The sequence below is a fragment of the Fundulus heteroclitus genome, chromosome 17 (assembly GCF_011125445.2).
Source record: "Fundulus heteroclitus isolate FHET01 chromosome 17, MU-UCD_Fhet_4.1, whole genome shotgun sequence".
Taxonomy (NCBI): domain Eukaryota; kingdom Metazoa; phylum Chordata; class Actinopteri; order Cyprinodontiformes; family Fundulidae; genus Fundulus; species Fundulus heteroclitus.
The window spans coordinates 21,579,213-21,723,391 of NC_046377.1; the positions used below are offsets into that span (position 1 = coordinate 21,579,213).

A 144,179-nucleotide genomic window follows, 5' to 3' on the forward strand; every position below is an offset into this window, starting at 1 on the left:
AGAGTCATGAGGTGAAAGAGCAGACATTTCATTTCTCTGTGTCGACAACGATCCTGGAGCTAAACGGTGTCTTAAAAAAACACAAATCCTGCTGCTATAAAATAAGAGATAAGATAAGATAGACTTTATTGATCACACAGTGGAGAAATTCACTTGTCACATTGGCTCAAAAATCAAAAGAAGGTGTCAAAAGGAGGAAAAGGTGCATAAGGTATATACAGTGTATCCACATATAAACAGTGGATCATAAAAAAAAAAAAAGGAAATAAAGCACAGATTTAAGATGACTTTCAAGGTGACATACAGACATACATACATACATACATACATACATACATACATACATACATTTGACGTTGTACATTAAAGTGGTCCTACGATCACCTGTTATTCTCTACAGAACTGAAAATAAAACACAATCTCGCTGTTCAAGTGACATCATAGATTTGTTTAAGTAAAACTTTATGAGTCCAATACGTTTAACGTTTTAGATGATACATTTATTGCGTACAGCATTGAAAATATAAAACGGTCTAAACTTTCTGCCAAATGCGTCTAAATGAGCAAAATCACTAAAGGTGCTGGTATAAAAACTAAGATTAATATTTTATGCTGCTGATCATTGCTAAACACTGTTTTCGTTTGGGTGGCTCTGCATCATTTACATGCCGACATGTAGCTCGGTGCGCCGGCCGTGGCGGGGTTTGAGCTTCATTTCAGTTTACTGGTTGGCTACTGTTTTCATAAGTGTGACGTCAGCTGTGACGCTGAGATCTAAACACCTCACGCTGACTCCACACCAATAAACGCATTACTTTCCATAAAAATCTATTTAGCTTCCAGCCAGGTCAGGTGCCGGCAGACTGGTAAGGGGGTGAACCAAGAGCATTTTTTTAGTCCAGTAGATGGCGCTGAAAGCATCTAACAACACACGGAAACAGGGTTATCATCAACAAATTGTAACTGTACGTGTATTAAACTGTGTATTAAATAGTTTAAAAAATATTGAATATTTAAATATTCGCATTAAAGAGACAGTAAAACAATAATGTAGAGAGTAGGAACGACGCATCTGAGCTCCTTTCCAAATCAAAAGCCAGAACATTTCAGGATCTTTTTAAATAAGACAAACAATGTTTAAACCCAATAAAACCTAAAACTTTATCATCAAACACAGAACCTTTTAGAGAGAGATTTGGTTAATTTCACAGTGTTGCAGATGAATGCAAGTAAGGGAGGGGGAGGGGGGAAATCAAATGTTTTAGATTACAAAATATAACATTTTAATAAATACCAAGTGGAAAAACAGCTGTTTAAACCTGGAGGGAAATTGTGCAATACAAAGATATTATTTAGATTGTTTTGCAATAAGACAAGAAAATCATGTAATGAGGTATGAATATATACGTTTAATAACGTTTAATTATTCCTTTTAAATGCCAGACATAAAAAAATAGTTTTTTGTACCTAAAATTGCCCCTCACAACATGGCGGCAAGCGGAGTCTGTTGCTCTGCGCACCATTCTGACGCTAGATGGCGACACCAGTAAAACACTTCCTGGTTGGAACGTAGAAGAAGAGCAGTTGAACCAGGCGGACCAACAAACCAGGCGCCGGCGACGATGTTGGAGCAGAACCAACGAACTTCAGCTGGTTCGGATGAGCGGTTCGGCTGAGAGATGAGCTCGTTCGCGGGTCGGATGCGGGAGTACCCCACCGTGTCTCTGGACCGGTTCGACAGGGAGAACCTGCACGCCCAGGCGTATTTCCTCTCCCACTGTCATAAAGGTGACTAAATATCTAACATTTATTTAGGGCTGTGTTGTGAAGGCTGTCTGACGTCAGCTGCTCTGTTCGCCAGACCACATGAAGGGACTGAAGGGACCCCTGCTGAAGAGAAAGCTGCAGTTCAGGTGAGCACAGCTGACCCTGGATTGGTTAAATGGAAGCAAATCAAATTCTCTCATTGACATATTTTAACAAGAGCGCTTGTAATAAAGAGCATGCCTTAAAAAATATGTTTTACTTGCTTGGCTCGATAAATGGAGGCACAATTTGATTAAATAAAAAAAAAAAAAAAACTAAAGATGTGATTAACAACACAAATTTTATATCTGTTGATTTTGTTTAGATATTTTTTTCATATCCAGTTTACATCCATTCTTTTCTGTGTTTTTATGCTAAATAAAGCTATGTATACTAGTATATTCATACACACACAGTTATACAGCATTTATCTGCAGACTGACAGACATAAATGACTGGCTTTCAAATTAACTCTCAAAGTCATTCAATTAACAAAACCAGCCAAATATTGTATTTATGTTCAATTTATTGAACACTGATATATTAGCAGGAATATAAAGTGCATTTGGTTCAATGCATTTCACTTATCACAGAAACCAAAAATGTGTCCAAACGTCTGATTATTAGGGAGTAAAGCGCTTCTAAAATCCTGTCGGCCGTTCCACAAATTCGCCTCACTTCCACTTCCTCGCTGTGAACAGTAATGGTGCGCTGTAATAACGCCCCCTAGGGGTTGGGAGGTATATCAGTATTGAAAGCCAAAATATCGATATTAAATCGTTTTTAAAAACATCGATATTAATCCTTGTATTGATTTTTATGCACAGCCCTAGTGGCTTTATACCTTCAGTCCACGTCCCGCCTCTTAACGCAGTTTCCCGTTTTGCAGAGTGGTGAGAGAAGATTGTCAATGATGCAAAGTTCCTAGACTCTCTGAACCCTTTACTTAGCTTTAAACAATGATGACATTTCCATGATGAGTTACAACCTGTCTGGGTTGATGATGCACGAATTCTCCTTTTAAAAATGTAAATTTAAATAACGATCAAGAATTTGTCCTGAAAGTTGTAAGCATTTTCAGGAATTTGTATTTATTTCTGGAAAGAAAAAGAAAATAAATCTGCTGAAAAGGTTTTATTTTTGGAGCGATGATGTAACAAAGGGCTTCTCTGCTGAAAGGGCAGAAGGAGCAAAACATTACGAGTAGTGATGCACGATATTAAAAATGTCAACCGATATCGATAACCGATATTTTTCTGCTTTTCATGGCCGATTCCGATACCAATAAGTTCATATTCAATATAGTTTTTGCATAATCTGCAGCTTGTGCTATGAAAAACAAATTATTTAGCAGCTGTGGCTTATTTATAACAGCAAAAAAAAAAGGTTTTGGCTCTTCAAATGTTTATTTTTTTATACCATCAAACAAAAAAGTTGTAATTTGCTTTTAATAACAAAAGACACAAATCAATTTAGAATTCAAAGAGCATCCCTCAAAAATTACTGAACAAATCTATGGCTTAACTGCATTTGGGAAGTCAAAAAATAATATCCACAGCAAAGGTCAAAGAAAAAAGTGAAACTTCTTAAAAAAATGTTCAGAAGGCTATCAGCAAAGGTATTTCTGGAGTCAAGTCAAATAATTTTCCAACATGAAATTATCTGTACTAACATATGCATATAAAAATTCAATAAAGTCAATAAAAATGCATTCTCAAAAATGAGGTGCCATGATGACGATTTTTCAGGTGAGCTATTAGGTTTGTTGTGTTAAAACCCAAATCCTTCTTTCCTCCTCTCAAAATTCTTGAGGAACAGGTTTTGCAAACTGCAATGCTGTCATCTTCTAATACCCAGTTTGTTCATTTATAGTCAGGCAATGATAGAGCCAGGCCTGGGTCCTGATAGTAAGGAACACAAAATCCACAGGTCCTGTCCCGCTTTGGGGCTACTCAACTCAACTCAAACTTTATTTATAAAGCACATTTAAAACAACCGGGGTTGACCAAAGTACTGTACAGATAAAAGATAAAAACTGAATGCTAAAATACATAAACGCAATGCAAAAAGAAAAATTGAAAGCAGATAAAATATAATAGGATAAATGTTGTTAAAATAAAATATAATTATAATTTGACAAATGTCCACCTAGGCTTGATTAAAAGCCAGGGAAAAGAAATGTGTTTTTAGAGAGGATTGCCTGAATAAAATTCCACCACATTTAATTAATTTATCGGCTATTTTTATCGGAAGAATTTACTTATCGGTCCGATATAAAATTCCTCCATATCGGCCGATATTTTATCGGTCCGATAAAATATCGTGCATCCCTAATTACGGGCAAACATTAAACGTAACGCCAGAGCGACTTTTAATCAAAGAGTGATTAAAGCTCAGCGTGTTTCCTGTTTGCAGCCGAACCGTCAGACTTTACTGCTCCTTCGTGACCAAAGAGCTGCTGCTGAACAACCCAAAGTACGCTTTCTGGGAGGAATACGTGGTAAGTCTGCCCTCCTCTGACGCTGCGGTGATTCCCAGCCTCTGATCAGAACCCATCCATGAGAAGACGCCGGGTTTGTTTTTCTGTAACCCGGCTCAGGTTGCGCTGGAGCTGGAAAGCCCGACTCAGATCTCTCTGGTGGACGAAGCGTCTGGAGAGGTGGGTTCCTCCAGGAGTCGGTCACGGCTTTGGCTGGAGCTTTTCGGGTCGTTTTTAACTTTGTGGTTTTGTGTTTGTGGTACAGAAAGAAGAGGTTGTGGTGACGCTGCTCCCTGCAGGTCACTGTCCCGGATCAGTCATGTGAGTCACTGCAAATTCGGTTTTTCTTTATTGTTGTTGGATGTTTACTCGTGTTCGATGCTGTGATGCTGCTTCTGTTACTGATTCAATTATTGCTGTTTTTCAGGGTGTCGTAGACTAAAGAAATGGGACCAAAATGAACACCACTATGGTTCCTTCTTTGAGTTTAGGAGGTTTCTCTAAGCTGGAATGATTCAGAGTTTAGGTTTATGGAGCTTAACACACATGGACAGATATTTCCTCTGATTGTGTTCAGGTACCGGACAGAAACTGAGTGAAACGGCCCCGAAACATACAGACAAAAAGTGTTGATCCAGATAATTTTTAAGTGGATTCTAGTGTTGGCAGAAGGAAATGTCCTTGACTTTGGAGTTATATTTAAAAACAACACAGAGACAAAAGTATGGTTTACGTATGAAATGTTCTTTTTACACAGAAGAAAACACAGACTCTGTTTGGGTTGGCTAAAACGTTACAATAGACACTAATGGAAATAAGTTCCTTTTTGCACCACAAATAAAGATCCCTGTTGGGATCTGAGGAGGGATAATTGTTTTTTTAAAGGCTATTTTCTCCTTTTTTTTTTTTCTTGATGAATACGTTCAGGAATGTATTCAACATGAGAATCTGTTCGTTCAGTGTCTAGAATAAAGGAACATGTCGATCATTAAGAGTCTATTCCGGGTCACCAGGAACTCTGTAGAGTCAGGAACTTGTTCATTGTTGGGAATGTGTTCGAAATAAGGAATCCGTTCCGCCCTGGGATTCGTTTACATAACTGCAAATCTTAGAATCTGTTCAACAGCAGGAGTGCGAGGTTTGTTCAAAATAAACAAATCTGTTTAGTCGTGGGAATCTTTTCAAATCTGTTCAGATTCGTTTAAGAATCTCCTCAAAGTAAGTAATCTGTTCAGAACTGAGGATCCGTTCGCAAACTGGAATCTATTAAGTGTTGAATTTTAGTCTAATCAATGTTCAGAGTTTGGAGGTTGTTCAAAAAAAGGAATCTTTCATGAATTTGTTGGAGATCTGTTTAGAGTCCAATGGAAATCTGTCAGGATATGAGAATCTGGATAGAATCGATCTATTTAGCATTTGTAACCTTTTTGGAATCTCTTGTGAAAATCTGAACAACGAGTCTGTTAATTGATCTGTTCAATGTCGGGAATGTGTTCATATTAAAGAATCTGTTCAGAATTGAGGAATCCATGGAACGTTGGAAATGTTCGGTCAGTGTCGGGAATCTGTTTGACAGAGAAGCCAAAGTCTGGAGAAAAGAGTCGTTCAGAAAACCCGGAGAAGAGCTGATCAGTTTAAAAGTTTACAGGAATCTGGGCGACTGGGATGTTTGTGCCGTCTTATCACAGATAAACGACACGTTCTCATCTACCTGGTGTTGGTGCATTAACGTAAAAGTGTTTACATGTCGAGGTTCACCCGATGACGTGTGTTCTCAGGTTCCTGTTTGAGGGTCGCCAAGGCAACGTGTTGTACACCGGGGACTTCCGCTTGGCGGCCGGAGACGCGTCCAGAATGGAGCTTCTGCACTCTGGCAGCAGGTGAAGCCTCTAGTCGTCCTGCTGGAGGCATTTCTCTGCGGTTCTGGGTGTTTTTTTTGGGGTTCCTCACTGCCGTCCGCTCCGTGTTTTCCCCTTTAGGGTCAAAGACATCCAGAGTGTTTATCTGGACTCCACTTTCTACGACCCGCGCTTCTACCAGATCCCCAGCCGGGTGAGTGTCTGCACGTCTCTGCCGCGTGCCAACGATGCGCAGCGTGTGACCGGGTGTGTCTCCGTGTTTGCAGGAGGTCTGCTTGAGAGGCATTTCAGAGCTCATCGGGAACTGGATCAGCCAGAGTTCATATCACGTCGTGTGGCTCAACTGCAAGGCTGCGTACGGATACGAATACCTGTTCACCAACCTGGGAGACGAGTTCGGCACACAGGTGATGCGTTCAACAGCCTGGCCATGTTCAGATGCGTTACAAAACCTGTTCTCTGCCTTGGAAACAGCGTTCCGAGGGTCTTCAAGGCTAGATTTTGGTTTGACTTGGACTTATTTTTATTGCGTCATTAAACACTTTTTCCGGATGCGATTTTGTACCAATGGCTCGGGAACGGTGCAGAAATAAAAAACAGCTTCATTTTAGATGTAAAACTGGTAGAATTGCAACCAAAGATGGGGAAAATGTGCTGTATTTTTCAGACTATACGTCGTAACAAACAGGGAACTAAAATAGTCTGGGATTTTTAGTTCCCTGTTCAAGGCTTGACATCAAAAACTGACAGATCTGTGGATTTTGTGTCAGGAAAAGTTGGAAATATGGCCTGGAAGCTGCCTTGTCGGTTAATTTTCACAGGAATCTGTACATTTTCGCAGGAATCTGTACATTTTTGCAAGAATTTGTACATTTTTAGCAGTAATCTGTACATTTTTGTAAGAATTGGTTAATTTTCGTAGGAATCTGTTGATTTTATTGGCTCATTTTTGCATGAATTGGTTAATTTGTGCAAGAATTGGTTCATTTGTGCAAGAATTGGTTCATTTGTGCAGGAATTGGTTCATTTGTGCAGGAATTGGTTAATTTTTACAGGAATTGGTTCATTTTTACAGGAATTGGTTCATTTGTGCAGGAATTGGTTCATTTTTGCAGGAATTGGTTCATTTTTACAGGAGTTGGTTCATTTGTGCAGGAATTGGTTCATTTTTACAAGAATTGGTTCATTTGTGCAGGAATCGGTTCATTTTTGCAGGAACTGGTTCATTTTCGCAGGAATCTGTTGATTTTTATTGGCTCATTTTTGCATGAATTGGTTCATTTGTGCAGGAATTGGTTCATTTTTACAGGAATTGGTTAATTTTTACAGGAATTGGTTAATTTTTACAGGAATTGGTTCATTTGTACAGGAATTGGTTCATTTTTACAGGAATTGGTTTATTTGTGCAGGAATTGGTTCATTTTTACAGGAGTTGGTTCATTTGTGCAGGAATTGGTTCATTTTTACAGGAATTGGTTCATTTGCGCGGGAATTGGTTCATTTTTACAAGAATTGGTTCATTTTCACAGGAATCGGTTCATTTTTGCAGGAATCTGTTGATTTTTATTGGCTCATTTTTGCATGAATTGGTTCATTTGTGCAGGAATTGGTTCATTTGTGGAGGAATCGTTTCATTCTCTAGACTTCTAGAAGTGCTCGGTTTAAGGAAAATAACAAAGTGGGAAAGCCGGCTCGTCTGTTTAGGGTTTAGGTTTCTAATTGTCAGTTTTCCCCTCAGATCCACGTCAACAGCCTGGCCATGTTCAAGAAGATGCCTGAGATCCTGAGCTACGTGACCACCGACCGCAGGACTCAGATCCACGCCTGCCGACACCCAAAGGTGAATTTTTACACCACCTCAGATCCTGTTTGCCTCATTCTGCTGGCAACCAACCAAACTACGTTTTGTTTAAAGGTTCATTTAACTATAGAGATTAGTTGCTGGGTTACTCTGGTATACAGAGTTTATGGTGCCGTGGTCCAGAAAAACTCAGATCACCACCTGGCAGCTGAGAAGAGGTGTTTGTTGCTGCTAATAAACTAGTAAGTTAAGACCCTCAAAGATGAGGATTTTATTGTAGGCTGTGCCACAAAACATTAAAAGTAGGCCTGGCTTCCTTTTAACATGAGCGTATGTAGGAGTTAAAAGGCTTAACTTGTAAAAATGCATCAAATGAGTGCAGGAATGAGGACTTAACAGTGTTTTTTTTTTGTGTAGGATGAGGAGTTTTTCCAGGGCAACAGGCTGCCGTGTGGCTGCACGGCTGCAGACGGGACGCCGCTGCGCATCATCAGCATCAAACCGTCCACCATGTGGTTCGGAGAGAGAACCAAGAAGACCAACGTCATCATAAAGTAAGAAAATAACTCGTCAGTTTGGAGAAACGGTGTCCAGGTGTGGGTGACTGGAAGTTAATGCCTTTGTTTCTCCCCAGAACAGGAAGCAGTTCCTACAGAGCCTGTTTCAGCTTCCACTCCTCCTACTCAGAGGTGCGGCTTCCACCTTTATCCCAAACTTTGCTTCATCAACATATGAACAGAAAAAACAACATTCAAATTAGATCTCACTGGATTATGCTTCAGAGAACTCTGAAAAAGCTGTTTTCAGTGTGAAAATGTTTTATTTTCTTTTTAATTGGGCCGCTGTTTATTTTCAGATCAAGGACTTCCTGTCCTACCTGCGGCCCGTCAACATCGTCCCGAGCGTCGTCCCGATTGGACGCACGCTGGCCGAGGTCACGCACATGTGAGTTTCATTTGTTCAAATGTTTTAAAGGAACAAAGTTTCTCTGAATTTAAATTCTCCCTGTGAGGAAAATGTCTGGAAAGACGGGAATCAGGGGTTTGGTTTAGCTTTTCAGGTCAGGATGAGCTTATGAAAATGTATTTATGTTTCCAGACTTTATTCTTGTTTTTATTGTCTAAGTGCTGGGTCTGTCTTGTCCAACCAAATTTAAACACTATTGTATAGTTCTGGAAATCTTTTTTTTTTTTTTTTTAAATCAAAACAGTGAACTTTGATTATGTTTTTATAGACATTCGTTCCTGAATGTCAGACACACGACAGAAAGGAGCGAATAGATACGGAAGAGGATTAGGGCCACTCAAAAAAAAAAAAGTCTACTCAATTCTGACTTTAATCTCAGAATTCTGAGAAAAGTCAGAATTCTGACTTTAATCTCAGAATTCTGAGAAAAGTCAGAATTCTGACTTTAATCTCAGAATTCTGAGAAAAGTCAGAATTCTGACTTTAATCTCAGAATTCTTAGAAAAAAGTCAGAATTCTGAGATTAAAGTCAGAATTCTGAGAAAAGTCAGAATTCTGACTTTAATCTCAGAATTCTTAGAAAAAAGTCAGAATTCTGACTTTAATCTCAGAATTCTTAGAAAAAAGTCAGAATTCTGAGATTAAAGTCAGAATTCTGAGAAAAAAAAGTCAGAATTCTGACTTTAATCTCAGAATTCTGAGAAAAAAAAGTCAGAATTCTGAGAAAAAAAAAGTCAGAATTCTGACTTTTTTTTCCTCAGAATTCTGAGGAAAAAAAAAGTCAGAATTGAGTAGACTTTTTTTTTTTTTTTGAGTGGCCCTAATCCTCTTCCGTAAATAGAGGTTGAATAGAAGTAAAAAAAAAAATCTTTATGTGGTCAAAAAGAATAAAAAGAGTTCATCCTGGAGAGATTTCACAGCAGCACATCTGGTCCAGAAGCACATCTGGTCCAGAACCAAGACGATGGACCCGCCTCGCTGCAGTTCTGGCCCAGTCTCTAGAGTCCGACGCTGCAGAATCGTTCCGGCTCTTCGTTGACTGTAAAGCGGCTCATGATGAATCTGAATCGGCTGCTTCTGTCTGTCCAGGTTGAGGCTGATGTGCCGGAACCGGTCTGACGACGCGGCGATCACATACAAGCCGCTGGGAGTCCTGAAACGAAGCCGAGTCCAGCGGCCGGCCTACGGTGACACAGACACTGCAGTGACCCAATGATCTCATAGTTTACAGAATCACTTTCCTCCTCCTTCCTGCTGAAACCCGTCGACGGTCTGAATTCAAAGTGCAGCTAAATTCAAGCTCAGAAACATGCTGGTAAAACAAGATGGCCGCCCTGCCGTTGTAAACAATGAGAATATAACAAAATGTGACACAATGAGCTGAGAACAGGCTTCACTGCTATGGAGGACCAAACTGACATAATTAAGAATAAATGCAGAAATAAATTAATGCTCAATAAGTATCATTAATTAGATGTTTTATTTAATAATTTCCTCAATTACTCATTCATTTTTATTCATTTATTCATTCTTTTATTTCATTCATTTTTTAAATTTATTCTTTTATTTCTTTATTCTTTCATTTATTCATTCATTCTTTTATTTATTCATTTATTCTTTTATTCATTCATTAATTTTATTTATTCATTCTTTTCATTCATTCTTTTATGCATTCATTCATTCTTTACTTTATTTTCTTAGATCATCTTCGTATCGCTATCTTGACCCTTACCAACCACCATTAATACCTAAAAAAAGACTTTCACTCCAAAAAGCATTGTGTAGCAATAGTAAATCAATGAACGACTACACAAATGAATGAATAAATAAGGAAACATTAAATAAAGTATCAAATTAATCAAGATTATTTAGCATTGATTTATTTCTGCATTCATTCTTAATTATGTCAGTTTGGTCCTCCATACACTTTACTTGTGTCACTTCAGACTAACTTAAAAAAATAAGTAAATTAAAGTGCCTCGTTTTGTAGTTAAAAAAAAAAAAAAAAAAAAAAGTTTACAAAATTTGACAATATATTTTCCTAAACATATTCAGGTTTGCTGCTGTTCTCCTCATGGAAGCCCAACGAGTTCACTGGCAAAATAAAATCCAGATTTTCCAAAAATCAAATATTTTTTAAAACTGTAAATTTGATTAATCAATTAATCGTCCTGATTATAAGCGGAGGCTTAAATATAAACGCCTCCAGTGAGGTCTGGTTGAACGTCTCGTTTGTTTAAATTGGCCTTTTTTCCTGCGATAAGGCTGCAGCAGTTGTTGCCCTGCAGCAAGAAGGTCCGTGGTTCAAATCCCTGCCTGGGGTCTTTTCACGGTCTATAAATTGCCCTTAGGCGAGAGCGTGGACGGTTCTTTGCCCTGCGATGGACTGGGACCCATCCGGGGAGGACCCGCCTCCCACCCGGAGATAAACGGCTCTAGATGGTGGATGGATGGATGGATTTCACGGCTTTTCAGCAGAGCCGCCCCATTTTTAGCAGGACTGCCGGTTCTTTGGGGCAACATTTCTGTTCCAAGCCCAGTTTGGATGTGTTTTAGGATCAAATATCAACCGTCTACCACCACAGCATGGTGCTGCCACTAGGGCTGAAAGATTTTGCAAAATAATCTAATTGCGATTTTTTTTTTTTTTTTTTTTCTTAATATTGCGATTTAATGCAATTTTTTTCCCAGTTTAATTTATCATGTGTTTTAAAATATATACAAACAACAAATCAATTTGTTTCCTCGCCATGTGGATTAGTTGCTAAAAGACCCACAGCATCTAAACTCAGAGCAGAAATTATTGCGTTCTGCCTACAATATATTTCAATCAAAATTGCAATTTTGACTTTTCTCTGCATTAACCACAAGCAACAAAAATGGCCTCTAAATAAAGACGTTTGTAAACAAGGACTATTTTAAACAAGAATTTTTAATGTTTCTATTAATCAGAATATTATTCAAGAGAACAGCTTTTAATTTAATTGGACATTAATACTTGTTGAACATAAAGTGCAACCAACAAGCAAGTCTATGTATTAAACTGATTGACCTGTACTTAATGCTATGTATGATTATATAAACTCTAAAACAAGTATTAAAATTAGATTATCTCACTGCTGCAACTGCCTTCCCTTCCATGTGGAGCAAACCCACTTTAAACATTTTACCAACACCTAATGGACGTGTCTAATTCCGCGATTATATTGAAAAATGAGATTAATTGTTGAGGCCTAGCTGCCACCACCATGGATCTAGTCACCTCTGAACTTCCCCCAGAAGACATTTGGACTGTCGGGGGTGACGGCTGCGGATCTCGCTCCAGTCTTAACGAGCCAGTTTCTCTCTTCGCTTATTTGCCTCTTGTTCCGTTTGTTGGTGCGTTTTATATTTGAAGCGTTTCTCTTTCTGTCTTCAGACTCGGGCAGCGACGATGACGAGCTGTTTGAAGGTTTGGATCTGGCTCCGGTCAGGAAGAAGATGAGCCTCAACCAAGAACCAGAAAACGGTACCTTTTTTTTATTTTTATCCTGACTCTTATTTTGGTTTGGAGGATTTTCTGAACATTTTTATCTTTGTATTAAATAATTAGTTTATATCTGGCATAGCGGCTCAAATTAAACAAGAAAGTAAAATAAACGATAAACTGTCATTTTCTGGCATCTTTTTTATCCAAACATCAAAGGTACATTTAATCGTACCCTTCTATAAATATGCGGCTCTTTAGTACTTTTTAGGATGTCCCAAAAGTATTCACATCCCTTGAGCTTCAAACTAAAATGTATTTTATTGAGATTTCTTGGCCAACAAACGATTATTGTCTGTCATCGTTTTTTGTAAATATAATCTGAAAAGTGTGGCCTGCATTTATGTTCAGCCACGCTGGATCTGTACTTTTTTTAGAACCACGTTTTTCTGCCAGACGTCTGCTGGGTTATGTCTCCATCAGCTTTATTTTCCCTTCTGCTGCGTAGAACAGCTCAAGCCCAGTCAGATGGAGGGAGACTTTGACTAGGCCGCTCTAACCCATGAATCTGTTATGATCTAAACATGCAGTTCCCAAACTTTTTTAGTCATGCACCTCCTTCTTTTCCCCCCTCCACACACCAGATGCAACAATCTTTCTGATTCTCCTCGTTTTATTCTCCCGGATCCGTTGCAATTCTCTCCTCTGTTGCCTCTGATCTCTCTCTCTCTCTCTCTCTGTTCCTCTCCTCCTTCATCACTAACTTTCACCTGTGATGTCTCACCTGCCTGACAGTTTCCCTGATTTCAGCCAATTTAAACATATTTGCAAGAATGATTGCGCTGTAAATGCGCACCTAGCTTGTGACCTTTGCTTCAAAGCGTGGAAGAAGATAACTTCCTCTATATTTCATCTTAAAATGAAGCGTAGAAGAAGACTTCTTCTACATAAATACATTTTCATGTGAATACATTTTTATTTATTTATTAAATTTACAGCTTTTGATTTGAATTTTTACAAAGGAAATGTTTATTTACAGGCAGTGTGTGAAATACCTGTCAATATTTGGGGGGGGGGGTCCCCCATCTCCCCCATCTCCCGATTGTTGTGCAATACCGATGTAAATTTTCTCAATATGCAGGCCTATAACATCACAATGTCAAAGTCAAAGTTGGCTTTAATGTCAATTCTTCACATTCACCAGACACACAAGGACTCGAGAGGACGTTTCTCATTCACCAACAGTGAAACAGATAAAGTGCACAGGCACAACAGATAAGATCAGTTCATAATACTAAAATTGAAACATTTTTAGTAATAATTGTTAACGTTACGTCTTTCTTCTGTTTGGCACGCACACATGGCTAATTTGCATCCGCGAATAGGATTGGCTGGCTCCACTTGGCAAAAAACAGAACATATTTCCCCCTGGGATCATTAAAGTATGTCTGATTCTAATTCTGATATTTGTGAATAAATGTTTTGAATTTTAAATACTGGACATTTTGACCTTAAAAAATTTTTAGTGACCATTAGTGACAAGAAAATATTAAATTTTTAATTTTTTTGACACAATTTAAGACCCCCTTTAAATTTTGCTTTTGAGGCTTTCAGGGGGTCTCATGGGTTAACCCCCCCCCCCCCCGTATTTCGCACTCTGTTTACACATATTTATGGTGTGGGGGGAAAGAAACACTGTAATTGTGTAATTGTCAGACCGGCATTACACTTTGGGGAATCCCTGACCTAAACCATCCCATAATACCTCAGGCTGCGTGTTAAGGGTGGTTCTCCTGCTGGAAGGTCCCCACAGCATGATGCTGCCACCGCCGTGTTTCTCTGTCTTTTCAGGGTGCAGCTGGATTTGAGCTGAGATTAAATTAAATTCCGCGCATTCACTAATTAAATTATGTCTGTAGGTAATCTGGGATTATCGGTGTGACGTAGACGCTGCCCCGTTGTTTGGGTAGAAATGTGGGTGATGATGGGATGTCTCACTATAATTCTCTGTCTGTTAACTTTAGAGACGCCAGCTGAGCGAACAGCGCCCCCGGTGGCCACGTCGTTACCTCCGCTGACCTCTGACCCGACGCCGGCTGCACAGAATTACTTCGACTGCACCGAGTCCAACGGCGAGGACGACGAAGAGGAGGAGGAAGAGGAGGGAAAAGGAGACACGAGAACGGCAGAGGGGGGTGAAGATGCGCCGAAATGGGAGGATTTCTTCACCACAGAGCCGCTGAGCGACAGCCAGAACAGCCAATCGCATTCCTGCTGCTCCCCCTCCAGAGAGACCGGATCGCAGACGCCGGATCTGTTCGGCGACGTCGAGGACCAAACGCCCGAGAACCTGGAGACCTTCAGCCTGACGCTGTCCAATCATTCCTCTCAGAACCTGGACGACACGCTGATCCTCCCCCAACAGAACCCAAAGGCGGAACCGGAGGAGCTGCCGGCCTCGTCCGACTTCGACATCCCGTCCACGCCGGAGTCAAAGGCGCCGCAGCCCGACGACCTGCTGCCGCTGTACAGGAAGCTGGCGTCAGGAGAGGAAGTGCTCATCAGAGGAGGAGGAGGAGGTCCGGTTGAAGGACGGTAACTCCCACATTGGGAGCTTAAAATGTCGACATTATTGAGACCAAACAGGTTTTTCTGTATTTCTCTTAGCTGTAAATCGGACCTCAGACGGACAAATGCAACATCCATTCCAGAACTTCATTTATTGCACAACCCACGATCAAACAGCTTGTAGAACCACCTTCAGCAGCGGTATCTCTCCGCTTTGGCCCGTTCTGCTTAGCAGCATTTGTTCTGCCTAAAGGTCCCGGCGCAGCAGACCTATCAGGACGACGTCCGGACTTTGACTAGGCCGTTGCAGCACCTTGGTTAATCTATTTTTCTGTTCTAGATGTACTGCTGTTTGGTGGTGTTGTTCTGTCGGTGACCCGGTTCGAACCAAGCTCTAGCAGGGGTGTACTTGCTTTTTCCTGTTGAAAATGTGCCTTTTAGGCCCTGGTTCTGTTTTAGCGCATGGCGCTCCAGTCTGAGCGTTGTGGTTCTGGTTCTCTGCTCTAAAGGGAACCTCCAAACCGCTCAGACTCCTCCAGCTGGCGCTACGTTCGTTCCTGTCCTACATGGACCCCCGCAGCTGTGCACAGACCACCTCTACATTCCCGCTCAGCTGTGGTTTTCCTCCGCTGCGTTCTGCTGCTGAAAATGTTCCCCTCAGCAGCCCCTCTGACTAGCTGCTGTTTTTTTTTTTTTTTTATCTTTGCACAAAGACTCTGACGGTCTGTTTTGGTCTTTTTTTTTCTTTTGAATTCAAAAGGAAATTGTTGTTTTCTGGCTTCTCGTGTTGAATAAACCAAGAGGAGGATGAAAGTATCTCACTGTCTTCTGTGGTGTTAAACAGCAGCATGCAGAGCAGATCTTCCACCAGGTGGGGGCGACAGAGAGCCAGAGGAGGCAAACCTACCTGAAGGTATCTGATGGAAAAATCATCCCGATTCTGTGCTAAAGTCTAAAATCATGTTTATTTCTTTACATCTTCCTTGCAGGCAAACAAACCATCAGTAGTTGTCCAGGATCCGGAAATACTTTTTAGAATGGAAATATCCTTTCATGTCCCTCAGCGATGAAATGCAGCGAAGTGGAAGGCAGATTTACATTAAGGTAAAAAAAAATAACTTTGGTTTTTGAAAAATTGAATGCTCAGATTACATAAACACCAGAGAAAATCTCCACATTTTACACATTTAAGTGTTGAAACCGGGTGAAAAATGTGAAAAAGCAGCCAGTCCCTTTGTTTTTATCAGGATGCCACATGTTAAAGGTACACTAAGTAACATTTTTTTAACTGTAATATATCCACTTCTATGTCCCTGTGATGGTAACCCAAACGTTTATGAGACGATAGAGGGGTCCGCCGTCTCCCACCTTGTGTCTGTGGCTGAAAAACCACACTTGACACTTTCCACGTCTGCCTCGACTAAATCTCTTATCTCTGGGCCTTTTTTGACAGTAAGGATGGTCGTTCTCTCCGAGCCTGGTCCTGCTGGAGTTTTGTTTTTTTCTTCCGGTTAAAAGGGAGTTTTCCTCTCCACTGTCGCTACATGCATGGCCGGTATGAGGGATTGCTGCGAAGTCAATCACTCAAAGTTTATTTATATAGCAACTGTCCACTGTGGCGCCACGCTCATCCAGGAGGAGTGAATGCTGCAAGTCCATGACTTCATGGAAAACTTTTAACCAATCTCTACCAAATGCTACTCTGTCTATTCTGAAGTATGTTTGGAGTCACTAAGATGCTAAAAGTTATAGTCAATTAGGAGAAAAACCTGGTCTTACAACCGACTCGTTAGTTCACATACTGAAAACAGCCTGGACCACTTTCCACCTCAGCTTTTCCATCATTTGTAGGAGAAACATTCAGTTTTCTTCAACATATTTTCTTCACTTTGCACGTGGCAGTGCGCTACTCGTGGTACCGGTTCTGTTTCATAGACTTAGACAACTTTGTCATTTTCTATGCACAGAGTGCATACAGAATGAAATTTCGTTGCATACAGCTTGTAAATTGCAGTAAATTTAAATTACAGTATAAGGTGCAGCAGTGATTTAAAAGTAAACAATTGAAATGTAAACAATGCAGGAGAAAGTCACAGTGTACATGTGAGTATTTTTAAAACCATTTGTATATACAGAATTGATTGTGCAAAGGGCGTTTGTGCAAGAATGCATTTAGAAACTAAGAGTTCGGCAGCATTTGTAATGCTAGATGGAGATGCAATGATGCAAAATGTGCAAATATGCAATCTCCATCTAGCATTACCATCTGTAGAACGTGTCATAGCTATTGCTGCAACACAGAGCTAGTCTTGTTTCACCTTTTATTTATTTAGACAGAAAACCGTTAAGACGTTTCTGAAAATGAATAAAAACTTTTTTTCCAGTTAGCCTCACTGATTACTGGTTTTCTTAAAAGATAAATAGCCACGTTATACGTCTATACCAAGAACACCAAAATCCAGTTGATCAGGATAAAATAAGGTTATATACTCCAATCGTCCATCCAGGCAGTGTTTTGATATCCCGGCGGATTTCCTTTGATGTCACACAAGGAAGCAGATTTTAAGGTGTTGCATTAAAGTACATCAGCAGGTAATTCCTTATCGACTTTAAATAAAAGCTTGTAAAGCAGCAACACAATCTAGGCTTTGCCAAATTGGTTAAATAAATAGCGATCTTAGTGTATGTACATTGATTTTGAAGAAAATTCAAAATATTCATTCTCTTTTTCTATTTATCAAACACAGTTTTAGGGACCCTGAATAAACTTTTCTTCATCTGATTTAACGGCAAATAAGAAAAAATTATCTTATGAAATTGTTTTATTATGCATCAGTATAACAGAAAAATAAATGTTTGTATCCCTGCATCAGCCTAAGAAATCCCACATATTCTTCATCTGTGATTAATCAATGATGTTATGATGAAGCAGCAGGAAACAGGACATGTTGTTCCTCATCTTTTTCCTCCCGTCGGCTCATCAGCCTCATTTTTCTCCGCTGTAAAACTCAAAGTGACTCACGTCTTCCACGTTGGATACCAACAACCTTCATCTGCGGCTCACTCACTTTAGTCGCTGCCAAAAACAGAGAGACCTTCAGGGAGATAATTGATTATTGTGGCTGCTTCCAGCAGGAAGAGGAAATGACTTCTGGATCCATGCTGAGGGCATCAGACACGTTTCCCTCTGAAGAACAGATTTTACACCGTGTTAGTTTCTGTTCACCACTGACAAAAATACTTTAAATATCCGCGTAAAGGCGAGCTTCTTTAAACATAGGAGCTTTGAGAAAAATGGGTTGAAATCAGCAGAGAGGTACATTTAGAAAAAAAAAAGATTGGAGCCCAAAACATCCAACATTGTGAGGAAAACCATAACATAAAAGTTGTATTGAAGCAAAAATGTATGCTCATCAAGATTTAAGTGTAGGAGTATTGCAAAAATGCATCCTTCAAAATATAAAATAATCACGTTTTCTGTTAATTAATACAGTTTAAGTCTTATAATGGAGGATGGATTACAAAATGAGTTTTTTTTTTCGTTACAATTTGACAGCATGTAGTTGCAGTTTAGGCCCACAGGGGGGCAGATTTGTCCTATTTACATTAACATTTTCTGTATTATTCAACCAATCAACGAAACTATCAACACTAATTTAGATTGTTTCACTACAGAAAAAACCCGGCTTGTTGACTCTTTAGCCTTCTTATCTCACATTTCATTTCCTTTCACCCCTGTATGCGCAGGAACCCAGAGAAACAAAAAATGTAGCTTTAAAAAGGAAAAGAGCTATCCGAACTAACCAGACCCAATGGGAATAAATAAAGGCGACCCATTGAATTAGCCGATTAACTTCATTTTTTTCAGTTTCACCAACCAAACGCCGACGTGAACTCTGCCACGGCTGCAGAATCAAGAAATCAATTAACTAGAACCTGTCTGACAACACAAAGTAGGCTAAAAAATTAAAAAAGCAACAGATATGCCTCAACCAAAAAAAACATTCCAGAAAATTAATCAACCTTATGTTTAATACATTGTTGATTTTATGTTTTTAGCCATTGTTAATTAGATACCCACTGAAGTAATGTTGGAAATTTATTGTATTTTTTCATTTTGAAAGACATTTTACTCCTTGTTCACCTGATGTACCTCAATCTTTAAAAACTGCTAACTTTACAGTAGGTTCTGAATGAGTATTTCCTGCATTAAATTCAGATATTATGCCTTGTATCTGAAACCATCACTTTACCATCAACCAGAAACCAGAGCAGAAAATAATGATGTCTACTCACAGATCATTTCACTTTATTCATATTATGAGATTTCCTTCCACAACCAGGTTCCAAACATTTAGTCTCCACCAGTTTTCTGCAGTAACAAAACAAAACAACAAAAAACAATAGAAGAAAGGCCACTGTATTGAGGTCTGATGTTTGAGGCGCGACTGAAGCCTGCAGTCACACCTGCTCCCACGTGGCACAGAGGGTTTTATGAGGCGATATTTCATATCAAACAGCAACAAACGTAGAAAAACCTGAAATTTGGCAAGAAAATGTCTGATTTAAGGAAAACCAGTCACTATTTTTGCCCTGAAGATGTGAGAACAAGTCCGAGCACCACTGAAGGAGGTGGACAAAGACGGCTGACCTCACAGCTTAATGCACATCTGCTTTTGCAGTGTAATTATACAGCTTTTGAAGACAGATGAAAGAGACACATGCATGGTTGGGTCAAAATAAGTTAATAACTGCAACATGTTTTGAGACTTCCATGACTATTATTTGCATTCCAATACTGTTAAAGAGTTTGCAGCTTCGGTTCCCACAATTTAGGAACTTAAGAGATACAAGCGGGAGCTCCAATCTATTCTTCATTCTTCCAAATTCCTTTTAAATCCCTGAAATGGACTTTAGGTTTACTGGGATTTGTGTTGAAGCAACAAATAGACATCCTGCTGTTATAAGGCTCTATTTGTTTACACACTAAGTGGACCCAGAGAAAGTTAATCCAACCCAATGTTATGATGTTCACACAAGATTTAAAGTCATAAGGAGCGTTTCCTTTGGAAGGTTTTACTTGAGTTTTTCCTCAAACCAGGTCGGTTGAAGGTAATAAAAATATAGTATATAGTCTTTGTAGCAGAGTTGAACATGTGATCGCTAAATTCAATTTAACACTAAACAGTTATTGTTTTTAATATTAGGATTTTTATAAGTAGATCGTTTACAAATATTGTTAGAGGTGTGATACCAAAGTCTCCCACTAGGTGGTGCCTTTGGGTATTTTTTTTTTCAAGCAATTTTGGTAATGTTCATGTATAAATACCAGAATGTTAAATGATTGGTTTAAATTCTATCATTTTCATGTGTTTTATTAGTTATTAGTCTACTTTTTAAAATAAAGAATTTTTTTGTCAATTTTTTATTTTATTCCTTAACATGCAAACCTCCCTTAGAATTTTTCTCTTCAACAAAAAAAAACAAAAAAAACAAAAAAAACACGTCAATGGTTCAAATCATTAAACTAATCTTAATGTTAGATAAAGATAGCCAAATACAAAAGGCCCTTTTAAGGATTAATTTTTTTTTTTACTAAGGAAAAAAAAAACTTTTAGAGCCATTTCAAGTAGTAATTGCTCACTTTGTTGAGTCATCAGTTTCCTTTGATTAACCACTTTACTGCCAGACCCGTAAAATCAAGAAATCACTTAAATAGAACGTGTCCGACAACACGAAGTAGGCTCAAAGTGCTATATGTTTTCACCAGGAGGGTTGTGATGACATTTTTCTCTTAATAAATGCAATTGTTATTTAAAAATAGATTTTATATCCATTCAAGTAAGTTAGTAAGATATTAAAATGTGCTTGGCGTTATGTAACAGAGTCAGACAAATAAAATAAAAAAACGGAAATCTGTAAAGGGGCAAATACTGTTTTCTCACCAATGTTCCTGCTTAAATGTTGTGGTCTCTCCCTGTGTAGATCACCACCTTCATGTGCAAAAGAAACACTCTCTGCTCAGAATATGTGCCAAAAACAGCGAGCAAGATCTCCAAAAACAGGGCTTAAAAAACAAAACCTCACATTGTTCAGCCCTGGGAGGCAGAAGATGTTCTCTGTTCTTGTGGAGCGTTTATCGGATGCTTTCTACCCATCTAGATGGATTTTGTCATAAATCCACACAGAATATAAACTTATAACAGAAAATCGGACATGAGATTAAAAATTATTAACCATTTCTCTTATGTTCAGTTTCATTCGTCAAAGTTTTGCACTTTGAACTGCAGGTTGAGATCTCAATGAATCCATCAAAATAAAAGCCTTGCAAGTGTTAAAATGCCTTTTAAGCAGAAAGGAAGACGACCTGCATGAACACGTCGACTGAAAGCAGACGTTTTCTAGAAGAGCAGCACTGATGCACTGCTTGTGGTGATTAATCTCGCAGCTTTCACACCGTAAGCCCCTTTCCTCTGGTTTTATTTCCAACCTTTCTAAAAGCAGCTGTCTCTCCTTTCAAGGGCTAATTTTAAAGTGCTTCTCCACGCAGATAGAATTACGCTCCCTACAAACTGTAATGAATCTCCGTCTGAGGCTGGAACATCTCAGCAGGAACGACTTCACTAAGTCTACAGGCAGCAGATCTTTTTCCTCCCTCGTGTCTTTTGAACGGCGTGAAAGGAGATTTTTTTTTATTTCTGTGATAAAGGAGCTGAAATGTCAGGGAGCTGCAGCAAAGTAATACGCTTTGAGTTTGTGCTTGCACGTTAGTCTAAAATCAGCACTTTTCTGAGGTTTTACAATTTTTCGATTATTTATCCTGAATTTTGTTGTAATGTTTCTGATCTACATCACAGAGGCTTGTTTACAAAAAACTTAACTTACTGTTGGCAATTTCCAGTGTCCCGGGTTCCATTTTAAATTCAAATTTATGGCCTTATTTAAGTTACTGGAAAGATCCACTCACTTTAAATCACTTGAGGGCATAATATATCTAAAAAAAAAAAGATAGAAAAATTGTATCTAGTATTGACCAATCTAAAATGTGGGTCTTCAGGGTTATTAGCCTTAATTTAGACATTTTCTGAAATACTGCTAAAGCTAAAACAAACTAGGCCGTTAGACTTGTTTGGTTGACTAATTACTACTTTACTTCCGCTGTAGGTTCGTTATAATCTGTATGAAGCAAGACCTACAGAGAAATGTTGGTTTATAAAACTGGATAACCTTCTGTGAACAATTCAAGGCAAAAAAAACGTATCATAGCTAAATCTGCTTTAACTTTATAGCTAGAAAAGGTTAAACATTTTTGTCACAAATATTTTAACACTTTGTTTCTTGTAATTTTCAGGATTATGGCTTTAATATGAATGTGGCTATTTAATTTTCCTTTTGGATTAATAAAGTATTTTGGAATTTAATTGAATAAGAAAACCAAGGCTATACAACGTTTTTAGATCAATAATCAAATATCTATTGTTCCAGACAGTAAATACATAAAAATAAGATATGTGATTTTGCTAAAAGCTAAGTATTAGTAAAAACTATTGCTAACTGTTTTACCAGAGATGCTAACTGGTTAGCTTCAGCAAGCAATTGGTGATTGGATTAAGTTATTAATAGAATGTGAAAACATACAATGTTAGTTCACAAACAAGGATAGTTTGTGAAAAAGAAAACATATATGACACATATATGACCAACATTTGTTCAAGCTTTAGCTAGGTACCTAATAGCTAACGATTACTCTTGATAACAACACTTCTGCTATGGCTAAAGAGTCCTCACTCTATAAGGTTATTCGGATTGAGCCACTGCCTTTACTATTAGCCGCTCAAATAGATAAGTAAAGTAAATATATAGGATCTTTTCTTTGAAATCATAAGTTGCATTTATTGTTATTACTTTTGTTTAAAAATAAAGTTTATAAGTGGTGAAATCGGGGACATTTCCGGGAAGAGCTTTAGCCCGGGACAAGTTGTCAAAATCGGGAATAGTTCCCGGAAATCGGGGACATCCGGTCTTCCCATATTACGCATACATAATGTGAGATATTAAATGTTGTTAGCACATGAATGTGGATAATTTCCTGTGAAAGATTATTCAAATTATTGTGACCAAACTTTTTTTTTTAGCTGTAGCGTTAGCTAGCTTGCTGCTTTAACAAATATGGCCAATCTGTTGTAGCTGTTATCTTATTTTTTGATTAAAAACAGTTTTACTGAGAAAAGGGGATTATTAAATTTTTGGTTAGCACAGTAGCTTGTAGCAAGTTGTAATACCTTCTCTGAAATTAATGTCACATAAATACTGTACAATTATCTTGACATCTTTGCTGTTAGTTGTCTAACAGCTTTTAAGACATAATTTAGGTAAAAGGCAGTTAGATATATAAAAAAAAAAAAATCTAATTTTCATCATGTCAGCGTTCTATTAGTAGTTGTGAATACTTAAAATTTGGTTAAATGTGTTGCACATTTATATTAAAAAAACATTAAGAGCCTGAAACTAAAACAGATAGATGGAATCCAGCCATCATTTCTCTTACATTTTGAAATCTTTGCTGCTTTTTCTGGTTATTAATGTTGATAAAACAATGTTTTTTTAAGAACCAATACTGGGCAGCACCCTCTCCTTCCGCGTTAAGCAGCTTCAGACTTCAGTCTTGACGTTTTTGGAGCCACAAAACTGGCAGCAACTTCAGTCTCTACATGCCTTTCGGTTACCTCTGAACTTTTTCATGCTTTGTTTTGGTCTTGTTGAGTTTGGTTCAGTGAGTCACAGACCGTTTAGTATTGCTGCTGTAATGAATCCTGTGACCACCTCCTGCGAGGCCATATTTTCTGTCAGGATAACGTCAGTCTATCAGCGATTGCAACACTGTTACTAAGCCGAACCCTACTGTCAGTCCAGTCCATGCGGAGCCGCTTGTGGCGCCTCCTCCTTTGGGGGGTAATGTGTAATTACAGGTAGGGTTCAGCTCAGCTGGAGCTCTGACAGTCGTTGAAGCGGTGCGTCGTAACATGAAGTCATGTTTCATTGCAGAGTACTGATCTGGGCCATATGGGACGCTGAGGGTTTCTGTCAGCACGTCATGACCTGCATATGTCACCTGTGCATCAAACAGATAATATAAGCATGCATTAGAAAACCAAGAGGTTTGCTTGAACTATTACAAATTTAGTTTGGTGGTAAGTTGCTCAATATATGTCTACCTGTACCTTCCTGGAACCTACAGGCTACTTTAAAGAACCTACAGGGTGCTCACTGGGAGTTGTTGATCACTTTCTTTTTACTTAAAGGTATCAGAAATGTACAGGTAACTCCCCCTAAACTTACAATGAGCTTTTGGGACAGGACAGTATCAAGAGGTGATGCATGAACAGGTACTTTAGAACTGTACTTTCATGGTACGTTCATGAATATAAATGGTTTATAAAGTTACTTTCAGAAACATAAAGAGAATTTTTATGGCACTTACAGTGTTCCATAATGTTTAAATGTTAATTAATTATACTGCCAATTACTTCTCTATAATCTACAGGATACTTTACAACATGGGGGTATTATAGGGTAACATATTAAAAATAATTTCCAGGAATTTAGGGGTTTTGTTTTTAATAACAGACGATATCTGGAGTTTACAGGGTATATACTTACACCTTGATTTTTGAGACTTTAAGATAAATTATTTAGAACCTCTTGGGTACTTCCAGAGTATTATAGGGGACTGAAATGTAATATCAATTAATAATTGATATGGTACTTTTTGGGTACTTTCCTAAATCTTACAGGTAACTTTCTAGGAACTAAACAGCAAGTCACTTGATACTTTTTTTTTTTTTTTTAATCTCTGTAGTAATTTCTAATTATTCAAGCCTCAGAACTCCATAGATTTGTTTTTTAAAAGCACAACAATTTCTTATTGCAACTGAAGTTTTCCTGTTTGAAACGATTAGTTTCCTCTTTTACTGCCATGCACTCAGTCTAATTCAACATTTTAATGCAAAGTCCTCTTGTCTAACAAACGTGTCGGGAAAACGTCTGGTAACGTGTGTGATTGTTGCCACATTTACTTTGAAAGTGTAGTTTCCAGGCAGCAGTAGCCGATAATATTCTCCGTGTTTGTTGGTTCTGAACGGACACATATTGCTGCGACCCTCCACCTCCACCACTGCGTTCTGCGCCGGCGTTCCCGAACCATCGAACACTCGGCCTTTCACTCCTAAAAACAGGCAGAGTCATCAGTACAAGCCAGAGGTGGGTAGGAAGTAGTTACATTTACTCAGCTACATTTACTAGAATAACTTTTTAAGCAAAATGTACTTTTAGGAGTAATTTTACTGCAGTGTACTTTTTATTTTGACTTGAGTCATATTATGACTCAAGTTTCGCTATTCTTGAGTAAACTTTATGGCTACTCTACCTGCTGCGAGTAACGTCATGAATAAAGAACAAACTTGTTTTAACCAAAAATGCACCAGAGAGACAAAAACCTGGAGTTTATGCTAAAGTGAGACTTCTTATTTGTACACAAGCTTTGTTATTTTAATGTTATTTTATATCTGCAGAGCTCAATGAGCCATTTGGAGGTCAGATGAACGTGCAGTAAACAGTAGATATTATCATTGGAAGTACTTTGCATTGTTCTAACATACTGTAGATACATTAAGTGTTGTTTTTGAGTTTAATGTTGGAAAAAAATATTTAGAAAAGTGTTTCTTTTGTCTTTAAAATACCAGAATTTGCACATAACCTTGTATTTTTATCTATCTGATTACATCATTTTTAAATATTAAATCATCACCTGTAATGATTAGTTACTCAGTACTTGAGTCACCTTCTTACTGACTACTTTTTACTTTTACTTGAGTCATATTATGACTCAAGTTTCGGTACTCTTGAGTAAACTTTATCGCTATTCTACCTGCTGCGAGTAACGTCATGAATAAAGAACAAACTTGTTTTAACCAAAAATGCACCAGAGACAAAAACCTGGAGTTTATGTTAAAGTCATACTTCTTATTTGTACGCAAGCTTTATTATTTTAATGTTATTTTCTATCTGCTGAGCTCATTGAGCCACTTGGAGGCCAGATGAACGTGCAGTAAACAGTAGATATTATCATTGGAAGTACTTTGCAGTGTTCTAACATACTGTAGATACATTAAGTATTGTTTTTGGAAAAAAATATTTAGAAAAGTGTTTCTTGTCTTTAAAATACCAGAATTTGCACATAACCTTGTATTTTTGTCTATGTGATTACATCATTTTTAAATATTAAATCATCAGCTGTTATGATTAGTTACTCAGAACTTGAGTCGCCTTCTTACTGACTACTTTCTACTGTTACTTGAGTAAAATATGTTGAAGTAGTGCTACTCTTACTTGAGTACAGTTTCTGGCTTCTCCACCCAGCACCGGTTCAGGGTAGAACCTGATGTGAGCTTTAGGCAGGAGGACAAACCACCGACAGGCTAAAAGGTGGAGATGTGGAGAGGTTCTCACCCAGGTGGATCTGCTGGATATAAGCCAGCAGAGCCTTTTTGTTGTCCATCCATAGAGCAGGAAGTTCATTCGGTTGAGGAAACTTGCAGCAGGAAAGCTCCAGAGTCAGCTCCAGACACTGCGCCCATACGTAGTTGTAGTCCTGCATTCCACCTGAAATAACACACATCCTCTTATTCCCAGCAACTTTACCGGCACTATCCGCCCTGCAGTGATGGGAAACAGCAGAAGGGTTAACTAACCTTTGATGTATAACGGCAAAACTATTTCATTCCTGTTTTGCAGAAAAGCTGCATCATCAAACATAAATTAAAACACTTCTGTTTTAATTCTCCATCTCCATCTCCATCTGTTGCTTTACGCTTATCTGAGATTGGTTGACGGTGGGAACAGGAGCAAGAGGGGAACCCCAGACATCCTCCAGCTCATTCTGGGAGTTTTAGGTCTTCCCTGGGATCTCCTAACCTAACTCCGCCAGATGGATTTGCTCCGCATATCCATCTGGAAACCTTCCGTTGAAGTAATTTTGGGAAGGGCCGAAAATACTGGTAAGCTGATTGGCCTTTGTTGGTGATAGACGGGCCAAATAAACCAATCAGATCAACAAAGCATATGACGTACTAACAGCGACGACGAAAACACAACCACAAGCTCTTGCCGAAACCAGTCGGGAGAAGAGCAAAAACATATTTTCCTGTGAGAAAAGCCTCCAGAGCAGTGTTTTGCTCTTCTTTCAGTGAAGAATTACTCTGTAATTCCGATAAAACTTGCTCGTTAGCCACGCTAACGCTAGTTTCATCGGCTGAAGCCGCCATGTTCTTTAGACTGAACTGTCGCGCTTCTCGTTGCGTCACACCTCAACCCGCCTCAAAGCCAACGCCGATTGGACGTTCGTTTGGTGAACTGCTCCAAATTTTCTTTAACGGAAAGTAGCCAGACTGATCTGCGAGTGAAACCTTGAAAGCTTGCGAGATCAGGATGGTCTCACGAGGCTAGGGATCTCCTCCCAGTGGGAGAAGCTGATCAGATATCCGAACCAATTCAACCGACTCCTTTTGACGCAGAGAAGCACCGGCTCTACTTTGAGCTCCTCCTGGATGGCCCTCTGTTTCGGCCGGTGGTATGGGACCTCCTTCCATCGCTCACAATCCATACCTAATAACCATCGGTTAGGGTCAGAACATAGACAGATGGTAAATGGAGATCTTCACTTTTTAGCTCAGCCCTTCCTTCATGACGGACTGAAGCGGCGGCTCCATTTCTGCAGACGGTCTGTTCATCTCCGGTTCCATCGTCCCGTCATCACTCTTCTGCTTGAGGCAGAGACTGAAACCCAACCCAACGGGGCAGGTCCACCTTTTTCCTCAGATTTAGAGGAGCTGACTCTCATCCTTGCCGCTTTACGCTCGGCACCAAACCGCTCGCTGCGTGCTGGAGGTTGTCGCCCGACGCGGCCAACAGAACCGCACCGTTCACAAAAAGCAAAGATGACCAAACCCCGTCCTATCCACAGCTAAGCCTTCAGACCGGGTGCCAGGAACACCACAAACAGGAGCGGACACAAGGGGCAGTCCTGGCGCATTCTAACGCACCCTAACACAAACAGGCGTATCTTTGTGTAGAGGATGCGGGTACAGCTCTAAAACCCACCCACATATACCCCACGCTCCACAAAACAACTCTGGGGTCGTAGTCTGTCTCCAGATCCACAGAACGCTTGTAGGACCAGAGATGGATACTCCTATGACCCTGTTAGCGATTCCACAGAAGGTAAAGATCTGGGCCCGTATTCACCAGGACTCTCAGAGCTACTAGCTTAGCTGAAAAGTTCCTGCCAGGTAGTTTTAGCTTAAGAGGGATTCAGTTGAGTTAGATGAATGTAGAAACTTTTATTTTAACAAAAACAAAACAAAAAACCTTCATAAATGTGCCCCTATCAATGGAGAGAAAATAATTAAACTGGATTAAGAAATGTGTGACATGATGATGGAACCGACTGAGCCGGCGATTTTTTTAAATTTACTTTTAGGGCCGGGTGATATGGCTTAAAAATTAAAATCTCTTATTTGATTATAGCAATCGACCGATTAATAAATTTTATTCCCTCCTTTTCATTTCACAAAAACAAATGAAAGAAATTATTTTAAAAACTTGCTGTGGAGCCTCTGGAGACGATGAGGCAAAGGACTTTGTATAAAATGAAGAAAATTATGGACAATCCTGAACATCCTCTTCATGATGTTATCATTGGAAAACAGAGTCTCTTCGGTCAAAGGCTTCTTCAGATTGGTTGTAAAACGGACGGCTACAGGAGATCTCATGTCAGTTCTTAACCTTTAACACTCCCTCTGTTGTTTAGTTTGTACTTCTGGATCTGCCTCGCAACAGAGAAAGCTTCAGAAACGCAGAGTGACTGAAAGCTCACCTTCCAGAGGGTACCAGTGGTATCCATTGGTGATGCCGTCCCGGAAAGGTCCGCTGTCGTCGCAGAGATCCCCCCGGTGCATGGATGCGTGGTTGTAAGAGTACACCTTAGCCAGGTGGACAAACACGTCGTCATCAGGAGTGACGCTGGCTGCCCCCGTCAGATCAAAACCTGTAAAACCAAACGTGTAACCGGTCGTCTGTTTACTTTAGAAACAGCAACACGGCAGCTGTAGATGTGCAGCATGTTTGTTAATGCACGTTAAAGAACATAATACAGAGCTAGCTAACATTAAAAACTTTACCAGACTTGAGCCATGATAGCGACAACCATTTCAGTCTGAAAGGAGATTTTACCTCTGTCGCTGTTGTCGTAAGGGTAACTGGCCACCACTGCTCCTCCGTGAAGGTTGGCAGACAGAACAAAAGTCTCGGACTTCAACCAGCCAATCACAGCTCTCACCTGGATCACATGGTAGAGAAATCCATTGTTTAAGACGCCATAAAACCAGGACAACTTTCAGCTGAGGATGAATCCACACAGGAGCTCCATTACGTTACGTACGTGTTTGTACGTAACAGAGGAAATATGTTGCTCAGTGTAGCTGGTTTGGGTTTGTGTCCTGTCCCGATACTCACATTAAACCTACGCACTTCTATGAGGTGTCCACCTGGTGGAAATGCACTTAAGGGTTCGAGTGAGCAGGTTACCAGCGTCCTAACCGGGGGGGATTGGGACGCTGCGGGTTATTTCATTGACTTGTGCCTCTGGGTCATAACCGCAACACCAAAAATGACGCGACCATCACCGTTTTTACAATCTTTACTGCTAAAAATTGTTAAAATTGCAACAAGCAATCATTTTGAATGAATAGTAGGAACCGAAATTTGAGGGGATTGGGCATAGCAGGTATTGACACAAAATGGGAAATAAATGGAAAATACAATTTTTATATACCCAAAATAAATAAATAACTAAAAAAAATATATGTTGTGTGCCTTTAATTAATGATAGCACTAGATGTGACATTGTTTTCTTTTTGTTACAGAAAATAAGCATAAAATAACAACTCAAAGCTGCTGAGAGGTAAAAATAAATAACAGCAGATAGGAAGCATAACTCATTGCCTTCTTGTTCAGAAACACACTTTCAGATAAAACAAAGTCATTAAATAGACGTGCAAAACATTTCTCTGTGCTTTCAGTCATTTTAGAGTGCAAATACAACAAATTCAACAAAGCAGATAGAGTAAAATAAAACCAGCTACTACTGTTTAAGGCAATTTCAGTTTTATAAGTAAAAATAACTACCATATTGTTTTGAAGTAGGGCTGGACAATAATTCAATAACGATATATATCGAATGATAGACGTATATCGATGATAGGGAAAAAAGGGTCAATAAAAACTTTGATAGAATAACAGTTTTCCTTCCTTTTGCATTCTAGCCGTAAAGGTTAATATTACATTATTATATCCTCCCAACCAATCACAACGCAAACCCAGGAACGCTCAGTCACCAAGCTCCGCCCCCTTCAGAGAGTTCAGAGAGCACATGTTCTTTTTTCATTTTTAAAAACTTGCAGTTTTGGTAAAAAGTTGGTTTAATATATTGTTGAGTTTGAATTCAGTGTTTGTGTCTGTATCTAAAAAAAAGTCTCTAAGCAACAGCAAAAAATGGCCAGAGCTGCACTTATTCAAATGTTTTGAATTTGTTGATAATTATCGATGTCGATCAATGCGATTTCTATTTTATCGATATGCTTTTTTTCTATATCATCCAGTCCTAGTTTAAAGAAACATTTTTTTTTTCATTTATTTAAGGTGGCAGTATGATTTTAGTTTTTTTTTTAGATCAAATATTTTCACCTTATGGCTCGAAAACGTCACATGCAGCGATGAATTGTGGGTAAAACACTGTATCAAGGGTGCAAAGGGGGCGGGGCAAGACACCACTCTGGACAATCAGGACGCACTGCGCCCTCACAGCCTCGGCACATCTGAGGGTGGAAGTGCGAGTGTTGGGACGAGTGCCATTTCTCTGGCAGGATGTGGTTCTGCTAACACCAGGCGATCCACACTGCCCAATCCACTCCCTTCTCCTGGTTTATGGCAGGTTCAGACAGAAGCTCCAACTCACTTACGACGCCCGCCAGCATTTATCACAGATAAGGCTTTTACTATTTTTGATTGATGTTAGTTTAAAATGGGTGGAACATCCCAGAATATTTCCAGTTTCCTCAGAAAGTAGTGAATGAAATCAGTAGCTGGCTGTTGTTTCACTCGTTAAACTGACTAATTCTCATACCTTTACTTGGAGACACAGTAAGATGGGGGACATTTTCTGACTGTTCTCATAGCTGCTTATAGGACATGTTTTCTCTCCCAGGTCAGGCTTTCTTAGAAAAATATTAAGAGCGTCTGAATGGAGCTGATGGCTGTTTTTGTAAGCCTGTGTCGACTGGTCAGGGTCCCCTGTGGGTATCCTGTAAATACTTCACAAGACACAACTTGAAGCATGTCATGAGCACCCCCTTAACATTTAGAGAACATCCAGTCCTAACTCATCCAATCTTTTGTTATTAACACCTTCGCTTGAGCTACAACTCGTCCACATTCCTCTGACTCACACAGCTGGATAACCTTGGCAAATACACCCTGTAACTATCTTGTAGGTACTTCAGCTTAGCTTAGCCCCTGGATCAGTCTGCACATCTCTGCTGAAGTGGGCCTGACCCAAGCCTGTCCTCTGGACTCGGATCAAGCCTTTGCCATCCTGCCTGAGGCCTCTGCAGCTCCCATCAGGTCTCCAGCTTGCTGCAGCTGACTGGCACCCGGGTTTTTAACCTTTCAATTAACCTTTTAAAGGCAAGGAGAGTTTATTTATATAGCTTTTTTCAGCAGCAAGGTGATTCAAAGTGCTGTGCATGAACAGAAAAAACACCACAGAGGGAAATATTACATAGGACATTAACAAAGGAATGAGCTGCCGGTGAGTAAATCCTTCACTAGACTTCTTTAGTTTCTCCTGAACAAGCTTCATCACTAACATTCAAAGCTTAATTGCTATACACTAGTACACACGTGTCAAATTCGAGGCCTGCGGGCCGAATCCGGCCCGTCAAGGCAATTTATCCGGCCCTTAAGAGCCAAAGAAAGGCATATCATGTCATAAAGTAGATGCATATGTCATTTTAAATTGTATAAAGTGGCTAAAACTGTGCCTCCTGTGGTGAATGTTGAGTTTTTTAACTGTGTAGTAACAGTATCCTGCCACTAGATGTCAGTTTTTCCATAACACATTCAAACAACCCAGAAATGTCCAAAAAGAGAAAAAGTGATACAGATTGATGACTTTAAAGAGTAACTAACCACAATATCAACTTTAGTTTTGCAGGCAAACTGTATAAACTGGGCTTAGGGGTGCTACTTTTATGTTACTGTGCATTTTTTATATGTGTATGTGAACTGAAATGAAATTATGAAACCAAAAGCATCATCTATACACATGTAACCGGCCCTTTTAATGACTTCATGATGCCAAAGTGGCCCAATGTAGAAATGAGTTTGACAGTCCTGCACTAGTAGGTTAGTTAGAGGTTTTATAGCTCCAGTCAAACTTGTACTCCACTTCTGTGCACACTTAGACACAGAATGTCAAACTGTGCAGCACTAGCAGTCTGATGGTAAATGGCAACCGACCGGTTACAGGATAAACTCCTAACTCCTGTGCCACTGTGGGGCGACAATGGCCCAGGACTCACGGACACAGAGGCAGGCTGCAGTCATTAAATGAGTTTGGCATCTGATAAACTTCCATTAAGACCAACCTCAGCCTCCCTCTGCTCCTCGTTCAGCTGCTGCTGCTTTCTGAGACCGGCGAAAGCGTCAGGAAATCCCCTGTTCAGATCGACGCCGTTGTAGTTGAACCTAAAACAGACAGAGGGAGCGATCTGTTATACGGTTTAAAAAGTAGCTTTAACAGAACGACACAAATTCAATTTAACACATTATGACATCATCAGGGGAGGCAGATCATCCTCTATTACCATCTAACATAGAAAGTACTCCTGGATCAATGTGAGCTTCTTTACTTTCTGTTCTCTAAGCCCCAGTGGGTCAAGTTAGTTAGTATGAAGCTGAAGCTGCAGAATCGCTGACATGAGTTTTAAACACGCTGATTAGGACACTAACAACAACCTTCAATGTGGAACCGGAGGAGATTATAGCACCTAGACCGATTATATCTCATTATATTTGGTTTTAAAGGATTTATATCAAAACTTGTTTCATGTTTAGCTTATTTTGTGTCATTTGTTGGAGTTATTATTGGATATAATTGATCAGATTTGGTCTCGTAAGGTTGGAAAGATTTCTGTTATAACTTTAATTTGTTTCATAATTACGATACTTTGCAGAAGTTTTCACATCCATGGAACTTTTGGGCTTTTTGTCACATCACAGCAACAAACCTCAATGTTACTTTAAGTGACAGACCAACACAATGTTGCACATCAATGGTGGGGTTGAGGGAAAATTTTACAGGTGTGAATCTTTTAATAAAAATAAATAGAAAAAAATATGGATAGCAGTTTTAGCTGTGGAGGAACTGCAAAAAAGGAACTAAAAAGAAGTATAGATTCTTGAAATTAGTATATTTTCCTTGATTTGAGCAGGTAAATAAGACTATTTGCCAATGTTATAAATTTTCTGCACTTCAAATATGAACAATTCATCACCATCATCTTATTTAAAGCGCAGGATATCCAATTATCTTTATTTATGGGTAAAAATACTAATTCCATTGGCAAATGGTCTTATTTAGCAGCTCAAATCAAGGAAAATATACTAATTTCAAGAAAGTTTTACAGACTCAGGGCAACTACTGGTCATGAATTCCACAAATCTGGCCACATGGAAGAAGGTAGTCATAGCCAGTCTGGTCTGCAGTTTGCAAAAAGCTACATAAGAGACACGGCAAACTAACAGAAGAATAAAGTGATCCGGCTCCATGAGAGCAAAATGTAACTTTTTTTTCTAAGCGTAAAATACCACCAGTAGCATAAAACAAAGACTGCATGTCGCCCTGAACACACAAGGTGAATGTTGGTGGTGGGAGCATCATGCTGTGGGGCTGGTCAGAGTTTATGGAAATATGGGCGGAGCTAAATACAGGACAGGAAATTACAGGAATTAAATCACAACAACTCCAGACATGCAGCCAGAGCTGCAGTGGCATGGTTTAGATTGGCCTAGTCAAAGTCCAGACCTAAATCTAATGAGGATCTGTGGCACCATTTGAAAAGTGATGATTGCCGACACACTCCATCCATCCATCTGCAACGCATCTCACACATTAACTAAATTTTTTCTTCCACTTCGCCAACTATTACCTGAAATCCCGACCAAATACATTGTGAATTGTGGCTGTAATGAGAAAACTCTGTTTGAGCAGACAATTTCTTCTTTGCTCAGATACAGCAGCCGCAGTCAGACGGAGTAAAAACCTGAACCCAATCCACCAAAAAACAAACTTGTGTTTTCTTATACAGAGCATTTAAGAACAATTATACTCACTACCCTCTCCTGTTCACTTCTAGCTGATGGAAGGGGAACATTTCCTTTTAAGGTGTGGAAACATCGGACCTCAGACAGACCACACAGTGGGTTCGCCGCCCCAAAACAAACCTAAACCCCGCTGTGCAAAGCTCCCTGAGGTGAGTCCCCTTAATGAGGCAGTCGCCCTCCCTTTGTGACAGACACAAAGACACACAAACAGCCGTCTCCGATAAACAGGACAGAAGAAGAAGTCAAAACACACATAATTGGATAGTTAAAAGCTTTAACTGCGTCTGTGTGTGGCTTCCTGCTAATCAGAGTTTAAGTTCTGCACAACAAACATGTGATGTCATGTTATATTAGGCCTTTAGTCTGTTACCAGCAGGCTGTCAAGAAAAGATAAATTGTTCCCATTTTCTGTGAGAGGTCCCTAAGATAACCCAGTCTGACGGACAGAAAACAGGATATAAGCTCCAAGAAGATGACGTCCTGTGAGCGTTTCTGGAAAGGAGACCAAAAAAAGGAGGAGGACATTAAACGTGTTTTTTCCAGCGTAAGGAATTTGGAGAAAATCCTGGAAAAAACACATCCTGGATTTAATAAAACTCCCAGTTTTGTCTGCGATTCAAATCAACACAAATTTATTTGCAAAACCCTTTTTTTTAAAGGTGCAAATTAGAGAATTTAATAAAAGTTCAGGAACATTTTAAGTTTTAGTCAATAAAAACGTCTTCCAGTGAGTTTTAAACACCTTCTACTACTTCAGTTCACGTTAGGGATGTTTTAAACTTCTACACTTTCTCCTTCAATCTTTAGATTTATTTCTACCGCTGTTAGAATAGTTTTCCAAGTCCGATAGATAAATGCTTCATACTTTTGACGTCTTCTCTATGTATCTATGATATGAAAATAAAACAAAATAAAATGACCAACTGATTCAGACCTGGCAACAAGTAACAAGTATTTGCAAGAATACTGCCATAGCCGCTTTTCATTTATAAAAAAACATTAATGAAAAGAAAAAGGCTAAAGTTCAGACTTTCAGTTGAGCTGAAAAAGTGTGAGAGGACAAAGTAAAAAGGTCGTTCTACTTGTGTAACAAAGTATATCACAGATAATACAACTGAATGACTCGGCGTCCCTGTGCATGTTGATGTTACGTTTTAATTAAATATTCACTTCTGGTGTTTAAATATCTGCCATGAAGGCAAGAAAAAGTATATTTTCTCCTTCCTTTTAGGCTAAGATCATCCTGTGATCTACACAACAATATAAAGCAATCATCCTGCAGTTAAATAAAAAAAAAATCAAATATTCACACCAAGCGTCCAACTTCTTATATTTTTTAAGTTTCCAAACATAAACTTTAATGTATTTTGACCAACACAGTGGTGCATAATTGTGAAGTGGAAGGGAAATAATACGTTTATTTATTTTTTATTTCAGCTTCTGTCGGTCTCAGGGCTTCTGCAGGTGTTCTTCCAGGATTTTCCAGCCAGAAGGAAAGCATCCCCACAGCACGATGCTCCCATCAACATGTTTTCCCACAAGGCATCTGGATGCACTGCATGTTATTTATTAATAATGCACGGCACATTTTTTTCAGATTTTACTCGCAAATGATGCGAAAATGACAGAATTTTTCTTCCGCTTTCGTATCAGCCGCTACTTTGTGTCGGCATTTCATATAAACCATCAATAAAAAAGACAATTGTAGTTTGATTTTGTAACGCGATAAAAACGTAGAGAGGGTGTGAATACTTTTGCAGGCCGCTGTTTGTCTCCGTTTACCTTCCCCGGCTGAACAGGCAGTGCGTGTCCGCTTCATCGAACCCGTCGGGGTTCATCGTCGGCAGGATGTGGATCCGCGTGCTGTTGAGCAGCTGCAGCGACCACGCTTCCTCGTCACGGTAGCCTCGCACCAGCTCGCCGATCAACTGGAGCAGGAGCACGCGGCCCAGGACCTGAAACACAAGTCAGCTTAATTAAATAAATATATATTTATGAGAAAATAAAAGTCGCTGTTTCTACGGTTCCAGTGCAGATTCTCAGTTATTCGGGTCATCGCTAAAGAAAACGGGCTTAAAGCAGAGGCAACTGGACTTTCCTGAAAACGATTTAACGCCAATCCAGCAGTCTGTCAACCAGAATTGACAAAAACTCCTGGATAGGTGCCGAAACGTCTTCAGAAAAACTGAACGGGAGTCCAGTTGCCTCCGATTTATGCCCGTTTCCATGGTGATTCCCGCCTTTTCTAAAGAGCTCATGTGTATGGAGGCCCTCGGGTCCTCGTCATCCTTAGGCAGACAGGAAGCCTCAAACTGGGTGGAAACCACAAGCCTTATCAGAAAAAAGTTTTAAGCTGTGAGTGTCAGAACCTTCTGGTGTCCACACATGCTGTGGTGTCTCTGCGTTTGGGGCCAGATGTCGCTGTGGAGCTCCATGTTCACAATAATCAATGAGACACAATCGTTCTTTATAGAGCAGTACTGTAAAAAAGATAGATTCCCTTACCAATAAAGTTCTGAAAACCGACAAGCTCAGTAGCTAAATCCTCTTGGGGCCGGCCCACCAGCGTTTGTTTAAATGACAAACATCTTAAGTCGCAGTGTGCCCAACACGCTCTCAGTAGACATCAGTGGGGCACAAATCCTACGGCCCCAAACTCAGCTCGTCCAATCAAAATGCTGGAAATGCACAAGTCACGTTTACGTTCTGCTGGAAAGTGTGCGACCATCTAGTGTTGCTCAATGAAGGATCGATGTGAATTTTTTCTGTTCAATAAATGAACATTATGAGTGAGCCTCTATTTGTAATTATGTATAAAAATTAAGTTACAGTTAGCTTATATAAAATGGCATTTCTAGCGTGTTGATTTATGCCAACTTATCTGTTTAATTTTAAATAGATCAAAGTCAGGTTGTATGCGTCACAAAAAAAAATATTTTTCTGCTAATAGGTGTTGAGTTTTTGTGCTCCAGACGCCATTGGTCACATGTACATTTTAAAGTCCCCACAGAGTTTGTTTTTTTGTGATACGGCAGGTTTAAGAGAGCTTTGTTTCCAGCTTTGAAAGAAACCTGTAGAGCTGAAATGTAATGGGAGTGAATTAGATATTAGGACTGTGGCCTCTGACATAAAATCACAAGTCCTGGACGGACAAAGGCAAAAATACTATAAACTTTGCATTTGGAGATTAAACTGAGGGCATGAAAGTTTCTATTTCACAGAGGGTCAAAACCTAGAATCCATGACATCATCACACATCAAGGTGAACATTCAGTGGAAAAAATCTCCAAAAATTATACAATTTAAAGCACAATTGTATAAAAACTGAAAATATGCACATTTAGTTAGCTAATGTCCAACTTTCTACGTCGACTGGTGGAAAGTGTTGAACCAGGGTTGTGTTTCCCCTTTTATCTAAAAGTCATGGTAACAATTTATTTCACACTTTTCTGGCTAATTTTGTGATGATTGCACAATGTATCATCAGCAAATAAGCTCATTCATCCTGAATGAAACATTTTTCTATTTTTGGGGGGGGGATTTGGTTTTCTAACAATTCTGGACAAAAATCATGATGGAAACTCATTGGCCGGTGGGGAGCGGGAGGAAAGGGAAACTTTGTGAATGAATGTGAGTTTAAGGAATAAAAAAGGTGAGAAGGTGTGTAAGAGCAGAGCCTACATAAACAAGTCAGTACGGGTTCTGCCTCCGGGTATCGCTCTTCTCTCTTTTATCGCCCATCTAGCCTCTTTCCTTTCTGCTGCTGACGCACTCAAACACGCCCGCCCGGGTTAATACTCACAGAAATACTGTAGCCCGCACAGAAACGGTTTTGTGTGTTTGTTGTCATGTCTCCAGAACGGCTGAGATCCTGATCTCTGATGTCACAAAGCTCCATTGTTTTCTGAGCACACATCAGTGATGCACTTTTTCCTCCTTTATCTAACGTTTATTTAGACTCAGTATGAGACTAAAACACACAAACCGGATAAACCGACCGGTGACAGGGTTGTTTTTTCTCATCCAAGGAGAAAAAAAAAAATAGTTTTCCCCCATTTTCATGTCGGAATGTTAAAATCCGAAGTCAAGTTCCTTGTTTGTACCCAGAAACTTAGCGAATAAAGATTTATCCAGAACCTGAAGTTCAGCTTTATGACAAGCAGAACGATGCTGTGACCGCTGCACTAATGCCAAAAACATTTGCATTACCAAGGGAGGCGTTATACCTTTAAATCCTCCCTTGATGCCAAACAAACCCTTAATGATTTACTGTATTGTTGTTGAGGGATTATGTACAAACTGACAGTAAAAGGGAAACAGAAGAGAGTGAGAGAAAGGACAAAGGGAGTTTAAACTGGTGGAGAGAGCTACAGGCCAACACAGCTGCTGTATTATGAGGACATAAATGTGTGTGCAAAGGTGGAAAAATACGTGACTTAGGCCTAACAGTGATGGGTGCAGATGCCCAAGCCACGCCTGTAGCAGAGCTGCCCTGGCTGTCTGGGGGCAGGTCAGCACGCGCTGCACAGCCGAGCCCATACCGGCTACAGGTGGGCGCGGTAGTGAGAAGAGGCCAAACGTCACTGAGTCCATCCCACCTAAAGGTGTCTGGGTAGATGGTACGAAGGGTCCTAAAAAGTGCCCAGAGCAAAACCTTCCTCTCCACCCTGACACCATCACCACCAGCCTGAGCCTTTGATGCAGGACACAGACCAAATTCTGACCCTCGCATCTGAAGGCTGCAGGACCACCAAACCTTCTGAAGAAGACAGTGGCTGTATCTCAGTTGTTTCCCTTATGATGTAAATCATTCAGACAGGAGGCTGACCTTAACAGTACATGATGGATGGATGGATGGATGGATGGATGGATGGATGGATGGATAAATGGATGGATGGATGAATGAAATGAGGGATGAAATGATGGATGGATGGATGGATAAAATGATGGATGGATGGATGGATGGATGAAATGAGGGATGAAATGATGGATGGATGGATGGTTGGATGGATGGATGGATAAAATGATGGATAGATGGATGGATGGATGGATAAAATGATGGATGGATGAAATGATGGATGGATGGATGGATAAAATGATGGATGGATGGATAAAATGATGGATGGATGGATGAAATGATGGATGGATGGATGGATGAAATGATGGATGGATGGATGGATGGATGAAATGATGGATGGATGGATGGATGGATGGATAAAATGATGGATGGATGGATGGATGGATGGATGGATGAAATGATGGATGGATGGATGGATGGATGGATAAATGATGGATGGATGGACAGATGGATGGATAAATGGATGGATGAATTCATTGATGGATGGATGGAAGGATGAAATGAGGGATGAAATGATGGATGATGGATAAAATTATGGATGCATGGATGGATGGATAAAATGATGGATGGATGGATAAAATGATGGATGGATAAAATGATGGATGGATGATGATGGCAGGTATGAAAATGGGATGGATGAAGCATGGATCAGACTGATGGACTGGAGGGAGCAGCATGATGGATGGATGCCAGCAGCCAGCATGATCATCCAGTCGAGCCCATGATCGGATGGAGTGACAGCATGAGCCATTAGACAAGCAGATGCCTGATAATGCAAATGAATGAGGCTGGCATGATTGATGCATTGATGGTATCAATCAATCCATCCATCCATCATTTATCCATCCATCCAGTGCTGTACCTCAGACTGTTGGAAAGTCTACTTCCTCTCAGCCAGAGCCCTGTCTCCCAATGCCACTCAGCTTTTGGCGGCGGCGGTGTGATGGAGTGGCATGCCGCTACACCAGGGGTCTTCAACTCCTGCTCCTGGTGCTCTACTATCAGGCATGTTTCAGTTGTTTCCCTGCCTCTACATACCTGACCTAAATAAATGGGTGATTAACAAACCTCTGCAGACCTTGACGGTTTGATTCAGGCGCGGTGAAGCAGACACCCAGGGTTGGAGACCCTTGCCCTACGCAGTCATCAATAGAGACGGTCTCAATGCGGAGACATGATACGGGACCAGTGCAGTTCTCATATCTGCATTCTTAGGGGCCAAACTCTGTCCTCTAAGATGTCAGTGCTGAACCCAACAGAGCGGAGTTTATCAGAGACTCCTCCCAGGACTTTGGGAGTGGAGACGATTGGAAGGGTCTGCCTGTCGTCCCACGGCTGCTCTGCCACAGATAATCGTTAAGGAATCAGACGGCAAGGGTGAGTGACCAGGTGAGCTACATGAGAAGGTGCAGCCAAGCTGATGTGGTTCTTTACGATTCTTCTGAGGCCCCTTTATGATAGGAGAACAAACTGTTAAATGGTCTGAATGTCTGTTTTCTTCTTCTTGGCAGAGATACCAATGTTAAGGCAAGTTTTTCATAGTTGCAGTCCACAAATGCATTCTTCTTACAAAGAGGAACCATTTATGAAAATCAAAGCATTATTGACAGGAAGTATCATTTCAACAAAGAGATACTGGACCAAACAGAAACACCCTCATCAAGGCCATCAATGAACTTCATAATGCCAGGCAAGTCATTGCTTCTTCCACACAGCTGACGGTAGAAAAGTTTAATAACCAGTATGCCAGCACGCGCCCGCTTGGTTTCCAACAACGGTAATAAGCCGCTGAAGGAATCCCAATGAGGTTGTCCACCACAGGAGCTAAAACCAAGTAAAGACGGGGATTCCAGAGAAGCCTAAAAGGAGTCACAGATGAGATCTTCTGAGCTAAAGGTATTCTACACTGCAAAAATGGATCTAAAAATAAGTAAAATGTTCTTAAAGTTAGTGTATTTGTCCTTGATTTGAGCAGGTAAATAAGATTATCTGCCAGTGGAATGAATATTTTTACCCCCTAAAATAAGATAATAGACATCCTGGACTTGAAATAAGATGATAGAGATGAGTTTTTCCTATTTTAAGTGCAAAAATCTTATTCCATTGGCAAATCATCTCATTTACCTGCTCAATTAAGGACAAATGCATTAATTTTAAGAACATTTTACTTATTTTTAGTTCCGTTTTTGCAGTGTACTCTACATCTTTAACGCCAGCATGGCAGTTCGGGCCACCTCTACCCCTCATAGAGAACGCCAGCAGACCGTTCTGGCCAGTTTAGATAAGAAGAATTGGCCCGCAGAGTCTTGTTTACCTTGCTGTGCATTAGCAGATGGGGGCCCAGATTCTGCTTCTCATGGAGGTGAAAGTGGGACTTTGTTAAAATTGTCTTCAGAGAGACGGCTGGTGGAGACAGAGAGATCCAGGGGGGAGTTTGTAGTTAAACTAGCTTTATAAAACTAATAAACATGATGAGCAGATATGTTGTTGATGCAGGAAGGTGGAGAAGTTGTTGCTTCTGTGAAATAATTCTGTTTTGGCTTTTGGTGAGAGCATCGATGGATCCTCCGTGGTTCACCGCAAAAAGGGACTAAAAGTAAGTAACATTTTCTTAAAATTAGTGTATTTTCCTTGATTTGAGCAGCTAAATAAGACTATTTGCCAATGGAATGAGTATTTTTACCCCTAAAACAAGAAGATAATTAGATATCCTGCACTAGAAATAATATGATGGAGAGGAATAGTTCCTATTTCAAGTGTAATATTTTTTAATTAAAGTGACAAATAGCCTCATTTACCTGCTTAAATCAAGGAAAATACACTCATTTTAAGAAAACCGTACTTACTTTTGGTTTCCTGATGAAGCATTGTTGAGTGTGGAGCTAAATCAGGTTTGCTGTCGAGCTCTTCCCTTATTGGCAGCTCTCCTGATTTACTCTTTGAATTATTAAAACCTTTTTTAACTCGTCACCCGCCCGCCTCTGTCTGCTTTAGTCACAGCGTTTTAACCTCCTCCAACCGTTTTTACAGTGACCAAAAGCTTGCTTGTGTCTCTGGTATCCGTAAAGAACTATACCAGCATTCATAAACAAATATAATAAAGTCAGGAGAATGAAGCCAAAGGGATACGGAGATAAACTCTTAATATTACAAAAATAAAAATATTACGAATATAAAGGATATTGTGAGATTAAAGTCCCTCTGAGTAACTGAATCTAACAGATTTGCCACATTCAACATGGCGGACGCTCTGACTAATCCGCAGCAGAATAGACGCCGCCCAACGAGGCGTCTGCGTATATAATGTCTATGAACATAAGCATTCATGTGTTATTTACGCTGGTGACACCAAGCTATACATAAGAACCTTTCAAAGTTTTAAGACCGATAAGATTCCCTTTTATGAACAATGTGTGCTTTTACCTCTGATTTACACATTTAATAAAGGCCTTTCTGTGAATAATTTTCATCGTTTCTTTGCTCTTTTCTCCATGGCTGGCATCGTTAACTGAATCATTTAAATACACAAACATTCAGGAGTTGCTTAATGACCATTTGTGGTTGAATCTGGGCGCGTCGAGGGCAGAACATGAAGAGGAACCTGGTACCAAACGTTCAGGTGTCGCTGGGATCTGTAAAGCACACTGCAAAAACAGATCTAAAAATAAGTAAAATGTTAGTGTATTTGTCCTTGATTTGAGCAGGTAAATAAGATTATCTGCCAATGGAATGAGTATTTTTACCCCTAAAATAAGATAATTAGACATCCTGCACTGGAAATAAGATGGAGATGAGTTGTTCCTATTTTAAGTGCAAAAATCTTGTTCCATTGGGAAATTATCTTATTTACCTGCTCAAATCAAGGACAAATACACAAATTTTAAGTATATTTTATTTATTTTAAGTTCCGTTTTTGCAGTGGAAAATTGCTGCTGGTGCTGCGTGCCGTATATAGTTCACGAACACTTTTAGCACCGATTCTACGCAATGTTCACACTGACGATGCATCTGATCAGCAGAACCTGGATTTCTCTCTCAAATCCAACAGAAGCTGCAGGTGCGTACTTTCTGTTACCACAGCTTGCAGAAAAGTAGAGATCAGCAGGTTGAAATGTGTTAACGCTGAAGCAGAGACGTCTCAGAGTCAGCGGGGTTATAAAGTCTGCGGCTCGGCCTCAGAGGAGTCAAACTTCAGCCTCACGTGAAGTCACCCACAGACGTGCTGGTCAGACAGCGAAGGCAACGTGAGACGGTTGTCCTGTAACATGTCTGTGTGTGTGTGTGTGTGTGTGTGTGGACTGAGTGGGAAGAAAGGAGGTCTTTTTCCGGACGTTTCCTCTGCGCCGACACACTCCGCTGGTTCTGTTTACTGACTCCGTGTGTGACAGACTGCTGTGTGTCCAGACGTGACTCGTCTCTCTAACAAACCACCTTCCCATCGACTCGCACACATTAGCAGCGCTGTCACCCCCGGCCTCTGTAACCACAGCTACCAGATGCTAATCAGCAGCCTCCGAAGGATTCCGTTACGCGGGTTTTTAAACGGTCGTTTCTCGACTGTTTAACAGGAAGTGATGTGAAAACACAGCACATGTGCACCAGTCTGTTTCAGTTAAGCTGAATTTATCCTCGCTGGTGTCAGCGGACCTCAGACGAGTTATCATCTGTCACGCATCTACCCTGTTGACCCTAAACGCATCATTATAGTTGTTAAAGTGTAATATATAGGTGCTGGGTCCCAGGTATTAAATGTTCACTTATATACAAAAAGGCTATAATTTATTTATTTACTTTCTTTTTTAGGTATCACATTACACCTGTCAGCTTAAATAATAATACATATGATTTAGCAATGGTATCAAGGTGTTACACGATTGTATCTGTTGCTTTATGTCTATTGGTTGTGCTGTTCTTTTTGTGTCTCTTTCCAGGTGACGGAGCAGACAGAGGACGTTTTATCATTCTCTTCCTTTTATCTCTTCTTTCTTTCACCTCTTCTTTCTCTTTTTTTTCTCTTCTTGTTCTTCCTTTACTCTCCTACTTTCCCATTGTAGTGTCCATATAATTTGAAATTCTCCCTGCAGGAATCACAATAAAGCTATTTACATGCATAAATCAAGCGGAGCATTATGGCGAAAGCTGTTTGCTCCACTTGTGAAAGTAAAATCTGTCAAGCTCTATTTGGCATTAAGATATCAATTTTTATTGCCACATTGCTAGACAGGACACTGGGAAGAAAAAGAAAAAATAAGTGTAATATATAGAGGATTAACATCTGTAGACCAAAACATGTCCTCATTCTTTTTTGCTATATAACTCAAGCTCATTCAGATTGTATGGAGAACATCTGTTTGTCACAGATCCTTTGCTGGACTTTGACTAGGCCATCCTGACCCATAAATGTACTTTGATCTAAATCCTGGTGGGACTAACGGCTGCTTCTATGATTAATGCTTTCCCCGCCCGGCCTGTCAGCTTAGTCAGGCGGCCATGTTTTGGTAGTCATGTCATCTTAGGAGGACGGATCAAGACGGCAGCAGATGGGTGTAAACTGCATGCACAGGGAGGGAAGAAGCTCCTCCTGTCTGAGAAAACAATGTAGGATGGGTGGAGATTCTGCAGGACGAACAGATAAAACCCATTTCTGATTTTCTGGGGTATTTGCTTGGATGAGTCCTGCTTCATTTCAGCAGTCATGCATCCTGATCCAACCCAGTTTTTCCCAAGAACAAAACGGGATAAAAAACATCCGCCAAGGTCAATGTCTTCCATAAAAGCAGAAGCAGCTTGGTGATGATCTGGGAGTTTTCCACTATGATTCAGCACTATGAAAAAATGCCAAGCTGGTAAAACGAAGAAGCTCAAAAACCAGAACTGTGAAATGATGAAGCCGCGGTGAGGAAACGCCTCGGATCCGAACCCCACTGAGAACCTGCGGTCAGTTCTCTAAAAGCAGGAGGAGTAAAAGGGAAGTTTTGATCTGAATGAAATGTGTCTGAGGAACAGTGTAAATATGTTTCTTTTCTCTCGCCGTTTCCTGTCTGTTGGTTCCGTTGAATAAATCCCCGTCCGCGGTTTACTGATGTTGACTCAGCCTGCTGTCCGTTTTCATCCGATGATAATACAGGCCACCCTGCAGTCTGTTGTTCGGACACAAAGGAGTTCATGGACTGTGTCGGACTCTGAAAGGCTTTTGTGGATCTCTTTAGTGAGCGCACAGAGCCGCTTCCTGCCCAACAGGGAGGGTTCTGTTGGACCCGTGTATGTGCGCGTGTTCTCTTACCTCGTTTCCATGCATGTTCGCCACATATTTGAACTCTGGGACGCCGACGGTGTGGTGGCGAGGGCTGAGGCCCAGAGCCAACACCCATAGCTGCTGTCCTGTGGACACAGAGAGGAAAAAGATGATTTATCAGCGGACGGGTCCGACTTTATGCCGTTCTGATCATCTGCTGCTTTTTAGCCCGTTTATGATGTAAATCATTCAGACAGGAGGCTGGCCTTAACAGTACATGATGGATGGATGGATGGATGGATGGATAGAAGGATGGATAAATGGATGGATGAATTCATTGATGGATGGATGGATAAATGGATTGATGGATAAATGGATGGATGAATTGATGGAAGGACAGATGGATGGATGGATGAATTGATGGATTGATGAACGGTTTGATGGATAGCTGGATGGATGGATGAATTGACAGATGAATAAATGGATGGATGATTAAATGGATGGATGAATGGCTGGATGTATGTATGAGTTATTGGATGGATGGATAGATGAATGGATGGATGGACGGATGTGTGGATGGATGGATAAATGATGGATAGATGGATGGATGGATGAATTCATTGATGGATGGATGGATGGATGGATGGATGGATGGATGAATGGATTGATGGATAAATAGATGGATGAATGGATTGATGGATAAATAGATAGATGAATTGATTGATGGATAGAAGGATGGATAGATGAATGGGTGGGTATCTTTGCATCCATGAATTGATGGATGAATGAATGGATGGATAAATGGATGGATGAATTCATTGATGGATAAATGGATGGATGAATTGATGGATGGACAGATGGATGGATGGATGAATTGACATAAATAAATGGATGGATGAATGGCTGGATGGATGGACGGATGGATGAATTGATGGAAGAATGAATGAATGAATGGATGGATGAATGAATGGATGAAGTGATGGATGAGTTGATGGATGGATGAATGGCTGGATGGATGTATGAGTTAATGGATGGGTGGATAGATGAATTGATGGATGAATAAATGGATGGATGAAATGGATGGATGAAATGATGGATAAACGGATGAATGGATACTACTTATCCAGACCTGGGAAAAAGTGAATTTCAGGTTATACCAGATTGTTCTAAGGAAAACATCCTAAACAGGAATCTCTGCTTCACTGCGTGGAGGAGAAGTTCTTTAAAAACCAAAATCCTTCACATTCATAGATTTTAGAACTCAGATTAATGACGGAGCCTTTCTTGTTTTGAGCCTTTCTCAGCAGGATCTGGAAAAACTAATCCATGCGTTTATTTTTAGTCGAATTGATTACTGCAACGGTGTTTTCACAGGTCTGCCTAAAAAGTGGATCAGACAGCTGCAGCTGATCCAGAACGCTGCTGCACGCGTCCTCACTAAGACTAAGAACGTAGAGCACATAACCCCAGTTCTAAAGTCCTTCCATGGCTCCCTGTATCTCAGAGAATAGACTTTAAAATACTTCTGTTAGTCTATAAATCCCTAAATGGCTTAGCACCTAAATACATCACAGACTTGTTATCAGTGTATCAATCATCCAGACCACTCAGGTCTTCTGGCTCCAGCCTGCTCTGCATACCTAGAACCAGAACTAAACAAGGAGAAGCAGCATTTAGTTCCTATGCTCCGCTGATCTGGAACAAACTTCCAGAAAACTGTAAAAGTGCGGAAAGCCTGAGTTCTTTTAAATCAAGATTAAAAACACATCTGTTTAAAATTGCCTTTGACTGTTCTAGTTAAACAGTTTTACTGTTTTTAATGTTCTTTTTTGTTACTACATTCTATCCCTACTTGCTTTTATTCTATTTTCTATCTACATTTTATTATTTTGCTATATCTTAATCATGTAAAGCACTTTGTATTGTCTTGTACTGAATTGTGCTATATAAATAAATTTGCCTTGCCTTGCCTTGTTTTGATTTTACAGCATGCACCTTTAACTCATCGACTCTTCCAGGTCTAATTCAGTTAAAAACCCGAATAAAAAAAACTTGCTGTGGCAGTTTTTCTTTCCATATAAACACAACAACTACAACTAGTTTGAAAGCGCTGCTTGGAACTAATTTACTGAATGGAGCCGTGCGAGCCTGGACACGTCTTGTACTCACGCTCTCAGAGAGGTGAATCACAGAGAAGTGTGGACTCGTCACCGCAGCAGCCCACGGGAAAAGGTTGCTCTGCCCAGAGCCACGGGGCGTGACCAGAAAAACAAAACCACGGTTTTAGCAGTTTGGAAAGAGGCCAGTTGGTGTCCTGGATTAGCTCTGATTAGCCGTGTGTGTCAGTCTGTGTGTCTGCGCGTGATTAGCCTGATTAAAGCGTCCCAGATTAAAGCAGCAGCCGTCTTCTGCCCCGTCATTTGATCGCAGCAGCAGACACCCGGCCGGTGTCCAGGTTGCTACAGTGACAGACACCTGATACTTCAGCGCTAAATGGTCAGCCTGCATCGGTGTGTGCAGAGCAACCTGCCTACAGGTGGACACAAATAACTTCAGATGCAGACTTTAAAAGCACTGCAAAAACAGAACTAAAAAATAGTAAAATTTTCCTAAAATGAGTGTATTTATCCTTGATTTGAGCAGGTAAATAAGATGATTTGCCAATGGAATGAGATTTTTCTACTTAAAATAGGAACAATTCCTCTCCATCATCTTATTTCAAGTGCAAGATGTCTAATTATCTTATTTTAGGTGCAAAGATACTCATTCCATTGACAGATAATCTTATCTACTGGCTCAAATCAAGGACGAATAGACTAACTTTAAGAATATTTTACTTGTTTTTAGATCCGTTTTTGCAGTGAGATTTTGTGCCTTTTTGTAAAACATTTAGAGGATTTTCCAGGGATGGAAATTGCAATATTAATGTCTCGTTGTGCTGAAATGGACCCAAAAGACCTGCAGTGGGAATTATTGCTAATTGTGGTTCTACTCTCAGGGGCCCTGAATACAGATGCATGGCTTTCTATTTAAACCATGCTTCACATTACATACACTGCAAAATCTAAACTAAAAACAAGTACAATTTTCTTAAACTGAGTGTTGTCCTTGATTTGAGCACGCAAATAAGATGATTTGCCAATGGAATAAGATTTCTGCACTTAAAATAAGAACAACTCATCTCCATCATCATATTTGAAGTGCAGTATATCTAACTATCTTATTTTAGGGGTTAAAATACTCATTCCATTGGCAGATGGTCTTATTTACCTGCTCAAATCAAGTACAAAGACACTAAGCTCAAGTAAATTTGACTTATTTTTAGTTCTGTTTTTGCAGTGTAGAACTTTGTGTCACATAAAATCACAGTATATACATTAAAGTGACAAACTATGGACAAGTTCAAGTGCTATGAAGGCTTTTGCAAAGAACTGTAAAACCAACTTTGATCTAAATTTATCCACAGGCACCAAACTAAGTCCGTATTCAGAGCCAAATCAGATGCTGCAATCTTTAAAAAACGTTGTTTGTTTTCTGCTCATGCACTACAGCCGCACACTGCAAAAAGGAAACTAGAGGTAAGTAACAGTTTCTTGAAATTAGTGCATTTATCCTTGATTTGAGCAGGTAAATAAGATGGTTTGCCAATGGAATGAGTATTTTTACCCCTAAAATAAGATAATTCAATGAAATAAATTGATGGAAATGATTTGTTTCTATTTAAGTTAAAAAATCTTATTACATTGGAATATCATTTAAACTTGTCAGCTAAACTCAAGGACAAATACACTAACTTCAAGAAAATTGTACTTACTTTTTAGTTCCCTTTTTGCTGTGGTCAGAGGGAGAAAAGATCTGAAACCAGTCCAGAACCCTGCACTGCAAAAACGGAACTAAAAATAAGTAAAATGTCCTTATAATTAGTGCATTTGTCCTTATTTGAGCATGTTAATAAGATGATTTGCCAATGGAATAAGATTTTTGTACTTAAAATAGGAACAACTCATCTCCATCATCTTCTTTCAAGTCCAGGATGTCTAATTATCTTATTTAAGGGGTCAAAATTCTCATTTCATTGGCAAATAATCTTCTTTACCTGCTCAAATCAAGGACAAATATACTAACTTTAAGAACATTTTACTTATTTTTAGATCCATTTTTGCAGTGTACTCCTGCAGTGCACACTAAGAACATCAATCATCATTATATATATATATATATATATATATATATATATATATATATATATATATATATATATATATATATATATATATATATATATATATATATATATATATATAAATAAAAGCAGGGGAGTGGAACCCCACATGAAAACCTGACTGAGCTTGAGCTGTTTTGTTAAGAAGAGACAAAAACCATCAATCTGTAGGTGTTTGAAGCTGCTGGAGAGATGCCCTGCAGCTTGGACATCTGTTCCTGTTGATCATGTGTGGACAAAACTTCCAGAAAGATACTTTATCATTGTTATTAATAAACTGAGTGTTTTGCTTGAATGCTTTTAGAGCTGCAGCTCTGCAGATGCTAACCCTCAGCATGTCCGTCACAAACCCAACTGCTGCCGTTACCTTTGACCGACTTGCCGATGCTGTACAGGTGTGTGATGTCGGGGTTGGCGGCGCTGACCTGGAAGAGGTACTGCTCGATCTCGCTGTTGCTGTGGTAACGGAACTCCAGCATCAAGGTGGGGACGAAGAGGAGGAGGAGGAAGAGGAGGGATGACGACATCCCTGCAGAGTCACCTGGAGGACAGAAACAGAGCAGGTGTGATGTTGGATGTAGTTTAGATTTTTTCTTTACTATATTTCTCTCATTTTATTAATTTTTGGTTTTAATAAACTGTCGGCGGTTTTAACGGTTGCTGCATTTCAGGAGCACAGATGTTCTGCTGTGATTAAACTGCAGGAGCAGAACCACGAAACAAACAAGCCATGTTCATATCAGCAGGTTTTCTCACTGGTTTTAAGTTAACAGCCAGCTTTAGGGTAAAAGGTCTCCTGCAGCAAGAGCTTTCACCCCCACCCACCGGCCGTTTAAATTAGGCCTTATAATATAACAATATTCAACTAGTAACTTCTAAAACTGGGTGTTAATAAATTGGAATTAACTATACTGCATGTTGTAAAATTTATTGTAATCACAAGGTCCATTAATTTATGATAATGGAAACCTCATTGGGTATTATCCCGCTTATACCACAGAATAAATAAATATTAAATCAATTATTAATACAGAAAAAAAAGGTTAGTGTTAAAAATCGTACGTTTTCACAACAAGCGGCTGGGGAAATTATTGAATATGTCAGCGCAATAGTTCAGAACAATAAGTCTATCTGACCAGAACTTTTTTCATAGGTGTCCTGCAACACTTTTTAATGGACACCCTGCATCCAATCAGAATCCAGTATTCACCCAGACCGTGGTATGAATTAATTTGTTTTCCAAAAGATGAACATTATATAAGTAGACAGTTTAAAATTAAATTGCATTGCTGGAGTGCTTTCTATGTAGGATTTTGTGAATATGATTCTTCTGAAATAAATGAAAACACATTAAATTAGAATTAAAGAACCCCTCTGGGAAGCACACGCTGACACTTCAGTCTTAATCTAATTTTATTAATGCATGCATGGATTAAATTTTGGATAGTATTTGGATAGTGTTCTGATCTAACTTTATTTGTATTACATTAAAAATTGGTTAAATTGGACTTACATTAACATAATTTGACATTAAATCTGTGTTTATTTTCATTAATTTCATTTGTGTTGTGAACTGGCACAATAAAAATCTAATGAAGTCAATTTAATTAATTTAAATAAATGAAAATAAATCACCTTATGGTGCCCCCAGTGGTCAAAACGCCAGGATGGTCATTTATTTGGAGTCATTTCTAAAGTTGTGAGCGGATTGTTAGTTTTCGTCATCTTCTGCTCTGCGTTTGGTCTCATTCATCTTCACTGGAGATAATTCAGCTGCTTGGTTGAAAAGTCCATTGCTCTGCACACCTAAACACCGTCTGGGTCGCTAAATTCTCCTTTTTAAGGCAAGCGAAAGGGGACAAAAACTCTGTGGTCCACTTTTAGGGGGAGGCTAGTTGGACCAGAGAGAAACATTTGTGAAGTTTGTCTGTAACTGGCAATAATCTGCAGGACTGGTTGCTGGTAACTGAGCCTTAACATCAGTTCAAAGTTTAACCTGTTGGTTTAGTTTAACTGAACTGTCTGTCCTCAGGCCCTGGGTCCTGATTGGCTGAATAGCTTCCTGTTTTGTCGCCTCTGCTGCTGAAGAGTAAAACTGTAATCACACCCTTCAGGAATGCTGCCAGGGTTTAAAAAGAGGTTACAGGCATCGCCTAAAAACCTAAGAAACACTCATCTGTGACCTGACTTCAATGTCTCCTAATTTATCCTGCATGTCCTGCAGAGGAAACAAGGGAAAATCACAGCAGCAGACTTTAAAGAACTATCTGAACAAAACGGAAACAAGATGCTAAGGTTTAACCAGCGCAGTCTGTGAAAAATAGTCAAAGAAGTTGTAATTATTGGACATCAAACTCCATTGGAAAATGGCATTTATAGTACATGTATTGGAAAGAAAAATGTTTTGCAACTATTCCCTCTTTTAAAGAATTGACATACTGCAGCAATATAAAAGAAAAAGCATAAAAACATCTATATTTTTATTTTTCCCTCATCCGTCAAGCCATAAATATGATTATAAAAGCCCTAAAGGTTCTCAGTATGATGTTCTTTGCATCGCCCCCAGTGAATAAATGAGTAAACTTTTTAATGCCATTAAACTGACTTAATATCACTTAACAGAAGTTTTAACTTGGGTGGTCGAACTTGCATTCAATTACTAGAAAATTTCAACTGAAATGCAAATGATATCCTTCTAAAAAAAAAAAAAAAAAAGGAAAAATAATTCTTTATTATAAACAAATTAACATACATGGATTATATTTACAGCTGGCCTGAAAAAGTCGTGAATTTCTGTGGTCAGGTGGTTGAATTAGCAGCAAAAAATGTCCCCCACACCCAATAAAATGCAACTATTGAATAATATATAAAGATTTTAAAATGAGAATTAGTACAAAGGTTTGATGGTGAAATCAGTAGGTTCCTCCTCAAAGGTGGAATGAATGAACGCCGAAACAATGATTGAATAAATAAACGCGTTTTTAAAGGGCCCTGCGTCTTTAATTAGTTTAATTATTAAATGCTAATGAGAGAAGTAGATTTCAGCTGAAGCTCAGCCATTCCTCGGATTTTCAGAAAACAGTTAAACTCCATGCAGCAGTAGACATCACGTCAATAATGACTTTAATTACTTAATAAACCACAGAAATGCCAAAAGGTGCCACATAAACCGGGGCGCTGGGAGACAAACGACCGCGTTGCTGCTCAAGGGTTCTGGAACCGAACCGGTTCGGTTTCAGAACCCGGCAGAGTTCTGGCAACAGACGGACAGCACCGGCGTCTTACCTGTCCGCCACCGGCCGTGTCCCAGCTGGGCTCAGCGAGTCGCCGGTACCGGCACACCGACGCATCTGTCCGCTGCTCCTTCAGGGAGCGCTGCTCATTCACCGCCGGCGCCTCCCTGAGTCCCTCCAGGAGGGGCGGAGCTTAGCCGCCCTACAGGTTCATGAATGAAACAGAGCGCCGATTCAGTCCGTTTTAATTAATTCACCTCATTTACATTCTAGTTTCACTGGCCGTGCATGGAGCACAGGCTATAAATAAATCACTCAACGGAAGTTATTCACCAGGCATTCATCATTTAATCTGATCATAAATGTATACTTCTTACTCAGACATGCGTCTGATCCACAAGAACTGAATTTTGTTGAAGGCAAGGCAAGTTTATTTACATAGCAAAATTCAGTACAAAGACAATGCAAAGTGCTTTACATGATTAAAATATAGCAAAATAAAAACAAGTAGGAATAAAATGTAGACAGAAAATAGAATAAAAGCAAGTAGGGATAGAATGTAGAAACAAAGAAGAACATTAAAAACAGTAAAACAGTTTAACAAGAACAGTCAAAGGCAATCCTAAACAAATGTGTTTTTAATCTTGATTTAAAGGAACTCAGGCTTTCAGCACTTTTCCAGTTTTCTGGAGATTTGTTCCAGATCAGTGGAGCATAGGAACTAAATGCTGCTTCTCCATGCCTGGTTCTGGTTCAGGTTCTGGTTCTGCAGAGCAGGCTGGAGCCAGAAGACCTGAGTGGTCTGGAGGGTTGATGCCCTGATAACAAGTCTGTGATGTATTTAGGTGCTAAGCCATTTAGGAATTTATAGCGGTGTATAGGAATTTATATACCGGTGTTCGTGACGATGGAGGTTCTTTGTCCTCTTTTTGTCCTGCTGAGATCTGGGATGAATCCTCCTGTAGTTCTGACGTTGCCTCTTTCTATGTCAGCTTACTGGCCATCTTTATCTTGGCTTGTTCAGGCTGTACTGGGCTTATCATTTGTTTTGGCACTGGATGAACGTTGTTTTGGAACAAAGCTGATGGCGCATGGTTCACAGAATAGAAGATGTTTGAAATCAGCCGTTTTGCACCTGACCTATTTAGAGAGAAACCATTGCTGCTGAACAGATGTCTCCTGTCCCAAAATATGTTAAAGTTGTCTATGAAGGTTACAGTTGTTTGTTTGCATGTTTTTTCCAGCCATTTGTTTAGCATCAGAATTCTGGAAAAAATCTCATCTCCACAATTAACGGGTGCACGAGGCCCGCTGAGAAACACCTTGACATTAAGGCCATCAACTAAGTTCAACAAACTAATGTAGTCCTCTTTCAATACTTCTGATTTTCTTATCCTGTTGACGTCCCTTAGGGCTTCAGCTTGCGTTATGAGATTTTCCAGGATCGGGCGTTCTTTCAGGATCCTTGGAAGGATGTCTAATACACCAGACACCAGGCCACAGCTCAAAAGGTTGTAAATCAGCACCTCTGTGTTTTTCTTGTTACAGAAATGTTTATTCCCGCTTACAGATCCATTGCCTAATATCAGGGTCCTTGGCCCTGTGGCATGTCTATTCTGTTTTGTCTTAGGATGAAAATCATTGACATACCTCTGATTTTTGTCCTCCTGGGTCACATTTAGGAGCGGAGCGAATCTGTTTAGTAACGGAATTCCAGCATTTCCAGCAGGTTTCCTACTATCATTTGTTGTGAGAACAGTCCCTGTTGTTTCACTTGTCTTGGGACATCTCTTTGTTGTCTCGGCCAGTTTTCTTTGTCTAGGTGTGGGGTTCGTTGATCCTTTGGTCTTGCACCCAGAGTGGTCCAGGGATTCTCATTTTCCTCGGGGAACTGTTTGTTCACTGAGTCGCTGGACTGGTGGTCACCGTTCGGAATCACAGGCAGGATTGTTTCATTTCCATGCGCGGCATTTACATCATAATTCACTTCCAGTCAACATATTTTCAGTTCCATAACAGCTATCTTCTGTAAAAGCTTGTCAAAGTCCATTGTGGTGAAGGTAGGCATCTTTCCAAAATCAAAATCAAAAAATAAGTGAAAGAAAATAAACAAAATAACTAGATCCTACTTTCTGTGGTTTTGGTTAAGAGATAAAAAGGAGATAAAGAGTGAAAGGCAGGAAAATGCAAGCAAGCAGGGAACAGAGAAAAAAGCGTCTGAGCAGGCAGAGAGGCGCAGAGAGGAACAGTTCCTGCTCATCACAACGCAATTTTTTTTTTTTTCTTTTTTTTTTTTTTTTACTTTAAACCAGCTAATAATGCTAATCTTTTACTTTTATAGAGCGATTGAAGAAGAAATTAACTGATTTTAGAAAAGGTTTTGGTCATTTTCTGACCTATAGGGAGAACATATGAAGGAACGTTCCCTGAGGGTTCCCTGCTGGGAACCCAGATTTAGATGGTGACCTTCAGGGAACGTTCTCCATACATCTCCAAAAGGGCACCGTTCACAGTGTGGCCTCCTGGGGACGTTCCTGCATGATTCCCTGAAGGTTAATTGCAACTTTTACAGCGTGGTCCCTAAGAAGGTCTTCACAGAGAACCTATTATAAAGACCCCCTAAAGAATAGTTCAGGAAAACCTCCAAAAAATGCTGTGCAACGGTTTCTTGCAAGTTATAGTGACCCCGAGAGAAGAATCAGGACATAAAGGTTCCATGAAGGTTAGCTGCAGAAGAGGAAAGAAGAATTGACATCAGGAGTGGAGCGATCGTTTTACAAGCCGTTACGGAATCTTCCATCAGAACAGTGAGTTAAAACTACTACCTAGCGTTAGGCAAACCAGAGACAATTATACAGTTTCCACCAGAAGCCAGAACGACATCATATTTAGATCTGCAACAAAAAAACAAACAAAAAAACAAGAACACTCTTTTTAGCAAAGTTAGGAATCATTAAGACAATAAATTGTATAGCAAGCAAATGAGTTTAAAGTAATAATCTTCAGAAACCCTGCAAGCTGCATGTAAAAAAACAATGCATCAATTTAAAATCTAGACATTAAATTGATCAAATCAGTAGCTTTATTTATAGCATAACGAGTAACCAAATATGTTTTCTGAGCAGGTCCAACAAACCACTACATTTATACTAACAAATAAGTAGCTGAGAAGAAAGTTTATTATGTTGATTGTTGATCTGACAATGCAACCAAATCTAAAATAAACTCTTTCAGGTCCTGAAATCTTACTGCCTGAAAGGTTGTCTGTAAGGCTGAACCAGTCAAAATCTGTCATTGCAGAGAAATGTTGCTGCTCTAATAAGCAGTTGCATATTTACATTTGTATAAAACCCAAAGAAAAGAAAGATCGCAATAAAAAAAGGTTAAAATGCACTGATAGAAAGTGTTGCTTTGAACTTTTTACTCCGTCGTTTCTTCAGAAAATTTGATTATTGGTGTAAATGACGAAGTAGGAAAAAAGGAACCAAAACACTTCTGCTTTAGTTTGACCTGAATAAGATAAATTGCTTTTTTAAATGCAAAACTGAGCTGAAATGTCAGAAATATGTCAAGAAAAGGGGGCTTCAGTAGCTGCATGTTGCTTTTAAAGGAGTGTAGCGACATCTGCTGGCTGTAGCTTCACACTGCAGCACAAAGCACCAGCTACACAGGATCTGAGAGGCATACTACTTATCTAGCTTTAAATTTGACTTGCTTGAAGCTAAAAACTTATAGCTAGAGTTAAAATATATCAACTCTATTCTGGTAATAACTAACCTATATGTACTGTCGGTAACTAAGTTTCTTCAAAAGAGATTGGGACACTTTCAGTTATTCACAGAATGTCAAAAATCCTTATTTAGGAGATTTAAGTTAAAGGTTTTGAGACACGGATGATAATTTTTTTTAAATATTTTTTAATACTAAAAGAAGCCTGTATTTGGCTGCTGACTGACCTTCAGGTGTATTATACAAGGGCGCCCCCTTCAGGTTGGGAATGAGTCGCTGCCCTACCTGGAGGAGCTGAAGTGTTTCAGGGCCTTGTTCCAGAGTCAGGAGAACTCTGTGAAACGATGCGAATGCTGTTTTAGTTTGATGCGACACTTCTCGATCTACAGGAGCCAGTTTATCCTTTTTTTTTGGGGGGGGGGGGGGGGGGGGGATCTGGTAATGAAACATTCTCTGCCCACCCCAACAGCTGTTTTAGACACGTCACTGGAAGATTTCTGCAACTGCTGGAACAAAACGTGGCACGTAAACTGGGTTTTAAGCAATCTTCAGAATTGTCTGTTTTTGACCAGGATATATAATTTAAATCCCATACTAAACAGGTGTCCATAGTTTCCTTTTTTCACCTGCGGAATATTACCAAAATTAGAAACATTCTGTGCAGGGGTGATGCTGAAAAACTAGTCCATGCATTTGTTACTTCAAGGCTGGACTATTGTAATTCTTTACTATCAGGAAGTCCACAAAATGCAGTTCAAAGTCTTCAGCTGATCCAAAATGCTGCAGCAAGAGTTCTGATGAAAATCAACAAGAGGGATCATATTTCTCCAATTTTAGCTTCCCTTCATTGGCTTCCTGTTAAATCAGGAATAGAATTTAAAATTCTCCTTCTAACGTATAAAGAAAAAATAATCTAGCTCCATCATATATCAGAGCTCTGATTACCCCCTATATGTTCCTAACAGAGCACTTCGCTCTCAGACTGCAGGTCTGCTGGTGGTTCCTAGAGTCTCTAAAAGTAGAATGGGAGGCAGATCCTTTAGCTATCAGGCTCCTTTCCTGTAGAACCAACTCCCAGTTTTGGTCCGTGAGGCAGACACCCCGTCTACTTTTAAGATTAATCTTTAAACTTTCCTTTTTGACAAAGCTTATAGTCAGAGTGGCTCATGTTATCCTGAGCTACCTCTATAGTTATGCTGCTATAGGCTTAGGCTGCTGGAGGACATCAGGGTCTATTTCTCTCACTCTACTGAGTTCTCCTACTGCTCTCCAGTTTGCATTGTTTGTTGTTATTTTATCTTTTAACTTTTGGTTCTCTGTAATTTTCTCTTCATAGAAGGTACACCTGGTCTGGCGCTCTGTTAGCTGTGACATAATCAGGGGAGGCAGATCATCCTCTATTACCACATAACATAGAAAGTGCTCCTGGGTCAATGTGAGCTTCTGTGCTTTCTGTGTCTCTGCTCTGTCTTCTCTAAGCCCCAGTGGGTCGAGGCAGATGAGCGTTCACACTGAGCCTGGTTCTGGTTCTGCTGGAGGTTCTCCTCCCTGTTAAAGGGGAGTTTTCCTCTCCACTGTTGCTTCATGCATGCTCAGTATGAGGGATTGCTGCAAAGCCATCAACAATGCAGACGACTGTCCACTGTGGCTCTACGCTCTTTCAGGAGGAGTGAATGCTGCTTGGAGAGACTTGATGCAACCTGCTGGGTTTCCTTAGAGAGGAAACTTTCTGACCAATCTGGAGGATCTGATGGAGTCTGACTTTGTAAAGAGCCTTGAGATGATATGTATCATGAATTGGTGCTATATAAATAAAATTGAATTAAAGTGAATTGAAAAAAAAAGCAGGAAGTTCAGACTGTTGGGGAGAGCTAAGAAGGTGCCAAAGGTATTTAGCTTTACCAAAAACAAACCTGTAAGTATTTGTTCTTCCGGTAAGACTACACTTGCAGTCATTCAGTCGTATTGTTTAGTCATGCAATGCCAGTGAATCATGAATGTTTCTGATCATCCAGCCATGCAGTGATGCAGCTTTCATACTTTCCAAGAAATATACCTCCCTCTTTCCTTGAAGTGGACATCACAACACCCTGTTAAATCCCTTAATGGTTATAACTGTAAATTCTTACAAAACCTAGAACCTGTAGTAACTAAATTATTGTTGAATGCATGCACCAACCTGTCTTTGCTGTAGTTTTACAACGCTGGGTGAGGAGGATAATAAACAAAACAGCGTATGAACCTTGCACAATACACAAAAAGTATCCAATAAGAAGGCTACTCAAGTACTGAGTAACTAATCATAACAAATTTAGGCTATTTAACAAATTTAACAAATTTAACAAACTTTAGGCTTTTGTCTCTGGTGCATTTTTGGTTAAAAAAAGTTTGTTCTTCATTCATGAAGTTACTTACAGCAGGTAGAGGAGCCAGACATTTTACTCAAGTAAGAGTAGTGATACTTGACTCAAGTACAAGTACAGTGCAGTAAAACTACTCCTAAAAGTAAATTTTGCTCACAAAGTTACTCTTGTAAATGTAACTAAGTAAATGTAACTAGTTACTACCCACCTCTAAGTTTACATATTGTGAAATACAGAGTAGTAGAAATATAGCGCGTTTGATTGATTGCAATTTCTAAATCTAATCTCTTTTGAACAGATTTCCAAATGAAATCATGATATATTGTTGCGGTACGTGAAGCCCTTCCAGTAGCAGTAATAAAACTTTGGCTGTATTTTATCCGTAAAAGTATAAAGTATATATTCAGCTGAGCTGGTGTTTCTGGGCTTTGTTTGCTCAAATATGTAAAGACAGACGCTGGTCATGTAGGACGGGTGATTCTAGACTGAGGATCTGATTCCTTGTACCCCGTCAAGATCTGTGCAGTGAGATGGTATGTCAACGGTGCGTTCTGTCCTGTGCCGTCCTTTGCTGACCCAGAACCTGAACAAAGAGGCCTGTATCACCGGGGACCTCCATGACAGTAATACCTCAGAGACCCGTGACTGCTCTGAAAAGCTTATCTGTGCCCGTGGAACATGAAAACACATTTCCCTGTAAAAACAAAGAGAGAACGCTGCAGACTCTGTGATAAAGCCTAAACATATGTCCTCTGCAGGAAGTGTGCCGTGTGCTCCAGTTTCAGATAAAGGGAACGGCTTTCAGGACGACACGCTACATGAACAAGTGGTTATTGCTGCCGTTTACCACTTATCCAGGGTCCATTGTCATTTTTGCCCAATAAATTTAGATTCATAAAGGCATGACTGCTGTTTAATCAGTGAGAATGTTTTCCTGTTTTTCTTTATTATTATTATTCCGTACGTTTTTGTGCGTCTAACTACTCCCGCATACTTCAACCGATTTCAACGATTTTTGTACCAAAATGTTCGGCTCGTTCTCAACATTACTGCTATATCTCATGGTTATGGTACCTTTTATACTTTTTAAAGTATTTGTACTTTTTTTTGCTCCCATTGAAATTAATGCAAATTCATTTAAATTCTTCAAATTTTTCATATTCCTTCAATTTCCTTCAAATTCTTCTTATTGTTCAAAGTGTTCAAATTTTCAAATACTTCAAATACTTCAAATCTTTCAAATTCTTTGAATTCCTTCAAATTCTTCTGATACAACTGATATTACTACTACTACAACAGATACTACTCCTACTACTACTGATCCTACTACTACTACTACTACTACTACTACTACTACTGATACTACTACTACTACTACCAATTACTTCAAATTGTTCAAATACTTCATATTTTTCTAATTCTTCAATGTTTTTCAGCTACTTTTTCTCTTCTGCATGGATCTTCTGCATCTTCTCAAATCCTTCTGCAGATTAGCATTCTCACTCGTTGTTACGCAGGAACAGCTTTTTCTAGTTATTAATTATGATGTTTACTAAGCAATCCACAGTGCAAATCAACCTGAAGCTGTTCAGTAGATGACAGCGCAACCATAAATACACAAAATCTGCTCCCATCCAGGCCCTGACAGTGGGAGAGTGTTGGTCTGGGCCTTCTTTGCTGCTTCAGGGTCTGGACGACCTGCAGTAATTCATGGAACCATGAATTCTGCTCATTACCAGAACATCCTGCAGGAGAATGCCCCACCATCAGTTTAAGAAGATTAGACACCCTTTGGGTCATCTAGCAAGACGATGATCCGAAGGACACCACAAAGTCCACCTATGAATAGCTCAACAGGGTGGTCCAGCAAGACTCTGGACCTCAACCTGATGGAGACGCCGTTGTCTGACCTTAAACAGGCGGTTCAAGATGGAAACCAATCCAAATTCAGGATAGCTCAAGCTAAATGGAGCTTAAAACAACTGAGAGTGGGTCAAAAGCCCGCCATGGCTGCCATCAAACACTCATTGGCAGTTATCAGATGGCAGCTGTTGAAAGGTTGGTCAAAAGCTGTAACTTGTCCCAGGAGGACTTTATTGGACCTTTGCTGGGCGTCCACTGGGGACTTTCCATGCAAATGAAGGTGTGTAATCTGCCGTTTCCTCTGACAGGAATGAATCAATCATTTCTTGCCCGTGTGCATTTCATAAAGATTGGTAAATAAGGTTACACGTGTAAGCTAAGCTGATCAAAGTTACAACCTTTTACTTTTCTTTCAGCCGAACCTCTGCAGAAATTAACATTCCGGAGTTTCATTCATCCGGGTTTTTGCTCCCATTAAAGAACAGCGACAGCTCTGCAGCTGTCTCTGCGCCCGTGTGCGGTGCACTGAGGTAATAATGTTGGAGTAATTGCAGCTCTTGGGGCAGAGCGGGCTGACTGACAGCTTATTTAATCAGACACGGTCAAGAAGATGAGGAGCACGGTTTAGAAACAGGAAGTTAATGAATCTGGAGGGATGAGCGACGGGTACAACAACACCGATACGCCCGTCTGTCTCTGTGTTATTGAAATCCTTATTTAGTGGAACATTGCAAAGCTGATTCACTGCCTTTTTCTTCAAAGAAACCATTACAAGAAGTTTCCATGGACCTCGTAACAGAGAGCTCTAATAGCTGGAAGCTTGGTTTAGACATGCTGGAAAACAGACCAGAGTCTTAAAGGAACATGAACACCTTGTAATACGTCCCCTGGACACCGGATTCTTGCAGTGATCCTCTGCTATCAGCCTTGCAGTTGCGCTATGTCTTGAATTGATCTCTAAAATACAAAAAATACCTTCAGTGCTCCTAGATCTGATCAACGGCTGGAAGTACGGTCATGAACGGATGGCTGCAGAATATTACAGATCAGGAAAACCCTTCTTAATTCCCCGGAGACGCTTTGATCATTTTAAATGCCTATCCTTGTGCCTGTAAAAATACAGTGTTAAATTAAACGTTTAGCCAATCAGAGGCAGTTTTGGTAACTCGCTCTTTGAAGTGGTAAATTATTAGGTACAACCTGCTGGTTCCCGGTCAGGTCACACCCTCTTTTGCTTATATAGCTACCTTAATTGAACAGGGGGTCAGAAAGATTCCCTGGAGACCTGGGTCCACGGTGAAATAACTGTTTCTGCACATCCCAAAGCTCTGCTGTTGGACGGAGACCCGGCGACGGATTAGGCCGACAGTACACTGGTTATTTTTAAAGAAAATGTGCGACGGTCTGGGGCTGCCTTGCTTCTTCAGGACCTCCGTGATCTATTGTCATTGATGAAACCATGAACTCTGCTCTGTAGCACGTCCTGCAGTCAGTGATCCTAAACTAAAGCACAGCTGATTTATGCAACAGGACGAAGATGGAATAAAAAAAAAACAACACACCTGCAAGCCCACCTCTGAATAATTAAAATAAATGAAGGTGTGACGCTGGTCTAGTCAAAGTCTGGAGGTAAACCAGTTCTATCCGCTGCGTCGTCACTGTAATCAGACCCTCTATGCTAGAAAACCCTGCAATGTGGCTGAAGTAGAACGATTCTGCAAAGCAGCACGGACCAAATTTCATCCTCAGGGATGTAGGAGGCCCATTATGGGCCAACATTTGATGGCAGGAGCCGCCAAGAGTGGACCAACCAGTTGAAAAGTTAATTTCTTTATCACACAGGGTTGGTGTGGTTAGCTTGTTTGCCCTTCGTATTTACTCAGTTTAACTTTCCATGATCTTAACATTTGCCACAGCCCTGTACATATATTTAAGTTTTGGATATTCTAATCCTAAAATGCGACAGTGTTGCTTTCGATCTTAAGCAATGTTGCAGTTATTTTACCCAGCTGATGTGGGTAATGTCTCTGCTAACTCAACGCTTTTTCCATTTAAGTTCCATTTATTTCAAAGATGTATAAGTCTTTGAGGGTTTGGCATTGGATTTGTCAAACAGGATCAAATATCTTTACAGTAAACCATAAGCTGTTTGTTTTCTGTGAATTTAAGGAGCAGTTGAACCGATTATAACACGAGGAACCTAGCTCATGTTTTTCATGTTTGAGTATTTAACTTGGCAACCTAAAGCGGGAATTCTTTCCATCACCGTTTCATTTTCACTGTTCATCACCCTTATAATCTCCTATCTTCTCCTTTAATCTTTAACGAAATAAAATGTCTGGTGGGAATGAACTCCAGACCAGCAGAACAGGACTGTGGCACAAACAGAGCACAACTTCCTTTAATGCAAACTAAATGTACAGTTTGATCACTTATTGCAGGAATCAAAGAATCTGAAGACATGCTGGAGCGTAGAGAGGTGACTGCTTTTGTCAAGAGTTTGTGCTGCTGAGCGAGAAACTGATGAGCACAGAGAAAACAGAAAGAAAGTTAATCCTGAGGTAAGACTTTGACTCATTCAGCTGTGGAGAGAAATCCAAGATCCAGACCATCATATTTCCATAATCTGCCTAATGCTCTGATATTCCAACCAGCCGCTTCTGACGCTCGTCTGAATTTCACATTACCATAATCCATCCGGTCTGCGGTGACGCTAAGCTGCACGTCTGCAAACTGTAAGGTGCAACTGATATGCAAACTGTTAGTGTCTACGACTATTCTGGAACTGAAGGATTAACATCACAGGAGCAAACTGTAAACGTTGTTTCCCCGGAGCGCCGACACGTGACTCTTTACCTGCAAAACGTGGGTTAAGACGTCCTCCGGCTCTTCCTGTTTCATTCACTACGGCCCGTCTCAGCCGGTCAGGAGATTTGGCAGCAAAGGAAGAAAACAATTATCAGAGACAAAAAACTTATAATATGCATATATTTATCACAACTGCAACTCCAGAGGGAGACAAACACGTACAACGGTACCATAAAGCTTCATTTAGTATATTACCGAAGTCCTCCTCCACGGCCGTTGTAGGCATTTGTCTGCTCGATACAGACCAGCAGCCTAATTTTAATAGACCGAGCGCCGATTTATTTTTATTTATAAAAAAATATACATTTTTTATAAATAAAATTGAATTGAAATTACAACCACAGTTTAAGTCCCAGTTCGGAGATCCTGACAAACTATAATTATTATATATTTATATATAAAAAAATTATATATTTCCATAACACATGACAGAAAACAACCAAAACACAAAGCAGACACTTTATCAGCTGCGACTTTCTGGTACCAGGTCCATTCTGCCTCCAGAACTGCTTTGATTCTTCTTCCCAAAGACTCACTAAGGTACCGATAATGATTTTAATGATAATATTAACTGAGACGGCCAGGATATGAAACAGCAAAGTGGTAAAATGACAAGCACCACCTCATATCATTAGAGTTTTCTCTCTGACATTAGGCGATACCAGCTGTCAGAAAAGTGTTTAAACTCTACCTCTGGGCTTTTTTTTAAAAATTTATTTTAAATCGGTTTCTTCTGTTTGCTCTTTCGGGTTAGTCCTTGTCGTCATGGGTGGAACCCAACAACACAAATTAAGGTACACTGCAAAAAGAGAACTAAAAATAAGTCAAATTTTCTTGAAATGAATGTATTTCTCCTTGATTTGAGCAGGTAAATAAGATTATTTGCCAATGGAATGAGTATTTTGACCCCTAAAGTAAGATAATTAGATATACTGCACTTGAAATAAGATGATGGAGATGATTTTTTCCTGTTTTAAGTACAAATATCTCATTCCATTGGCAAATAATCTTATTTACCTGCTCAAATCAAGTAAAAATACACTGATTTCAAGAAAAAAAATCTTTTTTTTAGTTGTATTTTTGCAGTGTAGAGACAGTTCATGCAAACCAGTGAAACTTAGCCTCTGATACACAAATTGACAGGAAAATGTACAACAATTTGACAAAAATTTGTAAAATTCAGCTCAAGGACTTTTTTTGTTGTTGCTACATAAATATGTGAGAAAATAATTTTGGAAAAAATAAGAATTAGCTGTGATTAAAAATAACGTTCTATCATTTATTTTAATGCTTTTTGTTTTTGATATTTTTTAGATGCAATTTCAATTATTTTATTTAATATATTTTCTAGATCATTTGTGTTGCTGCTGCTACACAACTGACATAAATGGGTGATTAACAGGTGTGACGTAAGATCTCATAAAAAGGCTTCTGAAGAAAGTCTTGGTATGCAGGACGTGTCGATTTAATTAGACTCAGGTGTGCCAGAACACAGACACATAAAAACATAGAGGAGAACCAGAGTGCGATAATTATAATATATATATATATATATATATATATATATATATATATATATATATATATATATATATATATATATATATATATATATAACTATCTGATTTGTTTAAGAAAAAACAGCTTGTTAGTTGAATTCATGACTGACTGAAAACTGAAGAAACAGATATTGATGTAGTCTTCAGCTTCCAAATAATCCTTTCTGAGAAACCAACTGACACTTTAGTACAAAAGAAATTACCCAAATTATCATTGGCACAAAAAACTTGTGGTGTGAATCATCTTAATCTCCTGCTCGTCTCATGCAACACGTTGGGTGTGCCCAAAGTCTCAATTACAGCAACTGTCAAGTGAATTCGTTTCTTACTGAGGGATTTAGTTTATTCTGACGAAAGGCCGATCATACAAGTCCTGTTTCAACATGGTTTCAGCTTTTACAAAAAAGTGTAATTAAAATACTGAAAGCTATATTTCTGTTAATCAACTTATGATCTCCACAGAATCAGGTCTCCATGTTGTATTTATGGTAATCCCACATTTAGCAACAAAGCGCCACTGTGGTTCTGATCAGGGAGCAAATTTCTCCATCATCCATCATCAGGACTTCCTCATTACCTTTATTTCCTGGGGAACCTTTATTAAGGTTCCCCAGGAGAACCACAGAATGTTCATACGGCACCACATTCCAGAACATCAAGGTGAAATAACCTCAGATAATTTACTTTCTGATACGTAGGCACAGACAATAGTTAGAAATCTATTGTGACAAATCAAAGTGGAAACCTCCATTTTTTTCTTAGAAAAAAGCTGATTGAGAATTTTAATTCAAATAAAGATATTTTTTTTCCAAGACAGCTCAATGAAAGCTAATGAACTAAAAGCTGAGACAGAAAAATAAATGTCTTAAAGTTGTATTTTGTTTCGAAATACAGTCATGTGAAGAAATTAGTGCACTTAATTAAATATTCAGTCTGTCCAAAAGAAATGTTCACATAAGGTCAAACTAGCTGCTATCTTTGGTTGATGTAGAGTTTCTCAGGAGCTTCTTGTAGCCACCCAACAATCATTCAGACATTTGAGAGCTTTTATTCATCTACAGACTATTAAAAGTCACCCCACAGTACCGCAATGAGAATTTAAGACCTGGACTTTGACTAGGCCCATGGCGTTCCATTTTTTACTTTTCAGTAGGTTCTTGGTGGACTTACAGAAATGTTTTGGGAGTTTGTCATTTTGCAGGGGCCGGTTCTGTTTGTTTTTTCGGCTGGTCTTTGTTTAAAAAATAACTATATGAGTTCAATGTGTCCCTGCTGTGTTTTTATTACCTTAAAAACACAGCAGGGAAAGTGAAAGTAAGAAAAGTAGAAAAAATAAGTAGCAGAAAGTAAAAGTAAAGATTGATGGACAGATATTAAAATTGACATTAGAAAGCTAAGTGTTCAAATATTTTTGGAATATTCTGGAAAGACACAGGCTGGGGTTAGGAATTAAACGTTGATCACTATTGCGTGAAGTTTGCCATTAAAAGGAAGCACCTTATTAAAATGGCACCCAGCATAATGCAGTCAGCATGCTCCCAGGTGTAAAGTGAACTGGTTATTCCTGTTCTTTACTGCTGCACTGTGACACTTCCTGGTTGGCCTTTAGTTTGGCAGTGACATGGTTTACTAATAATTGGATTATGACTACAATAGGCTGCTGCCTTGTAAACTTGGAGATAAACAGAACAGTCGGTGTTATAAAGAAATGCTCTTATTTCAATGTTACTCTCAGTTGCCATTCAGATCAGTTTAAACTCATTTTGATGCAAATAAAAGCTTTTTTTTTTTGTAAACACGGATACCTTTGTTAATTTCGTTATTTGCTGGAAAACAACATGGACGGCGCTGTTTCTAGCCAGAACATTTATTTCTCAAAGTGCAGGACTTCTGGGATCCTCCTACTGAAGGATTAGTGCAAAAATAATTGTCAAAAAGTTTGGCCCAGATAGTAAAATTTTGTTTATGCAGACACGAGGACAAATTTCTCTTTTCTTGTGGAGTTTCTAGACTTTCAACCGTGGGGCCGTGCCGAGGTTAGTGCCGCGTTTGGACCAAAATCAAAATCTGAGTCTTAAAATGTCCCACAGAACAGGTTTGGTAACATTGGAATAATCGCAGACATTTTCCAGCTGTGCAGCAATAACCATTTTCACGTTTGTACTTCTTGTGTGGATCTCGGCCATGTTGTGTTTACACGGTGTGGACCGTCAGCGCTGAAACAGCTGGTGGCCTGTCACGCTGTGGGTTGATCCTCCCATTATACCACCAAAAATGCAGCTTTATCAGAATTAAGTGGTTTGCCTCTCGTTTGTCTTCTCTGTGCCATATTGACAGTCGCTCATCTCAAAAATGTCATCAAGACGTATTGATTAAACTTGCTGCAAACAGCTATTTTCCAGCCATGTTTTCTGCACCGTTGTTACAAAACGCTAAAACTGACTGAATGTAGGAGAAATAAAATAGCAGCATATCAGGTTATGCAGATAAGTTCTTGGGTACCACTTTTCCATAAGGTTCCTCGTTAGATGTCTGATAAATACTTTATAGTTATTAATTAATCTGTACACACTTTATAACTAATTTATGTTTGTTATGCATTAAGGGTGAGCAAGATACTGACCCATTTATACTTACAAGGTGGTAACTTGAAATGTTCATATATATATATATATATATATATATATATATATATATATATATATATATATATATATATATATATATATATATATATATAGTCAAATAAATAAGCATACAATTAATTGCCACCAAAAATACAATAAACAAATAAATGTAGGTAGAAATTTAATTATACAGTGAAACAAAAATGTATACATCTCTTTTAATTAGCTTCTTTATTTATTCGCCTTTGTAATAATTACCTTATTTAGTTTCATCTTAGCTGGTCACAAGATAAGGTATTTATTGACTTTTGCTTCTCAAGAGAGCTTGGTTCAAAAGTTTTTTGACGGTCCCTAAATGCACCACAGCGTGTGGGAGGAGGGAGCAGGTGAGAGACGCTGGCCGAAATCGGAGTCCCTCAACCGGATCAACCGTGATCTAGATCCCGCTGACTCCGCGGAGCTTGGATGTCCAATATCCAACTTCAAACCAACTTCACTGCGGTGCTGGATCATGCGTAAAGACGCAGCGTGAACCCCAAGTGTTGCAGCTGAGGGGAAATGTTGGACCGGCTTTATGAAACTCCGCCTTATTCACAAATTAGACCAACATGGATAGAATAATAATAATCTGTAGTGTTTTTTATTGCCTGGATGTGAATCTGATAATTCATACTGTGCCTTTTATAGTCAACTACAATATTTTCTTATCAAGCGAGCTCTGCATAGGGTCCAATGTAATTCACCCAGCGCGATGGGAGACTCGTTTTGAGGAAACTATGGTTGTAGCTCAGTGTCTCCCTTGCTGTGGTTGCGGAGAGGTGTCTGTTTTGTAGAATAAATCATCCGCCAATGAGTTATTGATCTGGAAAAGCCGAATCTGAAACCACAGAAAAACATTTCAGATCCCAAATGTACAGCGTTCTAACTCTTCCAGTCTATTAGCAGCTTTCCTTGAGAGGTCGGACACTGAACGTCTGCCTGCTGAGTTTGACATTACTTAAGCTTTAGTGCGGGGAAAAGCCATGTAGATTTGACCGATGCAGTAAAATGCTAACCAACCAATGGGAAGAAGTTGACCCTTTAAGACGCAGCCCCTCCTCATTTGCATAATGAGGCAGAAATGCAGACAGAAATGTAAAAACGACAGGCAGAAATAAATAGCATCACAGAAATATATAGGGTAAAACAACACAAAGGAAGAAAAAAAAAACAGACAAAAATATTATTACATGCACATAAATAAATACTTAAAAAATAAGTAATTAATAAATAAAGTTGAAGATTATAACGGACAATAAATAAATAAGGTAACTTTTAATTAGCTTCTTTATTTTTTCGCCTTTGTAATAGAGATATATACATTTTTGTTTCACTGTATAATTTATTTCTACCTACATTTATTTGTTTATTGTATTTTTGGTGGCAATTAATTGTATGCTTATTTATTTATTGGAACATTTATTTATTTCTGTATTTATAAATATAGGCTCACTATTTGGAAAGAAATTGGTAAATGTGTGTATCTTGATCATCCTTATTGCATTATAAATACTTATGAAAGTTATGTTTACTGATTAATTTGCAATTTTAATATTTTTCCATAAACATACAGATATCCACGTTACATATAAAGATTTTTTTTTAATTACTCAACTGCCTTCTTCCAGTTTGCATTTTTCTCAAAATGTTCCTTTTCCCATCTCAATATGGCCTTTCTCCAGGAAAACTGTGTTTTTCGAATTTTCTTTATGGTCATATAAATTAAAAATACCCATTTAGAATTGTATTTACAGGTAGCTTTTTTTAAAAAAAAAAAATAACTTTCAGACTAATTAATATTAAACAGCAGTTTTTTTTTTTAGATAATCCTTAACAGATTGTGTGACAGAAAAAATATGAAAATAAGTAAACACACATTTCACTGTTGTGCTATTATCTATTCAGTTCCATTTTAGAGTTACAGTTTTATGTACGTTAAAAAGAAACACAAAGAGAATCTTTTTTTTTTTTTCGTACTTTAGTTTCTTCTTTGTTTAAAAGAATAATGAATTTAGATTTAAATAATTTTAGACCTGGGTAAAAGGACAAAACATTTGCAGGCTAGAAACCTTGTATATTCTTAAGGTGTATTTACTATCTATAAACATAATTTTATAAAAAAAGCAAACAGCGATCCTGGTCTAGTTTGATAAATTACTAATAATTATGATTGATGATGTCCGTATTTGTACAAGAAATATACGGCCTTTTACAATCTTTGTAATTAAAAGCTACTTTTCGGAAACTTTAGATATAATTGGTTGTATGTTTTGTAAATTACCAACATGTTTGTTTCGGATTTTATTGAATTACAGAAATGTTTAAATATTCTATTTATTTAAATATGGCACATTTGGACCTCCACATATGGTAAAACAGTTATTTTCTTTAAAAAAACCGGCTTATTTGACATTATTATTATACGCATCTGAGAACATTAAGAACTCAAACCTTTCCATTTAATCAAAAATACAATTACATGCTGTAACTTTATGTATTCTGAGTCAGAGGAGAGATAATGAGAGGAGCAGAGTTCCTGCCGCCGTCGTACGGACCAGGACTGAAGAACGGATAGAGCTTCTCGGAGAAGGAGCACCCGGTGAAGGAATAAAGCAGAACAGCAGCGTCAACATCATAAAACGATACCTGGCCCTCTTCATAATCCACAAACACGCGCACCGTATCCGGATTATATCCCAAAGAAAGAGGAACCGGGCTGCTGGCGAGTGCAACAAACTCGTTTCTGTTCTGCAGACGAATGGCCCAGTAGCCGTTTTCTGGGTTCAGGTTCAGCTCCACCTTCTTGTTGACCGATTCTTTGGCAACTCCAAGAGTCCAAGCGGTCTTCCCTTTGACCTGGACGTCGTAGTGGAACCTCCCACAGGAGAAGCCCTGCTTCCCCAGGACATTGATGGCAGGATCAAATCTTTTGGACTGGTAGGGGAGGATCTTCCAGATGTGTGCGTGGTGGACCCGCTTGCCGTCGTCGGACAGGACGAGTGCAGCATGCGCCGTATCGGGGTCCAGGGTCACGTCCACAGCAAACCGGTGGATGTTCTTGGTCTCGGCGTCCTGCAGCTTCTTCATGGCTTCTCTGATGACCTCGGTCAGCTGATTCATGGCGCTCACCATGGCCGTCCTCGTCAGTCCTTCGTAGCTCGTCGGGCAGATCCTCAGCTGGGTCCAGTCTCTAGTGGCTGGGACGGCGTTCAGAGCGGGGAAGCTCAGGAGAAAAAGGAGGGGGTCTTTGGAGCGGGAGAGCTGCTCCAGCTGGACCTGCCTCCTCCTCAGCTTTGAGTTCTCCTGCTCCAGCTCAGAGATGAAACTCCGGGCCTGCCTGTCGTTGTCCCTCTGCTTCTCCTCAATCGTCCCAATCAGCTCTGCCTGAGCTTTCTCCAGAGTCTGAATCAGAGATGTGAAAATCTGAACGCCGTCTGCCATCTCTCTGTGCGCGGCTTCCTCTGTGAGCTTCATGGAGTGTTTGAGCTCCTGGATCTTCAGCCGTCTCTGCCAGATCACCTGCTGGATCCGGGCCTCCGTTTTCTGCAGCTCGGCCCTCTTTTCTTTATATTCGTCCATCACAGGAACCACCTGGTGGAAGCTGTGACCGGAGGCCCTGCAGCTCTGGCAAATGCTCATTTCGTCGTTCTTGCAGTAGAGCTCCAGGGGCTCGTGGTGCTTGGAGCAGATGCTCTCCGTCCTTTCCGCCAAAGAAAAGAGCGACGCGTTCTCATTGCCGCTGAGCGTTCTGTGGAAATGTAAGTTAGCTGTGAAGAAAAGGAGCAGAGCCAGCAGCGTGACGCCTAACAGCAGGCAGGACCTTGAGGACGGGCGTTTAGGTCCAACAGGAGCGGCACAGGAAGCTACTCCTGGCGTGACGACGAGCTGCTGTGAGCCGCTTCCTGGTTTCCTTCCTGCAGACTGCCTGTACTGAACGGCCAGCTCAGATATGAACGTGTTCACGCCAAGCTTGTGCCTCTTGTCCACCCGCTCCTTGCACATGGGGCACTGCCGCTGAGCGGTCGAGTTCAGATGCTCCAGGATGCAGCTCTTGCAGAAGTTGTGCCCGCATGGCAGCGTGACGGGACTGGTGAACACGTCCAGGCAGATGCAGCACCACAGGTGCTCCTCGGTCAGCTGGTAGTTGGCCACAGACATGCCGATCCTCTGCGTCCAAACCAGCACGGCTACACGTCACAGAAATGCAGCCTAGTTATTCTTCCCGCATGACGACTCCTGCACGGAGAAAAACAAACGCTTAGTTTCAAGGACCGCGGCATTTCTTTCACAGAACAATTTAATTTAGTGGCCCTAAGATGGAACGGAGTAATAAAAAGTTGGAGCAGCACTCACCAAGCCAGGGCAGGCATTAGGGCGTGATGGAAGCATGCACGGCATCTGAGATAAGTTTTAGGTCTTAAACCGAGGAAGCTCCTCCCTGACAGATAAACACACCCAACGGTATGACAGTTAAAGGTATGATTATCTTTAATTTCTATCAGCTGTGTATGTAGAAGTCTGAGTATGTGATGAGTATAGTATTAGTAATGTAATGAGAATTGTACTCAGAATAACACATGATCCACCCGTATTATAAGTGAGCATGTTTTCCACTGTTATTAACTTCATAATTTATAAATCCATAATACAGTTTGTGTACTTTCCTATACGTTGGTCTGTGTCTAGCAGCTGCTCAGGTCCAGAATCCATGTTCATTTTACTAGTGAATGTTTATGGCACAGTCATAAACCTTAATGGCTGTGCTGTTTTGCAACTTTCTGCATATTGACGTTAACACCAGGTTTGTCCTCATTACAACCTGCATGGATGTAAGAAACATACTTCTGCAGATCCTTAACTGGTAAAGGAAGTTTTGAACCACCGAATGTGGAGCGCAGACTAAAACAAGTCAAACAAGCCGACGCGTAAAACAGAAATTATTTGGAGCACCCTGTGGTATGGAAATCCAAAAGTGCCACAATTAAATAAATTAAAAAGACCTGAAATTTATATGTTTAGAAATTATTTTCGTATATATACTTTACAACATGGTCGTTTGCTGCAGAACATCATGAATTTGTTTTATTTTCCCACTTTATAAATTACTGCAGTAAAAGGCGGCTGGTGATGTGTGACTTAATCAATCAGATATTAGGGGTTTCTTTAGTGACACTAGTGCAGTCAAAAGATTAAAAATGTTAACTGCGATTAATCGCAGAATTTCAATAGTTAACTAGCGATTAATTGCAAATTAATCGTATATTTTATTGTTTTATTTCTGAAAGTGTAAAAGCCTATTTTAGCCCATTTTAATATGCAATTTTGCAATAAATGACACTAGTAAAAAACATGCTTGTACAAAAAATATATTAATTTAAATTTTTATTTTCAAGCACTTTTCAGAATTGGAATGAAAACATCCTGGTGCCATAAAATGTTACACTCTTGCCAGTAATGGCTAAATCACTAATCATAACACTCTGATGTTTACACAATGTGTGAATAAATAAAAATTCCATTCGGAAATATTTTCTTTGCCTCTTAAACAAATATAGACATGGTATTAAGCATTTACATGTAAAGTAATACTAATTTTACATTTTGGAGACAAAAAAAGACAAATTAATAAGCATTAAAGTATGGTTTATGGGTTGTGGTCTAACAAAGTTAACGCGTTAACACATTAAAACTGATAGCCCTAAGTGACACATAACAGCAGTTTAAATGATGTCATGTACTGTAAAAAAAATATTTAAAAATATACATTTCCAATAGGATTTTACAAACTGAATCTAATTTTGATCAGATCCCCCAATTTAATTATTGATAAAATATCTTTAAAACACATTGAGACAAATACTGAAATATTTCTTTGTATGTGCAATGTTATTACAATGATCTTGTATATACCAATGGATTTCATAACTTTTTGGATTTTTTACCTCTTTTAAGAAGAAAAATCAGAAGTATGGAGCAGATAGGAGGGACACGAATGCAAGGGAAGAGTAAGGAAAAATTATTAATCATGTCTATGAATGCTAAATATTAATTCAATTTCTACAAGCTACAGATAGCCGTGGGTGTGGCCCCTAAAAAGATTATCTTAAGGGAAGGCTGCGTGCTTCTGTGCTTTCTGTGTCTCTGCTCTGTCTTCTCTAAGCCCCAGTGGGTGGAGGCCAGTGTTGTAGTACTCGAGTCCGAGACTCGAACTCGAGTCCGAGTCATTAGCTAAATTTAGAGACTCGTGACTTGACTTGGACTTGAGCACTGATGACTCGAACTTGGACTCGGACTCCTACATTCAGATCATTCTGACTCGGAAATTGAGAAAAAGACTCGACTTTTTTTTATATCATTAGGCTATAATTTTTATATGTCATTAGAATATTATTTGGTGTATGATTTTAATATCTAAATGTCGTACCGCGCACGTGACGTCACCATCTCATGAGCAACGCCCCTTGCCGCTAAGGTTGGGCAAACAGTGTCAGAGCGCACGTAGCAACCAGCCATTACACGTGCAACAGACACAACGATATGACCGACTTTTCAGCTGTTAAACTTTCACAAAAGAATGTCCAGGCGCCCATTTTACTGGTAGAACTGTGGAACAACATACCAACGTTCAGCTCAAACGATGGATTGACTGTCGAGGGCTTATAAAGACTGGAAACGGGCCGAGTTGATAGAAAGGTAAGTCGTTGTTTTCTCTCCTGCTTGGTGTTCATGCCGTCATCGGCCGTTTTTTTTTTTTTTTGTTTGTAGTCACCGTCCAGGAATCGGTATAAATTTTCCGGCCCGCCGAACAATTTAGTCCGGTCCGGTGGCCAAATGCATTATCATTATCCAACGGCTATATCTCCTCACTGCATCGACCGATCCACACCAGATTTGTTGTGAGTCATGGGGGAACGCTGCCGAACGCGTTTGTGGGAATCGCCCGGTGGACGGGCGAGCAAAATGTGTAACAGCATCTGCGGTGGCGGGCGGCCGGCGGTGCGCGAACCCCGCCCGCCGGCCGGCACCGCAGCGGTGGCCAATAGGCCGGAGTGCGCTTGGCTGCGAGGGCCGATCGACGCCGCTTGCGGCTTTAACATCCTTCATATGCGGCCTATCAGCGTACCTCGAGTCGCTGTTGCACGTTCCATAACAACAATGTTTAAAAACCACGGTTAGGAGACGTCTTAGACTTGGAAAAAGCGGTAGTTTTACCGAGTAAAACCAAGGGTAACTACAGCGAAAGAGTTATTAGTGCAATGGAATGTTACTGCTTCATGTCATACATCACACGTCAATAGTGACTCGACTCGGATGAGTAGTGGACTCGACTCAGACTCGACTCGGATTTTTTTTTTAATGACTTGGACTTGACTCGGACTTGAACACTGGTGACTCGAACCTGGACTCGGACTCGAGGCATAGTGACTTGACTACAACACTGGTGGAGGCAGATGAGCGTTCACACTGAGCCTGGTTCTGGTTCTGCTGGAGGTTCTCCTCCCTGTTAAAGGGGAGTTTTCCTCTCCACTGTCGCTTCATGCATGCTCAGTATGAGGGATTGCTGCAAAGCCATCAACAATGCAGACGACTGTCCACTGTGGCTCTACGCTCTTTCAGGAGGAGTGAATGCTGCTTGGAGAGACTTGATGCAACCTGCTGGGTTTCCTTAGAGAGGAATGGAATGATCTGCCTTTGAGCATAAGACAGGCCTCTTCACTTGCTATTTTTAAGTCTCTTCTTAAGACTCATCTTTTTTCTTTGGCTTTTGGCACAGTCTGAGAGATTTTACTTTGTTTTATTGTGTCTGTTTCTAATATGTATTTTATATTCGATTCTTTCTATTTTATAATTGCATTGTATTTTATGATTGTGTACAGCACTTTGGTCCTGTCGGTGTATAAAGTGCTTCATAAATAAATTTGGTATGGTAAACTTTCTGACCAACCTGGAGGATCTGATGGAGTCTGACTTTGTGAAAAGCCTTGAGATGACATGTTAATCGGTGCTATATAAATAAAATTTAATTGAATATTCCATAAAACATATTCCACAGCAAGGCTCTCAAACTGTAAATGCAAATTAGCTGGATCTGGGATTAGTTCACACCAGTAAAGCTTTTGATTTACTGGTTGGTCTGCGTTCCAACTCGTCATGAGATATGAATCTTAACAATAGCGCTCTTGTTGATGCCAGCAGCTGAAGTGAATTTTGTTTGTTGGTTTGCCAGGCTGAGGTGTAGGAATAACAAAAAAAAAATTAACCTTTAAAGTCCCACAGAGGAGAAATTTGTCTTTGCATTCTACCCTTAGGGAGCAGTGTGCTGCCAACACCAAGCGGCACACGGTGTCTACAGGGACTCAATAAAACACAAACCCTCAGCCCAGTTCCTGAAGCAAAGTACAAGTTTCACTGAAAAGATCTCTAATACGGCTTTTAACCTGAGTCAGACATAAGTACAGTACGTTTATGGTTGTCTGTAACCCATCTCCGTATTCATCTTAATCAAAAACTGCTGAAAGTGACTGATCTAAATTAACCCAGGACACAGTCATCAGAACAGACTTTCAGTATCGACGCCATCAGTGCATCACCAGTCAAACCAGCTGGATCGGCAAAAACATTAACCGTAGCACCAACTGCTTGCTCAGGCAGAATAAAAACATTCAATCAGGGCTCGATAAAAATCTTTCTGCACGGAAATCTTCTTTTGCTGAGAATAAAAGGAGGATCAAGCATTCTCAAAAAGGGGTGTGTAACAAAATTGCCCTATTAAATGACGGTTGTTTGGTAGCACTACATAAAACCAGTAAAGAACCGCATTAGTTTATTTTATTGAGGTCACATGTATGGAGGTGTGAATTGGGATGAAACGTGGCAGGAATCAAACCTATCGCTGTGTTTGAAGTTTTTTTTTTCTCCCTTTACGTAAACGGTCGCATCAGAGCGTCGGTACAATAAGAACAGATATCGTGAGCAGTGAACTTTTAAACCCTGTGGTTCTGTCGTACAGTTTGAGCTGTATATGAGTACCACGATTGCTGGTGAAGGTTCTCAGTCATCCAGGTCACAGTCATTCCAAAAAAAGTAAAAAAACAAAGCATCTGGACTTGTTTTCCGTAGTTGAAGAAGTTTCGCTTCCTCTTTAGGAAGCTTTCTCAATTCAAAAGGTCTGGAGTAATGTGCAGTACCAAGCTTTATACTACAACTTTGTAGTATAAAGCGAAACGTCTTCAACTACGGAAAACAAGTCCAGTTGCTTTGTTTTTTTTTACTTTTTTTGGAATAAACCAGGAGTTATCTGCCCTCTGTTGTGTACCAGTAAAAGGCAGAAAGCTGCATTCTGCAGCAGCTGGAGACAAACAGGGATGCCTGTGAAAACTCCATAATACAGGGAGTTGTGGTTATAAAAGCATAAAACTCCATGAAAAAAAAGACAGAAATATGTTATTCTACTACAACTATGATGACTGATGAATGAAGGGCTGAATTTAAAGCATTTTATCACACAGCACCACTTTCAAAGTTTGAGATAAACAGTGATTAAATCTATTCTTAAATATGGATTATTTCAAAGCTCTCCAGAATTAGCCTTAGTAAAATGTCTTAGCTGACTTAGCTGTTACAAAGCCTTTTCCTCCTAAGATTTTTTTTTTTAACATTTTCCTGATTACAGTGTTCAACCAAGTATGGCAAACTTTCCAGGTCCCGAAGCAACAAAAGAGTCCCAGACCATCACAGGTTGATCACTTTTAAACAGTAAAAGTTACAGAAATTCAAATCATTGCTTTAGCAAATAAATTAAATCTTGAGAAGAAATATTGAATAATTAAGATATACTTCAGATTTTATATATTCATATGGTTAAAATCTATCTTAATGTTTAATTTTTTTGTTGTGGGCTCGACTGCTCTTGCTTTCGTCACCGTTATATGTCCCGCCTTAAACCTCAATACTGCAACGTGATTGGCCCGCACCGTTTTCGGTTCGGTCACAAACGGTTGAAGCCGGAGCGGGCCAACATGGATTCTCGTGTGTTTGTGGACACAAATATCGCGAGAATTCAGCTTGCAGACAAGGGTACTCCACTGCCCTCTTGTCTGAAAATGATGTAACTACCAAATAAACAAATCAATAACACTGTGGGGAAAAAAAAAAAAAACACAGTTTTCCCCCAGTGTAACACAACCGGAACCTTTCTGGGAACAAGAGTCGTTTTTTTTAGGGAGTTTTTAGGGCCGGACCCGGCCCGCCGAACAATTTAGTCCGGCCCGGTGGCTAAATGCATTATCATTATTAAAAATAAAAAATTTAGTGTCCTGTCTGGCAATGTGGCAATAAGAATTGTTGTCTTAATGCCAAAAAGAGCTCATCAGATTTGACTTTCACAAGTGGAGCAGTACTGCTTTTGCCATAGTGCTCCGCTTGATTTATGAATGTGAATAGTTTTATTATGATTCATGCGGGGAATATCTCAAATGATATGGACACTACAATGGGAAAGTAGGAGAGGAAAGGAAGAACAAGAAGAAAAAAGAAAAGGTGAAAGAAAGAGGAGATAAAAGGAAGAGAATGATAAAACAATTATTGAAAAAAAAACCATGTACTTGGTTTAATTGAAAATATGCAGTTCCTATATTGTCCACGAGGGGCGCTGTGTTTTAATCAGCAGATTAAGCTTCAGGTGTGGAAAATTTTAAATCATTTCTTAATTTTTATCTGTTTGATGTATTTTGTCATGTAGGACAGTTTTTTAAGTTCTAAAAAATGTGAATAAATGTTTTTCAACATTGTACAATCACTGTGGTCGGTTCTTATGAGAATAGACTTTAAATACTTCTGTTAGTCTATAAATCCCTGAATTAGCACCTAAATACATCACAGACTTGTTATCAGGGCATCAACCCTCCAGACTACTCAGGTCTTCTGGCTCCAGCCTGCTCTGCAGAACCAGAACCAGAACCAGACATGGAGAAGCAGCATTTAGTTCCTATGCTCCACTGATCTGGAAAAAAATTCCAGAAAATTGTAAAGGAGCGGAAAGCCTGAGTTCCTTTCAATCAAGATTAAAAACACATTTGTTTAAGATTGCCTTCAACTGTTCTAGTTAACTGAATCACCACTTTTTTGTTCTTTTTTTTCTATCTACATTTTATTCCTACTTGCTTTTATTCTGTTTTATTTTGCTATATTTTAATCATGTAAAGCACTTTGCATTGTCTTTGTACTGATTTGTGCTATATAAATAAATTTGCCTTGCCTTATGCATAATGCACAAGTAAATGTTTAACTGAGTAAAAGTATTGTTGAAATTGCACATACTTTTCTTAAAAACGCTGAGGTTATTCATAATATATTGTGTAAAAGTGAAATTAATTTAATATTAAAATCAACAACAAGTCCACTTTTATTAGTTCTATTCAATCTTGCCATGGGTTTACTCGTGTGGCCCTCTTGAGATCAGATTAAGCTGAATGCGGCCCCTAAACCAAAATGAGTTTATTATTGTTAAACTCTGAACTCTGACCATAGCTGAGTTACGTGAGGTCTGCAGATCTTTAGATAATTTATTCTGGGTTCTTCTGTGACTTCCTAGAGCCATCAATGCTCTCTTGGAGTAATTCTGGTAGGTCAGTCCCTCCTTTTAAGGTTTAACACATTTAATTATTTCTCTCATTGTGATTCTCTGACGCACCAAAGCCTTAGAACAACATTTTCCATACTGATTAAAATCAATGACTTTGGTTCACGGCTTTAAATTCTTCAGATTGGGACGTGAGGCGTTACTTCTTGAGATCTTTTAGCCTCGTTCATGCTGTCATAGAGGTTTGCTTCAACAGGTTTCTTGATTCTGCAGGTCTGAGTTTATTACCAAAGCTTCAGATGTAGAAAATTCATTTTAAATCATTTAATTTTTATCTGTTTGATGTATTTTGTCATGCAGGACAGTGTTTTTAAGGTTCAAAAAATGTGAATAAATGTTTTTCAACATTGTATAAATCACTGTGATCAGTTCTTATGCATAATGCACAAGTAAATGTTTAACTCAGTAAAAGTATTGTTGAAATTGCACATACTTTTCTTAAAAACGCTGAGGTTATTCATAATATATTGTGTAAAAGTGAAATTCATTTAACATAAAAATCAACAACAAGTCCACATTTATTAGTTCTATTTAATCTTGCAATGAGTTTACTCGTGTGGCCCTCTTGAGATCAGATTAAGCTGAATGCGGCCCCCAAACCAAAATGAGTTTGACACCCCTGCCCTAAACATACAGCCAGAGATGCATGTGTTAGAACAGCCTAGTCAAAGCTTAGACCAAAGTCTAACTGAGAATCTGTAAAGAGTTGAAGATTGATGTTAACCGATCCGCTCCATCCAATCTGACTGATGTTGAGCTGCTTTGCAAAGATAAAGGAGCGAATATATTTCAGCCTGTAGACGTTTAAATCGGCTTGAAGACGTGCAGAGAAAGGCAGTTCTACAAACTCAGGGGAGCCGAGTACACTTATCATATTCTTATTTGTAAACCTGTGGATAGCTAGGTGTTCCCTCCACTTCATCACGCACCACTTCAAACTGATCTGTCACGGAAAATTAGACTTAAACACGCTGAAGATTTGGTTGTAATGCGTTACGACAAGAACACACAAAAGGGCGTGTGAACAGGAAGACACCAACAGGTATGAAGGAGACCCCAAAATGATCTGACAGAATGACGATGAACAGGTTTTAACATGAAAGATGTAGATTTAGACGAGGATAAAAGGGTCAAGGTAGGAAAAGATCAGATACAAACCCCAAAGAAATCCAATCGCAGGACATTTTGTGTTTACAGCCGGCGGGAGAAACCGAGCACCCTGTGAAGGTTTGGGTCAGAGCTGCAGTGGTTTAATCAAGAAGAGGCGAGAACCTGCAGCTTATCAGAACCCTTCAGCTGACCCTGGGTGAACCTGGAGCCGCTGCAGCAGTGATGCTTTAGGCTGAACAGGATGGAAACTCACATCAACATTCAGTCAACACAAACACACACTCACTGGATCACCACAGCTGTAGCCTTTCCTCCTCTGCAGGTGTGTAGGCCGCCACGATATATGGAACACAGGCAGATTTCAACACAGGGGATAATATTTTAAGCAAAGAGTGCAGAGATGTGAAAGCAACAGATGTCAAATAAAAACCCGACGGGTTATATTTAGAAAATCTATGGATATTTAAACAAAATTAAAAATGTTTTATTTTTCTGGATAGATGAGGGTAACTTTAGGCTGTGCTCATTTTTAGAAATAGTCGGTTTACTTTTCATAAGTTTTCATCTTTCTAGCCTTTTTTTGCACCCATAAAAATTGTATTTTGATCTAATTAAATGCATAGAAAGCTGTACCTGCAGGCTGTTTCCACAGATACATGTTAATAAGTTATTATTTTTGCCATATGAGGTTTATAGCTAGTTAAAGGTAACGTATCATGTTTCCAGAGAGAGAATGCGCTGCTGTGTCTGCAGGCAGTCAGCATTTTTGTTTCTTCCTTTGTTTTGACTGCAGGTACGAGTCGGGCTAAAAGACGTTTATTTTGTTGTTAATATTATATAGTTAAAAAGTGTGGCAATGTTGAAACATTGTTATACATTATAATTAAATAAATAGACACGTTAAAATATATTTCAATCATTAATTGATTGAAATATATTGCTAATTCAGGTAAACAACATTATTACTGGTGTTATCTAGATGAAATTTGTTTTTCTGTAATTAAATTCTTATACTTAGAGAGAAGTTGGAAATTTTTCCATATGTGTGTCGTTAGAAGAATGCTAGTGCTCAAATCACCATTTCATCTATTGTCCTAAACTGGCAGATGAGAGTAATTTGATTCAAAATTAACTTAAAAGCTAGTAATTGCGCAAAATATGCACCTTTTCCTCCGTCCTCTCTCCTTTTCTCATTTTTATCAGGTGTGAGCATCTACAGCAATGAGACCCCTTCCATCAAGTCCAATGTTACATTAGCATTAGCATGGTTTGGCCTGATGACAATGGGAGTCATTTATGAGATTAATATCGTGCACGTAGAATTTGCAATGTGCATATATTGACATTACGCCGTGCCAAACTGTTTTCCTTCCACACAACAGCTGCACATCTGTTCTGTCTGCAGTCTTCTCCAGGATTATGTAGACCAGGAGTCTTCATCTCCAGTCCTCCAGGTCTGATGTCCGGCAACTTTTAGATGTGTCCCTGGTCCAACACAACGTGGATCTAATGGCTGAATGACCTCCTCAGTAAGATTTTAAGTTCTCCAGAGTCCTGCTAATGATCTGAACGTTTGGCCCAGGCGTGTTGAAGCAGAGACATAAACGTTGCAGGACATCGCAGCCTGAGGACTAGAGTTGAAGACCCCTGATTTAGACCATAACATGGACAAAGTTTAAGATTTCTGTGTTAAAAAACTTTATTTATTGGTAAGATGTGACGGTCTTATCTAAAAGCTATTTTTTTCTGGTTTTAAATAGTTGTAAGGCTTCATCAAAATATATAGAAATATAAAGAAAAAAAAAAAGAAACATAAGATTGAAATGTGTCACAATTTCCTGACTGCATGAGCATCATTTATTTTAATCTATTGAGATAAAAGTGACATTTTTATGATGATATTCTGAGCTACTGGGATGCGCCTGTATGATCTTTTTTCTTTTTATCATGTATGAGTTATAAAGCATAAACTCTGCGTTGTTAAGGTTTCTCCCATCTTCACCATGAACCCCCTGGGAGTTTGGCAGCTGTTAAAGTAAATAATCATCTTTGCTGTAAATAAATAGCGTTTGAATGTGTCACTGCATTGGGTGTGTTGGTGTGTGTGTGTGTGTGTGTGTGATTGAATATAATTGGTTCCTGAGGGAATACGAATTGTTCTCGTTTTCCAACTGTGAGTCCAAAGTTTGCAGGAATCCAGGAGCAGAAACAAACACGGACCAATCAAGCGGCTGCTGGAAGTTTCCACCAATCAGCACATTTCCCCCTAACAAGCCTCGTTAGAGAGACAGGAAGACAGCAGCACAGACGTTTCTGCTAATTAATCCCCAATAAATGACATGTGAGTGAGGGAACAGCACTTTCTGCTCCGCTGGACCACAGCAGCCTCAGATTCAGGATTAAAGATCAATTAGCCCTGCCTTTCTTGTTATGTGGGTCATGTGATCATCTTACCAAGAAGTCGTTAGTCGTATTAACATCAAACATGGAGGGAAAAACAGGATCACAGCTTCATCCATCCATCATGTTTTTAATTCCAAGATGGTTTTTCTCAGCTGATCAGATCCTCCTGATGACCCTGTCGCCTCCAACCAGGGAGAAGATCCATCTTCAAAATGAACACCGCTGAAGGGGGGCGGGGGTATTGCTGCGAGTTGATTGGTTGCCGCACATTCATGTCTACGCTGCACCTTCAGTTCATATGTTCCACTTAGAAACATCAGCACCCTCACATACAGTGAGAAACACGGCATTACCTGCAAACAGAAGAGTAATCAGTAGTCCTCGAAGTGTAATGTTTTCCACCTCCATCTGTTTACCAAGTTACGCTCTAAAGGTAATCATATTTGTTTAAAAGGGCCACTCCTGTTTTCTGTGTGACTGAATTTGCAAAGACGCCCACAAAGAGAATAAAAAAAACAGGCAAAAAACAAAACACAAAAAAACAACAACCAAGAATGTTTTTTTGGACATTATGACACACCTGCTAAACGCCTAAAATAGGGTTTGTCTCTAAGCCCAGTAACGCTCAACGTACCTTTAGTCTGAGCTCATTACAGACCTGATTGTCTGGCTTTGGATGGGATGTTTTAACTCACTACACCGAGGTGACTCTGCATCTGAATCCCCCCACAAATAAAATGAACTGACCCGGTTGAATCATGGCAGACCAGGGTGGTCCCGGTTTCTAAGAATAATGACCGGACTGGTCATTCCAACTATCCAGGGATCCCACTTCTCAACCTTCCTGGCTCACTCAAACAAGTTTGAGAGGAAGGTCCGCCAAATTGTCTCCAAGTCACGTTTCCTCGCAGAAATCTTGGACAAACTTGTTTGTGAGCAACTCGTGGAGTTTTAGCTCTGAGTAATGCTTTGTCACATCATCAGTCCAGTTTTAGGAAGCGGCACAGTACTTAGATGTAAGATGTTGAGCCATCCGCTCATCAAGCTGTCAAAAGCGTTTGACACAGTAGACCAGAAATATTATTTTAAAAAGGCTTTTACTAAAGAAGCTCATCTAGGCATGCTGTGGCTTTGTCTGAAAGAACACAGCGTACTCAAACGGCAGGATCACGCTGTTCTTTCTATAATTACAGATGTTCCCCAGGGCTCAATTCTTTGGCAACTTTTTTTCATGAGTTATCCCTAAGATGTCTGTCAGGACCAATCACAAGCCATGTATCATTTTTTTGCAGATGATACCATTCCAACTACCCAGGGATCCCACTTCTCACCTTCCTGGCTCACTCAAAAGAGTTTGAGAGGAAAATCCGTCAAATTGTCCACCGACCTGTCAAACCTTAGATCCAGTTGAAGCATTGTGGATTCTGTAGACCAGATCTTTACCTTGCGGTACTGCAGAGGGAGTCATGGGGGTTTGGTCGTCTGATCCTGTGCTGAACTATGAGGTATCTGGGTTTCTTTTAAGGACTTTATGCACTTTGTCCACATTTTGGCTCCTAGTGCAGGTTGGACCCTACCAAGGCTACATCATTTCTCTAATCCTGTTGGCGGTGTTCATGGATAAGATCTTGATAAGTAGTCTTGAAAAGGCGCATCTATGTTTAGGCATACCATGAAAGGGTCGATATTTATGATATTTAAGTTTAGGGTTGGTCTATATCTGAAGCAGAGGAGTTAACATATTTTGTTGTCTTGTTCATGACTGTTGGTGCCTGGATAGAGTAGGAAATGGATAGACAGACTGACACCTTCTCTTCAGAAATGCAGGGGGTCCATTGGTCCTTCAGGGTAACGACAGCAAAACCAAAACTATAATATCTCTAATTTACCTCTGTCTCAATTTTCTGATACTTACTGATGGTCAAAAGATATAGTGCAAGAACAAAACAATAAAAATCGTATATGCATACATGCACGGCTGGAATGAGCCCCATGTGAAGGGTGGCGGTTCTCAGCGTTAGAAATAGGGCGACACGGTTCAGACATCTTATCCATCTTATCCTTCATACCTTTGGGAGGTTCTCCAGACACATTTCACTTTACAGGAGACTTCAAGGCAGACCCAGAACTTTCTGGAGAGACTATGAACACCTTTTGACTGAAATACGATTTGGGATCAACCAATAAAAGCCGGAAAGTATCACTGAGGAGGTAGAAACCAAAACACATCAGCACTTCTGTGGTGAGAAGGAACGATCCACGTTGAAAGTAAAGTAATATGGTCAACATGCAGATGAGCAATGGATTATAAATTATGTGATATTTCAGACAGGTGTGAATAAAGAGAGTCTGCTGTTGTATCAGATTAGCCTGGAAAATGTTGCCAACTGTATTGGAACTGAAAGATGAGAGGTTCAGCCTCAAAGAGGAAGGCTTTCAGATGGGAAGGGTCCAGCAAACTTTTGGACCATCTCCACCTCCATCATGCTGCAACTCAGTAGATGAGCTAGTAGATAACTTTCATTCTAAAGTCTCAGACATCATTGACTGCATTGCTCCAGTTAAAGTGAAGGTTTTTTACGGGAAGAAAAAATCTCCTTGGAGAAATGCTCCATCAGTTAGAAGTGAAAAAAGGGAATGTCGCAAAGCTGAACGCAGGTGGAGAAAGAATAGACTCCTGGTTCACTATGACATCTATAAAGAGAGACTTAACAGATATAACTTACAACTGAAAAATGCAAGAGAATCTTTCTTCTCTGAGATCATTAAGAAAAACATTAATAACGCTCGTGTCTTATTTGCCACAGTCGACAGGTTAACAAATCCTCCTGTGTCCGTGGCTTCAGAACTCCACTCCACCAGAGCCTGCAACGAATTTGCTAACTTCTTTACTGAGAAAATCCTAAAAATTAGAGGATCAGTTTGTACATCCATACTAAGTTCAGTACCAACGTTGTCTCCTACCAGAATTGATTTTGACCAAATGTCCCAATTCAGCCAAATAAACTCCAAAAGCTTAGAGCAGATCATTCAGCAGCTAAGTTCCTCTTCATGCTGTCTTGATGTTCTCCCCACAGCTTTCTTTAAAAAAGTTTTACCTGTCATAGCGGCTGAGTTGACTCAGATAATAAACACGTCCCTCCTGTCAGGTGTTTTCCCCCAGTCCCTAAAAACAGCAATTATCAAACCACTGCTGAAAAAGAATAATTTAGACAAACTTCTACTCCAGAACTACAGGCCCATCTCAAACCTCCCCTTTATCAGTAAGATTATTGAAAAAGCTGTGTTTCAACAATTAAACACCTTCTTAACAACGACCAGCCGATTTGACGTTTTCCAGTCAGGTTTCCGTGCTCACCACAGTACAGAGACCGCCCTTATCAAGGTGTTTAATGACATCCATATAAATACAGACTGTGGAAGAACCACCGTGCTGGTACTATTGGACCTTAGTGCAGCATTTGATACTGTCGATCACTCCATTCTGTTAGAACGCCTGGAGAACTGGGTCGGCCTTTCTGGTACAGCACTCAACTGGTTTAAATCCTACTTAAAGGACAGGGACTTTTTTGTATCAGTAGGTAACTTTACATCAGAGATGACAAAAATCCCATTTGGGGTTCCCCAAGGGTCCATTCTGGGTCCCCTCCTCTTCAATATCTACATGCTCCCTCTAGCTCAGATAATAAAAAATAACAACATCAGCTACCATAACTATGCAGACGACACACAGCTCTACATCACCATGTCACCAGGTGACTATGGACCAGTTCAGGCACTGAGTAAATGCCTAGAAGAAATCAATACGTGGATGTGCCAAAATTTTCTCCAATTGAATAAAAACAAAACTGAAGTAATAATATTTGGACCAATAGAGGAAAGATCAAAAGTTAGCACACAACTTCAGTTGCTTCAGCTAAAAACCACTGATCAGGCCCGAAATCTGGGAGTAGTGATGGACTCAGACCTGAACCTTCAAAAGCATCTAAAGACAGTTACAAGGTCGGCTTTCTATCACCTGAGGAACATTTCTAGGTTTAAAGGACTGATGTCTCAGCAGGATCTAGAAAAACTAATCCATGCGTTTATTTTTAGTCGAATTGATTACTGCAACGGTGTTTTTACAGGTCTGCCTAAAAAGTGGATCAGACAGCTGCAGCTGATCCAGAACGCTGCTGCCCGCGTCCTCACTAAGACTAAGAAAGTAGAGCACATAACCCCAGTTCTAAAGTCCTTACACTGGCTCCCTATATCTCAGAGAATAGACTTTAAAATACTTCTGTTAGTCTATAAATCCTTAAATGGCTTAGCTCCTAAATACATCACAGACTTGTTATCAGCGTATAAACCATCCAGACCATTAAGGTCTTCTGGCTCCAGCCTACTCTGCATACCTAGAACCAGAACTAAACACGGAGAAGCAGCATTTAGTTCCTATGCTCCAATTATCTGGAACAAACTTCCAGAAAACTGTAAAAGTGCGGAAAGCCTGAGTTCTTTTAAATCAAGATTAAAAACACATTTGTTTAAAATTGCCTTCAACTGTCCTAGTTAACTGAATCACCACTTTTTTGTTCTATTTTATTTCTATATTTTATTCCTACTTGCTCTTATTCTGTTTTATTTTGCTATATTTTAATCATGTAAAGCACTTTGCATTGTCTTTGTACTGAATTGTGCTATATAAATAAATTTGCCTTGCCTTGCCTTGCCTTGCCTACCAGTGCCGAGCTTTCTCGCTGTTGGTAGCAGGTGGCAGAAGAAAAGGTGACGACTAACACGAGTTATATGTTATTATAGAAGCGGCCTGACGACTGATCCATGTTTTGGATTACTGCTCATCCAAAGGAGGTACTTCCTCCCACAACTGGTCAAGAACCTCAATATTAATAAAGAAAGGGATCAAGTCATAATCCTCCATTAACTATTTCCAACAATGCAGGAATATTTTATAAACTACCTGATAAATTCCCTGCAGGAGAGAATACCACGACAAAGATCGAAACAAAAATCATAGGACATATGGTCAGGAAACTCCACCAATCTGAACCCAGCTGAGAACCTGTGGTCAGTCCTCAAAAATCAGATGGAGAAAGCCAACTTACTGGGTTCAACTCCAAGCACTGAACAGAGGAACGGGTCGCCATCAGTCGGGATGTGGCTCAGAAGTAGATACCACGTCAGAGAAACTTCCAGAAGTTGGAAAGAGGAAAAAACAGAAAGAGTGACTGCACAGACAGTTGATGGACTTTCAGATAAAAGCCCTTAAAGCCTTTGAAAGAAGTCTTTAAGAGCTAAACTGGACACCTTGGAGGTTTTGTGCAGACTGGCAAGAGACCGCTGGGCAGACCCTGAACTCATTGGAGGGACTAAATCTCTCTTCTAGCCTGGTACCCTTATGGGTTCCCACAGAATGAGAGACAGAAAGCCACTGATAGCGACCCGTTCCGTGTAATGTTTTCCCCTCCATCTATTTACTAAGTTACGCTCTAAAGGTCATCATATTTGTTTAAAAAGGGCCACTCCTGTTTTCTGTGTGACTGAATTTGCAAAGACGCCCACAAAGGGAATAAAAAAATAGACAAAAAACAACAACCAAGAATGTTTTTTTTGGACATAACGACACACTTGGTAAACGTCTAAAATAGGGTTTGACTCTAAGCCCAGTAATGCTCAACGTACCTTTAGTCTGAGCTCATTACAGACCTGATTGTCTGGCTTCAGATGAGATGCTTTAATTTACTACACCGAGGTGACTCTGCATCTGAATCCCCCCACAAATAAAACGAACTGACCTGGTTAAATCATGGCAGACCAGGGTGGTCCCGGTTTTTAAGAAAAATGACCGGACTGGTCATTCCAACTATCCAGCGGTCAGGAAACTCCACTAAACTGAACCCAGCTGAGAACTTGTGGTCAGTCCTCATAACTCAGATGGAGAAAGCCAACTGACTGAATCGTTAAAGTGCTTGGAGTTGAACCCAGAGTGTGGACCCAATATTCAGCCAGATAAACAGTGTGCGGATAAAAGATTATTTTCTGACAGACAGCAGGACAGGAATCAGTACAACTGAGGCAGGCAGATAACCAAAAAGGGGAAAACAAGAATCCATAATCCAAAAAACAGTCCAGGGTAAAAAAAAAAACATGAAAACCAGATAAACTAGAATGTCCAGAGCAAAATCCAAAACATGGCGTCAAAGAACAGATCCAAGGTCAGCAACAAATAGACTTACAGATGAACTAGGAACAGGCGAGCTCAACTAGTCCGGGAAAAGAATCAGGACGGGTATACAGGTAACAGGATGGCTCAGAACGCTGGAAACCAATCAGATAAGGATCTACAGGAAAACTGCAAAGCTGGATCAGACTTACCGATAAACTAGAAGAGACGATCTGGCACTGATGGCTGGACTGAAGAGGGATTATATGGAGGTGGGACCAGGTGAAACCAGTAAGAGATAATTGCAGGCGGGGTGGAGTAGAGCAGGTGTGTAAAGAGAGTAATAAAACCAGCCATCAGCGCCGAGATCCAGACAGACACAGAAGCAAGCCAGAAACCTGAACAATAACAGAAAAACCCGGAAGGAAACTCAAAACACAAAGACTAAAGTAGAAGAAACTCAATCTATTACGGAACTCAAAACAGGGAAAACTAAATCATGGCAGATAGCAAATAAAACTGATAACACACACAGAATCCAAATACAAACTCAACCCTCAAGATCAAACCACAACAAAAACTCAATCTATCCCATAAACCAAAATAAATACAGAACCAAAACCTAAGACAGAATTGGTAAACTAGAAAGAAGTACAAAATTAAACCAACAACCAAAAACCCAAATCGTGACAAGCACTGAACAGATAGGAACGGGTCCCATCAGTCAGGATGTGGCTCAGAAGTGGATACCACGTCAGACAGAAAGAGTGACAGCACAGACAGTTGATGGACTTTCTGATAAAATCCCTTAAAGCCTTTGAAAGAAGTCTTTAAGGGCTAAACTGGACACCTTGGAGGTTTTGTGCAGACTGGCAAGAGACCGCTGGGCAGACCCTGAACTCATTGGAGGGACTAAATCTCTCTTCTAGCCTGGAAGCCTTATGGGTTCCCACAGAATGAGAGACAGAAACGGCGACTCGTTTCAGAAAGCTGGGTTAGTGGATATCCAGAGTCATTTCTGTGGTAAATTCCTGCATACCCTGGCTTTTCCATTTCAGAAAGCTCAGAAGCCTTGACCCCGAGTCAAATGATGACAACAAATTACTCCGTAAAACAACCCTGCTACCGAGCAGAGTTGTTTGGGCAAACCCTGAGTTTTTCCTTCTTTTTAGCTGAGATCTGCATAAGGTCATGTTGGGGAAACCAGGTTAGATTGGCCTTTCTTTCTGAAAGGGGGCCATGGATAGGTGTTGGAATATTTCAATTAAGAACTGGGCCAAAGTCCGGCTGCCTCAGACTTAAGGCTGTCTGCTGTTGCGATGACTTGAATAATTGAGAATTTGCACAGGCAAGATGTACCCAAAACTATCATTGCTGGTAATCATGTGGTCATAACATAATTTAATTTAGGAGGATAGGATTTCCAGTCAGCACCTTCCCCCTCTGCCTCTGTCACTCATGGTTTCAGCTTCACTCCTCTTACTGTGTCTGTTGTCTGTAGAGCTTTAGAAAATGTTGACAACTAAATCTGGAGGTCTAAATAAGCTCGATTCAAGTTTTCCTCAAGGTTGCTGCTGATCAATTAACTTTACTCTTTAATTAATTAGTCTCACCAAAAGTAGGATTCCTGCTTTTGTTCTTCCTCTACTAAAAAGTGGCGACTGCTGTGTTGTTGATCAATACAGACCAGTCTCCAAGTCACGTTTCCTCGCAGAAATCTTGGACAAACTTGTTTGTGAGCAACTTGTGGAGTTTTAGCTCTGAGTAATGCTTTGTCACATCATCAGTCCGGTTTTAGGAAGCGGCACAGTACTTAGATGTAAGATGTTGAGCCGTCCGCTCATCAAGCTGTCAAAAGCGTTTGACACAGTAGACTACAAATATTATTTTTACAAGACTTTAACTAAAGAAGCTCATCTAGGCATGCTGTGGCTTTGTCTGAAAGAACACAGCGTACTCAAACGGCAGGATCACGCTGTTCTTTCTATAATTACAGATGTCCCCCAGGGCTCAAGTCTTTGATAACTTTTTTTCATGAGTTATCTCAAAGATGTCTGTCAGGACCAATCACAAGCAAGGTTTCATTTTTATGCAGATGATACCGTTGACTGCAAACTTAAATCTCTATAATCTCTTCTGCTTTAATCAGGTTCAGTCGCATTTGGTCAAACTAGTAAGTGAAAACTAAGGTCATGATCTCAGGAGATAAATCATTGCAAACTTATTCTTACCATTAAAACTGCAAATGGGACTGAATTTGAGATGGTCTTAGTCCCTTCATGTGTGTAGAATATCAATTTTCCTTCAAGAAACACATTAACTCTCTTGAGTCTAAACTAAAAGCCAAGTTGGGTTACAATTTTAGAAACAAGGCCAGTTTTTCTCAAGTCAGATTATGTTTTATCTCATTAACATCTCTTCCTCTTCTAGAATATGATGACTTTATGAATTTTTCTAAGTAAAATCTCAAAAAACGGGGTTCAGTGCATCTCTGCGTTTTATCTCTGGTCGGGGATATCATGCTCACCGTTGTCGTATGTATGCAGCTGCAGGTCTTTCTTCCCTTCCTGTCTGCAGGTAAACATGCTCCTTTTGGTGTGTAGATTTATACTCAGACTGGTTTTATAGGCTCCACACCTGGTACGCACTGTACCAGGTAAACATATATTTGTTCACAGCGTCAGAAGCGAGCCGTGTTAGAAACCCTGCCCTGAGCCTTCATCAGCCCAGAGGGGTTTTATGCAGCAGCCCAAACTGGCTGAGCTAATGAGACTTGGTGAATTAAAAGCACTACAGAACGAATATGAAGAGCACTTTACTAACTGCAGCTACCTTTTTCTTATTAGTGGATTTTATAATTTCATGGTTTTGAAACTGAACATATGTCACAGTAGGAATCCAGTTGCCAGGGCAATCTTGAAAAGAGATTTAAAATCTCAATGAGGGTTTATAATATAAAAATAAAAACCTTCAGACTAATATTAGACTTGTACCCTAAAGCAGGGGTTCTCAAACTTTTAGTGGCCAGGGACCCCTTTAGCAGCTCTTTAGATTCCTCATGCTGAAAGTATTTTTATACAGCCTTTTGTACTGTTAAATATATTAGGAATTATGTACGTTTTTAAAAATATGCATAAATACAGCTGATAGAGATTTGGTGGAGATTAGATCCTCATTCTCGATAAAGCCAAACTCGATGTAACTTTTGTCGCATTTCCAAATTTTAGCTGATTTGGCTTTTACCTTACTTGATGAAGTAGACAGAGTTAAATATTTGTCTATTGTGTTACTTAGTTCAACCCCAACACATCCTCAGTAGTGCCTCCTCAGGCCTGACAACATGCGTTTCACTAAAGAATTCAGACTTGACTTGGAGTGAATATCTGAGACTCGAGTTGAGTGTGAAACCGGACATTTTATCAAAAGTTTGGTTACATCCGATTTAAGCCTGTTTGCTGTTGCGAAGACTCAGATAACTGAGAATTTGCACAGGAATCCCGAGTCTTAGTTCCAGTTTTTATCTCGTGATGAAAAGTGACAGGAAGCCATTATGTGAGCTACAGACTGCAGCTTTCCAAATTAACTCTTTATTAAATGATTTTGGTTTATTTCAGAACAAAACAAACAAAACTTGGCTTCTCTGAAACTCTACATGCTAAGCTAGCTGCTACATCACAACGACCCCTCTGGGTGTAAATATGAATGAAGGGGTTGACTTCCATTGTTATGCTGATGGCTGCCAAATCTGTGTGCCTTGAAGGCGGGGTGGTGTGTGGTCCATGAAGCAGAAAAAAGCCAAGATGTCCATCCTGGGAGCTGGTTGCAGAAAAAAAGACAATGGTTCTTGTTTTTGGACCTAGTCATGTCAAAGCTCTCCCGTTGATCTCGACTTTCTGGAAATTTAAGGTCACGGTAATAAACCTTGGGTTGACAGTCAAATAAGGGCCACGTTGAAGTCTAGTTTATAATCATTTTAGAAAAATAGCAAAAATAAAAGCTATTCTTCCAATGCAACAGTTGGAAAGAGTAATCCATGCGTTCCTTCATCCCGGTTGGATTACTGTAATTCCCGCCATCTGGGAGTCGGCCAGTCCTCACCTGCTCGTTTGCAGCTGGTGTAAAATGCTGCTGCACGTCTCTTAACAGGAACACATCACTCTGGTCCTGGCTTCTCCTCATTGGCTGCCAGTGGATTTTAGAGTTCATTTTAAAATCCTTTTGTTCATTTTTAAGGTTTTGAACAACCTCGCACCGCTGTACTTGACAGAACTACAAGCCCCAGTCGGTCATTCAGGTCCGCTGACCAGTTGCTTCTGGTCGTTCCCAGTTCAAAGCAGAAGTTTGGAGATTAGGGCCTCCCTGATGGGGGCCCTAAATTATGAAACGCTCTACCTTCGTATATTTGACGGGCCGCTTTGCTGTCTATTTTTAAAACTCATCTAAAAACGTACTTTTAGTCACAGCCCATCTGAGGTTTGATTTTACTGAATTTGTTTTATTGTGCTTTGTTGTGAGTTTCTTAGTTTATTATCAGGTGCTTAGTTTTTATCATTTTATTGTTTATTGTGATTTTATTGCCCTTGATGTTTAGCACTTTGTTTCAGCTGTGGCTGGCGTTAAAGAACTTTATAAATAAAGTTGATGCTGACAGTGTGAATGCAGGAATAAACGGGTGTTAAGTTTCACCATTATCAGAAATGCCCATTTATATGTATAAAAGGGTTAATTTAATTGATAGCCTAAACTTTTTTGGATGCTAAATCAAATGCTAAAAAACCCAACACATTTTCATTTTCAAAATAAAAAAATTGAAAGACATTTATTAAATCTTTATGTAATAATTGAGGCCTAAGACCAAAGAGTACAGGTTTGATGTCTAACCCACAGCGAGTTTAAGGAGACCTAGATAAGAAAATGTCTATTTCAGTTCCTAGAGACCTCTCCTCTCACTTAGGGGGTGAAAAAATAAATTTTCTGAACCGAGGAGATGGATCTCTGCAGTCCTGGACCCTTTACCTCCACAACCTCGTCTTAGATAACTGGCAGCTAATGGTCGGTTAGTTGATGTTTTTAGGAATCTTTTGCTGCTTTTATCTAAAATAAAAAAGCATAAAATGTTCTCTGTAAATGTAGCAGTAGATTCCTTTAAATACACCCATTTTAAACTTTAAACACACACTGCATGTGGGAGGTGGAAGCTGCGTGGAGGAAATATAATGTGTTCAATATTTCATTACGTTCTCAATGGAGGTGAGAGACTCATTTATTCTCATCAGGAGAAAGGCAGTGAAATAGGATATCACAAATTATCTCCATCAGCGTAATGGTGTGGAGCTTTTATGAAAAGTTTGCACATTTGGGAGGACGCAGTGCTCTTTGACACCACTGGGGGGTGCTGCACGTCTGTCCATCATGACCAGGCAGGTATCGTTGACTCACCTCTTCCCTTTTATTCTCATCTCTTCTGTTGCTCCATTTGCTTTTATTGCTTCATCTCATTTCCTTCCCCAGCATCTTTGTTTCCCGTCTTTTGTTCTGAAGAAAAGAGAAAAAAAAGGAATGATGTTGATGGTTTAATCACACTTTTCTGTCATTGTCCAAATTTTCTGTCCTCATTTTCCTCCAAAACTCATTTTCTGTTTTTATACTGATCTGACTGTCCACCTTTCATACCTTATTTCCATATTTTCTGTAATTAACTAATGCATTTAGCTTTCTATCCATTTGGTCCCACTTTTTCATTTCCATATTAGTCCCATCTCACCCTTCGACACAGTTGGCTCCTAACCTATGTGGAGTCCGAGGACTCTGGGGGTGGAGAAATCATCTTTGTGGCAGAAGTTGCCCTGGAGGATTAGAAACTCCCTGGCAGGGAGTGGATCTTTGTCCCAAAGCTAAAGGATCAGGTGACTCCATGTGACTCCTGGTTCACCACAGCTGCATCAAATGAATGGCTTATAACCAGGCCTTTGCAGACATCCTGCATTTTTTTTAATATGTTCCAAGTCCAACACCCCTTATTGTCTGAATTACCTCCTCAGACACTCTGGTCCTGCTAATGACCCAATTATATGATAAGTTGACGTGGAGCCGCATCTAAAAAGACACAGGCCCTTGAAGACTGGCGAAAGACACCTGTTCTCTAGATATTGCAGGTCTATCATGGTTAAAGTGCCTTTTTGATAACAGCATGAAGGATTGGGACACCCGCCAGCGGAGTTTCAGAGGAGGAGAGTCTCTGGTTTTAGGAAGTTAAGCTGTTTGCCGATGATGTGGTGCTGTTAGCAGCCTTAAACTAGGACCTTCGACACGTGCTGGAGAGTTTCACGGCAGGTTTCAGGGTGAAATATCTTGGTGTTGTTAAGAAGGAGCGTCTCCTCTCTGTTGCTAGGTAGGTAGACAGAATCTTTGCATCACCATGAAACAGGATGTCAGCTTGTAATGAATACTACAGAATGGTAATGTAAACTTTGTCTCCATATTTACTCTCTATAAATTAAATATGCATATTGCAATGTTACCTCTACCTCTGATCAACGTATTTTTTATTTACTGCCAAATCTGGAACCGGGGTAAGACGGGCCTTCAGGGACATGCAGCAACAGGCCGGCTCTTAATACTTAGTGTCTTGTTCACATGTGAGTTCAGGAAGGAGTCATAGATGGTCTGCAGTACTGAGGCCGTTGCTCTGGTCCGTCAAGGTGACACCTGTCTACATGTTGACCCTAACCTCTGGTCATGACATACAGAAAATGTGTAAAAGGTTGAGATCCTGGAGACAAGCGTCGTAAACAAGCGTCCTCCACATGGAGAGAACTGCCAATGTTTAACCGGCACTTTCCTTCCTCATTATATTCTTATATTTTGTAAATTTCATTTTATTTTGATTCACTTTTGGTTCCTTCATCTATTTTCCTCCCTTCATGACCCACTGGAAGTCTCATTTGAGCATAAAACTCACGTTAGGGTGTGGAAAAACTTACTTTGTTCATTTCTTTCCATCTCCTTTAGATCATTTTTTCCCTCCATCTTCTTTGACTACATTTCTTTGTTTCGTAATCTGTCATTTCACCTTCTCTTCCCTCTCCCTTTCCGGCCAGATGAGAAATCGAACATCCAGCAGATAGATGGATGAGTCTGAACAGATGGGTGGCCTACTTTCAGCCTCTCTCCTCCACCTATCGATCCCTCCGTCCTTCTATCAATGATCTATCTCGCATCCATCAGTCTTTGGAAAACAACACGAGGAGCAGGACAGGCGACCTCTGCTGTAGGTTCCTCTGCTTGATGCAAACACAGAGGAAGGTGTGAAAGTCGGGGTTTGGAGCCAATTTTACAGCCGCAGATGTTATTTAAATTGCTGCTGAAGCATGAAGCGAGAATTCCTCGCTGCTTCAAGAAAAAAATTAAAGAAATGATGACAAACTGATCATGACTAGCCGCCTTCAAACATTCTGTCTCAACATCTGAATCCGTTTGGTGAGAAAGTAAACATTGGTTTGTTGACATACATCGGACAATTATAAATGTATAGGAGACAATTTCTCACATAACTAACATTTCTTTAGGCATCTATTTCCATAGTTTCTTCCTTCATGAAGATGCGCCAAAGCAGGACAGACATTGGGGAGGGGGGGCTATAACATCAAAATAGACATTCAATTTCAATTCGGTTTAGTTTATTTATATAGCGCCAATACACAGTATATACCAAAACATATACTAAGTCATTCCACAAGTGTATTTGCATGAATGAAAGCTACAAAAGAAACAGTGTTCTACTTTTTATGCATAAATTTTGCTCTTCTATCTTTGAGAGAAGCAAATTTCTCAATAACTCTGTGGTTGAAGTCTGGGATGGGATTTGACGGTGATGCTACAAAATCCACCGATCCTTTAAAAACACCCGTATTTTCTGAGCTTTTGCCTTCATCAAGGCACACAGTGTTATTTTTGATAGAACGTGCCTGTTTTTGTCAACTTCCTCATTGTGCTGGCGGATTCTTAACCTGTAGCCTTCATCGGTGGAGAGCAGGGCTGTGCATAAAAATCGAGATTAATACCGATGTTTTTAAAAACGATTTAATATCGATATTCTAGCTTTCAATATGATATATTTCCCAACCCCTAGGGGGCGTTATTACAGCGTGCCATTACTGTTCACAGAGAGGAAGAGCAAGTGAGACGAATTTACGGAACGGTCGACAGGATTTTAGAAGCTCCTTCGTCCCTAAAATTTAGACGTTTGGGCACATTTTAGGTTTCTGTGATAAATGCATTGAACCAAATGCGCTTTATTTTCCTGTTAATATATCAGTGTTCAATTTATTGAACATAAATATAATATTTGGCTGTTTTTTTTATTGAATTACTTTGAGCATTAATTTGAAAGTAATTAATATTAATATTGAAGTTAAATCAAATAAAGCTGAGCTATGTATAGAGAATCGTATCGGTTCATCCTACATGATAGCCAGCCCTAGTTGAGAGGAAATATTTATTTTCCCAAACATGGCTATTCGTAGTGCATTTTCCATGTGAATCTCCGACCGTTCATGTCTTTTTGCCTTTTCTGAAAAGTGTTTAAAATCGGCCGTACCCGTCTTAATCCATGCTGGGTGAGATGCTGATGAAAAAAGAGTCAGAAAAGCAGAATAAAGTATTAGCCTCTCTACATGCTGTCAGCCAAACCTTTCAGGTAAACCAGGTCTCAGTGTATCGTCTTCTTCTGTCTGTGGACTGCTGAATAATTGTTATATTTAGCTGATCAGGTTGAACTTCTCCTGAGTGACTGTACTGAATTATTACATTTTTCTTGTGCCATTTCTAATTTCTAATTCTTGCGCTCTCTACTGGCTAGCTGCCACTGCTTGGCACTTGACCTCAGGCTTTGAGGGACACGTCCAAGTCGAGTATAAAGTCTCTTATGACTGGAATAAACCATTTTTCATCAAATCCACAAAAACCTCTAACCCTACATTGCTGTAGGTTAGGAATCCAAACCTGCACTGCACTTATTACATGAACAATTAATAATTATCATTCAATCTTTTAGTCCTTTAACATTTAATTTACAATTCAAATAGTCTATCAATCTGAAAATACAGTTCTGAGGGTTTTCTTCTCACTCTGAGCTGCAGGATCCACATTTAAAACCTTTGTTCTCAATTCTAAACAATAAAGATGTTAAAATCTAAGGTATAAATGACAGCCTGGTAAAGTAAATAACGTATTTTTGAACTTCTAAGTGAACAGAAACAGGAAGCGCTGACCAACCGGCCCCCCATTCTCACTCTGATCTTCAACAAGTCTGGAGCTGTGTGAGGTTCCCTTGTGCTTCAAACGCGTAACCATCACCAAGGTCCCCAAGAAAAGCACCATGGGGTTAAATGACTATTTTAAAGTATCTGCAGAACATTGCAGAACCCCTGCTGGACCCCCATGCAGTTCGCTAACGAGACAAGCAGGTCAGTCAACCTGGGGCTACTCGTCTGCACCACCTCAGCCACCCAGGAACGTACACCAGGATCGTCTTTGTGGACTTTAGCTTGAGCTTCATCATCATCAACTGAGACGTCCTCCACCAGAAGCTCACCTGACTCCACCTGTCAGCAGATTCCCAGTTTCCTGACTGACAGGCACCAACAGATGAGGCTCATGAGCATCTTCACCCACACAAGAACCATCAGCACTGTCAAGTTTTCAGATTGTTGGTCTGATCCAGGTCATTAAAGAGTCTGCAGACAGACAGGAAGTGGATCAAATGCAGCTCAACCCACTAAAGACAGTGGAGATGATGGTGGACTTCTGGAGAACTCCCCCACACTGCCTTCCCTCATCGTCCTTAACAGCGTCTAATGTAACTCATTTCTGGATCCTAGGAGCCACCCTTTCCTTGGACCCAAGATGGCCGTCACACATAGACGCTGTTCAGAAAAAATACCAGCCGGCACTGGACTTCCTGCAGCCACTCAAGAAGTCCAACCTTCCACAGCTCATCCACAAAACAGGACCGGCCAAAGTGCAACAATCGGTTCTGCAGACAGGATCATCAGGACCGACCTTCCCTTTATCCAGGACTTGTACAGGACAGCTAACATCTCTGCAGACCCCGCACATCCTGGACACAAACCATTTAGATTTGTACCCTCAGGTCGACGCTGCAGAGCGTTATTTATTAAAACCAGCCACCTGGTATAGCTAACACGAACATTAACATCCCATAATGAGCCATTAACACCACAGGCTAATAATTAAACTCATCCTTTCACAGTAAAAAATGAGCAGCAGTCAGTAGCCTCCTTTCACTCTTCACTACAGGAGATAAAAACCGGTACCGAGGCTCGAGTCTCGGACCACGAGTTCAAGTCGAGTCTCAAGGCAAAGCAGGTTTATTTATAAAGCGCTTTTCAGTAATAAGACAATTCAAAGTGCCGTGCATGAACAAAAACAAAAAACAGAGAAAAAGAAAGCATAGCAGAGGGAAGCTCATTGCACTGCTACAGTAAAAGACACGGACTACAAACTTCCACATTAACAGTTAAAGGCGACGATAAACAGGTTTTTAACCTCGATTTAAACAAACTCAAGGTTTCAGCATTTTTACAGTCCTCTGGGAGTTTGTTCCAGATAAGCGGATGAAAGCGCATAAAAACGTACATCCTGCTTCTCAAGTCTTCACAGAAGTCGTCTTTTGCAGCTCCAAACCGGAGTCGCCTTCTAATTCCACAACATGGTCTCGACACAATATTCCGTTTTAATTTCTTCCAATTTTGTGCTTCCTGAGTGCAATGATTCTACATAATGTGTGAGTATTACATATTGTCTGTTCGACCATATGAGGCACATGTAGGTGTTGTGTACTCATTTATTTTAATTGCAGGAGTTGTGCAGCGTTCAAAAACAGGCTGGGGCATCCTGCAGCTGATGGAGCTCTACGGATGACCAAGACGCTTTGTTACAGAAAACATTTTCATTTCCCCGCCTTGTTTCTCTGGGAAACATGAAGGGTGTGTGTGTGTGTGTGTGTGTGTGTGTGTGTGGCAGGTAATCGGCTCAGCTCAGAGCTTTCAGACCTGTCCTGGGGGATTCTGGGTGTTTTTGTGTGTCAATTCACATCAGGTTCAACACAGAGAGAGTTCAGCACAGCTACATTCAGGTCAACACTTTTTTTTTTCATTCTTTTGCTCAGTGTGTGCGCACATGAGTGTGTATTTCACCCCCCCCCCAGGTGAATTAATCATCCAGGTGTGGACCAGCAGTCAGTCAGCGGCGAGCAGAAACACCCGACTGTGTCCAGAGTCGTGTCAGCTAGCTGCCAATCAGCTGGAGGGTCAATTTAACGGAGTGACCACCCACACAGTCCACCTCTTCCACAGCACCGCTCACACCGGTCCACAACCATTTTATTTACTCACCAATCAAACCACATGACCATCCTGTAGCTTCCACACCGGCAGGATTCAAGATTTCAGTAAAAAAAAATTACGGATCAACCTCCGTCTGATTTATGCTGATTTTAATGTTTGTTAGAGATTAAGGTTTTTGTTAAGTATCGATCAGTTTAATGGATTCCCTCTCAGAGCAAATAAGTCAATAAAGACTCTTACAACCTTTACACATAATTGAAACTGTGCCTCACTCTCTTCCTTGTATCTTAGCTGCCAAACTGTTGAGCACCGGCTGACACTGTGGTCACTTTATTTCACATTATTACCCCTAAAATAACCTATCAATATATTTGATAATACAGTTTTAATACAACAAATGTTGACAGGTCTAAATGAATTTGTAAAATAGACTAAGTCTAAGGATTTATTAGCTAGGCATTTAGATCCTAATGATGCTTTGACTTAGAAAATTGCGATCCCTAATTGTTTTTTCACTGAGTGCTAACCCTGCTGTGGAAATGCCCTCCTCGTGTTGTGCAGAGCGAAATACAGCTACAGCTCCAAAAATCATACCACTGACAAAATTTTTTTTTAATATTTTCACTCATTTCAGAAGGAGAAATTCAATTAAATTTTATTTATATAGCGCCAATTCATGAAACATGTCATCTCGAGGCACTTTACAAAGTCAAAATCAATCATATTATACAGATTGGTCAAACATTTCCTATATAAGGAAACCAGTGGATTGCTTCAAAGTCCCGACAAGCAGCATTCACTCCTGGAGAAGCGTAGAGCTACAGGGAGAGTCGTCTGCATTGTTGATGGCTTTGCAGCAATCCCTCATACTGAGCATGCATGAAGCGACAGTGGAGAGGAAAACTCCCCTTTAACAGGGAGGAGAACCTCCAGCAGAACCAGAACCAGGCTCAGTGTGAACGCTCATCTGCCTCCACCCACTGGGGCTTAGAGAAGACAGAGCAGAGACACAGAAAGCACAGAAGCTCACATTGATCCAGGAGTACTTTCTATGTTAGAGAAGACAGAGCAGAGACACAGAAAGCTCAGAAGCTCACATTGATCCAGTAATCTGTTCTACATTAGATGGTAATAGTGGGCGAACTGTCTTTTCTGGATGATGTCACAGCTAACAGAACGTCAGACCAGGTGTACCTACTATGAAGATAAAAGAGAACAAAAAGTTAAAAGCTGAAATGACAACAGTCATTTCAATGCAATGCAAAACTGGAGAACAATAGAGAACTCACATTCTGTTGACCGATTACACAGAACGAAACATTTCAAGCCTTTGTTTCTCGTAACTCTGATTATTATGGCTCGCAGATAACAAAAAGCCCAAAAATCAGTGTCTCAGAAACTTGGAACATTGTGAGAAAGTCAAATATTGTATCGACGTGATCAGCTAACTCAAGTCCAAACTCGTGCCAAGGTTTCCGGAGCCTGAAAATAAAGTCCAACGAATTCCAGCAGAGACATTCAGGCTTAATTTCCTCTCAGAAAAGCCCGTTCCCAGATCTGATGGATGGATCTATGTTATGTCACACCTGCACAGCTGCAATCCTACAGCTTTTACATGCCTCTCTTCTCCGGCACACCTGAACCAGACGAATGGGCCGCTGCAGAGCTGAGGGAAGTCCGCCATTTCATTCAGGTGAACTGAAGCAGGTATCCGTCGGATCACCAGGACTTGGTGCCGTCCTAAACGGAAGCAGCTTAAATTCTTTGTAGTTTCGCTAACCGAGCATGGCAAAAACCTGCTCTCCCACAGAAGAAAAGTTTAATAACCCCCGAGTGCCTTAAAAATATCGCAGGGCCGCTTCATATCCTCCCTGCCACATTCCAGCCCTTAGAGCCAACAAAGACAGATAATTACAGAAAGTGACTGCAGTGAAATCAAAGAGACGCTTCCTGGAGGAGCAGCAGGGACATTCATTCATAAGTGATGGTTCAGATGATGTTTAAACACTTTGAGCAATGCAATACGTCTCAGATTTAATGTGAAAGCCGTCTGTTTTATCCAATATTAAAAATGAATAATCTCTCCTCTGTCGCCTTCCTGCAGAGCGCTTTGGGATTAGAAGGAGGTGCTTCGCTCTTTATTATGAAGGACTGAAGATGAACAAGGTGCCGATTCCTGCAGCAGTACTGACACAAGAAAAGCCAGCCGCTGATTTGTTAATAGTTGCAGGTAAAACTTTTTGAGTTCAGTAACCAGAAGGGGTGTTTGTTGCCGCCCCGTTGGTTCGGTACCAAACAAATACAGCGCTGTTTTATACCTGATCACATTCAGAAGGTTTATGTGCAGAAGTAAATGTGCAAGAGCAACTTTATGAAATGACAGCCAAACGAAAGAGAGAACAGTTTATCACCTAACTCTGACATTTGGCAACAGTAACGGTTTCTCACGAGGCAACATGTGGACCGAAACCAGAACTTTATGCATCTTTCAACAGCAATAAGGCATGTAGCACGACCTGCACTCACCTGAAACAACGCCAAACTGAACTAAATGTTCCAGAAACTCAATGAAAATATTGACTGAAGTTCACCTCCAGATGCCTGGAGTGTTCAACCAGAGCAAAACGCTGCCCAGCGCCCAGCGGACGAGATACGACGACACGCTGGTACCTTTCTGAGGACTCCCTCCGGCCCTGTGCACACAAAGATCCACGCTTCTCCTGTTTCTGTCAACACATCTGTCATATTCCATAAACTAGAATATGCATTTCTAAGAGGCTTGTTAGATTAAAAATACCTGCTGAAAACAACCCTTAAGCTGGTAGTAAACATTCTTTTTCATTAAGCCCCCCCAAAGGAAATGTTGCTTTTTATTGACCTGCTGTGTTTTTATTAGCTGGCGGTGAGGGAAAAAAATAATAATTTACAGAAATAAAGGCTTTAAATCATCATCAGTCTGTGTTAATCTAAATAATGTGTTTCCCTCAGTGAAACGAGTTACTGAAGTAAATTAACTTTTCAATGATATTCTAATTTATTGAACATGACTGTACATGGCAACGTTATAATGCAGATAACACGAGTGGAAGAGGGTGTAGTTCATCTACCACGCCACTAGAAGGCGGTGTGTTCTTCAAACTCAACGACATGCAAATGCATACTAACACTCCCTGTTTAAAAATGGGAGCATCACAAAGTCAAAGGCTCCATCCTAATACACTTATTATTGCTCGTAGCTCTGGTTCTGTAACCTTTCACAGAGTCGACAAAACTATCATTGGGAGGAAAGGAGCTTCGGACCGCTGTGCCGATTCCGGACTGCCTTTAACTCTGACGTCATTACGTGAGTCAAATCCAGCTACAGCCTTCTGAAAATGAACTACAATGTGCGCGATCCCTTTTCTGCGGACATTTTCGTTGATTTTCATGAGGGGGCTGTGCTGATACGTCATGTCACGCAAAGGATTGTGGGATACCGTAAAACAAGCGGTCTGTGTGGTGAGCACGGAAACCGGTCATTGTTAAGAAGGCAAGACAACACTACATCTGATTGTAAAGCTTGGTTTAAGTGTCTAAACATGAATAAATAGAAATTATTTTAATATTTAATAGAATCATCATCATATTTTTTAATTGTTGAATTCTAGATATTAAGGGAACTTTAACATGTCTGAGCTGTTTTTGCCTTTGGAGGGTTTTCAGAAGGGCAAACGTTGAGAATGCTCAACCCTTTTTATTCTGATAAATTTGACTTCAATTAAACTTTGTTTCATTGAAATAAATTGCGAGCAACTAATTTACGTTTTTGTTTTTATGACATCCTTTCTTTTACCCCACAAGCAGCTAGGTGTCTGGGTTTCTTTAGTGTAAAAAAATAATTAGATAACCGTTTTCTGTGAGTTACAAGACGAACAATCATGACACTCATTTATAATTAATAAAGCGCTATTCACACCTCTACCTAAGTGGGGGAAAGCTGAAATTCTATTACATTAACTCAATTATCACACAGCAGAAGTTAGTTTCGCTATCCTCATCCAGATCTTTAAACAATATCACTTGTGTAGAACCTTTCTGACAACTAGAAGTAGGCTATGATATCTCAAATAACAAAGACACTTATTCAGGAGGTCACAAAATAACCCAAAACAGCATCCAAAGTACAGCACACCTGATTTTGTCAAAGTTAACGTTCCTATTTAGACAATTAGAGGAATGGGCCTGGATGACTTGCTGTAGTTGATGGATAAAAGACGACGAATGTCCAAACATCAAATTGTGACCTAAAGCTCAAGCAAACCAAGCAATGCAGTCAGCAGTGAACAGAAATGAAACCTTAAATCTGGTGCTGTGGTGGTTTATCCATTTCCTGGTCCTTTACTTTAAAGATTGTCTGTCATCACCAACCAGAAGCAAGACATAACTGGGCTTATTTTCTGCCATCTTTCTTTTTTTTTTTTGTTGCCATTATTGCACACAACATCCCAGAAGTAAGCTGTTCAAATCGTAGCATCTAGTTTCCCTCAAAACTGAGACATGAACACTGAACAAGGGCTGAAGGCCTGGATGCGCTGACCCAAATTACGCATTAGGGTTTACAGTCTGTGAGTTTTATTGTGGCAGATGACAGGGTCGGAACGGTGCAATATTTCTGGGAGAATTAAGATTTAGTTTAAATCAAAGCCTTCTCTTCGCCGAACGGCAGCCTGTAAGAGAGTGTGAGACTCCAACTGTATAATGGATCCTCTGTCATGGCTGCCTGCAGGTCACTTCCCTCCAACCTCCCATTCATCTTCTTTCGCTCCCCGCAGGAGGTGTATTGTTGACTTCATTCTGCAGAAACCGCAGCAGCAGCTTCACTTTAATCCAGCTCTGAGTCATACAGACTGGATGATGACTTTTCTTCTATATTTTATTACCATCTCAGCTTGACTGTGTCCTGCTGAGAGCTGTGATGAACATGCTGAGGCAGTCACAAAGTGATGCAACACAGTCTGTTTGATTGCTAATGAGCCACACACTGCTGAAAACTGCAGGGAACTGACCAATATGACGAGCTTTTATAGTCAACATCCCATGGATGGACAGAAATTCAGCCTAAGAAGTCAAAATGTCTCAATGTGTGTATAATGCAACAGTATAGGAGCAGGAACAGTTTTCCGATTGACATACAGCGTCTAGGCCACTGCCTGATTAAATATTCCTGATAAACATTTACTGTACTAAACGAAGAAATTATGAACAGAAAATACCAAAGGATTACTTAAAAAAAAAAAATACAGCATGAAATATGCTAATTTGTGTTGTTTTGTCCACCCGCCGTTACGGAGTCAGTTAGCTTCGCGCATCCAGAAAGCTCGACCATGTGGGGTTGAAAAATTCATCAGATCTGATCAGAAGCTTCTTTTAGCCGGTATGGACCTGCCTAGCTTGGCAGATGCCTTTAGCAGTTCTGCATGGATGATTTGCTGATTCTGTGCGTTTTCTAGGAGCTTGTTTGCAGCAACTTAGCAGATTTTGTTAGCCTGCCTGAAGCTAGCAAAAATGATGCTAATACCAGTTAGTATTAACTTGGATAAACATATCTATAGTATCGTTTAGCTGACAGTAAGCTTCCTATCACATCATCTTGGCAGCTTTTATTAGCATGTCAGAGGTGGGCAGAGGTTGAAATTCAGCCTGGGAGCTTGGTTTGGTTTTATTCAATCGCACAACGGATACGAGTAGAACAATAATTCGACAACAAATGCTTTATTTGCAGTATAAAAACACTGTTATTTCAGCAATCAGAACTGTTTGTGTATCTGTCAGAAAGAAGAAACAAAAACATGCTTAAAGGGAAATGTGTAATTTGTTTCACTCTGTTTTAGATGTGTTTCACTCTGTTTTAGATGTCATAAAGCCTTGGTTTGAACTACAATCCTCTGACCTCAAGAGTTTAATAATATAATTCTACAGGATGACAAATCACCAACCTCGTCCTGCACACCTATACCTGGCACGGTTCGGACACAATGATAACCAGCTAATCATGAATTAAGTGTAAATCGTAAGACTTTGCTAAGTCTATGGCTTCAATTATGTTAAACCACTGATGGTACTTCATTTCCTTGTCAGTTTGGCCCCAATTGTAGCAGGAACGTTTTAATTAGCTGGTGCCGTCTTAGCGTTAGCAGTTTTATCACCATGCTAACTGGATTAACAAGTTCTGTTCAGATTCTGTTGGCCGGCGTTGAGCTAACGATGTTAGCAAATTCTATTTACTGTTTAAGTCACCCGATATGGAGCTAATTGGCTTATGGGTCCATTCAGAGTGTTTGGGAGTTAAAATTGTAAGCTAAAACAAACCTTTTTTAAAAAAGAAATGCACAAATAGATTAGGTTAGCTAGTTAAAAGGTGAAAATTAGATGGACACTCAAAGAAGTGGGAAAATGTTTTCACCTCCTTTGTTACCTTTGTTCCTCCTTTTTCCATCTTATAAAAGTTTTCCCACCCTGTACAATGTTTTCTCACTTATAAAACTGTTTTGATTCCGATATTCAATCAGTAAAAAAAGAAATGCAGTTTAACATAGAAAGCGTTTAAATGACACCAAGAGCTGTTTTTTAATCAAAAAATTTTCTGTTTTCCTCTTGCAAGGCAAAATCAATGTCAATCTTTGAAATCCATGTTAGGAAAGTTCCCGTTGACCCCTCAGATGAAATAAATTTTACAGAAGCTTGTTCATCCTCTGGTGGTCAACCTCGGCTCCCCTTCCTCCTTTCCTCCTTCCCCCCCTCGTGATTACCTCCGTTTCACCCAAATTAAGGCTCATTCATCTTTTCTCCTCACGAAGTCAAGGATGACACACACAGAAACTTTAAGCACACAAACGAACACACTGGGAGTTACTCCACACATTTGTCCTTGTTACAGTGAAATATTCTGTGGAAACACCTTTGATTATGATTCATATCCGGCTCCTTTGGAGCAGCTTTAGCCAGGATGTGTGGAGGTAAGGTTAATATGAAAGAAATTCTGAGGCCTTCACATCTTGAATAAGTCTCGTTTCAATTATCCATTGAAAGAATATTTAACAGCACTACCTAAAATCAACGGTATGCTCTTTGGTTTAACCTTAACCGCGCAGAAAGAGTTGTAAACGTGACCGATTGAGCTTAAACGAACAAATCGCACACAACAGGGTCTGGCCAACAATGTCAAAATTCAAAGAGCGGCTCTGAGATGAAGCTGGAGATCTGCGTCAGCGCACTCTGCTGCGTCTGGTATCACTAGCCAAGCCATCCATTAAAGTACAGCCCAGCATCCATCACCGACAGGAGATATACAAGAGGGAGAACAGACAGATCTGTCAGAGAGCAGGACGAGGGGGGGGGGGAGGAGAGGGAAATATGATGGAAAAGAAGAAATGAAGAGGAAATGGAATAAAATGGAAAAAAATAAGACGGAGAAGAGAAATGTCGGTACTGTGGAGTAAATGAGGGGAAATGGAGAAAAGAAATGAGGTGCGGTATGAGAGAAAGAAATATGAAACAAACTAAATATTTTCCCTAAATTTGACAAAACAAACGTGAATATGATTTCCAGTCGACAAAAAAATGGAAAAAGAAATGAGAAAAAAGAAAAGAAAGGTGGTTTAGAAAGAACAACATGGAGGATGCAATCATTAGATTCTCCTTATGTTAGAATCAGTCATGAGCCGATGGAGGCGATAAGGAATAAAAGAGAAAGTTGGAAAGTTCCTGAAAAGGAATGTAAAGACGGACATTATGGTGGTGGAAGAGCCGGTAAAACCAGGTATCTGATTAACATCTGAGACGATATCAGCCTGTGCAAAACACAGCTGCCTGGAATTCCCTCTGAGAAATTACTTTGGCTTGCCAAGAATGTCCTAGATGACAGATTTTAGGTTTTGTTGTGCGAGTTATTGGGAAACAAGACGTCCACCTTATTCAGACACAGGACAGCTCGTCAGTGAACACAACACGTTTGGCTTGAGCAGCCAGAATCCTGCGATAACGAAGACGAGCAACAGAAGCTGCTGAAGAGCCGCTTTAACGACCGGGTGTGCCAAACGTCCTGCTAGAGCCTGAAATGTCCCCACACAAATGTTTGTTGTGTTCAGTGAGGGAACGTCAGAAAAGTTGTTTGTGAGAGTGCACTTGTGTATGTTAAGTTTATCCAAAAGAAAATTGCTCAACAGTGGTTGTGAAGAGCCAAAGATGCACACTTAGTGGATACCTGAGATGTCCTGGGGAGAGGGGGCAGTACAAACCCAACCTGACAAATAAACAAACAGAAAGCCACATACAGTCTCATTCACTCCCACTCTAGTGGGAACCCAAGGGTACACCCCAGTCAAGATCCCAGACCAGGTGGCCCGCTCCTCCTCCAGGCCCCAGACGGCAATAGGAGAACAAAGGTGTGACAAAGACCCCTGCCTTTGCCTGCTCAAATGTTGTGTTGTTGCATATTGTTCTTGAGTGTGTTTAAAATTGGGAGTACCAAAGGAGGTGCCCGGCACAGTCCACCCCCTACCCCCACCACCCCTCCAGAAGGTACACTGCAAAAACTGATCTAAAAATAAGTCAAATTTTCTTAAAATTAGTGTATCTGTCCTTGATTTGAGCAGGTAAATAAGATGATCTGCCAATGATCATCTTATTTACCTGCTCAAATGGAATGAGTATTTTGACCCCTAAAATAAGATAATTAGACATCCTGCACTTGAAATAAGATGATGGAGATGAATTGATCCTATTTTAAGTGCAAAACTCTTATTCCATTGGCAGATCATCTTGTTTACCTGCTCAAATCAAGGACGGATACACTAATTTTAAGAAAATTGTACTTATTTTAAGTTCAGTTTTTGCAGTGTAGGTGGTGCCAATGTGAAAATGTTGTGAATGAAAGTGTCTAAGATGCATAATAAAATTGGGGTCTGGGACGTCACCAGAAAGTGGGACCCTCCAGCAACCCCCCCCCCCCCCCCGTCCCCAGGGTCCTACATGTGTGTCAGCGTGATGGAGCAGGCAGAGGGAGGAGTCCGGGGATGGGGAGGAAAGGACTGAGAAGCCTCATGCTCTCCCAGGAAGCCAGCTTCCCTTCTGACTCCGATAGGGACCCCTGTTCTCTGAAAACCCACCCGGAGAGGGGGGGCTCTGCCAGCCGCACCACCATAGCCCGGGGGCCAGGGACTGGCGGCAGGGCCTGTGAGCCAACCGCACCCCAAGACCAACACCACCCCCTCTACACAATTAAGTGCAAGGTATAAAAAATGAAAGTAGTGAGTCAGGGAAGGATCTTTGTTTTTGTCTTACATCTTCATGCTGTCAGCATCAATTATTCATGCCACATCAACACCATCATTTTTGCCTCTTCACGCCCCAAACAAACCGATAGGATTGCTGCTCCTCCACGGTTATTTGTGAGGGGAGGAAAAAAAAAAAAAAAAGCTATCACGCTCAGTCAGTGGTGCTCATTAGTTTCCATAAAACCCTGCAGAAAGAGCCCTCAGAGGAGCTTCTATACATACAAATTACACCATACGGACCTAATAGTGCCACCAGAGACGACCATTGATTGAAATTTGACAAGGGTGGCAATAAACAGGACGGTTAACGTGTGAATATGACGTTAGTCAATATTCTGATTGGAGGTGAGGAATTAAAATCAGCTAGAGGGAGACAGAGCTCCAACAAGACATCCCATTGATTTTTCTGTTTGGCCACGAAGGTTAAAGGATGCTGTTCAGGCAGGTTTTTATTTAGTTGCTGTAGTTGGTGATTATCTGATTACCTCCCCCCCCATAAAGTAAACATGAGTATCCGTCACTCTGCAGGAAGATTTCTGATGTACTTACCTAAAAAAGTAAGATGAAATCGGAGCAGATTTCCTCCTCCAAGATGATCCAGGCGAGTCATGGGGAAATCACTGCATCAAGCCGCTTCTATGGAAGTGCAGGAAAAGAGAGAATGAATAAAATAGGATGAATAGGATTCTGTTTTTCCTCCGTTGTGTCCTGTCTGATTAGACAGACAGTTTGGTGGGTCTGGTTGCCTTACTATGTCAGGGCAGAATTGATCTACAAATGGGTGAGAATGGGATATTCTGTCCTCTATCCACAATGAAAATATGTTTTTCTATCCAAATACATATTTAAATTTTTTTTTTAATCTAAAAGTCAAATTCCAGTCATTTTTATCCATTTGAAACCAACTTTGTTAGTCTCTCTCTCTCTCTCTCTCTCTCTACAGATGAAATTACAAAAAGCTAATAACTAAGGAATTTCATCATGTTTAAGATTTGTTTTATTAAATATTGATGGATGAAAATGTTAGCTTTATTATTGCTTTTTTAGCTGCAGCTTCAAGGTGAGTTTGTTTTGTGGGTACAGACTGATTTTGCTAGATTTTTCGCAGAAGTTGCTTAAATTTATAACTTTATTTCCCTCCCTTCCAACAGCCCATCCATCTTTTCCATGCATCCACCCTGTCAGTCTCTGTTTCTGTCTATCCTGTCTGTCCTAAAGTCCTTCCATTCAAATTCAACCATCCGTCATTCTGGGTTCACTAGTAAAAGCTTAGAGTAGATTTATTTTAACTATAGTTTTGGCAGAATAATTTTTCACAAGCACACATGTAAATGTAGTCAAACATGGAGGTGGTAGCATGATGGTCTGGGTCTGCTTTGCCTCTTTAGGACCCGTATGACTTAGCTGCCTCATTTAACGCAGCCATGATTCTGAAAACATTTAACTGTGACAAAAAAGCAACATAAAATCTGTAAAAGGTGGAAATAATTTTTTCTCAGCACTGTGACGTCACTGATTGGTGAAAATGATGCATAGAAGAGGCAGACAGGAGGAAAGTCATTTTCCTAGGCTACAAGATGTCGACATTATTGCTCTCCTGCTTTACTATGAGCTTCTTAATGTGTAAATTATATTATCGCGTTATCTTTTAAGATTTTGTTTAACTTTCAGCACAGAGAGTAAATTAATTCGATTTTTGTTGTTGTTGTGGGGAAAACATTAACGGGGAACTAAATCTTTATTTCCTTTGATACATTTTAAACATATTTGACCTGCTCGCTCTGACTCTGAGGCATGGAGGCAGCAAAGATTGTATTTCCTTGCAATAAATCCGATTTAAAACAGGAAGAAACAATGAAACCATGGGTGACGTCCCTCCATGGAGCGCATCCAGCAGCTGTTATGTGAGAGAGCCGAAGATTACTGGTGGGGAAATAGACTTCTAATGGAGGTGAGCATTTAAATGCATTTTTTTGCATTAAAGAAACAATCTGATATTAACTTGTTTGGTACTAAAAGGTCTGGCTGTCTGTAGTTTTTGTTTAGAACGTGGGTTTATGAGTTTTCAGCTCTGATACGTCTTAATATTCATCTACATACAACCACTTTCCTGGCACTTTAGATAATGTTGATGCACATTCATTTACTGGGAATTTAACCTTTAGCCCAAACCAAATTTTAATCTCATTTCTGCCTGTTTTACTTTGCATGAGGCAAACCCTTATATTCACAGCACTGAAAGCATCTCAGCACCTGAATTATTCATGCCCCCCTTCCTCATTGGCTAATCAGAAACTTCTTCATATATGGTGTTAGAGGGGAAGTATGCCAGCTCTTCTTCTTGCTGTAATTTATTTCCACCATCAATTAAGACTAAGCTTCAGGTAAAGTGAATGCTTGCAGTGCCATGAATGTTTTCTGCTTGTAAATCTAGCTTCATAACCTTGTGAAAAAAAAATACCTGCAACATTTAGGTATTTACATATCTGCAAATATGTTTGCAATTCAGGTTTGGGCATTTGTAAATAAAATTCGGCTTTGATTAGCAGACAAAGTTGATGAAGTCAGAAGTAGAGGTAATGTGAAATTCAAGTGAAAACCTCAAGGTCTGGGCGTATTCTGCCGGGTGGCGACCAATCACATCTGAAATGTTTTGGTAAATTCAGAGTCCCACAGGAAGTTTTCAATTTCTGGCCTCTCCCAGGACGGAGAAAGCCGACTCCAGGTTCTCAGAGAGGTTTTTCTGACACAGGTAGATTGTAGGAGTGTCCTGATACAAGTTTTTTCTACACCAAGTGCAAGTACTTCAGTTTAGACACTTGCCCATTCCAAGTACCGATACTGAAGACTTAATGACTTAGACTTAGACAACTTTGTCATTTTGTATGCACGGAGTGCGTACAGAACGAAATTTCGTGGCATACAGCTTGTAAATTCCAGTAAAAATTAAATTACAGTATAAGGTGCAGCAGTGATTTAAAAGTAAACAATTTAAATGTAGACAATGCAGGAGAAGTCACAGTGTACAGGTGAGTTTAAAAAAAAAAAAAAAAAACATTTGTATGTGCAGAATTGATTGTGCAAAGGACATTTGTGCAAGAATACAGCTTGTCATTTACAGTAGATTTAAAATACAGTATAAGGTGCAGCACTGAATTTAAAAGTAAAGCAATTGAAATGTAGACAATGCAGGAGAAAGTCACAGTGTACAGGTGAGTAACTTAATAAGTTGGTACTCATAGATCAAATAACTTAATATCATGGACCACTGAAAATGAGGGCGATGAATTGGGCTAGAGCTTCAGTTATCTTCTCTCTCCTTCTTTTGGTGGATCAACAAACAACCTGTTGGTGTATAGCACCACTATAGAGCGTTATCTAGCCTTTGAGTTCCAGCGTAGCCCAGGAGGAAAATTGTATTGAGTATTGAGTACTTGGTGCTGGTATTGAGCTCAATACCGATACCAGTATCGATATCAGGACAGCCCTAGTAGTTGGTATGAAGAAGTTGCTCTAGTGGACACTTGGGATCTTCCTTCGTGGCAGTGTTCTCGAGCAGGATTAGCAAGACGAAGAAAACCCACGAACGGACTTTAACAGGATGCAAACTGCCACCTTAAAGCAGCGGGTGGGTTGAGCACCAGGCTTTCTGGGGCTTTGGCTCATGTCGAGGTGTTTCATAGCAAAGATATGTTGGAGACGTGCCAATTTTCCTAATGCTGTGGAGTTGCAGAGACAATAGATTGAGGGTGGGTGTGGGCATAACTCTCCATCTTCAGGCTAAGGGCGCGTCCATGTTGGAGGTTTTCTGAGTGAGGGAGGGAGAGTAGCCTCGTTGCCGCTTAAAGTCACAAGAATAAAGGTTCTGATTGTTTCTGTGCTTCACAGCTAGGTGGATCAGAGCCGGATCTGACGCCATGTTTCTCAACAACAACGGCAAAAATAAAACTACATTAAGGCTAAAGTGTTGCCTTGTTCTCGTGAACGCAATGACCTGCAAGTCTCATCCTGTGTGGTAGACATTTGATTACGTCACTGTAGTGAAGGATGAATTACTAAATTAACTCACCAATACCAGAAATATCTGCCCTTGTTAGCCATAGGCTGCTTTGGGAATCTTGATTTATTCGCTTACAGTATCAATACATAAGAAAAATGTTTATTAAGAGCACCATCACTTCAAAACGTTTTCAACCAGTGAGGCCTTTATTCACATAAAAACCGCCAATGCAACGTTGGTGTGTGGACTTTGTAGAGTACAGCGTAATACTATTACTGGAAATAATATCTGTAACATCCAGTATTACTGCTATTTGTGGCACCTCCCCAATAAATGTTAAACTGTGATAAACTACATTTTTTTTAAAAAGCCAAGTGGAATGTCACAAGCCAGACCCAGGTTGGATCAGATTAGTTATGAAAATCACGGAAAAAGCAACACACCCACTCCCTAACACAACACAAAGAGAGCAGGTTAGAAACAACGTCAGTCACATTAATCAGGCTGATAAGAGTGAAAAAGCCTGTTGGACTCCAATGGACCAGAACGAGAGTCTTCATGGGAATTTCTGTTGAGTATTGTCAAGAGTATGATGACAAATGCCTGAACCAACAATGCAGACAAGCTTAAAGCTGCTAGTAGGTACTTCTGCAACAAGGGACGCCATGAGGACGTTAAACGTTGGCTGGACCACGTTGAGCAATTAACAACGGGTGTTAACACTGACTAAATATGGACAATTTAATTTGTTTTTCTCAAATCAGCTTCATCTTTATTTTAACATTCTTGCTTATTTTTATCACTGTTTCAATTGTGGGGCTTTATTCCTCAGAACTACATTATATGGAGACAAATGTCTGCCCCGGGGAGACACAGCTCGCATCAAATGGCGACTTTCCAATTCGGCCAGAACATCCACCAGGCGGCCACTCCACATAAATGAATTACAAATATTCCAAAATCATGTGCACTGCCCGAAGTACAAAAAAGGAGCAAAATAATGATAAAACACAGGGAAACAGGGCTAACTAAAGGCCTAACTTTTGAACCTAACACCTCCAGTCCGCAGCTGTACCCGTCTCGCTCTCAAAGCAACCAGAGCTTCCTGGAGCTCAGACACTCTAACTGTCCAGCAACATTTCTGTAGTAAAAATCCTTCTCGAGTAAAACTGAAGTTTCTTTTTTCATTGCCTATATGCCAGATTTAGTAAAAGTAACAACTGCTTGAAATGTACCATCTATACAGCGGATTAATTTCAATTTCTTAAATGCACTTTTTACTTCTTCTACTCTGCAGATTGTCGGCTCCATTATAAAATTCTTCTGCTCTCAACCGGTGCCCCCAACATCACCTTTCCCATCCTCTTGCTGATAATACTACTTTCTTCAAACCACCAAATACTTTGAAAGAATTCAGTATTAAACCTGCATTTAGTCGTCCGCCCAGGCACCTTTACCATCTCATTGATTGATCTCCTTTAACTTTTATAAGTCGCTTCTTATCCTTCTGTCTTGTCTATTGTCTGTATTGTTCGTGTCATAATGGCTGCTATAATTACTATTACTTGCTGCAAATGAATTGCCCTACGGGGACCTAATATAATAAAGTCTAAAAAAGCAGGTGAAATAGTTTATTTAACTTGTTGGATTGTTTTTTTTTTATCTGCTTTTGTAACTCTCTGTGAAAAATGCGACACAACAGGAAAATCTGAATTGAAATCCAAATTTGGGTTTGAAGACGTGCCGTGTTTCAGCCTGCAGTCAATCAGCTGACCTCAGCAGTTTGAAACAATTCTAAAAAAAGTGGCATAATGGATAATATGTCTGTGTAGAAAAATGGCTTTGAATCCTTTCACTCCTAAAAAAAAAGCAACAAAGATGAATGTATTTCCCTGCAAAAAGTAATCAGTTGTGATATAAAAGCAAAGGCTTGATATGTCTGACAAATAAATAATCCCGAGCTATGAGTTCTGTGCAAAAATATTTTTTTTCCACAAAAAATAAATAAAAAAAACACTAAAAGCAAAAATCAGTGTAGAAACACACAACTTTGTCCTTTCACAGAGAAAAGAACCTCAATCCTCCAAGGCCCTTCAAAATGCCAGAATCTGAGGAATTATGTTTTCAATAAGCGCCATTAAACATGAAAATCTGATTTAGAAATTCAAAAAGCATAAGAATTTATGATAAAATGGCTGTTATTCATTTAAATGAGGGCGCCATCCAGTACAAAGTTCATCCTCTCCAGCGGATGTGGGAGAAAATGATTATTTCTGGCCACTCTGGCAAGTCTGCCTCTGATTGGCCGATCAGCACCTGATGACGACTCCTTCTCTGGGAGCCGAGTTATGAGAGATATAAACATGAGAAGATCTAGAACCAATTAGTAGTTCTGCCAAACCGGATCAACAGGAACCTTGGTCAACTTCCAAACCACAATGTGTCGCATGCTTTGTTATGCTCGTCTAATTAAGACAACTATTTGAAATATTTTCTTTTGCATTTCCTTTGAATCTGGATCCAAAGTGAGAAACCGGCAACACTTAGCAAAATGTTTCCCTCAGACTAACGCTGGAAGTCCTAGGCGGTAAAATCCCCGTCCTCCAAACTCCTGAGAGACCCAGAACCTTTTGGCAAAAGCTAAACTTTGATCAACCTGATCATAAACTTCCTCTTTCTAGCTTTAATTGTTGATATTAGAGGAGTTGATGTTGATGTATTCATTTATTTTGTCTCGCTTTCTCTCTTTTTTCTCAAAACATCAGGAAAAAAGTTGCACAAGTAAAAGATCAGATGACCTTCATTTTCTCCTGGTGGTTTTCCTGACAGTATTTAAAGTTTAATCATATTTAGTTGATGTCAAATAACAATTATGCTAAAAAAATCTACAAATTATTATAATGTGTATATATATATATATATATATATATATATATATATATATATATATATATATATATATATATATATATATATATATATATATATAAAGGCCAGAGTGTTTCCAAGGCTGGTTCTTTACGTTTCCCATTAGTTTAGAGAGTTTAGAGGGTTAATTAATGATATCAGGCAAATAGATGGAGGTACAAAGTTATGTTTTTGTTGTTCATGATCATTCTAATTTACTTTTAACATAAAGAAATCCAAATTTTTTTTATTACATGATAATCACACCCCTTCAGTTCAGTCCTACCTGTGGTAAGTCGTTTAGTCTTAGTGCCAATAAAAAACAAAAGTCTAAAATAGCAAAAGGAAGAAAAGCTGAGTTTTCTACTCTGCTTCTGTGCTGTTGACTACAAATCTAATGTACCATTATTAACCTAAAGAAATAGAAAAGATTATTACTGACTAAACTGGTTCTGTGCACAATGCATCCAGCTCTACATAATCAGTAAGAGGAGGAATTTAAACACTTACTGCATATTGTCCTGTGGAGCTCCCGGCTCTGCTGCTAGGTGCGTCCGTCCTCACCTTCCTCCACACCCTGACAGAGTGGGGATGTCGGTGGGTTGGTTCAGACGAGCACAAAACAACCCCAGGAGGAGTACGCCCTCACCTGCAGCGGTGTCAAGTTATCAAATAAAAACGTGACGGTTGGGAGTGATGTCTAAGCTGTCAGCATTTCCAGTGCAGTTATTGCCTCATTGGCGTTGTTCTTTTTTCTCTAATAAGTCAGAAGTGGCCAACAAACGCCATGGCAGGAAGGAGGAGGCTACACGTAACTACTTAAACTTTCAGAAACTAGCAGTCAGAGCTAAAATAATATTATACTTTATATGCATATATTTATACTTTATCTTTTTTCCTCTTCATTGCTGCTGCAGTTGACTGAGAAACGGCTCCGTTCCCAAACAGCAGGCTCCGGTGTTGCTTTTAAAAGTTGCTCGGCCGATTGCAGAGGTGGAGGAGACGCGCCGCAGGTGGCTGATGACTGAAATTATGTGACAAACAGAAAAACATGACATCTCTCACAACGGGTGGAAAACATGCATAATTATTCATCAAAAGTGGCAATCAAACATTTATTCGTGCTTTTATTATTTGCAGGCTGGGTTATTTGCTATAGATATGGATATATATGTTAATCATGCTAAAAATTGTCAGTTTTTTCCTCCCATCCTGGGTTTCAAATATCTGGTGAAACTTTTTGTCAGTTGTGTTTCTCCTTGTTTAATAGTTTTACATTATTTTGTGTTTCCCCTCCCCCAGGTGGACTTAGGAGGTCTGTATCCCGTGGCTCCTTGGACCCCCACAATTATCTAGATAACTATGGCTAAAGAAAAAAAAAAAAATCATAAATAGTCAACTAAAGTGTGTAAATAGATACATAAATACATGTTTTAGAGGTTTTCTCGCATTTTTTCATGGAATTTTAAGAACAGAAAAACGTAAAGTTTCAGTAACTAGTTGTAAAGTGTGTGCTTTTATTTATTTATTTATTTTTACACAATTTTACTCAAATTTAAACATCTGACAGAAGACCACGCTTCCACCCTCCTCTGGCAAAATTATATTTTTCTTTATTTTTACTCATCCAAAATATAAATAAAACATTAAAAAAGTTAAAACACGTTTTCTATAGTCATTATTTCTCCAAATATATAAGCAGTCTTTTTTCCAAAAGGTCACTCATAGGGATGCACGGACATGGAAAATTGAGCCACTATTCAATGTTAATATTGTTAATATTGTGTTTATAGCTAATAACAGATATTTATTGATAGATGCGTGTGTGCTGGTGCACGTTTTCCTTCCACTTAACTTTCTTTGAATGTGCTATTCCCTTTCTCATGTCATTCTACTTTTCTGAGACACTTTTTTTTTTTATTATCTACAAGCCATAATCATCAGAATTAACTTAATGTGTAGTCAGAGTATACATAAAAAATGCGTTTGTGACAAATGGTGCGAGGCTCCAAGTCGATCTTCTCCCCAGGTGCAGTGAAGCAGATGGCTCCGAAGGTGAAAAGGGAACGCACCAGAGGCGGCCACGACTCCATCCGCATGCCAGGAAAAAGTCACCTCTGTTGTAAATATGTGAATTTTGCTAAGCTCTGCTGGAACTAGAACTTGTTTGTTCGTTTCCTCCTCAGTGTGGACGGTGTTTAAACCAGAGCATTAATGCCCCTTAAGACGCTGCAAGGACAACTGTGTGGCTGAGCGGGCCATGGCTGCTCAGTAGAGCTTCAATTAGAAGAATCAGAGCTTGCTTATTCACAAGGTCAAAGCCGCTCATGTAAAAAAAGAGAAAGGCCTTAAGACTGAGCTTTTCAGGACCAAAAACCCCTGGAGGTATGTCTGGTTTTAAACTACGACTGAATGCGCTGAAAAGCTACCAGAGCTCCCTGTGAAATTAGTGGAATAACTGTCGTTCTGGTAAAAGGGGTCAAATACATTTCAGAACACCTTTATTCTCCACTGAATAAACGTAGTAAAATAAGAATCAACACACCTGAGTCAGTGCTGAGGGTGCATTACGTCAAGACATTTGCATAAAAGAATAAGTTGAGTTGCTCTAACTTCCATTCGCCACATTTCTAACTCATTTCCATTTGAACATCCTGTTGTGGATTAAATTACTCCATTTGCATTTTGCACAGAACTTCAACCAATCACATCTCCATTTCCCTTCAGCAAACCAACCGGTTCCACCGTCTGAGCCTCAGCCATGTGGATAATCAGCTCTCAGCCAATCGGCTTCGCCCTGCAGGCGCAAGCCGACATATTATTGGACGAGGAGGACAGTCATTTCTGTGCTTAGCATTACAAGTTGTTGGTACTGAAGCTGATTTTTAAAGATCTTTTGACAACATTAGCCCCGCTTCCCGCTCTGAATGAACGTTGTCGCCGTTTACATGCTCGTGACACGGCATCGTTGAAAAGGAGAGACGAATAATTGGCTTAAAGACTTCAGAATTAAAAAGATTAAGTCCTATTTCATCAGTAAATAAAGTTAAAGTAGAATATTTGGACTGGTTGTGTGTTTTTATTTCCTTGAAAGCAGCCAAAATGTGCAGCTTTACTGACCAAGATTCACTTAAAGACGCTGTTTTTTTTGTACATGAGCTTAAAGGGAAGTAACCTTTTCGCCTCTTAGGATAAAACACTTTGTGAACGGTTTCTCCGTCTCGTGCTTCAGAGAAAGGCCTGGAAGAAACAATAAAAGCATTAAGAGACGATGCATTTGGCAGCAACAACACGTTGGAGAGTAAGTGCTGTGAATGCTTGTGCATGGGAGTAATCTCCGGGGTTAGAATTCAACAGTTGGAAGGAGGCTGGAACAAACAATAGCCTCCAGCCGTTTCATTTGCATTTTGGCTCTCTGAGTTTTATCCCTGATGGCGACGACTTACAGAAACTCAGAGATTCAGACAAAGTGGGATGTTGAAATTCTGGGAGGATTTGTCTTGTTCTACGGACTTCGCCGCCTTTGTGTTATTGCCTGGATACCTGCAGTCTGGACTGATTGCATATTGTTTACCAGATGTTTAAAAGAAAAGCCACTGAAATTGGGTTTTTCAGCCTCTGAAAATGATTCATGCAGGTTATGTTCTGGCTCTTTCTCTCAGAGAGAGCCCATCGCTGTTGGCAACCAACCTCTGAATCGAAGCAGCTTTTTTTTTGTCAAAAGAAAGGAAACAAGGCTACTCCTGCCTCAGATGACGCAAAACATTCTGTCAACTCAGTTCAGCTCGTTAGCTTAATTTTCCAAAATTGTTCAACCTGCATCAGAACAAGAGAAACAAAGTCTATGCAATTGAAGATCCACTTTATAAACATTTTATGTAAAGTTCCTTCAGGATTTTTGTGTAAGAGGAGGGAAACTGGTGATTGTAGAAGAATTCAAGAACCTGGGGTTGAACATCCACTGAGGAGGAAGGGAGTTCAAGCATCGTAGACGTTTAGGGGTTTGTGTGCTGCACAAGTCTTTAAGATGTTTTTGTCACGTACGATTTGGAGATGGTGGCACAAAAAGGAGGCGGGGTTAGAGGTTCTCATTGGGCGGGGCTAAAATGGGTCAAAGGGATAGTTTCGGTCACAGCAGAGAGAGGAAAAGATGAGACCATTTAGACCAGGGCTCCATCCAAATACCCTTAATGATAGCTCCTAGCTCCTGTTCCTTGACCTTTCCTGAGGCCAAGAGTAAGAACACTATTATTGGGAGGAAAGGAGCTTCAGACTGCTGTGCTGAATTCGGACGGCCTTTAACTCCGACGTCGTTACGTGACGGAAACACATGGATGATGAGAGTCAAATCCGGACCTACATCTTTCTGAAAATTAGCTACAAAGTGCGCGCTCTCTGCTCTCGTGCGTATTTTTGTTGTTTCCCTTGAGGGGGCTGTGCTGATATGTTATGTCACACAAAGGATTGTGGGATACCTGAAGGCCTCATAGCACCGGTAAGGGATGTCGTGCAGTTTCTAGGCAAAATGAGGGAGCATACAGGAGGAGAGATAATGGACAGACCGGACAAACACAAGAAACTGGTTTCAAGGAGGAAAAGCTATAGACCAAAGGGAAGGAGAACATTTATAGCCTTGTGAGACCATCCTGATCTCGCGAGCTTTCAAGGTTTCACTCGCAGATCAGTCTGGCTACTTTCCGTTAAAGAAAATTTGGAGCAGTTCACCAAACGAACGTCCAATCAGCGTTGGCTTTGAGGCGGGTTGAGGTGTGACGCAACGAAAAGCGCAACAGTTCAGTCTAAAGAACATGGCGGCTGAAACTAGCGTTAGCGTGGCTATCGAGCAAGTTTTATCGGAATTAGAGTATTTCTTCACTGAAAGAAGAGCAAAACGCTGCTCTCGAGGCTTTTCTCAGAGGAAAAGATGTTTTTGCTCTTCTACCCGACTGGTTTCAGCAATAGCTTGTGGTTGTGTTTTCGTCGTCGCTGTTAGCACGTCATATGCTTTGTTGATCTGATTGGTTTATTTGGCCCGTCTATCACCAGTATAGGCCAATCAGCTAACCAGTATAAAATTACTTCAACGGAAGGTTTCCAGATGGATATGCGGAGCAAATTCATCTGGCGGAGTCAGGTTAAAACATTTATGGGTCTTTTCAAAGAACTCCACCGGGCCATAATCTACTCCACACAGCGCCCTTTGAGGGTTTTATGACGGGCCTTTTTCTTCTACCCAGCTGGATTGTTTCATCCCCTCAGGACATGGTGTGGTTTTATTGAGTAGGGCTCCTTTGTCAGCTGACTGCTAGTCAGTGATTAGCCATGGGTGTGGCCAGCCAGCCAACCAACTGTGGAGCGAGGCGAAAAAAACAACCGTGATTTGAGTACAACGGAGACAGAAACACTGATCTAACCAGTGCTGTCTGTGTGCGGATTTCTGTTTTTATTCTACCACTTCTAACCATCAGGGTAACGGAGCTGGGGCTTAAAGCCACCGTGTTACCGGGTCTGTTGAAAACCAAAAGCGGTACAGTAGAGCGAAGCTTGGGCAGGACGAGTACAGTAGTTCTGGCCAGACAGGGGAAATGTAAAAGTGGCATTAGAGGGTTTGAGAGGTGCAGGAGGCAGACGATCATTGGCTGATTCTACGCTGATCTACGGTCCAGCCTTTACAGCTTCAACATTTCAGAGGAGGTGTTTCCACAAGCTTCAGAACTGCATTTAGACAGATATTACTGTTATGACACTACAGATTAAACCATTTGAACCGATTTTCCTGAAGAAGATTTACTAATGTAGTGATGGACTTAGACCTGAAGCTTCAAAAGCATCTAAAGACAATTACAAGGTCGGCTTTTTATCACCTGAGGAACATTTCCAGGATTAAAGGACTAATTTCTCAGCAGGATCTGTAAAAACTAATCTATGTGTTTATTTTTAGTTGAATTTATTACTGCAACGGTGTTTTCACAGGTCTGCCTAAAAAGTGGATCAGAACGCTGCTGCCCGCATCCTCACTAAGACTAAGAACGTAGAGAACGTGGACCCGGTTCTGAAGTCCTTCCACTAAGACTAAGAACGTAGAGAACATGGACCCGGTTCTAAAGTCCTTCCACTAAGACTAAGAACGTAGAGAACATGGACCCGGTTCTGAAGTCCTCACTAAGACTAAGAACGTAGAGAACATGGACCCGGTTCTGAAGTCCTCACTAAGACTAAGAACGTAGAGAACATGGACCCGGTTCTGAAGTCCTCACTAAGACTAAGAACGTAGAGAACATGGACCCGGTTCTGAAGTCCTGACTAAGACTAAGAACGTAGAGAACATGGACCCGGTTCTGAAGTCCTCACTAAGACTAAGAACGTAGAGAACATGGACCCGGTTCTAAAGTCCTTCCACTAAGACTAAGAACGTAGAGAACATGGACCCGGTTCTGAAGTCCTTCCACTAAGACTAAGAACGTAGAGAACATGGACCCGGTTCTAAAGTCCTTCCACTAAGACTAAGAACGTAGAGAACATGGACCCGGTTCTGAAGTCCTCACTAAGACTAAGAACGTAGAGAACATGGACCCGGTTCTGAAGTCCTCACTAAGACTAAGAACGTAGAGAACATGGACCCGGTTCTGAAGTCCTCACTAAGACTAAGAACGTAGAGAACATGGACCCGGTTCTGAAGTCCTGACTAAGACTAAGAACGTAGAGAACATGGACCCGGTTCTGAAGTCCTCACTAAGACTAAGAACGTAGAGAACATGGACCCGGTTCTAAAGTCCTTCCACTAAGACTAAGAACGTAGAGAACATGGACCCGGTTCTGAAATCCTCACTAAGACTAAGAACGTAGAGAACATGGACCCGGTTCTAAAGTCCTTCCACTAAGACTAAGAACGTAGAGAACATGGACCCGGTTCTGAAGTCCTCACTAAGACTAAGAACGTAGAGAACATGGACCCGGTTCTGAAGTCCTCACTAAGACTAAGAACGTAGAGAACATGGACCCGGTTCTGAAGTCCTCACTAAGACTAAGAACGTAGAGAACATGGACCCGGTTCTGAAGTCCTGACTAAGACTAAGAACGTAGAGAACATGGACCCGGTTCTGAAGTCCTCACTAAGACTAAGAACGTAGAGAACATGGACCCGGTTCTGAAGTCCTTACTAAGACTAAGAACGTAGAGAACATGGACCCGGTTCTGAAGTCCTTCCATGGCTCCCTGTATCTCAGAGAATAGACTTTAAAATCCTTCTGTTAGTCTATAAATCCCTGAATTAGCACCTAAATCCATCACAGACTTGTTATCAGGGCATCAACCATCCAGACCACTCAGGTCTTCTGGCTCCAGCCTGCTCTGCAGAACCAGAACCAGAACCAGACATGGAGAAGCATCATTTAGTTCCTATGCTCCACTTATCTGGAACAAACTTCCAGAAAACTGTAAAAGTGCTGAAAGCCTGAGTTCCTTTAAATCGAGATTAAAAACACATTTGTTTAAAATTGCCTTTGAATGTTCAAGTTAAAATGTTTTACTGTTTTCAAATGTTCTTTTTTGTTTCTACACTATCCCTACTTGCTTTTATTCTGTTTTATTTTCCTATATTTTAATATATGTAAAGCACTTTGCATTGTCATATATAGTACTGAATTGTGCTATATAAATAAATTTGCCTAATGTTGGACAGGAAGTCTCCCCTCTTATCCACCCCAAAGGGTTTCTATCAGGTCAACTTCAGGCCAGGCCAGGTTTCCCACACCAAATTTAACTCATACATGTTGCTTTGTGTGCTGCTGTTCAGCCATGTTGGAACAGATTGGTGCCATGTGCAAAATGCTCCCAAATGTTCAAATAAAACCTAAACATTTAAAACTTCTTCTCTGTGTCGGTCAAATAGCCGGACCAAACCCGACCCGGTGGTTCTTTCCTCTGAAGCTTTAAGACATTCCAGATGATTCACTTGGATTCCATTAATTTTCCTCTAAAGCAGCCTGATAATTAAGCTATTTCCTAAAGCACTTACTGGGAAACCTTCAGTGTGACCCAATCTTTGATAATCCTAAAGGCGGGTATGGATGCAGCAGCAGTTTACATGTTTACAGCCTGGAAAAAGGTTCTAATAGAAATATTTGAAACGATTATTTGTGTGTCATCATCCGGACATGATAGGAGAAGCTCCTCTTCATGCATTCATGAATAAAGTGAACAAACTTTGAGCATCTGGACTCCAGTAAACATTTTTCCACAGCTGCAGCTGTTCCTTTGTCTCCGGGCGTCTAAAATCTCCGTCCGACCTCTCTTCATAATACTTTCCACCCTTCTGCTGTTAGAACCGACTTCCTCCGTCTATTTTAATGCCTCATGCCTCCACACACTAATACACACAGCCAGCAGCCTGCCAGGCGGTGATTAGAGAGGATGGATGGTGGGGAAAAAGGAGGAGAAGATGCTGCGATCCTCTGAGCATCAAACACAGCTGATAAACCGTTGTGCTTCACAGGCCTTTACTCAGCGGCAGCCTGAAACATTAAACCCAGTTGTTTTTATTTCTTTGTTCCAGACGGACGGGAAGAAAAACAGGTGTGTCAGGATGATTGCTGCGTCCGTGTCTCTCTTCTTTAATTTTTAATGTCTTTCTGGGGGTGAGAAAACATTTTCTTTATTTCCTTTCCCTGCAACTCCGTTTACCTTTCAAGTCAGACAGTAGTGGGAAGGGAAAAAAAGAACAACATGGATAAATCCAGACAAGTTTACTCGTAGCAGGGTTTAGGTTCAAATAAGGCGTCGGCGGAGAAATAAAGATTTTTTTTTTTATCAGTAAAGTAATGATAGAGAGCAGTTGGCAGTAACAGGGAGTGAAATGTGTGCAAACTTTAAGAGCCTTCCGTTTCAGACCCTTTATCAGAGCGTCCTTCTGTCTCTTCTCTTAAATGTTCAAAGTAAAAACAAAAGCCTCATAAAACAACATTTGCAAAACAAAATACACGAAGCCGCCAAATCAGCGACGTGTTGTCTCCAGTGGAAATGGGATTTCTCATGTTGAAACGTCAAACTGTGATGTCATTTTAGGATTTTATCTGCAGTTTCCTTTAATTTCAGAGCATCTGTGTCTCGCCTGACTGACAGGACGGACACGGAGAGCGTTACTCAGATTCTCTCCATGGAATCTGACTGAATGAGCTGACATGTCAGTGCCAGATGTGTACCCCACAGACCTGCAGCTGGAACTGCAGCCCACGCTCGTTCTGCAAAGTCTTGATTTATAAAAATCAGAAGCTCACACTTGTTGAACTGCAGACCATCTGAAGGTACATGAGCCTTTCTGAGGCATCCTTCCATCCTTCCATCTACATTACGACGTGCACAAATCTTTCGTGCACAGCAAAGACGACAACCGTTGTGAAAGGGATTAAGCATGTCAGAGATCACAGACGGTAAAAGCCAGCAGATGACAGGTGGTATTAACCTAAACTATGCTTAGCTTTCACATAGCCACCCACCTGTCTTTAAAAAAAAACAAACAAAAGCTGCACTTTCCTGTTTTACAGCAATTTTATGTTACTTTCCTGTATGTGATGCAGGTCAGGTTTCAGAACTCCCCCCCCCCCCCCTTTGGTCACAGACAGGTAGGTTCTGGTTCTGCTAGCGCTTTACTCATGAACAGGAGTCGCTCCTCTCTGCTGGGACCGGCTGAGTTTCCGTAGACCGACTCTGTAGCCGTTGACGTTATAAACTGTTTCAATCAGAATGTTTATTAATTAAATTGGAAGCCGTCTCTATGATCTTATAACACATTTCTTTTCATAATTAGTTCCTGAAAAACCAGACTCTGATCAGCGATCATAAAAAGTCAGCGGCTGTTGTTGGGCTCATTTTACTGCAGGTCTAATTCCTCTGAGCGACAGAGCTCAGCGCCGCCTCGCAGACTGACATGCCCTGCAGACATGGCCGAAGGTTTCACACGCAGGAAAATGTTCAGCAAATGTTCCAGCTGCACATTCCTGCTGAGATTTCTCATATCGCCACAGAATATTTAACAATGATTGTCTTCATGTTAGGCATTTCATAAGGTATGTTGAACCTGTAGGGCGTCTTGATCCAGTTGGGAGTTTATAATTCAGCTTTGGATAAAAAAATTAAAAAATTACAGCTTTTGCTTTTCTAAATTAAAACAAACCTGATCTATTGTGAGAACAGGCGCCACAGAGAGTTTCTGAGCACAGACTGTCTGACGGACACGATAAACACCCGTCAGCCTGATTCACTGCTGGGAAACAAAAGAGACACATACCTGCACTATTGTAACCTGTCTTTAAAAAAATAATCATCCTCAGTAATTATACATGTCTAAACTTCAGAGAAAATAAAACACTCTGCACAGAGCACCAGGTTCTCTGTGCACAGAATCTTGGTCAATAAATCTGATTCTGAAAAGGTGCTGAGACTGAATTTAATGTTTTCTTTGCATTAGGACCACCTTGGATTAAGCAAATGGTATAAAACTTGGGGGGGCAGTGAGCAACAGCCACCAATTAGAGAGCCAGATGTGATGGAAATCATCGTTCTTTGCACCAGAATCGCTTCACATGCTGGAAATTAAGACATTGCAGCTGAAAGGTCAGTTTTCTGTATCACTGCCAACAAGAGAAGGAGGCTTCAGGACCTCCAGGAGCCTACAGAACCGTGATGCCACCAGTGCAGAGCTTGCCTGACAAACGGGAATGCGTGCAGACTGGATTAAACACCGTCGGACAAGAAGAGCAGCAGAGAAGCCAGTTGAAGGAAGGCGAGCAGAAGAGCTGGTGGCCACCTTGGCGGTGAGGTTGGGCTTCATTGATGCTTTTTGCAGATGATTTGGCAGAAACTCTGAGCGGCCTGCAGCCGAGCGTGAAGATCGACGAAGCAATCATTAAGAAGCTTCTCCAAGTCTGAGGCCGCGGCTTTCAGACTGGAACCTGATCGTAGCCGTGAAGCTCCCGTTTTCAGCGATATTCACATTTTGATTTAGATGGAGCTTTGTTTAACTCTCTGCACCCTGAACCTCCTGTTCTGCGCGGCTCGATGCGAGAGCCGCCTGAAAGCTCAGAGAAATCTTTCACAAATACGAGCGCATTGTATGGAGTACGTGTCTGGGCTGTAAATCACGGCCGTGAAGGATCGGTGTTGCCAGGGGGAAAATATACAGCAATTTAAACGTAACATGCCCACAGTGAGTAATGGGAGCGGCGGACGAGTGACAGGAAAACAAGAAGAGGGAGAAAAGGCAGAAAACAGCCGTGGAGCGTAACTGTCTAACAAACTCTACGTCTGTCTTCCTTTCTGCCCGTTTTTCCCCTCTTCTACTTATCGCAGTGTTGTTTTTTTTTTGTACTTTGTGTCATGAATTGTGATTTCTAAAGGAGTTGACACACAGCAGAGACGCTGAAGCTTCACCGATCTAAGGCCGAAACAAACAGGAACAGCTCACTTCAGTGTGCACGCTGCACGATTGATTCGCTTTGGACACAAACGTGAGGAATTTGGAATGCATGTGTACACCGCTGTGCCAAAATGACTTGCTCAGCCGCTCAGAAGGATTGAATTCAGGTGTTTACGCCGTCACTCTGGGTGCATAAACTCCAGCTCCGGGGCATGCAGCCTGCGTCCGCAGACATCTGTGACAGAATGGGTCGCCCAGTGAATTCCCACATGGTACCGCCATAGGATGCGACCGGTGTACAAAAACAGTCCAGTCGGTAAATTTCCTCACTCCTAAATCTTCCACCATCCATTATAAGAGGTGGAGCGGCGTGCCCAGAGGTCGGCAGCTTTCTGCAGACCTGCAAACTGCAGAGTATGGAGCTGCAGCCAATCCTCGCATCATTCAAGTGTAACTCTAGATGAGTTGAGACGTGTTCTCTGGATGGAGGAATCATGCATCTGTCTGGAGGTTTGGTTGGGAGAAAAGCACTTCCCTTTGTGCACCGTTTCAGGCGTAACGTTTAGTGGAGGGAGGATTATTTTTTAGCTTTGTTCTGCATGCTTTAGATCAAGGCGGTGGGGAAAGGCCCTTCCTGTGCCAACACGACCGAACACCAAGCAAAGTCCATAAACCGCGGTGCTGACGCGGTTTATTTGCTGTATAATTTGCTGTAAATTAGAGCGGAGATTGTGAGCCGGACCTTCCCGTCCAACATCAGTGTCAGACCTTATATAATTGGGCTTATGGAAGATCTGACAAAACCCTCTACTAAACACGCTCAATCTGGTCGGATCTGGTCAGTTGAATAATGTAAAAGAGACGTTTTAGTGTTTGTTAAAGCGGGAAAATTGCAAAGCTGCGACCAGGCGACGGCGCCCAGAGAGAGCAAAAACACAAAATAAGGAAATACGGGTGGAGAAAGAGGCAGAAAATAAGTTCCTTTCAGTCAGCTCCGAGCGTCACCCTCATCAAAAAGTTTCAAGTTTAATTGAAATGTCGACATTTCAGTTAAGATGTGACTCACAAACTGAATTTTGCTAAAAGACAGCCGAGGTGCGTCCCGGCTCTACGCCGGCGAACGGAAATGCCATCCGGAATGAATCTCCGCTACGTTGCCGATACTTTTCTCTGAACGTAAACAGCTCTAACCTTTAAAACCCACCCGGCTCACAGAAAAACAAACAAATGTCATGAAACAACGACTGAGTCATTAAATCATCATCAGCAGCAAACGTGAAACTTCACAAGCTGAAGCGCTTCCTCTGAGGCGGCCGCTGCGTCCTTTCTGCGGCGTCTCCTGAAGTAAAGGGAGGCTGAGGCTCCAGAAATGACCAGTTTCCTGTCGCTGCAGGACGAGCGGCGGGGGGACACGCCCTCACACGATGGGGGGGACACGCCCTCACGCGGCGGGGCCCTATCTGAGCGAAGTGACATTTTTAAGTCCCAGTTACTGGCGCTCGGCTCGTTTAAAAGCATCCCTTTCTCCTCTCCAGCAACCAGCGCAACAATTGTGGAACGCTATTTATATTACAGCTCTTTATTTATAAAAGCTGTTTGCACCTGCAGTGAGTCATGAAGCCGCAATAATAAGGTATCAACATCTAATGGAGAGCAGGAGAAAAAGGGCTTTTAGAGAGAAACGGCATTAACCTTTCGTCGCACACGCTGAGCCAAAAGGGATTCAATAGAAAATGGATTCATGTGAACAAGCCGCTAAATTAGATTCTCAGCTGTTTGGTTATTGGGCTCATTTTTCAAAACAAAATGAGATAAAAAACGATCTAATGCAAGAAAAACATGTAATACAGACCGTTCAGTGGGGGTTTGGTGTTTAGTTTACTGGATTTTACTGCGGCTAAAAATCCGTTATTCTGCTGAAATGTTTGTGTGGCATCAGAGGAAAGGTTTGCTCCATTAAAATCTAACCTTTCTGCCACTTCAGTTTGACCAACACAAAGAAGTGTCTAAGCCAGGGGTGTCAAACTGATTTTGGTTTAGGGGCCGCATTCAGCTTAATCTGATCTCAAGAGGGCCACACGAGTAAACCCATTGCAAGATTAAAAAGAACTAATAAATGTGGACTTGTTGTAGATTTTTATATTAAATTAATTTCACTTTTACACAATATATTATGAATAACCTCGGCGTTTTTAAGAAAAGTATGTACAATTTAAACAATACTTTTACTCAGTTAAACATTTACTTGTGCATTATGCATAAGAACTGATCACAGTGATTATACAATGTTGAAAAACATTTATTCACATTTTTTGGAACTTAAAAACACTGTCCTGCATGACAAAATACATCAAACAGATAAAAATTAAGAAATGACTTGAATTTTTCCACACCTGAAGCTTAATCTGCTAATTAAAACACAGCGCCCCTCGTGGACAATATAGGAACTGCATATTTTCAATTAAACAAAGTACATGTTTTTTTTTCAATAATTGTTTTATCATTCTTTTCCCTTTTATCTTGTCCACTTGTGAAAGTCAAATCTGATGAGCTCTTTGTGGTATCTTATTGCCACATTTTTTTTTTTTTTTTTTTTTTATAATGATAATGCATTTAGCCAGAGGGCCGGACTAAATTGTTCGGCGGGCCGGATCCGGCCCGCGGGCCGTATGTTTGACACCCCTGGTCTAAGCATACTCTGGATCTGAAGTGTGTGGCGGGCTCATTTGTGTGTGAGTCAACGCTTTGTGGAACCACCAGTCGCTGCATTTCCAGCTGCAGGTCTTTTTTGGGTTCTTGCTCCTCCACCTTTGAACATCTACAGATGTTCAAAGGTGGAGGAGTCTCAGATAATTGAGACTCGCAAAGTAGCTCAAATTTATCCGAAGAATGTCTAAAAACATCACATTTAAAGCAACAGATTCTCCATTTGATACAGGCCTAGACTTTGACTAGGCCTCTGATCTGAACCATCCTGTGTGTTCAGGGCGGCTGTCCTGCTGGAAGGTGAACCTCCACCCCAATCCCTGGTCTCCTGCAGACACTAACTTTGTTTCTCTGGGATTTAGCTCCATTCCCCAGACCGTTCCCCACTGCATGATGCTGCCACCACCACATTTCAGCACAAGCAAGGTTCCTTTTTGTCTCCCCCACTATCCCTTGTAGGCCTGATTCATGGAGTGCATGACTAATACCTGTCCGGAGGACAGATTCTCACCTGGGCTATGGATCTCTGCATCTCCTGTACAGTTACCAACGTCCTCTGAACTTCTGATCAATGCTCTCCTTGCCTGGTTGCAGCAATGTAACAGAAAACCATGATGAACTGGTCAGAGACACGCTGATGGTGAATATATAGACCTGGTGAAAGACCAGAACCTCTGGTTGCTGCACGTTCATCATCTTGTGACGTTAAGAAAGCAATTTTACTCAAGAAAATATGTGGTTAGGAGATTTAACTATATCTGTGTTTCAGTTTCATTCTGGACAGGATCTAAACTCCAAGCTGCCAATGCTTCGTATGAACTGCTCCCATCCCTGGAGAGGTGGGTCAGGTTTCTGCCTCCTGCAGCTCCAGAGGACCTCGTGGTTCCACACGAGTGATGCAGAATGGAAGACTGCTTTCAAGTATAAAAGAATTGCCGCTTCTAATATTTTTTGTGTTTCGTTAGCTTTGTTTTTATTGAATCCCCCAAATAAAATGGCACCAATCATTCAGGCAGTCCCTTTCCGTTTAGTCCTGCAGGCACGTTTTTATTCTTTGTTAATCGATAAATATGGTTTGATGCAAGAAAATGTTCTTTTAAAGCTACAGTAGGCAACTTTGTATAAATGTATTGTGCCATAATAACGGCATGATGAATAATTGATCTCAGATTGGATTCTGAACAGTATTATGGAAGAGGTGACAAAGGAATTCCGCTGCTTCAAACATGGGACCCTCACAGGCATAAAGGACTCCGGTCAGTGTCCACACATACGTGCTAGGCCGCAGAACCCAAAGCTGCCCGACCACGCTGTTGGTTAGCTCATAGCTGCAGAGCTAAATGCTAGCCTGCCAAGACAAACCAACAACCTTCCTGCTTTCCAGTGCTCCTTCCTTGAATGGCCAAAGTGAACCGACTCACATGTGGCGCCGGCAAGTTTGACAGAGAGACCCAAAAGGGAAAGTTTAAATGGTTCAATTGGGAAATGTTTGTAAACAGTTTGCACATGGTGTCTTTAAAACAAAGGGCTAACGAGATAGCTCATTGCTAGCATTCGGTACCATGTCATTGTTGAGTGTGTTTTATGGTTATAACAAAGGTTATCTCCACAAGGGTTTCATACATTGATGGGACATTAATGTTTACGCTTATCCAGCCCACTCATTATGACTAAAAATAAAGCTAAAGCCTGTATTTTTTACATATTTGTAGTGTTGTCCTGAAAAATAAAAATCATTACCGAGTCTAAAGTGCATGGATAGGGCAATGCTTGGACAATTTTTAATTAGGAGATCAACAGTCAGAATATTTCCAGTATAAAGCGGTGATGATATCAGAGTAACGTTGTGATATTACCAGAAAAAAAGCTTCTTTAATGAAAAAGAAAGCTTCAACAGAGTTATCAAGATCTGATGTGATCAGCTGAAACAAACTGCCTGAGCGTTTACTGCTCGCTAAAAAACGGTAAACTGCAGACCGATCAATGCTTCTTGCTGTGTTGTTGCCGCCAAAGTCTGGAACAACACAGAGAAAAGTCACTAGATTTTTTATGAAATAAACTATTAGATAATCAGTGAAAAATAAAATCCAGCTCCTCTCAGTGGTCCTGCTGTCATTTACAGAAATGCATCGCTCCCGCTGGGAAACAGCCAATCAGAACCAGGGGGAAATGTCTGGCTCTGATTGGCTGTTAGCTGTGTCACTCACTGTTGTGGACGTGCGGCACTCTCACCCTCTCCCCCCCCGCACAGTGCTTCTGTCCTTGCAGCTCCAGATTGCCCGGGGGGCTGCAGCTGTGCTGAGAAACAACCTGTTTTGCAGGAAAACTGCCCTGAGCGGCTCCTGCTCAGAGAACAAAGACGGAGGAACATCAGAGCGGCACGGCAGGTGCTGCTGTGGAGGGAGGAGCTGCAGCTATTTTAGGCAGCTGAAGTTTAGAAGCTTGCTTTAAAGGGTCTAGCCAAATGAAATTAGCTAAGAGCGAGAGCAGAAACGGAGCCGTCAGCTGTTCTACATCAGAGACTAAATTCCGACGGTCTGCCACATCAGGCTGGATCTCAGCGACACATTTCCACTCCGACTTCCAGCCGATCCAAACATGCTTGCTGACATTAATTTCTCTTGGTGTCGGACTCAAAGTTTGAGTCGCCTCAGTTTTTATTTCATCTCCAGCTTTTATCTTCTGTGCGACTGCTCTGTGGGTTTGTCCCGCATTGATCTCCCCTCTTCTGCTGGATGGTTAATGTATACCACAAATGTCAAACTCGAGGCCAGCGGGCCGAATCAGGTCCGTCAAGCAAACTTCTCCGGCTCTCAAGAGCCAAAAAAGGCGCATCATGTCATAAAGTAGAAGCATATATCCTTTTAAACTGTATAAAGTGGCTAAAACTGGGCCTCCTGGTGCAAATGTTATTTTTTAACAGTGTAGTAACAGCATCCTGCCACTAGATGTCAGTTTTCCCACAACACATTAAAACATCCCAGAAATGTCCAAAAAGAGAGAAAATGATGCAGAATGATGAGTTTAAAGTGTAACTCACCCCAATTTCAATTGTGTTTGCAGACAAACTGTATGAACTAGGCCTAAGTGTGCTACTTTTATGTTACTATACATTTTTTATTCTTTATGTGAACTGAAATGAAATCAAAAGTATCATCTATACAGGAGCAACCGGCCCTTTTAATGCCTTCATGACGCCAAAGTGGCCCAATATAGAAATGAGTTTGACACCCTCATGTATACCGTCTGATCTGGCCCTCGTAGACAGCAGGGGGGAAGAAGTGAGGAAGAGGAGGAGGTGCATTAAAAAATGACAGAAGCAGATGAAATAAAAATCAGTCTCAACCTAAAAATGCAGAGAAACAGAAATCAACCCAACGGAAAAGACTAAAGGAAGGGCTGAGCAGGTTAAGCGGAGCAGGTGATAAAGTGAGAAGATAAATGGGAAGGGTGTAGTAGTGAAAGACCAAGCACGCTCAGCGCTGACCTCTATTACCCTCTCTGTGCTTCTCTTTGATGCAGCGACAGAAAGCAGGAGCTATGAAAACATTACATAAGGAAACTGGAGGAACGTCAGAGCAAAGCGGGTTTCAGCAGGTCTCCATTAACTCGGCCTGGGGCTGCAAATTAAAACGTCCACGAGACGAAGACGCAGAAACACGCTTCATGCAAAACGGACATGAAAACAGAAAGGAGGCAGTGTCAGAAGGCTGAAAATCTGGACTTGATGTTACATTGTAATGCTAATATACTGCTGCTGCAGCCGGCAGGTCATAGATCAGACGATAAGGGAGGCGACTTCAACACGACCGAATTAATGCCTGGAACAAAAACGGCGCTAAAGCAAAAAAAAAAAAAAAAATTAAGTGTTTTAAACTAGCGGCTCAGTTATTCTGACAGCTTTCTGCATAATCTTCAAAACAAAGACCCTTTCTTTTATCTACAATCCTGCATTCAGGCGTTAATAGAAAATATCTGCATTAAACCTAAGAGTATTAGTGTTTGAGCAACTGTTAAGATGAAAGGACTGAATGGAGACAAGTGGATGAAAAAAACATCCTTTCAAAATCCCGATGATACGTTTATTTATGATTTAAACAGGAAAGCGTTAATTATAGGGATTTTGTTTAACTTTTGGCAAATTGAAGTGAACGTCTGTGTTAGGCATTTATCGTACTATTCTATGGAAAGATCAATCGTTATTTTTCTTATTATTCAAGGTCGGCTCACAAATTAGATGTAACATGGTAAAAAAAAAAAAGAACAATATCATTTTTTACTCATCGTCATTAAGAACAGATTAACCTTTTCTGTTTCAGGTCAGTTTAATATAAATAATAAGAGGAGCAACACTTTAACTTTACTTTCATCAGAATACAGGACATGTCTACAATTATTAATTGTCTTTGTCCCAAAGCACATATTCACACCTTAATTTTACTTTATTTGGATTAGTGGCTTCTTCATCTCTGATTGGCGTTGCCACCTATGATGGTAGAGGTCTTGTTTCTCTGTAGATAACGAAACTCCTACCAGCTTTCTTTGCTCTTGCTCTGCGGTTTATTCGCACACACTACACCGAAAACTTTCTCCTTCCTGATGTGTGTGAAGACCTCATGATTTTTCTACTCGGACGCAATTATTTGAACAACCTTCAGGGAATAAGACAAGGATAAAAAAGTCTCGTGGAGGTCTATCATTTAGTCAATGCAACTGCTACGCTCAACAGTAAATAAACAGACGGCATTTTCAGGGCTTGCTAAAGAACCCTCAAACGTCGATCATCAAGACTTCTATGACTAATAATATAATGACTCAGTCAGCCGCAGTTTAAATGATCCAGAAGCTACTCCACCGTGTTTGTGGCTCTAAATCATTTTCTATGTGACGGTCCTGATCATTGTTTTTCTGCTGTCAATTCAAGAATGTTCACTTGAACAGAGAAGGTCTTTTCTCCTTCCCCTCGGCCTGTATCTTTTCTATAGTGAACTTATAAACGTGCAACTTACAAATAAATCTACTTTCAACTATAAATATTTGGCCTACCCATTTTCCTATTAGGCCCGGCCGAAACGTATTTTCTGGCTACACCACTACTGCAATGCTTTCTGCCAGACTGACTCTTGATTCCACGATCGTGAGCATATGGTGTTTTCTTTAATGTTTTTCCTAAACCCTGAAGGACTGTAGAGAAATGTCAGTGTTGGATACGAGCTTGTAATCTGACCAGAGACATCTAGGGGCTCTCTACATTTCGTTGGTGGTAAGGAGACTAAACTCGTCCAGACCTGATACCAGCGGCTGCAATGTCTGTGCAGGTAGGCAACATTTATTTGGCTTTTTCTCTGCGGCTTTAGAGCACCACACAATCCATGAGGGATGTTCATGTGAGCTTCAGTGTTGCCTAGTCTGCTTATTATAAGATATTTTGGGCTTGTTTTTGTCTAAAGTCACTCCAACTGGGTCCAACTAAGTCGTGAGTTGGCTGTTGAGGTTTCTTGGAGTTGTTTTTGAACATGAAGTCAGTTTTTCCCAATAGAACATCTTTTTCTGGTTATCATGCCGCACAATAGAAGCAGGTCTCACCCCCTCCCCCTTTCTACTAATACTGCTTTCTTTCTGCTCATTTTGAGCCCTCTACATTTCAACGAACGTTTCAGCTGTTCTACACTGGGTTTCTAGATTGAAGCAGGTTGACATGAAGCTCCTGGGACGTCGTCGTCGCCATTCTAGTTTGCGCTCTTCCTGTCCGACCATCAGGGAAACCCAGGCTGTCTCCGGGTAAATGTGACGTCACTTGAGGAATGGCTCGTTTCAGCCGCTTGTTTTCTCACCTCTGCTCCACATCTTCTAGGTGAAGCAGGAGCTGACTTTTCTGGTCACTTTAGTTTATTCTTTGTAAGTATTTAATAACAACTCAGGTCTCTTAAGTTATTTTTCTTTAAAAAAAAATTCTGTTATGGTCAAAAAAGTTGTTTAAATAAAGATTTAATTGCAATTCTGTGTTTGTGTTCTTTATTAAAATTAAATCATTTAGCAATATCATAAAATGTCCAGGCAGTGCTGCACATAAAATATGGTTTTAAATATTTTCAGTAATTATCGATATCGATCAATATACATTTCTTTTTATCGATAAGCTTTTTTTCTATATCGTCCAACCCTACGTTCTGCCATCATTCAGGAACAAGACACCAAGAGACTTGTCCTCCTTCACTTTATGGCACCGGCTCTCCCAGAGGAAGCCGGATCTCATCTCATGCGCTCAACCCTCGCCTGAATTGCTCTTGCGCACGCTTGAGATCACGTTTTGGGAGGCGGCACCAGAACCAGAAGCTGTGCAAAAAGCAAAGCTGAGACCCTGAGCTCCCTGAAGCAGACACCTCTCCAGAACCTCAGATCCTGTCTGTGAACACCCCCAGCAGGGAGAACGCTGATGGTTCCGCTAATAGCGTGTTTAAATCATCACAGGTCCCAGTGTGCGAGACAGATGCGTATCTGCTCGTCACTCCGGCTGACAGGAAAACACGCAGAGGCTTCCAGGCCTCCCACACGCCGCCGTTATCGCACGTGTCATCTTGTTCTATTAAAGAGCTTCTTCTCCTCTTATCGGCCTGAACCTCCGCAGACACACACGCGGCTATCAGCAGCAAACACATGAAACGCCGTCACTCTTTCAGCGCAATTCAATTTAAAATCACAGCCGGAGCGATACCGATCTGTTTCTGAGGAAAAAAAACCTCTTGGACCGCATCCGTTTTCCAGGGCGGGTGGATAAAAATGCCCGTTCTGCAAGTTTGTCCTCAGGTGGACGCCGCTGCGATGTCACATATGGAAATGTTCTGGCCCTGAAACTTTTTAACCCGATACACATTTCAGTCAGGAGGTGTTTTAAAGGCAGGGTCCGTTTTCAGAGCCATCAGAATTATTTCAGTTGAATGTAAATGAATTTGTCGGTACCAATTAGCGGCTGCGGAGGGCTCTGCCTGCAGGATTGCGTGACGGCGTGCACCGCCTACGCATCCTGAAATCGTGTCAGCGTTTCCTGAGAGCTGGAGTTCAGGTCGATCAAGTTTACCGTTTCGTAAAATCATCATTGAACCGTTTAAAATCGTATTTGTGCCAAAGCACAAAGAAAAGTGAACTTAAAAACTAAAAAAACCAGTACGGCCTGAAATGATATAACACATAGATGTTTTAGTTTTTAAATTTTGTGGCCTTTCTTCACACTGTTCTGATGGGAAATGAGCAGAGAGAGAGAGAGAGAAGTGGAGCAAAGGTCTGAAGGTTGGGAATTGAACCCGGGACGGCTGCATCGAGGACTAATGGCCTCCATTTACTGAGCACAGGCTCTGCCTCTGCGCCGCTCAGAGATATTCTGCAGCTGTTAACCTTTTAAAGAACAGTATCTAGATATAACATCTCTGCTATCCGTCTGTCATCCAAAGTAAAACAACACATTAAAATAATTTCCATAAAACACATTTCATTATTATTTGGCCCTCAGGTGGTTCAGTGATTGGCAGCTATATCGCTTTTATTTATTTTTTTTGCATTAACATTCACACCTAAAGCCCTGCAGGACATTTTTTTTTTCAGCTTCCTAAAATCTGCTGTAAAAAAAAAAAAAAAATCATGAATTGATATTTGATGGTAGTCACACTTGTTTCAGCAGCAAGGCGATATTTTGCTGCATGCACGGAGTACCGGGTGAAGTAGCGCCATCTGCTGTAAGAATGAGAAACTAAATATTGATAGCTAATTATAAATTACGAAAAAAAAGCATCGGTTTCAGATAAATTTGAGAGGAAAGAAATTAATTCTCAATGGCTTTTAATAGGACAGTCAGTCCTCTAAAGAGATAATTCTAACGTTAAATATAAAAGATATATGAGTACGTGTCAAAAAAATAAGAATATCGTGAAAAAGTAAAAAATTTTGTTAGGTCACTCATTTCAGATTCTGATACTTTTAAATTAATCACACAGCGAAATATTTTAATTCTTTATTTCTTGTAATTTCGATGATTTTGTCTCTGAAAACTCATTTCTCTGCTCTCAGTACCGGGTTTGGGCTCCTTTTGTGTCGCGGCATGCAGGAGAAACAGGGTCATTGGACCAGCTTTTGTTACCTTTTTCCATTGTGGGTCGGTACCAAGTCCAGCTGGAAAATAAAATCAGGAGCAACATGAAGCTTTTCAGCCGAAGGAAGCATGAAGTTCTCTAAAATGTCCTGGTAGGCTGATGTGTTGATTGTGGGTTTTAGAACACCCAGTGGACCAGAACCACCAGACGACATGGCACCCCAGCTCATCGCTGACTGTAGGACTTCAGGCGATCTGGACTCTGGGGCTCTCCACTCTTCTTCCAGACTCTGGGACCTTAGTGTCCAAATGAAATGCAAACTTTATTTTCACCTGAAAACAGAACTTTAGACCTCACAACAGTCTGGTTCCCCCAGAACCTTGAGTGGGTTTCTCTCCATCTTCCTCTTAAGGCTGCGACTGTTCCTGATCCTGGTGCCCCGTCTGCCACACTTCTTCCTTCCACCCAACTTTCTGGCAGCATTCAGAACCACCAGCTTCTTTGGTAATGACCTTTTGTAGCGTACCCTCCTTGTAGAATGGGTCACCTGTCCAGTCTGCCGTCTTCCCCGTGGTGGTGGTACTGACCCAGATTCACCGAGACACAATCTGGAGGCTCAGGAAACCCCTGCAGGTGTTTTTGATTGAATTAGCTGATTATGGTGGGACAACATGCGTTTTACTTCAACTTTTTCCTCAATATTTAAATTTTTTTGTCATGTACCTATGCTTCCTTGCATTTTTTAAATTTCATTCAACCATTTTTTATACAAAGATTCTCATTGTAAAATGTTTAACAGGTCTTATGAAAACGAGATCTTGGACCTCAAACTGTAGCAAATAATTAAGACATTTTTGTCAATAAAATAGATTTAAATATGACTTAAAAACAAGAGCAAGACGCATAAGATTCCTTTTTTTGCATTAAAAGAAATGTTAATTGTCTCAACGAAGAATCAAAGCGGAGAGCTTCAGATCCTGCAGAGTGGAGTAGGAAAATAATTTTTTCCCTCAAGTTCTGATGGTACCAACGGATCACTGAGTACCGTCACAGCAGAGGAAGTCTGTGGTGTCTAAGTGACAGGTGTGAGGACAGGTAAGGCAGTAACAGTCCAAGGACGGCTTTATAGATGAAAACGTAGCAATGCACGCGTCGCCAGGCCGATAATAAAGGACGGTTCACCTGAGAATATAAATGACAGCAGTGAGAGATTTATGGCTCGTTATGAAGCTTAACGCTCCACCATAGACAGCTTCCCAGCATCTGCAGAGAGGTGGCAGCTGCTTTCATGTCCACAACGACACAGTGGTCTAACACAGGCAGGAAGGTCGTTACAACAAGATGCTTCCTGCGCTGAAAGAAAAGCAACGTCTAGTTCAAAAGACAAACTAGGGATTTTATTACTTTATTTAGACTATATTAGGTCTACATTCAAAATGGCGGGGAGATTTAAATTGTTAAAGCCATAGACATTTTAAACGTAGACGCCTGGTTGGGCGGGTTCTGCCTGCTGCGGATAGGTCAGAGCGTCCGCCATGTTGAATGTGGCAAATCTGCAGTTAGACTCAGACACATAAACAGTATCAGAGGGAGTTTAATCTCATAATATACTTTATATTCGTAATATTTTTATTTTTGTAATATTACAAGTTTATTTTCGTATCCCTTTGGCTTTATTCCCCTGACTTTATTCTCGCAAAGACAAAGAATAATTAAAACAATCTAACCTGGCCTTATTACTCCAGGACTAAGATAGTTCTGCAAACTGTGACTATTCTGGAAATGTTCCCCCTTAATTCTCATAATATGACGTTTTTCCTAATAATATTACCACTTTTGTCTGTTTTTTTTTTTTTTTTTACGTTATTCTCCTATGACTTTTTTTATTAGTAATTTTATCTCTTTAATACTCCCCCAAAAAGTCTGTTGCTAATCTGTTTCTATACCAGATCTTAAAAGGTTCACATGGTTTTATGAAATAGTGAAGACCACAATGTTTAGATTTAAACAATTGATATTTACACACACACATCTATAGTTATATATAAAAACACCTATTTATTTATAATGGTTCTATATATATATATATATATATATATATATATATATATATATATATATATATATATATATATATATATATATATATATATATATATATATATATATATATATATATATTAGGGCTGGGCAAGTTAACGCGTTAATTTCGCGTTAATTCATTACACTATTAACGGCGATATTTATTTTATCGCGCATTAACGCATGTTGCTCACATGCTTTCAGTCAGTGTCAGTCAGCACGCGCGCTGACTGCAGCAGCAGTCACGGAAGCACTCTCCCGCTCCCCCTCCCCTCTCGTACATGGCTCAGCGGCGCCAGCCAATCAGCACGCAGGCTCAGCCTGGCCCGCCCACTCAGCTCTCACACAAAGTTAGCAAAGAAACAGCTGAGAGAGACCGCAGCAGCGAAAAAACATGAACAGAGGAAGTAGCACCGTTTGGCTTTATTTTAATACCGTAAATGAAATCAAGCTGTATGTTTTGTAAAAAGCCGGTTCATTTCAGTGGAAACACAACAAATTTATCTAAGCACGTGAAAAAACATGAAAACGTCGAGCCCCAGAAACAGAGAGAGGAGACGAAACTTCTGTCATTGCCCCGACAGACCCACAGACAGACGTCTCTGACTGAGGCGTTTCAGTCCTCCTGGGAACATCCAGGTAGATCAGTGGATGGATGGATGGATGGATGGATGGATGGATGGATGGATGGATGGATGTTACTGGAGCCCACACATAACATGTAATTAAGACCTTGAAAGAACCCAGTACATATATTAAAAAGTGTTATTTAAGATAAGATAACATTAGCTAATCCTTTTTTTATCCCACGACGGGGAAATTTATAGGATTAAAGCAACAGGCAGGTGCACACAACACAGACAAAATTACATAAGGATTGAAATATATAAGAGGTGGATTAGCGAAAAAACACTGAACATAACATTATTATTATTATTATTATTATTATTATTATTATTTAATTGTAATAATAAAATAAAAACCACAAAACCCAAAAGGTCAACAGTTTCATGATACATCAAGCTTAGGGACTGGCTAATATACAGCAGGTCAAAAAAGGCCATATTTTGGCTGCAGTGCTTGCTGTTCTCTTATGAAGAAAAGATCAAGTAGTGCACTAAATTCAATAGATGGGTTGAAAATATCCAGTATAAAATAAGTGCTACAAATGTTACAACACTTTTGTTCATATGGCAGCAGAACATTAAAATAAAAGTGCTCTTTACACTACTTTTGAATTCATTCTTGGAGTTTGTAAATACAATGCGATTAATCGCGATTAATCAGGGCGATTAATCGCGATTAAATATTTTAATCGTTGCCCAGCCCTAATATATATATATATATATATATATATATATATATATATATATATATATATATATATATATATATATATATATATATATATATATGAAAACATCCATCAATAGCTCTCTGTTCTGCCAATCTTTATCAATTAATCTCTATGGATTTCTTAGTATATAGTATATATAAGCTTCATCTATATCTTTCTATCTGAAAACTTAAAACATATACAGAGGGAACATAGACGTTCACTACTTTCTGCCACATCCAATATGGCGCTGACATCGACATGCAAACCTGCGCCCAATGACGCGTCTACCTATAAATGTCTGTGGTTAAAGCAACTCTCACAACAAGAGATTAAATATACTGTAACAATTCTGTATTCGACTCATTTATCAATCTACATCGGCTAGGAAATGTTGGCATATTTATTCTTCATAAAACAAGTTGTTCATTCCAAGCAGCATTTATTTCCAGCCTTTTAGATTTCCTTAAAAAAAAAAAAAAAAAAAAAAAAAAAAAACGGGTGCCGATCACCGTGACCTCTTTGGTTCCTGATCCGGTTCCTCGTTCTTCCATTAAAGCCGTGTTCTCCGCTGTTTAGTCGGAGTATTTAATGCCGCTCAGGGTTTAGCCCTCTCTGGCGGATTCGTGACGTTAGAGGTAAAGAAAAACCAGAGTTGATTTAGAGAAGAGAGAACTGAAAAACTTTTCCTGCGAGTTACCGTTCTGGTGCTGAAGGAACCACAGGCCACCGTGAGAGGAGCTGTTCTCGAATCACAGCTCGAGTGGCACAAAGAGTGAAGTCCAGCGACGGGAGGCACAAAACTTCTCTTCCCTGCTTCTGAATTTCCTCTGTGGATTCGTCTGGAGGAGGAAAGGCGTGAGCACGGCGTGTCCGCTGGCCTGTTTACCGCCCTGCTGCCTTCCCCCCACATGTCTCCTTCCACTGAAGCGACTCAATCTGTGTTGCTCCCCGCGCACGCCGGAGAGCACGCGTCGATAAGGGAGCCCGTGTGATTATCAGCCACAATTACAGAGCGGCATAAAGAGACGGAGGAGGAGTGGGTGGAAGGAGGTGAGCGGCATTGATATGCTAATTTCTGAAACACACACTCTCTAAGCGAGGCCTGTTGCAGGGTGACAGCCGGAGAATAGAGGCTCTCGTTCGCCGTCTCCCCAACATTTCATTACGCTACAGCAAGAGATGGAAACTGCTCATTAGAGACAAAGAAGAAAGGTGTTGCATTCAAGGAATTCATGCAAACTGGAGCGTACAGGAGGTGACACTTTAGTGCCTTTTAGATCTTTTCACACCAGAACAGACTGGAAGGGTTGCACATAGATTGGATAATGTATATTTAATGAGACGCCTAGTATGTGTTGTCTTTGTTGAAAGCAAGAACTTCAACACGGCACAAGGTGCTTATATATAAAGCTAAAATGATGTGTAACACTTGGTTCTAGTGAATCAGTTATTGTTAACTTTTCCCCAGTTTTTGTCGGCGAGGGTTTAAACTGCAGAAGGAGAAGTAAAAATGGGATTTGCTGTTAATTCGTGGGGGTGTAACCGCACATCCAGATCACCAGAAGAGGAAATCCAATAGATTGGGATCAACAGAACACACGCTATTT

At 40.4% G+C, this 144,179-nt stretch overlaps 3 protein-coding genes and 1 long non-coding RNA gene across 6 annotated transcripts; 1 reads left to right on the plus strand and 3 right to left on the minus strand.

Annotated features, from left to right (window-relative positions):
* The first annotated feature begins 1,540 nt into the window (after positions 1–1,540).
* dclre1c (DNA cross-link repair 1C, PSO2 homolog (S. cerevisiae)) lies at positions 1,541–15,761 on the plus strand. Its single transcript, XM_036148871.1, has 15 exons — positions 1,541–1,788; positions 1,862–1,913; positions 4,222–4,306; positions 4,406–4,465; positions 4,551–4,606; positions 6,064–6,165; positions 6,265–6,337; positions 6,411–6,551; positions 7,883–7,984; positions 8,363–8,499; positions 8,580–8,634; positions 8,802–8,890; positions 10,001–10,098; positions 12,330–12,419; positions 14,402–15,761. The coding sequence occupies exons 1-15, from the start codon at positions 1,680–1,682 to the stop codon at positions 14,974–14,976; spliced, it is 1,824 nt and encodes a 607-aa protein (XP_036004764.1). The 5' UTR covers positions 1,541–1,679; the 3' UTR covers positions 14,977–15,761.
* Positions 15,762–17,754: 1,993 nt separating this feature from the next.
* On the minus strand, positions 17,755–20,321 carry LOC118566563. The gene is made up of 2 exons (XR_004933115.1): positions 19,242–20,321; positions 17,755–18,132 (listed from the first exon to the last, which is right to left on the minus strand). It is a non-coding gene; the product is annotated as an uncharacterized LOC118566563 (long non-coding RNA).
* A 1,488-nt stretch (positions 20,322–21,809) lies between these two features.
* On the minus strand, positions 21,810–63,909 carry cpm (carboxypeptidase M). 2 transcript variants are annotated; one of them, XM_012878279.3, is made up of 11 exons: positions 63,805–63,909; positions 53,046–53,195; positions 50,128–50,301; positions 45,587–45,684; positions 36,228–36,400; positions 32,708–32,807; positions 29,235–29,340; positions 28,879–29,049; positions 26,454–26,606; positions 25,022–25,170; positions 21,810–24,057 (listed from the first exon to the last, which is right to left on the minus strand). In XM_012878279.3, exons 3-11 carry the CDS (start codon positions 50,285–50,287, stop codon positions 23,803–23,805), a joined length of 1,365 nt encoding a protein of 454 aa, XP_012733733.2. In that variant the 5' UTR covers positions 50,288–50,301; positions 53,046–53,195; positions 63,805–63,909; the 3' UTR covers positions 21,810–23,802. The 2 variants fall into 2 exon arrangements, with proteins under 2 accessions (XP_012733733.2, XP_021180091.2); XM_021324416.2 differs by lacking the exons at positions 50,128–50,301; positions 53,046–53,195; positions 63,805–63,909 and adding an exon at positions 47,708–48,005.
* Positions 63,910–70,447: 6,538 nt separating this feature from the next.
* On the minus strand, positions 70,448–117,993 carry LOC105937125 (nuclear factor 7, ovary). 2 transcript variants are annotated; one of them, XM_021324425.2, is made up of 7 exons: positions 117,834–117,993; positions 117,459–117,597; positions 110,591–110,677; positions 94,798–94,893; positions 83,247–83,548; positions 72,395–72,479; positions 70,448–72,277 (listed from the first exon to the last, which is right to left on the minus strand). In XM_021324425.2, the coding sequence occupies exon 7, from the start codon at positions 72,197–72,199 to the stop codon at positions 70,532–70,534; it is 1,668 nt and encodes a 555-aa protein (XP_021180100.2). In that variant the 5' UTR covers positions 72,200–72,277; positions 72,395–72,479; positions 83,247–83,548; positions 94,798–94,893; positions 110,591–110,677; positions 117,459–117,597; positions 117,834–117,993; the 3' UTR covers positions 70,448–70,531. The 2 variants fall into 2 exon arrangements, with proteins under 2 accessions (XP_021180100.2, XP_036005138.1); XM_036149245.1 differs by lacking the exon at positions 83,247–83,548.
* Between the last annotated feature and the right edge of the window lie 26,186 nt (positions 117,994–144,179).

Bases quoted from the DNA above. Each gene is read 5' to 3' on its own strand.
- cpm (XM_012878279.3), bottom strand. From the start codon at position 50,287: ATGTCGTCATCCCTCCTCTTCCTCCTCCTCCTCTTCGTCCCCACCTTG. The intron at 29,341-32,707 runs GTTGGTCTTAAT...CATGTGATCCAG, and splicing joins AGGAGCAGAGGGAGGCTGAG to GTGAGAGCTGTGATTGGCTG. The intron at 26,607-28,878 runs GTGAGCTTTCAG...GTGTTATTTCAG, and splicing joins CCACTGGTACCCTCTGGAAG to GTGGAATGCAGGACTACAAC.
- dclre1c (XM_036148871.1), top strand. From the start codon at position 1,680: ATGAGCTCGTTCGCGGGTCGGATGCGGGAGTACCCCACCGTGTCTCTG. The intron at 4,307-4,405 runs GTAAGTCTGCCC...AACCCGGCTCAG, and splicing joins CTTTCTGGGAGGAATACGTG to GTTGCGCTGGAGCTGGAAAG. The intron at 10,099-12,329 runs GTGACACAGACA...TTCTGTCTTCAG, and splicing joins AGTCCAGCGGCCGGCCTACG to ACTCGGGCAGCGACGATGAC.
- LOC105937125 (XM_036149245.1), bottom strand. From the start codon at position 72,199: ATGTCTGTGGCCAACTACCAGCTGACCGAGGAGCACCTGTGGTGCTGC.